The sequence below is a fragment of the Theropithecus gelada genome, chromosome 9 (genome assembly GCF_003255815.1).
Source record: "Theropithecus gelada isolate Dixy chromosome 9, Tgel_1.0, whole genome shotgun sequence".
Classification (NCBI taxonomy): domain Eukaryota; kingdom Metazoa; phylum Chordata; class Mammalia; order Primates; family Cercopithecidae; genus Theropithecus; species Theropithecus gelada.
This window is the reverse complement of record NC_037677.1, coordinates 23,505,580-23,649,758: the sequence shown is the minus strand read 5'-3', so window position 1 is coordinate 23,649,758 and position 144,179 is coordinate 23,505,580. Positions and strand designations below refer to the sequence as shown.

The following is a 144,179-nucleotide window of genomic DNA, read 5'->3' as shown; positions in this document are numbered from 1 at the left end:
AAAATATACAACATGAATTTTGCACAAGACACTGAGTTTTTACTGCAGCTATTTCAAAGGAACCCTTACACTAACAAGCCAGCCACTTAACTTGGCTCCATTTTCCCACTAAGCACCTGTACATAATGGTTTGGCTACCAGAGCTCTAATACAACCAGAACTTACTGAAGGCAGTAGTATGGTGGAGTAGATAAGTACCATGCTTTGAAGTCAGCAAAACCGGGTTTGAATCCCAACTCTGCCACTTACTCAGTCTGTGATCTTATTCAAAGTTACTTGAGTTCTATAAGCTTCAAGCTTCAATGTCCCTTAGCTGCAAATAGGGATGATAATAACAATATCTACTTTATATATGTGTTTATAAGTATTAGGAGAAATAATATATATGGATTTTGTTGATAGAACCAGGTGTCATCAGTACATATTAGCTGTAATTATTTTTATTATTATTTTTGTTTCAGTCTCAAGCTCCCAAAATTACCTGTGACCAATAGTGGCCTAGGGGATGCCCTCCATAAGCACATGTGGCTTACCTAAGTATTTATTTCCACAAGTCCCAGCAACAGTACATCATACATTCAGCAAACATTTAGTTGAGGGACCCACTGTGTTCCAGTCCTTGAACTAAAAATCTTAATTGAAAGATTAAAAGTCCAAAGATTAATGGATGAGCCCCTGACATTAAGAAACTCACAGACCCATTATGTAAACAGGACTTTAAAAATCTGCGTTATCATACAATGTAAAGTCAGCTGCAGGCAGCAAGGGTGGGGGTATCCTGTGCTTCTGAAGCACCTAGAAGGGTTCCTGGCAAATAAATAGTAGGTGCTCAAATATTTTTCAGATTAATGAAAGAGGACTGGGTATTTTTAATGAAAGTATAAACAAGATACTCTGAGAGCATAAAGGAAGTATGGTTTAGATTGTGTTAGAAATTCTGATAAAGCAGAGAATAATAAAAGTAATACATAAAACACACCAAAAATATTTTTACTTACAACATCAATGTAAGTTTGCTTTTTAACCTTTTGATAAAGGCTTAATTTTTTTCTTTGAGTGCACATCTATTAATCATAGTTTATTGCCTCTTTCTTGCATAAACTATCTGTAATCTCTCATTTATGATTTCCAGTTAACATTTCTTAGAGTGAAGCAAGTTATTAAAGATACTTGTGAAACAGTCACAGGACTGAATATTTCTTGATTCTTATGATTTTCCTCAATGCTTTGTAATTGCTTCATCCATGTTTAATTTCATGGTTTTTTTACAAGACTTCTTTATAAAGTCTTACCAAAGCATTTGATTCAGTTTTGTAGAAACAATCCCTGGCTTTCCTCACTTAGATTTCAATCTGATATTTATTTGAATAACATCACACCAAATACAACTGGCATAAACAGGTTTGGGAGCAAACACAGCTCATCCAGTGAGAGCAAACACACACGGGCACACTAGCGAGAACTGCCAGTCTTGAGCCTTAAGTGTGCAGCGGACCCCAGTTGGTGTGTTTCACACAAGAAAAGACAATTTCAGTTACTCCAGTTAATCTGTTAATTGAAGACACATCGAAGAGAGTTTTTAGAATATTGAAAAAGTAGGTCTTCCTTAAGGAAACTAGGAGTGAGATGAAAGGACGCGCAAGCATAATGAGTAACACATACAAAGGCATAGAAGCATGAGCAAACATGGCCCTCCGGCACAATTTTAAGTAACTTTCATAACTAGAGCTCGGAATGCCATGGAAAATAGCAAAGAGGAGACTGGAAAGGCAGACAGGGATATAGGGCAGAAGGGAGCTTGCATGCTAGTCATCATATGTGGCAAACAACTTAAAGCCAATGCTTTTTGGCAGGTGTAACCTTTCCCTCTCCTACATTCCCACTGCTCCCAGGCTCGTATATTTATGGTATCTGCCTAGACTTCGAAAGCACCTGACTTTGCCATCCCAGCTTAGAACTTGGGGCATCCGTAGAGACTTTTCGAGTCAGGAAAGGACATGATCAGATTTTCATTTAAAAAAAGATAATTCATGCAGAGCTGTGGACAGTGGCTGGGGCAGGGCAGGGGAGGGACAGTGGAGGTAACTGGTTGGGAGGCAATTGCAAAAGTCTAGGTGAGAAGGGACGAGGTATTTAATTAAGGTAATGGCAGTAGGCATAGTGAGAAACAAATGGATTCCAGAGAGACTTTAAGCTTGTTAGATCCATAGAGTGAAGAATAGGGAAGAGTAGGCTGGCACACAGATTTCTAGCTCAAGTACCTTTTAAAAAGTGGTGATATCATTCACAGAGACAGGAAATGGCAGAGGAAGGAAAAACTGATGAATATTGCTGAGTTTAAAGTGTCTGTGCAATAACCAGGTGGGCATGTAGAGTAGGAAGTCATAAGTAATGTGTTTAGAGTTGATATCAACAGTTAGGGTTGATGGTGTAGATTTAGGAATCACCACATACAGGAATAATTGGAGCCAAGCATATAGATGAGATGCCTGTGGACAGCTCAGAAAAAAAAAATGGAACACTGTAGAACACTAGTGTTTAAGGAACAAGTCATTAAATCATTAAATATGGGGCACGCAGAGAGACTGAGAGGGAAGAGGAGAAGCGGGGCACATTAGGTATAAGCCTTGGAGAGAGCAAGACAGAGAGAACAGCCAATAACAGCAAGTGCTGCAGAAAAAACGCTTACAATTAGGATGTAAAAGGACCTGTTAGATTTCACCACTCCTGGATCCTATACGAGTAAATAAGAGTCCTTGTTGCTATGTGATTAAATGAGATTCTCAGAGCTGGAGAGTGATGGGAAGTGAAGACAATTATTTTAAATAATCTTTCAACTTATCAGCAAAGCTAGTGGGAGAAACAGAATCATTACAGATGAGTGAGGCTTAAGGTGTTTGCTTTATAATAACAAATAAACATCCATTTTGTAAATGGAGGGAGCCAGAAGAGGGAAATGAGATTGAAAATATACAGAAGAGGAGGAGGAGATGGCCTCTAGAACACAGGCAGAGGATGCAAATCTCCTTTGAAGGAGGAGGGAAAAATGATAGTGGACAAATGAATTTGTATTTGGAGAAGAAGCCTATGAATTGTGTGTCTGGTGGCTTCCAGTGATATAGTAGAGAAGCTCATCTGCTGAGAGAGGTACGGAGGGCAGGGGCAGCTGGGAGGCTTGGAGAAAGCAGGACGGAATTAAGTCACTTTTGTGAGAAAGAAGAGAGGAAAGTGGCCCTGGACACTGGTCAGGATCCAGAGCTTTCTTGGGAGCCTGGCTGAGTCAGGAATCCACACATCCACAGGGAGCCGACTGTGCAGATTTTCTCTGGCTGTGCTCTGAAGCCTGGCGTGAGGACAGAGACGTAGATGATTGGCAGGTCCAGGCATGCATGTTTGCAGAGAGTGCACGACAAACGAATGAGAGTGGGAAAGGTGCCAAGGCTGCCTAAGGGTGGCTCCTGCGATGAACTGTGAGATCCTGGCTGGTTCTGGAAGGAAGTAAAACCAGGACTTGGTGGACAGGCTGTGAATGCAGAGTCGCTGCTACTGGGTCACCATGCGTACATGTGCGAGTTAGTCCTGAAGTGAGCAGGATTAGTGGCTAATAGGCACTCCCTGGGGTTTTTTGCGCAAACAGCAAAAGTTATGGTCGCTTCATTCTATACCATTCTAGGCCAGGATTCTTCTCCATGGAGCCTAACAGAAGCTGCTTCATTGCAGATTTAATGAGGTGAAACTTAGCAAAGTTGAAATATGTTCTTTTCAGAGATTTTTATCTCTGGACTCATTTTTAGATGAGGAAATTGATACTTAATTGTGATGTGTCCAAGTTTATGCAGATAATGAGTCAAGAGTGAAACTCTGCTCTTCATGTCACCGCGCCACCTCAGCTGTCTACATATCAGGGCCTCTCTTTTGAAATTCAAAACCTACCAAAATTTGCTGCTTTGTTGCACTGGACTTTCAGGCTAATCTTGCACCAATAAATTAAAAATAGGAGAGTATTAAAAATTCTGGAAATCTGTCTTTTTGCACAAGATTATTGACCAGTGTAAAGTGGATTTTCTTTCCTTAATTCATCCCCTTCCCCAATAAGCGTTGTGGTTTAACCTGAGGACCTGCTATCAGTTCTTTTCTGCCCTAGCCCTTCCTCTTTCCTCCCCTTGATTATGGATAGATTAAACCAATAGAGAAAAACTCTAGCAGGAGACATAGTGTCCCTCAAAGGAAAACAATGATGGAAGGCATGTATACAGTGATGGGAAGTTTCACTGGAACTAAGCTCCATCACCCAATTTGAAGATCAGCTTCCAGAGTTTTATTAACACTGGAATGTGAAAAATAATTCCTTCTGCTTCCTGCCACTGCAGCCCTGCACTTTTTAGTGTCCAGAGAAATGTAACAAAAAAACAAAAACAAAACCGCTAAATTTTTTTGAGTGGTGGAGTTCTTGTCGGGGGAGTACAGTGTTAAGTTTTGAAAGGGGATCACAAAGGTGAAAACACAATGCTCAGATTTCTACAGACTGGACTGGGTTTGCATCAGTTTGGAATTTGGTCTACTCCAAAGTCGTTGTGAGGATGCCTAAAGGATTTCTCTGCATCAAGTCGGGGCATCTGTTCCTCAGCCCCTGCACTAAGTTGTTGGGGAACCACCAGGCTACAGAGATGTTGACACTTTATGCAATACTAACCAGCCCTTTTTTCCATTCCAAGGTACCACGTTCTCTGCTACAAGTCAAGCGAGCAGCCCCCCATGAGCCCTGACACCTGTGCCACCATTTTGGAAAAAGCTGGTCTCGATAACTGGGTTCTTGGAAAAACAAAAGTAATGTTTTCATGTAATTTTCAGGAAAATAAATAATTATGCTGGATTCACTGAGAATAATAACATTTTACAATGTTTGAAAGTGTGGTTTTTTAATGTTATAGAATCTGTAGCTTACAATAGAGGAAGTAAATTTATAAACTCATAAAGATTTTCTTTTTCATCAACATTAAAGGCATTTGCTCTTCATAAAGATTTATTTTAAGAAATACAAAAGGCTGGGCAAGGTAGCTCACACCTGTAATCCCAACACTTTGGAAGGCCGAGGTGGGAAAATGGCTTGAGCCCAGGAGTTCCAGGCTGCGGTAAGCTATGATGGCACCACTGCGCTCCAGCCTATGCAACTTAAGACCCTGACTCTAAAGAAAAGTTTACGTTGAAATTTTAAGAAAGAAATGCAAGAAAAATTTATCTTGAAGATTTATCAGTAAAGGATAAACCATAATGACTGTACTTTATTTCAGATGGTATTGAAAACAGACATATATATTCTCTAGTTTATCACTACTAAATATAGTTAAAAAGCTGTAGAGAATCATAATGATCCAAATAAGATTCGTGTTTTCCTTTTTTTCCTAATTCTCAGAACTGCTTCTATCATAAACTTGAAATTTTTTCTGGAGTAAAATATTCACCACTATTACTAGACTCGCTATATGTATTGGACATTGATGTGTTTATATATTAGCTTTCAGAAACTGTGAGATCTAAGCTTATTTAATCCCTTAGAGAATAAAGTAAAAAACATAACCAATCTTGAATATGGAAGAAAGACAGTTGCTGTTTGGAGAAAGGATGTATTGGTCTTCTCAGGTATTCTCATAGCATTACGAGACAGGGATCAGGAAATAAACAAGTTTCCATTGTGCACTGAATGTATCTTAAGGGGGTATGAAATGTATCATGAAAAGAGCCAAGCTAAAGCCAAGAGATACTCATAGATTGACCACTCAAGAATACCTACTACCAGCCACACCACAGAAGTAAACCAAAACAAACTTCCACATTTGCAAAGAAATTTATAATACTTGTGTCTTGGGTGTAGGAGATGTGGGAGATAATTTTAATGATGTTCGGATGAGAAATTAGGCCTGTAACAATTTAAGAGATTCAAAAAAAAAAAAAAAACTACTTTAAACTGAGTGTCCTGTGTATTCAGTAATTCATATTTACTTTAGTGTTTAGTAGGGGGATATTTTGGGCATTAAAAATGAGTATTTTATTCACACCATTTTCTCTTAGATGATAAATTTCAAAAAGATGAATTTTATCAAGCTAAAATCTCATGATTTATGGTCTGAAGTACATGCCTAACTTCAAATGGAGTTTTAACTTGTAAAAAGGCCTTTTGCAGTTATAGTTCCGCATGATATTTATGTAGCATTTTAAAGCTATTTGTATTTTTCCACTTCACCTTTTCCAACTCATTAACATGGATAGAAAGTATTAATATAGGAACATTTCTAATGTCATGCAAAAAGAAATGATGACCTTTTTAAACAGATTGAATTTTAAATGAATTGTCAACAGCAGAATGGACTAAATGTATTAACATCTAGAGTCCTGTAGAAATTAAAACTGAATTAAATCAAACCTGTAACACAAATGTGTTTGCCCATGGTGCCAAGCTTTTGAGTAATGGAACGCTGGAGAATTCTACAGTCAGGGTTATCAGGTCTCATGACTCAGCCATAAAATTTGAATTTAAGTGACTTTCTTGATGGATTCAATAAACTCTTTGAGATGACTTTTATTAGGAAATTTAACCATTAAAAGGAAAACAAAACAAAACAAACACAAGCTTTTTAATATCTTGGAGGAGGGGAGAACGAAACTGAGAAATGTTAGATGAGAACACCCCAAGCCTTCAGGCTCCTCCCTTGCTCCAATTGATGTTGATTTTAGAATAATCAAGTCAGCCCTCCTTTCTCCATGGCAGCCTTTGGGTCCAGTGAGAACATTGTTAATTAAATCTGCCTGGGGCCCTCTCTCTGCCGTATTCTCTTCACTGACAACACTACCAGCCCCAAAGGACAGCAACCCTGCCTTGTTCATCTCTGTATCCCCAACAGATATGTACCTGTAACAGGTCTCAATAAACATTAGATGAATGAACTAATGGAACTATAATTCTGTCCTCTACTTTAAAATTAGATTTATTAAGATTTTTTAATTTGGGAAATATAGTTGCCTTTGAAAAATAAAAAGCATACAAATTAGCTCAGCCCAGAATACACGATGCTAGAAACTTTGCTAAAAGAGCTCAACATCCTACACTCTTACTGTCTCATCCAACCAAACCTAGTTACCTGTTGTAAATAAACAGTATGGTTGTCACCTTCTGCATTTCTTCTCAAAGAAATGTTTTCTTCAAGCATAAAAATCTGTACTGTCATAATGACAGCTAGGGCAAAGAAGCAAAAGACAGTGATTTCCAAAATCTCGAGCAATTTAGAATGTGTTCTGTTCTTCAAAGCATAGCACACAACTGCTTCACATCTGTGTGCCATGGTTCTTTGTATTCTATTTTAATTTTTCAGGTGTTCCTTAAATATTATCACGTGGAACAGTTAAATCTAATGCGAAAGGAAGCTATTGACAAGCTTATTTTGATTCAAGCTTGTGTCAGAGCATTCTTGTGTTCAAGAAGATACCAAAAAATACAGGAGAAAAGGAAGGAAAGCGCTATAATAATACAGTCAGGTAATCTCTTTGACATATTTAGATATGGTCATAAAATCATATCTTATAATACTTCTTACAGGCAAACCTCCAATTCTTATGTAGCTTTTGTGTTTAATTCCAGACTCTACTGCCTTGATACTTTTGCTATATTAAATCTAAGTCAGATTGTTTTAGTGATTGACACTTTTAATATTTGGATAAATGCTTTGTCTTAAATAATTTAATTTTTAACTTTTCTGTCAAGAATTAATGAAATACAACTGACCTATTGTGGAAGATATAGCAAATGATTAATTATAGATCTCAAGAATCATATTATTATAGCTCATTGGACAATAAGATTCTTTTCTACTTTATTCCAAAGGTTACGCTTGCCATAATTTTTGACAACTTAAATCTTATTTTGTTAAAGGGCATCCATTTATTTCTATTAACTATAGGGAAATAATATTTATAACCATACTTTATTTCACAAACTTTTATTAAGCTGTATTAATAGACTTTGGATTTTGCTTTCTACTTTTCCATAAGAAACAAAATTTAGATAGAGCTTGTCACAGGTTAGTATGCTCTCTTTCAAAATGTTTTGACTGGACACTTAGAGAAAAAAATGTATTTTGCTTTTTAACCTGATAAACACACACACTACAAGCACTGCGTTCTGATATTTTTAATTCTAGTCTATTCCATTTCATTTTTAGATGCTAGATTTGGCCTACTACATCAATTTTATGATCCACTAATGGTTTGCAGCCTGCATTCTGAAGAACACTAATATCGTGGGCAGAGGAGTTGACTGACATTCAAGAGATTAACATTCCAGTCCCCATTCTGTCAATCAGGAATGAGTCATCATCATCTCTTTTTGTATTTTAAGCCCTTAACTTCTCACTGAGAAATCAAAATGCAAACCCAGTAATTTGGGCTTTAATCCTTTATCCGCAATTTCAAAATTTATAAAGCTCTGATAAAAAGGTTCTTCATAGTGCCTTTGGCAGTGAAACATAACAATGTGATAATGAGGTTATTTACAGTGCTTTACTCACCCAACTTAGTAAGAATATTCTGTTTTTCTGAAGAAATAGTCATTGATTATTGGGTGCTGCCCTGATATAGAGAATGTTACAGAATATCTATTTGCTCTGTATTAACTTTCTAAAACTTAAAAAAAAATTAATCTGAATTCTCAAATATATCATCTGATAATCTGAAATATATCTGGCCAAAATATATGAAACACATAACAAAAAAGGAAAATGATCATTACCAAATTTTAAGCAAATGAACACACTTTGTCATCAACTTTACTTGTCTCTATTATTTTGGTTTCATTTTAGTACTCTTCTTAGTATGAAAGTTACTTTAGTTATTATTGCTGTAGCTTGCTATGTAGAAGAATCTTGTTAATGAATCACATTAAGTGAACCTGTTCTATTTGGCATTTTAATTTTATTTTTCTCTTTGACATTAATGGTCAAAACCACTGTTTCTACTCACTAAAGTAATTTTCTTTTATTTCCTTATGATTAACACTACTATGGGTTTTATATGTTTCAGCTGCAAGAGGACACCTTGTCAGGAAACAAAGAAAAGAAATTGTTAATGTGAAAAACACAGCAGTAACAACCATTCAGACTTCGGATCAGGAATTCGACTACCAGAAAAACTTTGAAAATACAAGGTATAATGATGTTTATTCTTAAACCATTGTAACACAAATTTTTCAGATCTGTAAGGTCATAGAATAATGTTCATAGCCTTTCTCATACTAGCCAGCTTCCTGATACTGACACATCAAATGTCAGTGAACACCCAGAGGCTACTTTTGTGTTCTCTATTCTATTTTGGAGTTATTTCTCAAAATTTTTCTTCATTGGCTTCTACCAGATTGCTTTCTATAATTCTACTACTAATTCGGAGGGTTCTTTGCTAATATGTCCTCCAAACCCCACATTTCAATCCTCATCCATATCTAAATGTGTCCCTGGGCTCTCTCATTCATTCCAGTGGCTTTAAGAGCCAATATGCCATCGGCCCCTACATCATAATCACCAGCTCCCTTTCTTCTTCTGAGCCCTCATGTCTATACTTCCAAGTGCATGTTAGCAAACCACTTACTCACTTATTCAGCAGGCTTTATACTGGGCAGTGGGAACACATAGATACGTGAAGCAAAATCCTTATCCTCAAATGTCTCACGGTATTATGGGAAAAAAATGACAGACAAACACATCCCTCTTGTAAAATGTGTTAACTCAGCTATAAAAATAGGCAAAGGGTACACTGGGGGCAAGGAGGAGGGAACCCTTCCTTGGTTGGTAGTGGTTAGGGAAAGGGAAAAATATCTACATTTTGCCCAAGAGGTGAAACTTGAATTGATCAAACTGAGTACATGGTCATCCAGGGAGATAAAGATCATTCCAGCCCCAACGCTAGTCCCCTTGTTTTTAACATCAAAACTGGCCATAGAAAGGGTGAAGGAATGAAACAGAAGAAGAGGTGGCTTCCTGGCTTTCTTCTTTCCCCACACACCCACATCTAATGTTCTCTTCACCCACCGCTATTCTTCTCTCCTGCCAATAGTGGTCTCATAAATGATCTCATAGAAGACTTCTCTGCCACCTCTTCCCCTCACCTTCACCCACACACTCCCTGAATCCCTCAGGCCAACCTCATTTCCTTATTTGAAAAACAGGAATGTTTATCTGAAGTTTAGAGACATTGGATGTTTTAAGTTTTCGTGTTTTCTGAGACCTACATATATGCTCTTTGTCTTTGCGTGAGGATCCAAATGATTTGTTTCTCTTTGTTACCGGCTATAAAACAGTTCAGCAAACTTCCAAACATCACAGGCCTGCCTCAGGAGCAGAAGGCTAGATGATACCTGTGACTCTTGTACTTCAGTCTGGAGGTTGAGAGAAATGTAAACTGGCTGCAAATGGAAGAAAGATGGACTAATTGTACTACTTCTAGAAATTACTGCTTGTAGATATCACATCTAATAAGGAAGTGTGATGTTCAATTACATACCCATTTGCTACCACCTTTCTTCTGAGGATACCAGGGATTCACTTTCAATGTAGCAGATACTTATTAAGCACCTACTGCACACAAGATCTACTTCAGGGTACATGAGTGTGAGTAAGAAGCTATGGTCTCTGTGGTCTGGGATGGAGAATTTGACATGTATTGGGCTCTCATAGGAGGTGGATCACAAAGTCAGACATAAAAGCAGTACAGGCAGAAAGTCAAGGGAAGCTTGTAGAGAGGAAGGTTAGGGAAGGGAGAGGCAGGTGGGCCTGACCACTGCCAGAGATCTGCGGGCCAGGACTCCCTCCCTCTGCCACTTCTGACTTTCCTATTCCCTCAGCTACCAGAAGCCCTTGTTTTCACTTAACCCTTCCCTGTCAGAGCCCCTGACCTGTGACCTAGAATACCACAGCAGGGAGCTGGAGAAAGGCCCAGGCCGACAGGGCTCTCCGGCAGATGTCAGAAGAGATCGACAGTCCTCTTCATGCTGGAGCTCTGAAGGGCTGATCCTCAGAAGTACCCATCATTGCACATGGTCCTCAGCCAGCCGCAGCACAGGGTGGAGTCGCCTGAGCCTAGATGTATAACTGATGTGGAAATTTCAGCAGTGTGTACAAGTCTTCACCAGTGAAATGCATTTAAAGGATCAAAACTAACTTATAAATTGATTTTTTGGAATGCAGTCAGTTAGGGACTGCATGCATATCTTCTCTCATTAGTTGTAGTTTGAATAAATGTAAGCATTCTCAGAGAGGTCAGTATTATGGAGGAATTCAAAATACTAGCGTAGCGATTCATCAAAATCATGGGCATCTCTGATGCCCTACCTAGTTTTTTGACTGATCCTAGCAGGATTCTGTTATGCCTCCTGTATTAGCCTAGGGATACCATAGTAATTCTAGTCTTAGGAAGTGGCCAATAGAATTAGAAAAATGGAATCACGGTAGCTTTTTCCAGATTTGACTCAAAGAACAGTCTGACTTCACAAACAGATCACAAAAGACCCAAACTCTCACATGGGTTTCTGGGCTGAGATGAAAAGTTTGGTGCAAAAGCCCTCCAAGAGGCAATGAGAAGTGTTAGCATATCAAGGTGTCATTGTACAACATTTTTATTCCATCTTAACCTTTTTCTTGGCGGTATTGCTCTTGGCTAGAAAAAAAAAAAAAAGATACAGAGAAGACCTTATCTTCAAGTGAAGGGAAATCATTTTGGAAGGATATTAGCAAAGTAGCAACTGTGAAATTTTGGCCACCGTATTACATGATCATGAACTGTAGCGAGGACATTGCTTTTCCTTTAATTTTATAAGATATTTCCTCCGATCAGTAAACTTAGTGCTTATTAAAGTACAGTATGTCAGTCAAGTGAACATACCCTGCTTACTGGTATCAAACTTAGGTATATTTTTCACAGCATCTCACTACTAAAGTACGTTGTTTTGAAAAGGATATATTTTGAAAGGATTAAGTTCCTAGAATTTTGATATCTCATTAAATGAAAAGATGGTTATTCATATGCTAGGATATTTCTCACTCTGAGTTAAATCTGGTTTTCTCATTATTTGAGTAGTTATCACAGTTGTCACCGGAGAGAACATTCTGGAAAGCACTTGATTAATGTGACTTGAGACATTTTAATTTTGAGCTTTCTTTGTTCCTTTTGCCTTTCTCCCACCAGTATCTAGCATATAGCTATTGCCAAAAGAAGTAATAAGCCCCAGTTTAGTATTGTATATTCAAAGATAATATATTTTACACAGGGAATCTTTCATGAAGAAACAAGCAGAAAATGCAATCTCTGCTAATGAAAGATTCATTTCAGCTCCAAATAATAAAGGAAGTGTATCTGTAGTGAAGACTTCCACTTTCAAACCTGAAGAGGAAACCACCAATGCTGTGGAGAGTAACAACAGAGAGTATCAGACTCCAAAAAAAATGAATAATGTGTATGAAGAAGAGGTTAAGCAAGAATTCTACCTTGTAGGGCCAGAAGTAAGCCCCAAACAGAAGTCTATCAAAGACCTGGAAGAGAACAGCAAGCTAACGAAAGTAGAGAAAGAGGAAGCTATGATCCAGAGTTACTGTCAGAGGTACACAGAGGAGAGGAATTGTGAAGAGTCGAAAGCAGCATATCTAGAAAGGAAGGCCATATCGGAAAGGCCAAGCTACCCAGTGCCTTGGTTAGCTGAAAATGAGACTTCCTTTAAAACAATTTTGGAACCTACACTTAGCCAAAGGTCAGTTTATCAAAACGCAAATAGCACGGAAAAAGAAAAGAAGACATCTGTAGTTACCCAGAGTGCACCGATATGCAGCCAGGAGGGAGGCGGAAGCCATCGGAGGCATGAGACAGTCAAAGAGAGGCAAGCTGAACCGGTGACACAGGCCCAGGAGGAAGAAGATAAAGCAGCGGTATTCATTCAGAGCAAATACCGGGGTTACAAGAGAAGGCAGCAGGTGAGGAAGGACAAGATGTCTTCTTTGAAGCATCAGAGGATTGTCACAACACCAACAGAAGTAGCAAGAAACACTCAGAATTTGTATTCCTATCCCACAAAACATGAGGAAACCAATAATATCAAGATGAAGGATAACAAAGACTCGAAAGCAACTTCAGAAAGAGAAGCATGGGATTTGGCAATTTTTTCAAAACAGGTATGTGAATAAATGAATTTATTTACTAATAAAAGTCCCTGGGAACTATAAAATAACTGAATTAAACACATAATTAATAACTGGTAGATTGTTTCATCTGTGTTGATGGGCCCCCAAACATTTTTAATAAAATGTCTCAAGGATTGTGCTATTCAAATAGCCAGGAGCTTTTAACCCAATTTACTATGGTAACATTAGTATAAAATATGATAGAAACCTCATGTAGTCATGATACTAGAGATTGGTTTATACAGCTTACTAAAATGCTGAGGCTCGACACTGAAAAGTTTGATGTATCTGTGAGATCTTTAATTAAAGCTAAAACAAAAAAAGTCGTTTTAAGTTTTCTAAATCCTCCAAAGTTTATGCTTTCTCCCTTTCACAAATTTGAGAAGACATAATTAGGTATCAGATTTTGATAGGTAGCCACACCGAAGCATATACAGTGAAGATGAAAGTCTGCATGTCACATCGTGACAGTGAACGAACAGTCATGGAAAATAAGGAATCACAAAGAAAAACCACAGAGAAAAGTTCCCTCCTAGAGAATATATCACGCCAGTTGTAGGTGTGTTTCAGCTATTTCTAGAGAGGAGCATAGGAAGCAACAGGTTTTAGGGCTTCTCATGGGTATACATGCAATTTATCTCTGATACATACAATTTATCTCTGATACATACAATTTATCTCTGATATATAACAATTTGTCTCTGATAAATTGGTGCTATGGAAAGATTGCAAGAACCAGCTTCTGTAAATACCAATTCCAGTTCCTCCTTTCTCTTTCTAGGCATTTGACCTTCATAAAAATCACTTTATGTGTTTGCACTGTTATTTTCTCCTGTGTAAAATGAAGAGTTTTAACTAGATGATCTCTAAAATACATGAATTTCCAGGGTAATCAATGGTGTATGAAGTAATAAAAGAAATACCATAATGGGTTAGTTCCAAGAAGGACTGTCTAATATTCCTGAGTCCCTCAACTCCCCTTTTTGTATCTGACAGTGGTTGAGCCTATGAGAAACACGATAATTGCACTTGGAGCCTTCCTTAGTGCGAGAGGTGTGACCCAGACATCTCCAACTTCTAGTTGTCAGTAGAGATCTGCCATTTTTTAATTTACCCATCCCCTTCCTACTCTTGTTAAGCATATGGAAATAGTTTAACGAACATACAGTTCTTCTCACTCCAAACACCAAATCAGGGATTAGAGCTCAGACCTGCTATGCCATGGAGACATGAGATGTAGAATTACCAAGGCATCTACTGGGAGCTGGCCAGTAACGCCAAGGGAGTAAATTCACCGGTCCGTGGAACAAATCTAGAGGCTGTCCCAGCGGGAGCCTCACACTCAACCCAGCAGGACAGCCGTGTTATCAGAGCCAGAATGCAGACAGAACAGAGGCCGGGGGCAGAATGGAAAGAGAAACCAGAATAGAGCAGCCCTGAAATCAGGCTAAAAAGACTGGAAAGAAAAGGAAGGAGGTTTACACAATCAAAGGCAGCAGAGGGGTCCTCAGGACAGAAGCAGAAAGGCAAACACAGCAGAGTGGCAACGCTGGAAGCCAGATCTCAGAAACCTGGGAACGAGTCGATCAGAACAGAATTCTACACGTAGCGTGACGTGCTTGGCAGTTTTTAAAGAAAAATGTGGGCTGGGTGCGGTGGCTCACGCCTGTAATCCCAGCACTTTCGGAGGCAGAGGCGGGCGGATCACGAGGTCAGGAGATCAAGACCATCCTAGCTAACACAGTGAAACCCCGTCTCTACTAAAAATACAAAAAATTAGACGGGCGAGGTGGCGGGCGCCTCTAGTCCCAGCTACTGAGGAGGCTGAGGCAGGAGAATGGCGTGAACCCGGGAGGCGGAGCTTGCAGTGAGCCAAGATCGCGCCACTGCACTCCAGCCTGGACGACAGAGCTAGACTCCGTCTAAAAAACAAAAAAAGGAAAAAGGTGAGAGGGCAGGTATTCAGAGCACAAGGCGGGAAGGTTGTCAGGTGAGGACTTTATCAGACCTGGTGCAAGGGACAGGGTGGGCCCTGGAGAGGAACACGAGAGTCCCCAAAAGTGCTGGTAAGGCATTTCCCAGCCCCCAGTGCCTGTAGAACTCTGTATTCTTTTCCTTGATTTAACCTGACACATGACCTTCTTTTTAGATATCAAAGTTATCTGAAGAATATTTCATTCTGCAGAAAAAATTGAATGAAATGATTTTGTCACAGCAACTGAAGCCACTTTATCTGGGTGTCTCGCACCATAAGCCAATTAATAGAGGAGTTTCTTCTCAGCAGTGCCTCTCAGGTAAAAATCAGTAGAGTTAGAACTTCCTGAAGGGGAAGGAAATGCCAGATACTTTGTTTATTAGTTTCCCACCGTTATTCTATGGCAGATTTGAGGAGCCTGTGTTCTGTCTTGGGAGAAACTTTATTTCATTTCTTACATGGAAATACACTTTTTTTAAGGATGTTCTACCCACTTTCTACCTTCTCGGACTTCATTCCCCTTCCACTTTTTATGTTTTTCTTTTTTCATTTTAACTAGAACTTGGCATATGACATCAGAAGGGAATAAAAAAGGGTGGTATAGAAAGGGGGCCCAGCAGGAGGCAAATTTGATAGGAGAGAGCAAAAATAGAAATAGGAAGATTTCTATTTCCTTTGTCAACAACTGCAACCTTGAGTATAGCGTGTGGAAGGTGCAAAATCCCATTATACAAGAAATATTGTTATTGAACTTTTTTCTAGTCAACCTATTATACTAAACTGGTGAGGAATTCAATCTCAATAATTTTCAGATCTCCCTCTCCCCAGAGCTGTGCAAAGGTTTTATGGACTTGCACACCACCAAAAGATCAGGTACAGCCTATAGTCAATAGGTAACTTTGTATATTTTTATTTTTTTCTCAAACACATCACATAGTGAGATTTATCTGTTCCATGAATGTTTGAATGTGTTTGCATAAAATACTATGAGTTCTTAGAACCTTTGTTGGCAGTAATTCTTTGAACAGTCACATCATCATACAGTAAGTCCTCACTTGACAATGTCGATGGATTCTTAGAAACTGCAACTTTAAGCGAAATGACCAATTTTACCATAGACTGATATAAACAAGAGTTAACTTCTTATGGTATATTTCTGGTCACAAAAACATTACCAAACTTCTCAACGGAGACCAACACTGAAATAAATGTGAACTATGCATACATTTAAGAAAAATTAGGTCAGGTGCAGTGGCTCACACCTGTAATCCCAGCACTTTGGGAGGCAAAGGTGGGCAGATCACTTGAGGTCAGGAGTTTGAGATCAGCCTGGCCAACATGGTAAAACCCAGTCTCTACTAAAAAAAAATACAAAAATTAGCTGGGCATAGTGGTGGGCACCTGTAATCCCAGCTGCTGGGAAGGCTGAGGCAGGAGAATCATTTGAACCCTGGAGGTGGAGGTTGCAGCAAGCTGAGATCGTGCCACTGCACTCCAGCCTGGGCAACAAGAGTGAAACTCCGTCTAAAAAAAAAAATTAGGCTGGGCACGGTGGCTCATGCCGGTAATCCCAGCACTTTGGGAGGCCAAAGCGGGTGGATCACAAGGTCAGGAGATCGAGATCATCCTGACTAACATGGTGAAACCCCATCTCTACTAAAATCACAAAAAATTAGCCGGGTGTGGTGGCGGGCGCCTGGAGCCCCAGCTACTCAGGAGGCTGAGGCAGGAGAATGGTGAGAACCTGGGAGGCAGAGCTTGCAGTGAGCCAAGATCGCGCCACTGCACTACAGCCTGGTGACAGAGCGAGACTCTGTCTCAAAAAAAAAAATCATTTAAAGCAGAAGGTGAGCAGAGTTATTAACTGTATTAAAGCTGAAGTGTTCAGTCAATATAATTCCTACTCTCTTCAGACTGTCTGAGTTCCCTTTTGAAAATAGATGAATAATCATTTTATGTATATGTTCTTCAGGAAAATCAGATTTGTTTTCAAAAAGCATAACTATCAAAAGGGAAAAGATGGAATTGTAGGAATATTACCAGACAACATTAAAAATGCAATGATTGATGCTAGCAATAGAATTCAGTAAGGATGTATAGTTATATAGATAGATATTCTTTCCTATAAAAATTTCTAATAGAAAAAGAGCCCATTGGAAATAATAGCAAAAAAAAATCAATACCTTGAAATAAAGCTAGCAACCAAACCACAAAGAGACAAAAAAGAAAAGATGCATAATGGAATGATGCATGGTGTTTTCTGAATTGAAAGATAAGATACTGTAAACATGACTGTTCTAAAATTACTTTCTAGGTTTAAAAATATTGCATTCAAAATCTCTATCAGATTTTCTTTGGAACTTAAGAAAATATCCCTAAGGATCATTTGTAAATTTCAGAGAAAAAAAGAATAACTATAAATGAGGACTTACTTATTAGATAGTAAAATGAATAATGCTATAATAATTAAAATCATATGTCTGCTTTACAAAAATCAATCACAGATTAATGAAACAGAATAGCCCTAAAATTGGCCTGAGTATTTATAAAAACCTGTCATTTACAAAAAGATACATATGAACAAAAAAGAAATGGATGGATAATGCTTACAATGTCTCTGATTTGGGATGAGGAAATAAAATATTCTTATCTTCTGCTGAATGCCCAGATATTTTCCAGATGCATTGATCATTTAAATGAAAGAAATAAACAAACCAAATGAAGCTGGATGCTATGAATTGAGCATTTCACAATCTCTGCTTAGAAAAGGACAAAGCATAAGAAGTAATAAAAGGAATTACAAAGAAAAACTGTGATGGATTTGGATTACATGAATGTTAAAACCTTCTAGAGATTCCAAAGCATCATTAAAAGTTAAAGAGCTGAAGACAGAATATTTGGAACAAATGTAAAAAGAGTTAAACTGTTTAATGTAGAAAGATCTCTTTATAAATCATTCAGAAAAAATAGCACTCTGAATGGAAAAATGGCACAAGCCATCAATTTATTTGCAAAAGAAGAAATGCAGATGGAAAATAAGCATACATATGACCGCTCTAGGAGTAAAAAAAATAAAAAGTAAAACAAGTTACTATTCTTTACTCATCAAAATTACAAGTATGAAAAAATATTTTAACAGTAATGACAAAGTGCTAATGCAATTATTCCCAAGCATACGGTAAGTTGGCAGCGTCAACATTTTGAAAAGTGACTTGGCAATATGTCAAAAAAAAAAAAAAACCCCCACTGAATTAGTTTATATCACTGACCCAGTAAACTCACTTATAAGAACATAGCCTAAGTAAATAATCAGAGCTGAAAAAAAAATTGTGTATATGGTAAGAAAAAAAAAATTGAACAATAGGAGAATGATCAATAAGTAATGACACTATTCACATACGGAATATTAACAGCCCTTTAAATTCATTTTTCAAAGAATAGCCTTGGTAAACTGCTAGCTAATCTAATCGCTGAATAAAATATTGCAGAATTGGAGTTGCAATACTGTAAATAAGTCAGCTTAATCTTCACATACATGAGGTGGTTCATGAACAACAAGAGCCCCTAAGTCCAGGGTTCTAGAAGAGTTGAGTGTCTAGTTAGTGAGAACAAGATGGTCATCTCCAGTAGAGCGGATACTCTCCATCCCTCGCTAACTTCACTTCTATGTAAAATTAAGAATCTGAATAATATTACTGCAACCTGGTAGAGAACTTCCACAGCCACGTGTGGTAAGACTAGAGTGTCATCTCCAGATCTATCACCTTTGTTGCCATGCTGTCTCAAGCCACTGAAAGCTTGTTTGATACTCCTCCAGCCAGCTTGTAATTAGATGTGCTCTAATAAAGAATGAGTGCTTTTTTAAAATACTGGTATGTTTCAGCTCATCTTGATAGGAACCACAAACCCTTTTATCTATGTGTTATAAAGTATGAGCAGAGGGAAAGAAAAAAGCCAATGTTGTGTGTTTAAAGTCAGAGAATGTTCTTTGATTCTGTGTTTTTAAAAGGCCAATCTAAGAAAATAACTATGAACAGTCAATACATAATTTTTTAAAGTTTGGCTCTCTGGGAAAAATCATTCTGTTTTCACCTCAGGCTATATATCTAAACATTTTAAATAAATGAATACCCACATCATTTTGAAAAATAGCCAAAATGTAATTAGATGCCACCTCTGAGTTTTCCTTATTCTCCAAGCAAATAAACATGTATTTTGGTTGTCTGGCTGTATCCATAGTTGGTGGGCAGTCAGACACGCTCACAGTGTTCCACATAACAGCTCACTCTCCCCAACAAAGTCCTCACTCTCAAGGCACCGCTGCTATCACCATGTGCATTTGCATGTGCTTCTGTTGTGGCGCCCCATTTTGATGACTGCTCGTATATAAGCAAGATGACCGGGCATGTGTGTGTAATCTAACTCTTTGGACTAGAACAAAACAAAATGGCTTCTGAGGACTGTAATCCATGCGACATGATAGCCCGAGGAAAATGATAGAAGTAGACCGCCGAGATGTAGTGATAATGTGCAAGAGACAAGAGACAGTCCAGAGGGTGTATCTGTGGGTCTCACCCCCCACACAGGCTGCTCTATCCTCCTGCTTCTCCTGCCACAACTAGGAGAGACATGTGGGGCAGGCTGGGGCAGCACCTTACCTGAACCTACCAGTATTGTTAGCAAACTAAGTTTCGCTTTCAAGGATCTGGGTATTAGTTCAAAGTACCCAAATCAGAGAGGGGCCAGTAGCTATAAGCCCATGACCTATAGGATAGGTAGAGGTGGAAGCTGGCCCTAGGGCATCGGCATTCAGTTGGCAGGAAAAGAAGAGCCACAGGAGTAGTTGTGCAGTTCAAAATGGGGCTGGGAGCTGGCAGTTGCCTCTTGAGAAGGTCAGAGAAGACTGCGAGTCAGATCCCCTAAACAGTAATGTATCCCCTAAGTTCTAAGGGCACTCAGAGCAGGACAAGCACTACCCTTAACTTTTCACCTCGAGTAAACTCAAGAGAACAGAGCTATCCCAGAGTAGATGCAAGAGGTCAAATCCAGGGCAAGCATGAGAATTAAGGGTACGATGACTCAGGCCTGTAATCCCAGCTACTCAGGAGGCTGAAGTGAGAGGGTTAGAGCCCAGGATTTCGAGACCAGCCTGGGCAACATAACAATACCCCATCTCTTAATAAAAAGAGAGAGAGAGAGAGAATTGAACATGTCCGTAGGTGCTAAAGGAGGGAGGCAGTGCAAGGCAGACAGGACTCCTTTAGAACTGTCCTGTCCACAAGCTCAGAACTGTGTGCAGCTCTCTTTCAGTCTAGAACCATTGCCAAAACAGCCAGCCTGGCCAAGGGCAGGTAAGGTGACTGGTGGAAACAGCAGCTTCTAGAAGGTAGGTTGCAACCATGACTAGAGTGAGTCTGCCTTTAACATGCAGCAACGAAAATTCCTCTCCTAAGATTTCCCATTGGTCACTCTATTGCTTGAAGGTCATAGACTCTTAGGAGGAAATGGAAATTTACAAAAACTGAAAAATTGATTTATTAAAGAAAAAATTACAGTAACAAGTGCATTTCTGTTCTGCTAATATTTGATTTAGATATGTGATACTTCTGCAAATTATACTCTGCATGTATACTTAAGTAAAACAGTGTAATTATCATTAAAATGAGAATAATGCTGAAATTTAATTTTCTAAATCAGTTTTCCCTGGCAATGAGTTTTAAATCTATCTTCTTTCTTCTGAATGCAAAAAAAGTGGAGATGTTAGGTGATTCATTATCCAAAAAAAAGTGCATTTCTGATAAACCAAAACACTTAATGACATTATTACCACAACTGCAATATAAATAAATATCTCACCTTCTGGCTATTTAATACAGCAATAACATTTACAAGCTGATATTTACCACGCGCAACCCACAAAATAGCCACAAACCTTATTATGCTAGTGCCCACATTGATATGCTGCTGATAATTTGTGATTATAAATGTTTATGTCACTTTTGTAATTAAGGGGTTAGGATGACGTTAGTAGAGAGTGTTTATATCATCCCAAAGGAACAAAAATTCACAGATCCATTAGAGGCCAAATAAATGTATGCCTCTCTGAAATATTTGTATGCTGATAAGGTCATGGAAGTTTGCTCTTTAAAAAAATAGTCTGAAGGAATTTAAGCAGAGCAATCATAGTCTGTTGAATACAATACATTTATCATAATTTTCATTTACTGGCTGGCCACCTTGCATTGCAATATCTTAAGTGAGACACCCCTTAAGACTAGTCAGCCCTCTGGCTTTAGATTATCCTGGTGAAGAAAAAAATGTCAAGAAGCTAACACTAAAGCATATTAGATTTTCAGAAATTCTGAAAATTCAATGCATTTTGATTTTTAAATCTCCATAATATACACACACCAACATGCATATTTATAATTTTACATCAATGCTACCATACCATACATTACAGGATTCTTTTTTGTTGTTGTTTGTTTGTTTTTGAGATGGAGTCTTGCTCTGGTGCCCAGACTGGAGTGCAGTGGCACAATCTCCGCTCACTGCAACCTCTGCCCCCTGGGTTCAAGTGATCCTCCTGCCTCAGCCTCCCTAGTAGCTGAGATTACAGGCGTGTGCCACCATGCCTGGTAATTTTTGTATTTTTAGTAGAGATGGGTTTTCACCATGTTAGCCAGGCTGGTCTCGAACTCCTGACCTCAGGTTATCCACCCGCCTTGGCCTCTCAGAGTGCTGGGATTACAGGTGTGAGCCACTGCACACAGCCTATTCCAGGATTATTATTTAATGTAGTGTTTTGTTTTCTTTTTCTCTTTTTTTTTCCTGTTTCCTCCCCTGTGTTCCCCTTCTCAACCCACATTACTCACCCCCAACCGAGGGAACTCTTATTATAGAACATGCATTTTTTCATATTTTTTGCAGATGGGCATACATGTAGGTATATATACATAACAGAGATTTTCATCATTGTTTTATATAAATAGGATCATAGTATGATCATAATATAAACACTTAAGCAACTTGCTTTTCTCAATACCTTTGCAGGAATCCCTGCACATCAACTAGTATAGCTGTAATTTATTCTTTTTAATGGCTGCATAATCCTGTATTTGTGAATCACAATAATTATATAACCTTTTCCCTATTGTTAGATATTCTCTTTGTTTCCATTTTTTGCTACGATGAAAAATGTTACAGTAAATATCTTTGAAAATGTACCTGTACACTGGGATAAATCCCCAGTGATGAAGTTATTGAGTTGCAAGATGTTTTTGGTTTTAATAGATTGCTTTCATAAAAGGCTCTAGAAATTGACATGTCCTTCAACAATTTGGGAGCATACACTTGTCCTGACCTCCTGTCCATCAGTGATATCCTTCTTTTTAATCTTTGCTAATGTGTCTGGAGTAAAATCATATCTAATTTTAATTTATATTCTCTTATCTGCTAGTAAATTCAGGTGCCTTCCCATGCTTATTTGCTTTTTGGATTTGCGCATCTTGAATTTTCTTTTTTTTTTTTTTTTTGAGACGGAGTCTTCACTTTGTCGCCCAGGCTGGAGTGCAGTGGCACCATCTCGGCTCACTGCAAGCTCCACCTCCCGGGTTCGCGCCATTCTCCTGCCTCAGCCTCCCGAGTAGCTGGGACTACAGGTGCCCGCCACCGCGCCCGGCTAAGTTTTTGTATTTTTTAGTAGAGACGGGGTTTCACCGTGTTAGCCAGGATGGTCTCGATCTCCTGACCTCGTGATCCGCCCGCCTCAGCCTCCCAAAGTGCAGGGATTACAGGCGTGAGCCACCGCGCCCGGCTTTGAATTTTCTACTTAAATCTTTTGCTCACTTTTCTGTTGGTCTATATTTTTGGTAGTCATTTGTTAGCACTCTTTGCATATTAAAAATATGAACCCTTTATATCTGTGTTGCAAATATAGCCTTCCAAGTCTATCATGTGTCTTTTGACTTTGTTGCCAAATAAAAGTTTTTGCCTATATTTAATAGGCAAATATGTCTATATTTTTATGATTTCTGAATTTTGATTAAAACATTCATGCCCCTAGATTGCTCATGAATTATCCCTGATTTTCTTCCAAGAGCTTTATTATTTCTTTTATTTATATTAATCTTTAAAGCATCAGAAATTTATTTTTATATGTGATGAGAATGGTGATCCAGTTCACAGAAGTATATTAATATTTACTATTCACTTAGCACTACATCTCTAAGCTGAAATGAAATCACAATCTTTGCATCTCCAAACACTACCACATGTAGATCACCAATGAAATGACACAAGGACATCAAAACCTAAGTCATGATCCCCACCATCTAGAGACTTCTGGTTCCACTATTTAAAAAAAAAAAAAAAATCACAGCAAAAAATAGTAAGCAGCAAGACATATGGGATTAGGTTCTATATTAGTTTTCCAGGGCTGCCATAACAAAGTACCATAGACTGAGTGACTTAAACAGCAGAAACTTACTTTCCCACAGTTCTGGAGGCTAGAAGTTCAAAACCAAGGTGTCAACAAGGTCGTTTTCCTCTGAGGCCTTTTTCTTTGCCTTTAGATGGTCATCTTCTCATGGTCTTCTATTTGTGTGTGTCTGTCTTAATCTCCTGTTCTTTTAAGGACAGCAGTCACATTAGATTGGGACCCACTTTAATGACATCATTTTAACTTATTTACCTTGCTAAAGACCCTATCTCCAAACACAGTCACATTCTGAGGTATTGGAAGTTAAGATTTCAACATGTGAATTTTGAGGTGACACGATTCAGCCTGTACCAGGTTTAAAATGGCTTGTGCCTCTAGCAAGTACCATTTATGCTCAATGAGAGAGAGATCACTGGGGAGTCAGTGAAAACTTCATTAAAGAGATAGGATTGAAGGTGGACATTGAACAAGCTTAAGATTTCAGTAAGTCTATGAAAAGCTTTTCTATGACAAGGTGAGAAAAAGCAAAGTTACAGCTATAAACATTGTCTATAAGGGTTTCAGTGAGACAACTGGACTGACAAGAGGAGAAAGTTCATTTGGGGGGAAATGGGAGATAAAATTGAAATTGCTAAGATTGTAAATAACCTGGAGTCACAAGTTTAAACTTGATGAAGAGGGGAAAAGGAGGCATCATCATAAATTTTTGAAACTTGAAATTTCACAATTAAAGTGGTATTTAAGAAAGGAAAATCTGGGCCAGGTGTGGTGGCTCACGCCTGTAATCCCAACACTTTGGGAGGCCGAGGCGAGCAGATGATCTGAGGTCAGGAGTTCGAGACCAGGCTTGCCAACATGCCGAAACCCCATCCCTATTAAAAATACAAAAATTAGCTGGGCGCGGTGGCAAGCACCTGTAATCCCAGCTCCTCGGGAGGCTGAGGCAGGAAAATCGCTTGAACCAGGGAGGCAGAGGTTGCAGTGAGCCAAGATTGCGCCATTGCACTCCAGCCTGGGAGACAGAGCAAGACTCCATCTCAAAAAAAAAGAAAAAAGAAAAAGAAAGGAAAATATGGTTTCCATTTGTGAGATAAAGCATAGAAACCATATTAAGACTCTACCACAGTTATTAAATGAGTCGTTTCATCCAGAGTGATTGCAATGGCAAATGAAACTAAGTGGTGGATGAATATTAGATATTTCAAAGGATGTGTCAAAACAATGGACAGAAATTAATGATTGCTTGTCTGTAGGAAATGAAGAAGAGACACACGGCAAAGGTGATATCCGTGTTTTCAACCTGGGAAGCAGGAATAATGCTGCCATTGAGGTTGTAGTGTATAGAATCTTAGATGGAGAAGAATGATGACTGCAGGTTCATTTGAGTCTGAGAGAGAAGTATTCAGTAAGGAGTAAGAAATTAGGGCAGGAGCTCCTGTGGGATGGGAGGGTCAGACCTGAGGTGTGCATTAGGAACACCGGAAATTGCCAGGACCTGAGGAAAGGATGATTCAATCCACAAGGCAAGGGGAAGATCACTTAGTCATCTAGCAAACTTATATTAAGCACTTACTGTGTGTCAAGTATTTTTTATAAGTACTGGGAATACAAAGAAAAATAAGATAAGGCACCTGCCTTCAGAAACTTTATCCTGAGTCATGAAGACGAGGGGTGTTTAATAATGCTTAATGAAGAAGGGTCAGAGACAACAGGGACAGATAAAGGACCTTTGGATTTGTTGGTGAAAAGGACCCTTCACCATCTATTAGGTTGTTGCAAAGGGAATTGCGGTTTTTGCCATTACTTTTAATTTGTCATTACTTTTAATGGCAAAAAATGCAATTCCCTTTGCAACAACCTAATAGAAAGCATTTTCAATAGAGAAATCAGATTGAATGGGGGAACATTTGATGATAAAATGAACACAAGATCAATAATGCCTTTATTCCCAGAACCTTTTTTTTTGTTTTCACTCTCTTGGCAATTATTCAGCTTCTTGGCCATCTTCATTTTAATTAATTTGTATTATGATAGTAATGTTCTGATATTTCAATTCAGATTTTAAATAATATTAAAGCCAAGTTAAAATTTAGTCACACACCACATTCATGTTTCTAAAAATATTAAGAATATCTAATAACTTATACCATATTTTTATGTATCTTGCCATTCAGATTCAAATGAGTAATATAAATGGATATGACAAATGCATTTTGAAATGATAAAACTTTGCAAGAGCCAATAGAATCTATTTAATAATCAGCACTGGGAGAGAGGATAATGAGAAGGAAAAAATAAAAGACCACTATTTATGGTGGTGGCAAGAATTCAGGCCTTACCATCTTTCCTCGTGCCTGTGACGGTCTAAGATGGATCCAGAAATGACTCAGATATTTGGACTCCCTCCACCTCCTCCATCTATTCCTTGAAGAAGGGAGAGAGAGAATGGGAGATGAACCTCTAGGGATGGGTCAGACAAATGCTTTGTCTATTACTAATCTGTAATAACATGGTCTCATTGACAAATATCTCTTTTTGTTTTATTCATAAAAGGACAGCAATGTATGATTGCTGAGGTTTCTCTGAGGAGCATTGTTCCATGCACTACACCTCTATGAAGTACCCCCGATTAGCTGATCCCCTTTGTCACCCAGAAATTTCTCATACCTTTTGGAATGAATGAGCTGGATAATGTCAGAATATGAATGCTGCTGTGATCAGTATCTTCACCTAGTGGGCTGGTCAGGGAATTAGAAAGTTAGACATCTATGAGTCTTTCACCATTGGTTGAAGACACTTGCCAGTCACAGTTGTTTACATATAATAAATATAAATATTTTTCTATTTGATTAGTATAGTTTGGGACAGCTCTGTTTCTCTGTGTATTTCAACATCTGGGGATTAGGAATCATCACTGCCCCTTTACTGTATGCAAGAATGAGCTATTACTGCTTTTAAAATCCTACCTAGAAATATATGTTCAGGTGTATTGAATGAAGCTTTCCTATAAGTACCATGCCCAACTCACACTTCTATCCTGATCTATCTGTCGAGCAGACATTTTTGCACAAACAGAGTCTGTGGATGGAGTTGTCAAGAATCATGAAAAAAATAGAAATATTTAGTGAGGTCTATTAGCTCTGTAAATATAAAGCCACTTGTAATGAACATGAACATCAAAGTGTACAGATCACCAGAAGCTCTGACAGTGTTGTTCCAGGTTTGAGATCTTGGCTGTATTAACAGAAAGAGTAGGAAAAGATGACAAAATTTATTCTTCCTTTGTCACTCTTTTAATGTCAAATCTAAAAATGCTACTGGTTTGAGGTCCTAAATTTTGGAGAAAGAACAGATTAGGCTTTTGAGAAAGAGTCAGCTCTGCAAATGAGCAGTCTCTTCATTTGGAGCCATAACATATGAGGTGGTCCTTAAAAATGCAGATCATGCAGTGCTTGGGTAGATGGGTCACCACACGAGGCTGACACACGGGGGAGGGAAGGGGCAGAAGAGGTTCTGTAAGCATAACATTGCTTTCTAAATTGTTTTTCTGGCAGCTTTGACCCCTGACGTCATCCATCCTCTGAACTGCTCTACTCAATTCCACATGACCAAACTATTCTTTTTCTTTCTTCCTTCCTTCCTTCCTTTCTTTTTTTTCTTTTCTTTCTTTCTTCTTTCTCTTTCTTTCTTTCGTCTTTCTCTCTCTCTCTTTTTTCTTTTTTTTTGACAGAGTTTTGTTCTTGTCACCCAGGCTGGAGTGCAGTGGTGCAGTCTCGGCTCATTGCAACCTCTGCCTCCCAGGTTCAAGTGATTCTCCTGCCTCAGCCTCCCAAGTAGCTGGGATTACAGGTGCCTGCCACCACGCCTGACTAATTTTTTTGTATTTTTAGTAGAGATGGGGTTTCATCATGTTGGCCAGGTTGGTCTTGAACTCCTGACCTCAAGTGATCTGCCCGCCTCGGCCTCCCAAAATGCTGGGATACAGGCGTGAGCCACTGCACCCGGCTACATTGTTTTTCTTTTCCTTCCTCTTGTTTTCTTCCCCTTGGCTCTCAAAGTCCTAGACCACCAGACAACTAGAGGAAAGCACATGGTAAGGAGTAGGATAAGGGCTGGTTATGCAGCAAAAGTATTTCCTTTTTCTCCAGCCTCAGCCTCAGTCATAGGTATATAATTTCTTATTTATCCCAAAAGGAAAACATCACTTGATAATAGTCTTTGTAATTGAATACTTGTTTATGATCACCTTTCTTATAGGTATCTCTAAAGGAGAGGAGCCAAAAATATTGAGACCCCCAAGACGACCCCGGAAACCCAAAACATTAAATAACCCTGAAGACTCCACATACTATTATCTACTACATGTAAGTGGCTCACTCTTACTATCAGATGGGAGCCATCACATCTACTAATGGCCAGTGTGAAAACTGTGGCTAGATTAGGCCAGGCACAAAGGAAGGCCTGGCAGGAAAGAGAGGCCTTGGTTTCCTCTTCAGTCCCCTCGCTGGCTGGGGATCTGGGCACTTTGATCTCTTCCAGCCCTTCTTCCTCACATTCCAGCCTCTCCCATAGTAGTAACCTACCACATCCTCCTTGAAACTTTCTCTGCTAGTCTATTAATATGAACTGATATGAAAATATCAACTCAGAAAGAGAAACCCATCATAGCAGGAGCTCTCTAGAGAGGGGCCCTGGTGTAAATGGGTGGGTTTTGGTGAAACTAGAAGAAAACGAAAGAAGGGGAGAAACAGGCATTTATTAAGCATCTTTCAAATTCCAGGCCTAGAATAAGGCTTGTTCACATCCACTGTGATAGCTAATCCTGGAAATAGCCCTGAACGTATTATCCATATCTCTCAGATCAGGATTCCAAGACACAGATAAGCATGCCTTAGCTGCCAGGCCATTCATTTTATTGAGGTCTTCTGACCCTACAGCTCCTGCTCACTAACAGCATGAGGACTCTTTGGCATCGCCCCTGATAGCCTGACCTTCTTCTCATGTTCCTGTTCTCCATGAATGCCACTGTCATCCATATGGTCTCCTAAACCAAGAACCTGGGAGTCATTCTGGCTTTTGTCCTCTCTCTCATCCTTGATCCATCACTGGCTCTAAACTGTGACTTCTACCTGCAAAAGCTTATTCCAACTCATTCCCCCCCAACCTCACAGCGATTTCCATATTTCAGACTATCATTTCCCACTCTGGAGTATTTCAGGTACCACATAACTGTCTTAACTGCATCCTCTCCAGCCTGCCCCTGAAAATGTCTCTAAACTGTACCTCTGAACATGCTCCTCCCTTAATTGTTCCTTTAATGGCTCAGCAACTCCTTCAGGATGAGGTCCTAATTCCTTCCAAGGCCTTCTTCCTGTGACCCACGACTGCTCTTCAGCCTCTTTTCTTGCCCTCTTCTTATCCTTGAGCCATAGTGAACTACTTGAAACTCTGCTGGTGAGCTGCATTCTCTCGTGCTCCTGAGGCCTTTCGCACCCACTGGCCAGTCCCTCCATTTGCAATATTTATTCACTCTTCCGCTCCGCACTGCCACAGTGAGAAAGCAGCACTCCCCTATGCCCTGGAGAACCCAGAGGATGTGTCGAAACCCAGAGAATCAGTTGGAAATAAGTCTCCCACCTCGCAGGCAGAAAATGAAGCTCACATTTGACCTCCAAGTTAGCCAGTCTTCTCTAGTTCTTTCCCTTCTCTCTAGTGATTTTTTTTCGGTTTCCACAGAGGGTTGCCTGTGGAAACCCATTCTCTTCCCCACTCATTTCCTTTAGACAATCCCATTAGCTACTACGACCTCAGTGACTGCTGATTTCTGAATCTTTATCGCTGGCTTAGCTCTCTCTGTAGCTCCAGCCTCAAATATCAAACTACCTAATGTTCGTTTTGCATATTTTACATGGATACGTACAAGCATCCATGTATACATATATAGAGACACATACACACACATACACATCCATACATGGGCGCACACACTCACAGCTTTGTTGAGATATAAATCTCATGCCATACAATTCACCCACCTTAATATACATTAAATGGTTTTTAGTACAATAATTTAATCACAATCAATTTACAACATTTTCATCACCTTAAAAAGAGCCCCATTAGAAGTCACTTCCCACTCCCACCCCCCTGCCCCAAGCCCTAGGCAATCACCAATCTAGTTTTCTGTTTCTGTAGATTTGCCTATTCTGGACATTTCCTATAAATAGAATCACACAATATGTGGTCTTTTATGAATACTCAACTAATTTTACAAGCCAGTAATCTGACTATTACCTTGACTTCTCCCTTGTTCTCATCTTCCGTATTCAAAAATCTAAATCCAAATATCTCGAGTTTCTATTTCTCTCCATGCTCTGTGCTAATACCCTCTTCCAGGCCAGCATGTCTTGTCAGTATTTCTGAGTCACTTCTCTTACTGGTCCCTTGGTCTCGTTTTTCCCCTTCTAATTCATATATTTTCCACACTGTAGCCACAGCTGTATTTCTAAAATTAATATGCAATTATACTATCCTCCCATTGATGGAACTTTTCTGTTACTTCCCACTGTCCTAAGATATGAAGGCCTGTCAAAATCTGGGCCCTGCTCACCCTGTCCAGCCTCCGTGCTTGATATTCATTCATTTACCCCTCCAAACTCTCCACTCCAGCCCTTCCTCCCCAGTAACCTGCACTCTCCACTTTAAATTGTCCACAAACATTTGTCCTTGGACATGCCCTTTTCTCAGCCTAAACCCACATCCTCTTTCTCTTCTCATCTTTCACGATCAAAACACCCTCAGCCTAGATGTCTTTTTCTTCAAGAAACCTTCTTGTCACTCCCAAATCCCAAGAGAGCTCTTCCTATATCCTCCCTAAGAAGCCCATACTTCCCTTTTATGACACTTTATCATGCTAAAGAGGGATTGGTGTGGCTTCCACGAGGTCAAGGAGTTTGCTTATTGCATTCAACCTGACACATAGCAGGCATGCAATAAACATGTGTTGTACAAATAAGAGCAATGAAATAAAAGAATGAAAAAGGCAAATAGGAGTAAATTGAGAAAAATCTAAAATTCCAGATACCTGCCTTTGACAGTCACTTTATAGGAAGCCGATTAAGAAATGAAATTGATTTTTTTCTGTGCTGCTCAAATAATTTAAAAAGCAGCAAATACTCTGACATTTGTTTATGCAGTTAAATAGAACAGCAGAAACAAGATTAGAAATTACCAAACATTCCCTATTAACCCTGAGTTTATGTAGTAAATGATACTCAATGGTCTTTATTAAGTGCAACTGAAATGACAAGTGATTGTGATGGCTTCAACAGCAGATACTGTTCCCAGTATGAGAAATTGTAAAAGACCTTAACAGAAGTGAAACATGTATTACTAACAACCAGTGAGAACTGTGGAGCAAATTCTGAGCCTCAAAAATGAGTTCCATCCCCAAGAAGCTTACTTTGTCATCACACTGTTATTTTTAAGTGACTATATTTCCATACATCCTAAGTTATTAGGGAATAGGATCCTTTTTTATAACTCTGACTTTGAAATCTATGGCTTCAATGAAAAATAAAACAGAAAAGGAGTATGTTATTATAAGTGAAAAGATACCATGTGTTCCTATTTATCTGGCCCTTCCCAGGATTTGAGGCATTACACATAGTGAAAAGTGTGGCTCCCTTTAACCACCAAACACTTTCTGTAACTTTAAATGGTTTTCATGAAAGTCTTTCTAAAATATACTGTCTATTTTAAACCCTTTCTTGATGACCCAGGGTCACTTCAGTGAATGAAAATGTTTTTTTACTTTTTTAATGTTTTATTTTTCATTTTTATGGATACATACTAGTTGTACATATTTATGGAATACATGTGGTATTTCAATACAAGCATACAATGTGTAATGATCAAATCAGGGTAACTGGAGTATCCATCATCTCAAGCATTTATTTCTTCGTGTTAGGGACATCCCAATTCCACCGTTTTAGTTATTTTGAAATATACATTATTGTGAACTTTTATTGTAGCACTATTCAAAATGTTTGTACTTGATTCATGTTACTGAAACACCAGGGGTTTGGCTGAGGTCCGGCTGCACGCCGCACAGAAAGCCAATCACTGAACGGAATATTGCCAAAGAAGAAGGTCTTAATCAGGTGCTGCAGCCCAAGAGCTGCAAGCTCAGTCTCAAATCCATCTCCCTTACTGACTAAGGCCAGGGATTTATATAGCAGAGAGGAAATGTAACAACGTTTAAGAAAACAAGAACTGAGGAGGGTCAAGGAAGCAATCATGGTGAATGAGTGCAGTGTTGTGGTGAGTTTCAGTTCTTTTTTTGAGGAGCCTAAAGGTTATTTCCTGAGGAAGGAACTCAGATAAAACAAATAAAAGTTTCAAGCTTTAAGACCAGAAGGGTTAGTTTCTATGTTTATCAAAAAGAACAGTCTATGGGGCTATTGGTTTGGTTTCATTTGGATCTATACTTCCCAGAGAGGATCCCTGACTGCCGTGGCTAAGGCAGCACACAATCTCTCTGTCTATCACTGGCCTGCTTCATTTTTCTCCAGTGAATTTTGCATTTTTTTGTTGTTGTTGTCTCACTTTGTTGCCCAGGCTGGAATGCAGTGGCCTGATCTCAGCTCACTGCAACCTCCGCCTCCTGGGTTCAAGCGATTCTCCTGCCTTAGCCTCCCAAGTAGCTGGGATTACAGGCACCCACTGTCTTGCCCCCCCTAAATTTTTTGTATTTTTAGTAAAGCCAGGATTTCACCATGTTGGCCAGGCTGGTCTCGACCTCCTGACCTCAGGTGATCTGCCTGCCTCAGCCTCCCAAAGTGCTGGAATTACAGGCGTGAGCCACCACACCCAGGCCTCTTAATTGCATTTATAAATATTTATTTATCTACTTATCTCCTGTGTAACTTCCCCCTCTAAACTAGAAGCTCTATGGAGGCCTTTGCTCACTGTTACAGCCATTGTCCTAAGAACACTGTGCAGCTAACATCATAACTAGAAGACTGTTAAATAATAGACCCCTGTAGTACAGTACTCTCAGGGGCTGTTGAGTTGTAGAAAATTATTTCCTTTACATTTGCCCAACACAAACATCTCTGCTTTCAGTTGTTTGGCTATTTTTATAGTTTTTTGGGGTTTTTTTTCTCCTTGGATGTCACTTCTTACAATGGTGATTCTGGCGGCCTTAACATCAGTATTGCCTCTTTCCTATGACTTGATGCTCTTTATCTCTTACGTCCAGGAAATGCTGCTGCTGTGTCCAAAATAAGAGTGAGCCAAGCTGCAGAAGTGTGCCTGTGGTGGAGAGCATTAGTGGAGTGCGCATGGGCTGTTGTACTGCCTGGGCTAACACTCAAAGCTGTGCAGCATCAGCAAAAATGACTCACGGCCAAGGTTCCTCAAAAAAATGAGTAATCAAACACAATCTTATCAGAGATCCCTTCCAATTTTATTATTCTTTCCAGTACTTTCCCTGAACTACAGCAGTAGCTAGTTTGGCCACTCCAAAGTCTTTTTCTTCCTGACTTCAACGTTTTAGCTCCTTCTTCATCCATCTTAATAAAGAAATTGGTAGTGTATTACCAAAAGGAAAGTAAGATTGTGCTCACTATGATGTAATGGATATGAATTTTAACGTTTTTGTCATAAAACATATTTCTTTATGATGGGTGGGGCTGGAGGGGGAGTGCAATGTTCCTGATTAAGGAATAGGTTCTTCAAAGTCTTCAGAGCTAAGACACTACTCTTTTAAAGGCCTCCTCAAGAAACACCCAAGCCAGAAAATCTACGTGAGTCATGTTTGTCTCCTCTTTCTTTCTTTTCTCTACACTGGTTCTATAAGAAACTGCCATGGGACATTTGCTTCTTTATTTTTATTTCAAATTTCAAGTTTTTAATTTGTAATTTCAAAACTATAATTGAAAACATTGTACATCTTAGCAAAAAGCGTCCCCGCTATAAAGTCCGTGTAATAAATTTCTTATAAAGTCCTCACCTTTGAGGAGTGGTATGCTTCCCTTTTCATGACAAAGGGTAGGGATTATTGCATCATGCTCCCCTTTTAGCCCCAGCTGTTAGGAAACTAAGAGACAAATGTAAGCCTCCATCTTAATGCACCTACTTCCTTTGCCTCCTTTGTTTCTCATTTACAATTTCTACTTTATTACTTTGATTGTATAACAATTCTATTATGAGCCATCTTAAATAATTTTTGGAAAAATATATTATTGACTCACATTTCATGAGAATATTCTAACACAAGGCCACATGTAGTGGCTCACACCTGTAATCCCAGCACTTGCAGAGGCCGAGGTGGGTGGATCACTTGAGCTTAGGAGTTTGAGACCAGCCTGGGGAACATAGCGAAACCTTGTCACCACAAAAAATACAAAAATTACCCGGGCGTGATGGGTCATGACTATAGTCCCAGCTACAAGGATGGCTAAGGTGGGAGGATCACTTAAGCCCAGGAGGCAGAAGTTGCAGTGAGCTGAGATTGCACTGCTGCACTCCAGCCTGGGTCACAGAGCGAGATCCTGTCTCAAAAAAAAAAAAAAAAAGAATATTCTAACACAGGCAAGAGTGAAAGAAGTCTGGACAATATGTCCTCTTCTAGGAATTCCTGTAACTGAAAACCAACTTATATACACGATATCTCAGAGGGAAGTGCTGATCTAGTATAAATAGGATCCTCACCAGCCTGAGAATTCAAGGGCAGAACATTATTTGATTCTTGGTTGTATAAAGGGGCATCCCTGTCATTCAACGTACTGCCATCACTTAAACATAACTATGAACTATAGACAATTGTTAATTGGAACAAAGGGGCTTTTTTTCAGGGAATGGATGAAGGAGGCAGGACCTCTGTAGGAAATTACTACCGAAGTGATGTTAAAACAGCAACAACCACCACAACAAACACCACCCGAATCCCAGAGATCATTAACTGAACTGCTAGTGGCCTCTGTTCCTATGCGGGCAATGTAATTTATTTGTAAGCACCTCTTAGCCTAGGGCATTGGATCAAGAATGTGAAGTGATAGGAAACGGGAGAACAGGAATGTAATTGATATCCTGCCCTTACATTATTTCCTGAATGGTCTCCTCCCAGACTTGATGCAAGGAAGCACTCACTTCTACCTCATCCACCTGTTAAAATGCCAACCAATAAGAATAGAAGAAACCATGAACTGTTCCACTCATCTGCTATTTTAGAGTACAACAAATGATAAATCCTGAAAAAAAAAAATGACTTACTATGTCTCTAAAAATACTGGGGGAAACCCTCAGTATTTATAAATCGTTATTAATTGCCATTTTTGTTATACAACACTTTTGTGGTACCAGCCAACTTGATACCTGCTATAGGGTTTCCACAATTATAGTATCTTCAGTTTGTTCAAGGTGAGTATGGTGTCTGCTTTCTCAGCCTAAAAGACAAATATGCTGTGGCAACATGTAAATATATGAGCTCAAATATATTGAAGTAGCACACACATAAAAATGCATTACTAATGCTACAGTGCAAAAGATAGTACTAGTTTGTATATAACGTGAAACTTATATACAAAGGACCATTTTGTTAATGTTCAAATTGAAGTATCAGTTAAAATATATCTAATTATTTCCCTACTTGCATATCTTAATTTGTTCTGACCTTGATACATAAAATTCTCAACTATGAAAACATTGTACAAATGAAAACATATATCATCTGTGCTGCTACGTTTATGTCATAAATGGGCTCCTATAGGTTTATGAAGTCACAATTCCATTCTTTTTGCGGACTGTTGCACCTGCCCTCCATATTCACCCATCTGTTTTACCTGCAGACAAAGAAGCAAGACATTCAAAGCAGCTTAATTAACCTGCTTCCATTGCAACTGCATTTGTAGTAGAGAAATGGGCTTCCCAGAAATTTTACAGTTGCTCCCGTTTGTAGTAAATAGATCTTATGTAACCTTGTCTATATTGATCACTGTGTGGGAAATACATTTTTCATATGGAATGCAAGGATTCATTTCAGTTTAGGTGTGGTAAAAAATAACCAGAAATTTATAATTAATAAAACTTGAGTAATTATATTTCTTTAAATTTTTAAAATATTGTATCTACTTGCTTATTTCTAACTTAATCTTTTAAAAGTAAATGTATTTACATATTAAGATTATAGTAATATATCAATTATATTAAGATCATAATAGTATATAGGTCTTTTGAATTATTCTTTCCTTTAGAAGTCAATCCAAGAAGACAAACGAAGACCAAGGAAAGACAGGTAATTATTACTTCTCAATTTCAATCAGTCATCTTATTCAAACAAAAATCCGTGTGTCCAAATTATAATTTAAAGTCACCTATTTTAGGCCGGGTGAGGTGGCTCACGCCTGTAATTCCAGCACTTTGGGAGGTGGAGACGGGTGGATCACGAGGTCAGGAGATCGAGACCATCCTGGCCAACACAGTGAAACCCGTCTCTACTAAAAATACAAAAAAAAAAAAAAAAAAATTGCCAGGCATAGTGGCGGGCACCCCTAGTCCCAGCTACTCCAGAGGCTGAGGCAGGAGAATGGCGTGAACCCGGGAGGCGGAGCTTGCAGTGAGCCGAGATCGCGCCACTGCACTCCAGCCGGGGCGACTGAGGGAGACTCTGTCTTAAAAAAAAAAAAAAAAAAAAAATCACCTATTTTATATGGATAAATTTGGAAAGTAATGTGCACTCAATACATTTACATTACAAATATGTGATTTATATATAATTTATAAGATCCTGCCTATTGGAAATCTGTTGAGCCAGCATAGCACTAAGAACTTAAATATGTTTTAAATGAATTGTACCCTCCCAATAATTTGCTTTTCTTGTTCCATGGAATGGTTTTGCTTGGGCAATTTGAACATGCCTGTATTCATGAATTTTCTTTCCCCAAACTCCTTTTTGCTTTTTCTCCTTCTACACATGCTAAATCTTGCTGCTTGTAATTTTTGTGGATTTGTTAAGAAGATAAGGTTCATGTTACCTGCAAGTATAGCACACTTAAATTCACATTATTCTCCTTTTCTTATATTTCCCACTGATATTTTACTCTTTTTATACTATATCACTGTTTTAATCAATGTTCACGTCAACCAATTTCCAGACAGTGAGTGCCAGGAACAAACAAGAGCGTTTCTATTCAGCGTGAGTGAACAGTTCTTCATTTCTGAAACAGTGACATCCTGAAAGTCCTTTTTAAATTAGTATCTGTAATTTGAAAAGTGTGTTTTCCTGGAAGCACTGTAGCACCTGGAGGTTTTCCAGTTCTACTTGTTTACCTCTTAGGAAGTCCTGTCAGACTACAGATACTGAGCACCATAGGAACCAGACCGTGCCCTGAGTAGAACCAAGAATTAACATGGGCAAGGATGCACCCTTATGTGTATGTCACGTGTGGGTGTTAAAATCTAGCACAGAAATTAATCCACTAAAGAACAAAGAATAGAGAGAGGACAGAATGTTACTCATGAAGGAGGTAAATTAAGACCATATGTGTATCAATGTACTGAGGGCTGATAAAATTTGAAAATGCTGAGTGTTAGTACACAAAGGTGAGCTTTTCTGATAATGGCCTAAAGGACAGTAGTGACCGCTGATCTAGACTGGCCAAACCGAAACACTGCAATTACTGGCTGTTGTAGTAACCACTAGTTTGGTGCCAAGTTCAGTGCAATAGAACCAGGAAAATGTGCTCCCACAGCTAATGTTCTATTCAAGGTAAGATATGAAGGTTTTTCTTTTTACTTATGGGATATACTGTTTTTCCCACATTTCAAGACCTTCCATTTCTACTGACATGTGTATGTTACTCCTAAATTATAGTAAATAAAAGAAAAAACAAGTATCCTATAAGTTTAAGTGAGTAGAAAATTAGATTGATGCAATGGTGTGTTTATGTGTTCATTTACAGTCAGGGAAAATTATTAGATTTGGAAGATTTCTATTATAAGGAATTTTTGCCCAGTCGTTCTGGACCAAAGGAACATAGCCCTAGTTTAAGAGAACGAAGACCACAGCAAGAACTCCAGAATCAATGTATTAAGGCTAATGAAAGGTAAACAGCTAAACTTTAAAGTACAGCATTTACAGTTTTATACTTACAATTTCATTTCTTAAGATATTTCACTTTATATATAGATGAATGACAAAGCACTCTTACTGAATATTGCATCTTTTGAGTGATATGGTGTTTAAAAGTAACATCATGTACAGTGTTATGGTAGGGTAATCAGACACCTCCATTTTCCTAGCAAAAACTGAGTTTATACCTGTTTTCTTGATGTAATTATTAACAAAAACTCCTGTTATTTAATAAAAGTACTTCAGTTTGGATGATAAATTATTATATGGTCATCTAATTGTAAGTAATATATCATATCCAAAATCTATATTTGAGCTCAACCAATGTAATTTTAATTACTCATTGGTTTCTTAATTATGCTTGTTAATTTCTCAGAATCAATGATGTCAGACCCAAAAACATTTGAGAGAAAGATTCATAGAAAAATGCATATTTTGGCTTGAATTCTCACCTTGCCACCAACTTTCTGACATTAAGTAAATTATTTTGTAGCTTATTTCATACTTTGGGAATTTTTTTCTCCTTCCTCCCAAAATATGTGTGGAGTTTTGAGATCAGGGTACCTAATAAAACAAACATGGCATATGAAAAATGGGAGTAATGACGGAAAACAAAAAGCTGTTCATCCAGAATTCTAAATGAATATCCTGTGAGCCTAGGGTCCTCAGAACCCTCACCCATTTTACAGCGTGACATGGTGGTTAAGAAAAGAAGTTTTAGAGTCACATGGTCTTAGGTTTGGTTCCTGATCCTGCTGCTTAGTTGTTGAATGACCTTGCTCATGTTGGCTGACCTCTTTAAGCTTCATTTCCATATCTGCAAAAGAATTTCCACCTGAACTATGATATTTGCCCTTTGCCTCCAAAAGATGTGCTCTTCCATCTTGGGATCCAGAACTGTAACATGTCGGAGCTTAGAGATGTTCTAGTTTAACCGCAGAGCTCTGTACAGAAGAACACCAAATGCCAGAAAGATTAAGTGATTTGCCCAAGGTCACACATTGAGTTAGTGAACTAAAATCCCAGATGTTCACTCCATGCCCATTTGCTTTTCACTGACTTACCTGCTTCCCATTTTAAAAGCTCACTCTGCCCCTTCTCCAATGTATCCTTCCCCTTCCCCGCACCGGCAGACACACGTCTGCTATGAAAGCATTCTATCCCTGCAATACTCCTGATGTAGACTAAGTGAAGTCTATGGCTGTGTGTTTAGTATCCACTGGAATAAATGCTAGCAGCTAGCATTGTTGACTGCCTCTTTGTGCTAGGCACTATGCTATTGTCTCATTTAATCCTCACAGCAACCACATAAGGCAGTTACTATTACTGCCCCATTTTATAGATGAGGAGGCTAAGTCTACAAAGTTCAGTGACTGCAAAGAGTCACCTAGATGATATGTTCATGGAGCCAGAATTTGAACACGGGGCTTTCTAAGTTTAGAGTTGACGGCCTTAACCATTACTCAGTATTTCCATCCTATGCAAAAGATCATGCTGGGCATTTGAAGAAGGGGTGGATAGAATAGTGCATAAGATGTGATCCTTACATCCAAGAGCTTGATGCTAGAGGAAAAGTATACTGATATAACAAAACTGAACAAGGTAACTCAGATAAGGTTTTTTTCTAAACTAAGGAAGATTACAGAGACAAAACAGCCTTGACAGTATTCTGAATTTAAAATAGAAAACAAAAACCAAACGGCAGAATACTGCTATTGAAACAACTGGAGAAATTTGAGACTAAACTACATGTCAGAAGATGTCAGAGCACAAAGAATATCGTTTTGTGTATATACACGCACCAAGTATTGGCATTGCCCAAGAAAGAAGGCGTAAGTCTGGGAGTAAGAGACAGCAGCAATGGTGAATTGAGTGCCTTGTGATTTTTTTAATTGATAAATAAAACGTGTATAAACTTATGGTATAGAACACGTTTTAAGATATGTGTACATTGTGGAATGGCTTGATCATGCTAATTAACATATGAATTACCTCACTTAGCTATCTTTTTTATGGTGAAAACACTTAAAATCTACCCTCAGCAGTTTTCAAGTACACAATACATTGTTATTAACTATAGTCACCATGTTGTACAATAGATCCCTTGAATTCATTCCCCCTGTCTAACTGACATTTTGTATCCTTTGACTGATCTATCCCCAGTCACCCGACCAGTCCTCTGGTAAACACTATTCTACTCACTGATCTGTGTGCTTGTCTTTTTTTCTTGGTTTCCACATATAAGTGAGATCACGCTATATTTGTCTTTCTGCACCTGACTTCTTTCACCTAGCACTCTGTCCTCCAGGTTCATTCGTGTTGTTACAAATGGCAGGATTTCCTTCTTTTCTAAGGTGGAAGGGTGTTCCATTGTGTACATATACCACATGTTCATTATCCATTCATCCATTGATGGACTCTTAAGTTGATTCCATATCTTGACTCTTGTGAATAATGTTGCAATGAACAGCTGAGTGCAGATTTTTTTTTTTTTTTTTTTTGAGTGAGTCTTGCTCTGTCATCCAGGCTGGAGTACAGTGGCACAATCTCAGTTCACTGCAACCTCTGCCTCCCAGGTTCAAGCAATTCTTCTGCCTCAGCCTCCTGAGTAGCTGGGATTACAGGCATGTGCCACCATGCCCGGCTAATTTTTATATTTTTGGTAGAGACACGGTTTCACCATGTTGGCCAGGCGGGTCTCGAACTCCTGACCTCAACTGATCCACCCGCCTCGGCCTCCCACAGTGCTAGGATTACAGGCGTGAGCCACAGCACCCAGCCCAGATCTCTTTTTAACATACTGATTTCATTTCCTTTGGTTATATGCCCAGAAGTAGGATCATATTTTTTTTTATTTTCTTATTTATTTATTTATTTATTTTGAGACACAGTCTTGCTCTGTCACCCAGGCTGAAGTTCAATGGCATGATCTCAGCTCACTGCAACCTCCACCTCCCAGGTTCAAGTGATTCTCCTGCCTCAGCCTCCCAAGTACCTGGGATTACAGGTGCCTGCCACCACAGCCATCTAATTTTTGTATTTTTAGTAGAGATGGGGTTTCGCCATGTTGGCCAGGCTGGTCTCAAACTCCTGACCTCGGGTGATCTGCCCACCTTGGCCTCCCAAAGTGCTGAGATTACAGGTGTGAGCCACCGCGCCCAGCCTGTTTTTAATTTTTTGAGGAACTGCCATACTCTTTTCCATAGTGGCTGTACTAATTGACATTCCCACCAATGATGTGCAAGAGTTTCCCTTTTCTCCCCACCTTTGCCGACATTTGTAACCTTTCATCTTTTTTATAGTAACCATCCTAACAGGTGTGAGATGATATCTCATTGTGTTTGTAATTTGCATTTCCCCTATGATTAGTGATATTGAGCATTTTTTCATATACGTGTTGACCATTTCTCAGTCTTCTTTTCAGAAATGTTTATTTGGGTCTTTTGCCCATTATTTAATTGGGTTATTTGAGGGTTGTTTTCTGTTTGGGTTTTTTTTTTTCTAAGTTGTATCAGTTGCTTCTATATTTTGGATATTAACCGCTTTTTAGATATATAGTTTGCAAATATTTTCTCTCATTTAAATGATTGTTTCTTCATTCTGTTGAATGTTTCCTCTGCTGTGCAGAAGCTTTTTAGTTTGATATAATCCCATTTGTCTATTTTTTGCTTTTGTTGCTAGTGCTTTTGAGATCACAGTCATTGCCCAGACGAATGTCATGGAGCTTTTCCCTTATAATTTGTTTCTTTTCTTTTCTCTTTTTAGGCAGCATAACATGAGCTAGCCCCTGTATTTTCTTCTAGTAGTTTTGCAGTTTCATGTCTTATGTTTAAGTCTTTAATCCATTTGGGATTGATTTTTGTGTGTGAGATTGTTTTTGTAAGTGAGATAACAATCTAATTTCATTCATCTGCATGTGGACAGGCAGTTTTTCCAACACCATTTATTGAAGAGACTGTCCTTTCCCCATTGTGTGTTTCTGGCATCTTTGTTGAAAATCAAATGACTGTAAATGTTGGATTTATTTCTGGGCTCTCTATTCTGTTCCATTGGTCTATGCATCTGTTCTTATGCCAGTACCATGCTGTTTTACTTACTATAGCTTTTTAATACAGTTTGAAATCAGGTAGTGTGATGTCTCCCAGATTTCTTCTTTTTGCTCAAGATAGCTTTGACTATTTGGGGTCTTCTGTGGTTCTATATAAATTTTAGGATTGATTTTCCTATATTTGTGAAGACTGTCATTGGAATTTTGATAGAGATTCCATTGAATCTGTAGATTGCTTTGGGTAGTATGAGCATTTTACCAATATTAATTATTCTGATCTATGAACAGGGAATATCTTTCCACTTATTTGTGTCATCTGCAGTTTCATTCATCAGTGTTTTATACTTTTCAGTGTATAGGTATTTTACCTCCTTGGTTAAATTTATTCCTAAGTATTTTTTGTAGCTACTGTGAGATTGTTTTCTTGCTTTTTGTTGTTGTTGTTGTTGTTGATAGTTCATTATTCTCATGGACTAAATGAATGAAAGCTGATGGCAGGCAATTGGTGATTAGAGAATGGCACTAAAGAAAAAGAGGACAACAAGAGGCTGACATCTGCTTGTCTCCTCTGAAGATGGGACCTAGTGGGGTCTCTGTTGGGCAGTGGTGAGAGATGTGGGGTGTTTAGGGCATAAGCAGGTTTTAATTATGGCAAAAAGATCAATGGAGGATGAAAAGGGGAAAATAAGATGGAACACAAGTGCCTCATTTAAGAGACAGGAGAATTGTGAAAGAAGCATGAACAAAAAAAGAGGCAAAAGGATACAAGGAGGAAAGCATAAGATTTGAGACCTATAGACCTGGGTTTGAATCTGCACTCCATTTCTTACTAGCCATAGCAACTAGGATCAGTCTGTTTTCTCATCTGCAAATTGAGAATAACAAGAATCTAAGGCCTTGCAGAGTTTTCCTTAGAATTAGAAATAATGTGTGTGATATACCTGGCAGATAGTTGACATTTAATATTCTTACAACAGAAATAAGCTGAATAGGTATGAAAATTCAAGTCAGTAACTCAAAAGAGGATGATCTGCTCCTTCAATACCCATCATGATGCTACTTGACCTTCCCTGTCAAGTATCCACTGGGCTCAGGGTGTCCTGAAAGACCTTGCCAAAGGTCTTTTTCTTTTTCTTTGCTTTTTAATTCCCTATTCAGAATGGACCAGAATAAAAGCATATTCCATCTGCAGGCCACGTTCTAGACCTCTCCTTTCATCATTATTTTCATTCATTTGCATATATTTACAATGGCCTTGCCCTCGCTCCTTCAATTATATTCAACTGGTAAACTCCAATGCTGAGTAAAATCAGAACAATTTAATCCCACTTAAAATTATGACCACATCTTAGGCAGGCCCTTAGTTACTTTGCAATATTACATTTCCCTAAAAATCCTTTATGCCACTTTCCCGGTCCATTGTTTCAAACTTCCTCCTCCCTCCTCAAACCCTCCAAACTTCCTGGCTCTCAGCTGACAACCTTCTTTTATAACAGTAGCAGATAACAGACACATGCTGAATCTATCCTACCACTTACCCATCTACTTCCCTCAGGATATTATGGATGACCTTTCCACCCTCCTAGCTAAAGTGAAACCTTCCCTTTGTGCACTAAATTCAAGTCCTATCACTGACTCAAGGGCATTGTCCTGCAATTGTCCCCTCTGTCTTCTGCACCTTGAATGTTTGTTCTCTTTACCAAATCATTTCTGGCAATTAGTGAACATGATGCATTCAGATCCATCATAAAATACACCCTTGACCCAATCCCCCCTTTACAACCACCCACTTTTTCTGCTCTTCAGTATAGTAAATAAATAAAACATGAAAGAGTAATGATACTACCTCCTGCACATTCTTTCTTCCTATTCTTTTGAGCTGCTTCACTCAGGTTTCCTCTCCCAGCACGACACTGAAATTGCCTCTGCCAAGGTCAACAGTGACCTCCGTTTTGCCATGCTGGGTGATTTTACACCTATGTTACTCATTTTTTCTTTAAGTACTTCATTCATTGGCCTTCAGGACAGCACTTCTCTTGGTTTGCCTCTTGCCTTACTGGCTGCTATTTCTCATTCTCCCTGCTGACTTTTCTCATTTCACTGATCTCTCAATAATGGAGTGTCCCAGTCCTTTGCTTTATCAACATGCACTCTCATGACCTTAAATATTGTCTGTGTACTTAAAATTCCTGGCCTGGCACTGTGGGTCATGCTTGTCATCCCAGCACTTTGGAAGGCTAAGACAGGAGGATCACTTGAGCCCAGAAGTTCAAGACCAGCCTGGGTAGCATTAGTGGGATCCTGTCTCTACAAAAACATAAAAACAAAAAAAGTATCCAGGTGTAGTGGCTCACGCCTGTAGTCCCAGCTACTCAGGAAGCTGAGGCTGGAGGATCAGTTGAGCTTTGGAGGTTGAGACTGCAGTGAAGCTGTTATTGTACCACTTCACTTTAGCCTGGGTGACAGAGTGAGAGAGAGAGAGAGAAGGGAGGAAGGAGAGGAAGGAAGGAAGGAAGGAAGGAAGGAAGGAAGGAAGGAAGGAAGGAAGGAAGGAAGGAAGGAAGGAAGGAAGGAAGGAAGGAAGGAAGGAAGGAAATTGTCTTTGTACTTAAAATTTGTGAACTGAAATATCTAGCCTTGCCATGACTCATATATTTGATATCCTCTTGAATATCTAATAAATATCTCTAACTTAGCATAACCAAAACTAAAATCTTTATCCCACTGCAAAAATTATGCTTCTCTGCAGTATTCGCCATCTTATTAAATGACAGTATCCTTCCAGTTGTTTAAGCCAAAAGCCTTGAGGACATTCTTGGTTCTTCTCTTTCACACCCCAATTTAATCCATCAGTGAGCCAACCCTTTCAGTTCTACTTCCAAGTATGACCAGAATCTGGCCAGTTCTCACCTCCTCCTCCACAAGCCTAGTGTAAGCCACTATCAGTCTTGCTTGGATTACTACAGAATCTCTTAACAGGCCTTCCTGCTTTCATCCTGGCAGACAGATCCTGTTATGCGTGATTCCTCTGCACAGAACCCTTCAGTGTTTATCTCACTGTAAGTAGAAGTCAAGTCTTTGAGGTGGTCCCAAATTATCTGAACACTAAATGATCTGAACACTCTATCCTCATTCCTCCTTCTCCCATCTCTTGGTATTTCCCCCTCTTGCTTACTCTTTTCAAGCCACAGTGGTCTCCTTGCTGTTCCTTGAACACAATGTGTATACCCTAGTCTTGCAGCCTTTACGTTGCTTGGTCTATCCTCCTGGAAGTACTGCCCTTCCCCACGAGATCTGCATGGCTTACTCACTCTCTTCCTTCAGGTCTCTCTTCATATATCACCTTATCAGAGAGGCCTTTCCAACCACCCTGTATGAAATTGCCTGTACACATACACATGCACACACACACACCACTTTTTCCCCATTACCCAGCTTTACTTTTCTGTGCAGCACCTCTCACCACCTGGTGTTTTCAAGTTGTCCGTGGGTCTCTCCTGCACTAGACTATAAACTCCATGACAGCAAGGACTCCTGCTCACCCGTCACTTACACTGGTGGCTGGTGCTTAGCAGGTGCTCAGTGAATGAATGAATGAGTGAGGAGTGAATGAATCTATGTAGTTGCATTTTTAGGGAATACCCCACTTCCCAGACAAGCTGCAGAATGTAAAGGTAAACACTGGCAGGGGTTGCTTGCTGGTTCAGAAACTTAGCCCAGCAACCTCATTCAAAACACTGAAACACTGAAAAAGCCGACAGGGTCCGTAGCTCTTGGTGCCACTACCAGAGCAGTTGGTCAGATTTTGAGCGAGCATTTTTTAAAGAAACATCTGAGCAGTTTTAAAATGGAAAATATTGAGTGTCTATTTAGGCAATTTGAGTTTTTCTGTTTGACCAAAGTGTGTTAAAATTAAGGTATTAAAATAAATATTTGTTTTTTGGTTGTGAATTATTGCAATCCAAACTCACCTTTCCAAACTGCACCTTCTGAAGCTTTACTTAGCATGTATCTAAACGCCATCACCAGGCTCCACCAGCCCCTCTGCTCCTCAGCTTAGAGGAGTTTTGAAAACTTGCTGAGAATTATCGCAGATACGTTTGGCCATTATCCAGTCATTTCAATTGTGCCTTCCCTAAACGTCCGCGGTTAGCGGAACGTGAGAGGAAGGGGACCCGCCTAACTCGGGGTAGGTGGGGACGCGCTGCTCAATGTGGTGCGGTTGACACTCGGGCCCTGGGTTTCGCTTGCAGGTGCTGGGCGGCGGAGAGCCCCGAGGAGGAGGAGGAGGAGAAGAAGGAGGAGGAGAGAGGGGCAGCAGCCAACCCCTACGACTTCAGGAGGCTCCTGCGCAAAACCTCCCAGCGCTGGCGCCTAGTCCAGCAGTCCTAGCCGCGCAACGAGGCAGACACCGCCGTCGGAAGGCGCTTGAGCCTGCAGGGCAGCAGAGGCCGAGCAGGCACTCGGGCTGGCACCAGCAGGCACTGAAGCTGCGGCCCTAATCTCCGCAGAGGCTGCCTGCTGCGCTCGGCCCTCAAGTGCCCGGGCTGGCCTTCCGTGCCCCGAGAGAAGAGACCTGGGAGCCCTCGGAAAACCTCCCCCGACGCCTTCTGTCCAAACTCCCGCACCCTCCTTTCTCACCAGCCCGCCAGTTGCGGCATCCCTGAATCGATCTCTTTGTTCTTTTTTTTTTTTTTTAAACTCCTGTGGCCTCCACTGCGTCTGGGATCTCGCCAACCTCTCTCTCATTTGGGGTGACTTCACAGATGTTTTTCTTGGAAACGGCTTTTCTTAGCCAACAGAACACATGCTAGCGGTTGAATCTTAAGAGAAAAAAGCCCGGGAGGGGTGGGGAGAATTTCGAAGATGTACTTCATCTCAAACTTGCTCTTTCTCTTCCTTTGGTTACTAAGGTTGCTAAATAAAGGAAGTGCCTTGGAAAACCCGTGGTTTGCGTGACTGATCCCTCATTTTCCCCTCTGGGGCTTCTGCTATAAGGCTGTGCTGGTGACGGTGCCCAAGGAGGGGAGTTGAGGTGCCTTCATCAGCGAACTCCCAGCACCACCCAGCCACTTCAGACAAACACAATCTAAGCTAAAACCCCTTGCCACACAAACGCAGAGGCCTCCAATCTCTAAATCCCCAACACACCACACGTGCTTGCCTGCACGATGCCTTCTCAATCTGTGTGGCTGTCTTTGGCCCCATCTATAAAGATGCTGGTGCCGCCACTGGGTGGAACTGTCAGATTTCAGGTTCTCCCAGTCTGCAGATTTGGGGCCATCTTTGCTACTCCCACTCTGTGTGTATTTAAAATGGGGGAGGCTAGTGGGTGGACAGAAGTTTGCATTACTGGGTTGACTGCACCTTATTCTAAAACCTGGTTTAAGCTGTTTTATGAAACTGACATTCCCATCTAAGCAACCTGGAGAGGGTGAGGACAGGTGATGAGGTTGTTGCATGGAATCAGAAGAAGGGTTCTGACCAGGATGGGGCTTTTGTGTGTAGGTGCCCTTGGCTCCTGCACCCACAGGCCGGAGTCAAGACTCTGGGGAAATATTCAAGGAGTGAGTGAGGGCACGTGCAGGGGGCTCAGAAGGTTTGTTGTACCGCTGGTCCACAGGTCATCTCTCCAACTCAAAGAGTTGGCACCAAAAGGTCCCCAGAGACAACTCTTCATTTTATAGTTGCAATGTGGCCAAGGGGAAACCTGCAGCTATGGCAAGGCAGAGTCCAAGTGCACTCCAGGCCTTCTTGTTCCCTGGATTAGCAGCACAGCCTCACTGGGTTTGCGACTGAAAAGTAAGGAGTGACCCTCAGCTGTGTGAATGCACTGAGCAGCCTTATGGCCAGTACCCAGGAAACCAGCACAGCAGGTCACCAGAGAAGGGCTGGGAGGGGCAGGGGTGTCTAAAACCCAAAGTGGCCTAGCCCCCTTCCACCTCTAGCCACCTGTCCACTTGCCTCCAGAAGGCCTGGGTTTGTGGTGAGGGCGGAGCAGGGGCCAGGGGTAAGGAGCAGTAAGCTGAGCTCAGCTTTTCTGTCTGGCTTCCTTCTAGGCTTCCTTCTGGGGTGGCCCCTGCAGACAAGAGCCCTGGCACTCAGCCCCTTCTATTACTTCTATTGGTGTAGGGAGAATTTAGGGAGGGAGGCAACAGACTCCCTCCCTAAATTTTCCCTGCACCAATGTTTTAAGTGAGAATAGAGAAGAGAATGGCAAAGGCTTGGTGAATGCTTGGTTGCAGTGTTTTTGTGTTCTTCCGTGGTTCTTTGTTTCCTCTCCTTTTCTTTCCATCTTCCCTTCTTTCTCTGTCCTTTGACACTTAAGCATGGGAAGGACAGAGGAAAATGTGTGCCAGACACTCTTCTTTGGGTGAGCCTGAGATGCTTCTTAGTAAACCACAGACACCTAAGGAAACTGTCCCTACAAGCCGGAGGATTGGGTCTGTCTCCCTCATCTGAGGAAGGGCTTTCCAAATCTTTCCCCCAGCACTGGCCGCCTTCCCTTCCCGTTCACTGGCTGCCTCCTTTGTGAACTAATGACTGTAATTATTACCTCCCAGAGCTCTTTTGTTATCTCCAACCCCAAGTCCCGGAGAGGGGGAATGGGCTCTTTAGTGAAATGAAAGTCATTACAAAGCAAATTACCGTCTAGGGAGGGACAGCCTTCAGCAAAGACAAATCAGATCCCCGTCTGCATCTGAAGTAGGGTGCGTTTAAATAAAAAATGTAAATACCACCATTAGATCGAAAGTACTCCAGAGCTGTGAGATTTAATGGAGTTTAAACGGTAGCACTTGAAGCCATTGCTTTACCAAAAAGAAAAAAAAAAATTAGTTAAATTCGGGTGTTTTCATCTGTTTCTTCTTTGGGGGTTTTGTGTGTTTTAAACGCTTATTTTTAAGAACCTTTATGTTTTCAATCACTCATCCATAGTAGAAAGTTCTGCAACCCTAGACTGCTGGCTTGAAGCAAAACCTTTGCAGGACTTGATATGGATTTCAACAAAGAACCAGCCTCTGCGAGGCTGGAGAGAGCTGCAGAGCTGCCATGCCTGAAGTGCAGATGGCTGAACCGCAAGTCTTTAGGTTTCCGGAGTTGCTATCGTGGTGACCTGGAGTGTCAGAGCCAAGAGAGCGAAAAGGAGGAGCCAAATTGAGCCCTGAGTTTTCGACCACCCAGGTTCCCATAGCCTGGTCCGGACTTCTCCACCTAGCGCGCTCAGCGCCAGCCTTCGGCAGGACCCTATCAAGGCCCCACTGGTTCCCTGCTCTCATCCTGGTGACTAGACCCAGCTGCCATAGTGTGGATCCCATGACTCCTCAGGGAACCCCTGGACTCAGGCGCGCCAGAAGACAGCGCTTTGTGGAGAGAATTGACCAGGGACAGTTGTGCTCCAGGATAGAGGACTTGGGCCTGTATGCGTCCAACATGTGCCCCAGGATGTCCCTTCTAAGCGAGGGTCGAGAGGTGCTCGCCCAGACGGGATCCCCCGGTCTCTGTTTTGGTAGCAGCTTTGGTAGCTGGTTCAGGAGGTCAGAGAAAGAAAACGGCTTGTGAACACAATGGAAATGACAGGCGCTCTGGCCAGGCGCGGGGAAGGCAGCCGCCTCGGGAAGCCGACCTCAGTCAGCCCTTTCCCTTCTCTCACTCCCTCCCTCTCCCCCAGAGCCCCGGAGATGCGAGGTGCACTTGAAGTTCATCTCCACTGCCAGGAGAATGCAGCGTAAACCGTCAAAGGGCTCCCAATCCTCAGGGCGTCCTCCCTGTCTGTAACAGCTTTTTGTAGAAAGGAAATCATCGACAAAGATCCTGACTTTCTCGTCCTTTCTTATTAGAAAAAGAGAAAACCCTTACTAATACGCCTCAGAGAGAGCCAATCTCGCGCTCCCGGGCGCTGCCGCGAAGATTCTCTCGGGGCGAGTGGGGACAATGGTTTGAAGTCCCTTGAAATGAGGGCCCTTCAGGCGATGCCTTCTTTCCTACTCAGATTTGGAAAGCCGAGATTGCTTAGTTGGAAACCCTGTTCTCTCCTCCCAGGCACACACAGATTCCCCTTCCACGCCAGCCGCGGGCCCTTCCACGCCTCCGCGGGCCAAGGTCACCAAATACCCTGATTCCATCCCCCACCCGCCATCAATCCTGCCCACTCTTGGCCGCTCTGTCTCGTTCCCTTTCAAGAAGTTTCCATTCGTTTTATTTTTTCCCCCAGCCCGAGGTCTTCTAGACTCCAGCGTGGATTTTAATTGCCTCAATCAGCAGTCATTCTTCCCAGCCGTCACTCAGAGGCTGGACGGTGGGTCCCGCGATCTAGCCCTTGGCTGCGCAGGAACAGTGCGCCCCCGGGGACGGCGCGCCTCAGCAGGCAGGCGTCAGGCTCTACTAAGGCGCTGAAATGAGCCCATCAGCGGGTAGGAGCCCTTCCCCCGCCGTCCCCTCCCCAGGCTCGTGAACGGCGCCTGATGCCGGCCCGGGGCGCAAGCTCCCGAGGTCGCAGCGACCTCAGCACCCGCTTGGAGGAGGGCGGCGCGGGAACCCCGCTTCCTTCCCCTCAGCAGGAGCTAGACCTCAAACAACACCCCAATCGATGCACACAGAAAACCCCTCTGGGCCACGCTTCCCCGCCTCGCCGAGGTCTCCCCAGTCTGCCCCTCGCTGACGCTGGCGCGCAGCGGCCGTGGCAGCACCCGGGACAGCGGCCGCCCGCACTTCCCGCCTCTGGCTCGCCAGAGGACGCGCTGGCACACCTCCCACCCCCTCACTCTGACTCCAGCTGGCGTGCACGGTCTGCCTCGCATCCTCACGACTCAGCTCCCTCCCTCTCCCGTGTTTTTTTCCTCCGCCGCCCCCTCATTCATCCCCACTGGACTCCCTTTCCCTCAAATGCTCTGGGGCTCTCCGCGCTTTCCCGAGTCCGGGCTCCGAGGACCCTTAGGTAGTACCCGTCCCTTTTAAGGCTTCCCGGCTTCCAAAGCATTGCCACGTCCCTAAACCCTGTCTCCAGCTCTCATACACACATGCACACTCAGACACGCGCGTTTTCTGTTCCTGCGTGACACCCGCCCTCGCCGCTCGGCCCCGCCGGTGTTCGGGCTGTGCCCTCCTCCCGCCACACGGGCACGCACGCGCGCACAGGGCCAAGCCCAAGGCAGCTCGCCCGCAGCTCGCACTCGCAGGCGACCTGCTCCAGTCTCCAAAGCCGATGGCATCTCCGGGCTCTGGCTTTTGGTCCTTCGGGTCGGAAAATGGCTCCGGGGATTCCGACAATCCCGGCACAGGTAGGAAAGAGAACCGGGACCTGCGGCGGGAGAGTTTTGCGGTGGTCTGGGGTTTGCGGGGCTACGGAGAAGACGAAGGAGGTTTTTCCACCCGCAACAGGAAACTTCTTCGGGCGCGTCTCCCTGCTTTTGGGCTAAGTCCTTGACGGCCTAAGAGCTCAAGACCTCTACAGCCTCTTGTCCCCTGGGAAGACGCCCAAATAGTCTCGGGCCCCTTCCACAGAAGGTTCGAAGAGCCCCGCAAAGACCGCGGTGTCTCGGGGACATGGAAATCCATGGGCCTGGGGCGCTGCTAAGATCCAGGTGTCTGGACCCTGGGGAGGGACGGAGTGACCGTGAAGATAGAAAAAAAAAAAATGGGAAAGGTGAGAGATTTCTTGGTCTAGAAAGACAGCCTGCGAAAAAATGGATAGCTTCAGTATTTAGGAAAACTCCAAGCTTGGCAGGGAGAGGAGTTTGCCTGAGCCGACTGGCACCTGGAAGGGCAGCGGTGTGGGCTTCTCCTTGGGAAACAGATCAAGTAAATGAGGGCTGGCCCGGGCTGCCAGGCTCCCGCTTGCCTCCCGCACCTGCCGGCCTCACCGAGTCCTGAGTGGCCCCCAGGAGGAATGCAGCCCCTTCCCGGACCCGGGACTGATTGATGTTCACACAGAACGAAATTTCACACGTCCGTCTGCTGTTCTCTTTCCGCCTCGCTGTCCGCCTGCCTGTCCTTCCTTGCAGCGCGAGCCTGGTGCCAAGTGGCTCAGAAGTTCACGGGCGGCATCGGAAACAAACTGTGCGGTGAGTGCCCAGGGACAGGGGCGGGCAAGGTCGCGCGCTGGCGGCCCGCGGGGTCCAAGCCGTCTTCTCACCTCCGCATGCGGGTCAGCGGAGTCGGGGTTTCCTGGCTGCGGGTGGGCGGGAGCGAGGGAGCCGGGCCCGGCGGAGGATAGACGAGGCCCGCGCTCGGTGTCCTTACCCAGCCCTGCTCTACGGAGACGCCGAGAAGCCGGCGGAGAGCGGCGGGAGCCAACCCCCGCGGGTCGCCGCCCGGAAGGCCGCCTGCGCCTGCGACCAGAAGCCCTGCAGCTGCCCCAAAGCGGATGTCAACTACGGGTTTCTCCATGCAACAGGTAAAGGCTCTCGCGGAGCCCGGGGGCGCCCCTGCCCCTCTCTCTGCCCCGCCCACCTCGGCCGGTGGGGACCCGGCGCGGAGAACCCGACAGGGGCGTCGAGGTGGCGGCAGAGGCTGGACCTGCCAGAATCTTTAGATGAAAGCGAGAAATGCGGGACCTGCCCGCTGGGTCCAAGCCCCCGAACCTGGCCTCTGAGCTCCAAGAGGGCTCTGAGGCCGTGGCGCTCTTCCCCCAGCGCGGCCCTTGGGGTGGCGGGTGGCCGATGGCCCAGGCGCTCGTGCGCGCACTGAATCGATGACGGCTGGCTTCCCTAGGCCGCTGGGGCCTCTGGTGGGACTCGGTTTCCAAATGTGCCCGAGAATGCAGAATTGTATAATTTTTTTAGGTCTTTAGATCACGAGAGTGATTTGTAGCTGCAATCGCACAGGAGAACGATTCCATTCACATGAAACCCGCGCGCCAAGTTTTACCCCCGTGCGCTTACACACCGTCTCCCAAATGTATGCCCGCGCACACACATGCAGACACACACACGCACATGCTCTCTCTTTCACTCACACACACACACACACACACACACACACTGACTTTAGAAACAGCGGGCCTTCCTAGCCGACCAGAGATACTAGGGCTCCTGTTCCACTTTGGTTTGCCTGAAGGCATTCAGACAAACACTTCTGATGTGAAATATTTCCGTAAACACGTGAGATGGCTTACTGAGAAACAACCTTTAGGACGAACTCCTGTGAAGCAGATAAACGCAGACACACGCTCTTCAAAAAAAGAAAGTAAACAATATAAGTTATGAATTGAAATGCAGTCATTTGGGGAAGAGGAGAAGTCGTAATTTCTCTCATTCATTCCCTTCACCTTTGAAAAATGTCTCCCTTTTAAAGAAAAATGTTCTGCGTTTCCAAAAGCTTTATTTAACATGAAATCTCTCAATTCAAAGAAATGTTATTGCTTCATCAAGATCTTGCCTTGAATATTTTCACAGTAAAATTAAAATGTGGCATTTTAATTCCATTCTTTAGACCTGCTGCCGGCGTGTGATGGAGAAAGGCCCACTTTGGCGTTTCTGCAAGATGTTATGAACATTTTACTTCAGTATGTGGTGAAAAGTTTCGATAGATCAACCAAAGTGATTGATTTCCATTATCCTAATGAGCTTCTCCAAGAATATAATTGGGAATTGGCAGACCAACCACAAAATTTGGAGGAAATTTTGATGCATTGCCAAACAACTCTAAAATATGCAATTAAAACAGGTATTGTCTCATCGAAAATAATAAAGCTCTTTTTTCTTTTACAATTTTTATTTTATTTTTTTCTATAAAATGTTTTGTTTGATGGAGTTACTGATATTTTCAAAATTGCAAAGTTATTTTCATCACGTAAAAAATAGTCATTATTAGAATGATTCTAATCCAAAACACCTTCCACTGTTATTGCTCATGCTTCTGAAGTTGATAATGTCAGAAACATGATTTAAGTATAAATCATCAGATTTTACGTTGCATGTATTTGGACACGGAGATTAACCACTGGTGTAGAAGCAAACATTCATCAGCAGAAACCAGCAGAAAGAACTCAAATGGAGAAAGAGAATATGGAAATAAAAGCTCCAAAAATGTATGATCCAAACAAAAGCCCGAATACCAGTGCTGTGCTGGTATTTTCTTTGGCATAAAACTGGTCAGAAACAGCACTCACCACCCTATTAATCATTGAGCAGGAGGGATGTTTTCACATTGTGTTAAAAGGCCAACCTTTCAGATTTGAATTCAGATTTTCACTTATTTTTAAGGAGATGTGCACAACACACAAGCAGACATGATACAGGCTAGCTTAGCAATTCAGCCATGTTATATATGGATGTGTGTTCCTCCCAGCCACTGTGTATGTGAGATAAAGGAAAAAGGGGGGAGGGGCAAATCAGATATCCTTAGGGGGAAATTTTTTTAAATGTGCTTTTGTGGTCTCTTGGCTTTTCACAGGATTCTTTATATTCCATCCATGTTACAGCTTCGTTTATAACATTTATTTGGGTGCATTCCGAGCTTTCATGTTATCTACACAAAGTCAGCTATTCATCTGCCCAGGTCTTGATTAACCTCGCTTTTTACATTGTCTCTAATCATCCTGATACACGATGGCATGGCATTTCATTAAGGCAATAAAAATAAGTATGAATGAATTTCCAGGGGCGGGGAGAACTTTATGGATCTAAATTGATGTGTAGCCTTTAAAAGATTTGCTAGCAAATAAAAAATGTGAAATATGACATGAACATCACCATAGAAACGTCATCTTTTTAGATTGCAAATTTTTTGCTGATGAATTAGCAGTATTATGCTAATCAATAACAAACATTCTTAAAATGTTTGCTGTGAGAAGTTTAGTTCTTTTTTTCTTTTTGTTCACATTATTTATACCAACAGAGAAGAAAGGTAGGCATACAAAAAGCCTTGGGACATAGATTTCTATCAAAGTCAGGCTGTGGAATAGGAGTTTTGAAGGTGTATTAGACATCATCCTCAGCGTTCATAAGGAACCCACGTGATGTTTATACCAGGCATTAAAAATTTTCCTACCCCTCCTCAGCTTTTCCTGCATTCATAGTGCAATCCTGAGTGATGCTTTTAATTCATTTTTTTGACCCATTCCCCATACCTTATATTTAGATATGTTAATAGTAAATTGCTACCTATTGTTTGTATTGCTACCAAACCAAAAGAACCTTTGGGAATGTTTTGTGTCTTCATCCTTGAAAGCTAGTGGTGCCTGAAATGCAGTCTGAAGAGTTAAGATAATGGGAGCTGCAAGTCAGTGAAAGTAATAGTTCTGTCTATCAGTGTTGCATTTAGGGCCAGGAAAAGATGGGCTAATTCAATACTCAGATTTTGCCATAATGCTTGTGAAACTGTTAGGTATCACTGTAATGCATTTTATTTAAAGTTCAGATAAAAATGTGATGGATTAAGTTGGATTTCTAAGCAAGGCATATCAATTCAGTCTCTCAGTAGTTTTCATAACATATTTAGTCTGCTGGCCTTTTCCTTCAAATAGCATTTCAAAACATTAACGGCAGTCATTTTCTCTATTCAGCTGGCAACTTTATAGATCTCTGTGCTATAACTGTCATACTTGTCATCTAGTACTATTTAGGATATTTCAAATTAGTTGCCATCCCTGCTACTATCAGACACTTTAATGCTTCTCAAGAGATGATTTTATAAAATGCATATTATCATCTTGTTTCTACTGAGAGACCTTAATCTGATTTCCACTAGGGCTCCAAGCTTAGAGAGGAGTGAAGGGCAGTGGGAAAATGAAGTCTTCATGGATTGTTAAAATTACCTCTGTAAAAAGAAATGTTGGAACACAGAAAACTGAGCAGAGAATGATAGAATTCCAGAATAATTTTCATTTGCAGAGATCATTAGATTTGATGCTGGTGGTGGTGGTGTTGGCTGGGGAACAGTAGGACTTAAATGTGGTCCTGAATCTTTTACCAAACCATCAGACAAAGGGAATTAAGCGACAGTAGATGAGGCCGCCCTAGTGTGAGTGTTGCCAGGACACAAAGAGCAGTTTGGACCGACTTTTGGTCTCTTCCCAACTGATCGTGAGCACCAGGGTCAGAGTTGCCTGAGGCTGGTTGTTCCCAGAGTCTGCGCATCCTTCCGGGCTCATTTGCTAGTCTGCAGGGAGCATCCCTGAGTCTAAGCAGCCGTTCTCACATCTCAAGCTCACCATCTTCCTGGCCGCACAGGCTGTGTGTGGCCACCCGATGCCTGACGCAGTGTGCTCTGCTCCCATCACAGGGCCTGGCAGGGTGGCGACAGCAGCAGGAAGCCAAGGGCTGCAGGGACAGCTGACCGATGGGGGCAGGTCTCACAATTCCTTGGAGAGAGCCCTGCCTGGATTTGCTGGGCAGCCCTGGGAAGCAGCCTGTAGGGGCCACAGGACGAGAGCAAATGTCATTAGGGGTATATTTCTGCTAGACATCAAGAGGGCCTGTTGATCTGACCTGTTAAACCATCTCCCTCCCTATTTTCACATCATGATCAGGGAATGAAATTTTTGAGGCAGGAGAGATTCAGGTGAAATGGCAGAGCAAGGTCAAAAAATATAGAGGGAGGAAGGGAAACCTAGCAATGAAAGCGTCAAACTTGTTTTCACCATTTACAGAAAGTTATCATCAGGGTGGACTGGCCTTCTGATATCCAGAGGCACAACACACCCATCACAATCTCTCTCCATCTTATGCAGAGGTTTCATTCCCAAGTTTCCCTAGAGTTAAATACTGTCTAATCATAGACACCACATTCATCCAGAAAATGCATATGAATTGGGAGAATAGATTAATGGATACAGTTGATCATTCTTATTAATTTCCTCACTTGAAAAAAAAAGGCTTAGGGAAAGAGAAATGGAGGAATGAAGGAGCATCGGGAGGGAGGAAGCGGCTGTGATTTCAGCTGCGAGCATAATGAAATGGGGAGTCAGTGAGGCAGAGAGGAGTGAAGGGTTGCTCCAGACGTCAGCAGCCACAGCAGCAAAAAGGCCTTCTCACCCTTCGTGGATGGGTAAACTGAGGGGGTCAGCATCAGAGGTAGAAGGTACCCCATGAGGCCACAAGGACATAAAATAATGCTGGAGAATGCACAGTAGATGCACAAGTCCTGATCCCGCTAAAATGTGCTCCTTCCCAGCTTCTATCTTTTCCCCGTGTCTAACTCTCCGGCCACATGCCTGAGGCTGATAAGAGAGCACTCCAGTGCAGGATAAGCTAGCCATTGGCTTTTGTCCCTGCTCTTCCCCATTGCCTTCCTTTATCTTGTTTCGCCTGTGCAGGAGATGAGAGACGATCACATCCCAGGCTTTAGACAGATGTCCAGGATGTGGAAGATACCTTTTTATCAGATGTTATTTCCATAATGGCCCATCTTCTAAAATTTTTGCTGCTGTGCAAATCACGGACCTATCAATGACAGGCTTTTGTGGAGCAAGAGGAAAAAACCAAATGCTAATGACATATTTATAATCACATTTTAAATAATAGCCTCAGGAGAATGTGGATGTCAGTCCATTTAGAGAGTTTTAGAGGGATCTAGAAGTCAGTTAGATAAGCCTTGCAATGGACTAATCAGTCCATTGAATATATCTTTATGTATCTTGTTGATAAAACAGTGATGTTGGCTGTATGTGACCTTATTTTAAAGCACAACTATGAAGGAGCTCTGTTGTTTATAATTAACAAAGAAGAATTGACAAGAATTAGCTCTGTCTGTCCATGCCATCTTTAGACAATCATCACCTTTTGAATCCAGGGCAAATCACTCAGCGGAGTGTCCTATTTTCTCATTTTTGCCCTGTCTTTTGTAATCATTAGCCATTTGTCACTGATATTATTATGAATGTTGGCATGCCTGGCGGATGTCATGGGATGACTGATTCTCAGAACGACTGCAACAAAAAAGGACTTCTGGCAGCATGAGTGTAAATGAGAAGTAACCTGTCTGAATAGCTGTGGGTTGCAGTGGCATTTTAGCTTGCAAAAATATTGAAAATAGAAAAGAAACTCGTGTGCAAATTGCAAACCACATTTGTTATTTTTTATAGGGTATGATTAAAGGAAGATTTATAGGGTATGTTTTAAGAAATATCAACAGCTAAAGTAGTCTTCGTGGTTAGAGGAAATGCTTTTATGGTGTGTGTGTTCTTGCGCATACACACGTGTGTACGTGTTGGATTTCTACTTACAGATTTCCTGTTACTGACAGATCTTTCAAGGTCCTTTAGCTAGAGAAATCATGTGTTTGAGAGGAATTTATTTTCATTGGAGGCAATCCTGATTCTGGTATTCCATTTTATTCAGGGCATCCTAGATACTTCAATCAACTTTCCACTGGATTGGATATGGTTGGATTAGCAGCAGACTGGCTGACATCAACAGCAAATACTAACATGTAAGTAGCCAAATGTGCTTTTATGTAATTTAGGATAATTGTTAGTGATATTCCATAGTCTTTACGTCTTATGTGAAAATCTGTTTTTATTAAATAGCCACTAAAATAGTGATACAAACTTCTGAAGTGTGAGTGTTCACTTTAATGTAACAGAAAGTAGTTCTGATATATCTTTCATGTAATCAAACTCAACAAAATTTTTAAAACACCAAAGAGACTTTTTTCTGACATGTTTGATTTATTTTTGTGCATAATGTCAAAGACAAATGGGACCAGATATTATATTTTAAATCATGTTACTCTGCAATATTTTTTTTTTATTCAATACAATAAATATCTCTTGTGCGTTATGGTAGTAATTGGAGCTCTTGACTGTAGGGATATAGAAAAAATAAACCTTTTGGAAGGCCTTTTTGAAATAATTTTCTCTCTGCTTAATGTTATAATCATAACGCTTGTAAATGTATGTTTTGAAAAAGGAAATAGTTCTGTAGCTATTGTAATGATTGTAAATTATGTATTTGAGTTACAGAGGTAAAATGTGGCCATTACTACATTTCAGGTTCACCTATGAAATTGCTCCAGTATTTGTGCTTTTGGAATATGTCACACTAAAGAAAATGAGAGAAATCATTGGCTGGCCAGGGGGCTCCGGCGATGGGATATTTTCTCCCGGTACATGATATTTCAACTTTCTTTGTGTCTTTTCTTCTAATATGCAATGCCTTGTTGTAAACCTAGGGAAGATTAAGTATCTAGCCTGTGTCTCTGCTTAGGTTAAACAGACTGTGTGTTGATCAAAAGAATGAATGTGATTAAGTGCACATGACCATTGAACATGCCTCCAAGCTAAGTAACCCACGCTTGAACAGCAGTTATTTGTGTGCAAAGCGAGCATAATCAGAGATGGTACTTACCCATTGCTTCTACTGTGATCCTACAAGCAGGATGTACGGATAATGTGGAACAAAGGAATCAAGATTCCTAATAAGGAAATTCACTCTCTGACGCTCTTCCCAGAATTAGTGAAAGGAAATGGGTAGCCTCATTTAATAAAGCATTTGCTGTTCAAGGGTGCATAGCAAGGTAGATCTACTCCATAGAGCATATGGACCACTCTGTCTTTGAAATAACAAGCAGCAAAGTGGATTTACACTAATTTCAAGGAGGACAGAGCATGCCTTGGGAGAGAATTTCTTAGAGCAAAAAAAGAGGGTGATGATTTCTTCAAGAGCTTTCTCATCCCTTCTCTTCTTTATCATGCCATTCAGTCTTTTCCATCCTGCCTTTTATCACCAGCCATTGCATTCTAAGCTCCATTATTTACACCTCTTCCAGCCAAGAGAATCAACCTGAAACAAAAAGCTGTGTCCTTGGTTTACGGTTCTGTGTGAGACCTTGGTTTGATGAAGAAAAGAAACAGAAGTTAGGAAGGCAATGGAAAGAAAGTCACTGACCCATGGAAAAGAAACCCGACGTGCAGCTCATCAGCTAATCAGTGGCAGGAGCGGGATTGATTAGTCCGCTGAGAAAGGACCCACCTGAGAGAGAGGCCAGAGCAACACCTGTCGTTGTGTCAGACAGAGCAAAGGCCAAGTGGTTGTGATCTCTCTTCAGCAAATCTACAGAGACACGCAGATGATGAGGCAGGGGTGGGGGAGAAAAGAAAAAGTGGAAAGAAAAAATAAGTAAGCAAGAGTGACCCCAAGACCAGGGCTTAAGTATGTTTGCCTGCAAGCTCTGATCAGCTATTTTATTTCATGTGTTTAAATATATAGCACAATTTTTCAGGTGCTGAAGGAAAAGGTGTTAGTTAAATGGAAGGGAAAATTAGCCTTTTAAAAAGTCATTGAACACCAGCTGTGATGAATTTTAAGCTAGCCTTTATTTTGTAGGGCACTTAGTACTTAGTTTTCCTCTGGAAAACTATGCTTCTTGAGGGAGCTTTGTCATCATTGCCTGATGCTTTGAAAACACTTTTTCATGAGGAATGAGGTGGGGTACAGAGATCCACGTCATTTCTACCTTTCTTCTTCCCACCCTTGTGTGATGGGTATAGGACTGATCTGTCCCTGAGATGAACCAAGAACATGCTGGGCTCTATTTTTTTCTTTTATTTGCATTTATTTTATGCTGAATTTATTCCTGTGCCTTAAGTTTTTATGGTCCCCAGGAGGAGGGAGAGAACAACTGTACCTGTTGACCCTGAAAATTTGACTAATTTGACTAAGAGCTGGGCCTAATTTACCTGGTTGGTCTGAAAAACCTACATGCCCCAGAAAACATACACCCAGAGAAAGAATTCTCTTCGGCAGTTCTGCTAGGCTCAGAGCTTACCCTCCACCCTCATTGATGATGGGGGATTTTCACGTGGAGACGACTTCAGCTTGAGCATGGGAATTATAGGCTTCCTTGGAGCCTAAAGACCCATTTACTCTTACCCCAAGACGCAAGCCATAGATGTCACACTACAGGGCAATGCAGACATTGCAAAGTTGGGAAGAGACAGCAGAAAAGGTCATTGCAACCTGTTTCTGCTCTGCTTTCTACAAGACATCACAGAGGAGACATGGCTCATCACCACCTTACTGGCCATGGATGCTATTCCCGGGAGCATCCAGCCTCGCTCCTGCAGTAAACGGTCTTACAATTTAAGGGGTGGGGATAGAGAAAGCCACACATCTTATGTGTCTGGGATCTAAAAGTCTCATTCCCTGGGACTCAATGTGAAGAGTTAGGTCTGTGACTTAAAACATACTGCCTCATACCTCCATCGATAATACCCAAAGGCTTCATGCTTCGTCGAAAGTCCTTTAGGATTCCTAGAAGAAATCTGCTTTTGTGATATCACCTACACTGGGAACCAGAGAAACATGCAGCACTCCTTACTGCTCAGCAGGTCACAAAGCACAAACACTAAGGAGTGGCTAGGAAAGAAAGCTTGGCTTAGTCACAGACCTTTTCCTAGCTAACAAGGTTTTCATAATGTTTCACCTCTTACTTTTATTCATGTATTTTATTTTTTATTATTTTGACACAGAGTCTCACTCTGTCGCCCAGGCTGGAGGGCAGTGGCACGATCTCAGCTCACTGCAACCTCCACCTCCCGGGTTCAAGCAATTCTTGTGCCTTAGCCTCTAGAGTAGTTGGGATTACAGGTATGCACCACCACGCCCAGCCAATTTTTGTATGTTTAGTAGAGATGGGGTTTCACCATGTTGGCCAGGCTGGTCTTGAATTCCTGACCTCAGGTGATCTGCCCACCTCAGTCACCCAAAGTAGCACTTGCTTTTACATCCTTTCTTAGAGGAAATAAGAGCAGGTAGGGCTCACGCATTTGTCCTCATGCCTCTGTTACGCAAAACGGTCTTCTCTGCCCAGAGGCCCAGAAGCCTCTTTCTCTCACTCAGGGCTGCTGAGCCTTTAGCCAGAGGACAGCTGAGCTGCAGAGTGAGGTGTGGGAGGGCAGGGCTGGAAGCCTCAGAAGAAATGCATGTGAAGAGCACTTTCTTTGGATACGTCTTCCCCTTTCTCTTCTCCCCTCCTTCCTTCTCCAGCCTCTTTAAGAACAACTAAATTCTCAAACAAGGTCATTTTGCTCTCCCCAAGGGACATTTGGCAATATCTACAGATACTTTTGATTGTCTGGGGGAGGGGGTGCTACAGGCATCTGGTGGGTAGAAACCAGGGATGCTGCTCAACACTTTATAATGCCCACGTCAGCCCTCACCACAATTACGTTGCCCAAAATGTCGGTAAGTGCCAAAACCATGAGCTAGGATGGAATTTCCTTTCGAAGCAGACCCCACTTCCAGCATCCTACAGTCTGCCTTTCAGGCCGGGTGTCTGCTCAGAGCAGGCGTGACCTGGATTCTGCTTCTCCTGCGTCTCTGGAGTCCAGAAAGGAAGGAATCGCCCTTATTTTGACTAAGGACAGAGGCATGGATCTGGGTGATGAGTGCTGTGTGCCAGGCGGCCTGCTTAAGTCAGAGCCCAGGGTTCAAGAGGCAAAGGTCATACCCCTGCCTGGGCCATTCAGCTTGACATGGAGCCCTCCTGCTCCTCAGCCACCAGGAAGGAGAGTAACTCACAACACTCTCGTGACAGCAGGGCTTGGGGTGTTCCCCTTGGGCAGGAAGGAGAGGCAGTACCTTCACTCTGCCCCATGGCCTCATGTCTTCCATGCCAGCATGTTAATTTGCATTCATAACAATCTGTCTTTCCTGAATTGCAAACATCCTAAACTTCCCAATAGCCCTGGGTTTTCTTTGCTTGTCAAGTGAGACTCTTGATAAGACACAAATCTTATGGTGTGGAATCCCTGACAACCTTTGGATGACACAGAAAAAGTAACACAATATGGACTGAAAATTCTCTTAGTTGTTTTTCTAAAAAAATTATAGTTTTTCTATAATTATGAAATGAGTTTTGTTAGCTAATACAATTCTATTTCAATGATGTCTTTGAGAGGAAAGAACTAGTTTAGAGGGAATGAACAGATGAGTATGATAAGATAGAATTGGAGATATATCCTTTATGACAGGGGTCCTCAACCCCTTGATGGTGGATCGGTACAGGTCTGTGGACTATTAGGAACCGGGCCGCAGAGCAGGAGGTAAGCAACGGGCGAGCCAGCATTACCGCCTGAGCTCCGCCTTCTGTCACATCAGCGGCCGCATGAGATTCTCATAGGAGCATGAACCCTATTGTGAACTGCGCATGCGAGGGATCTAGGTTGCATGCTCCTTACGAGAATCTAATTAATGCCCAGTGCTCTGAGGTGGAACAGTTTCGTCCCAAAACCATTCTCCACCCCACCCCCACCCGCCCCCGACCCTCCATAGGTGGAAAAATTGTCTTGCACGAAACGCGTCACTGCTGCCAAAAAGGTTGGGGACTGCTGCTCACTAAAAATTGTTGATGAGGCCAGGCGTGGTAGCTGACACTTGTAATCCCAGCACTTTGGGAGGCCGAGGCGGGTGGATCATTTGAGGTCAGGAGTTTGAGACCAGCCTGGCCAACGTGGTGAAAACCCGTCTCTACTAAAAATACACAAAAAATTAGCTGGGCGTGATGGCGCATGCCTGTGGTCCCAGCCTCTTGGGAGCCTGAGGCAGGAGAATCTCTTGAACCCAGGAGATGGAGGTGGCAGTAAGTGGAGATCGTGCCATTGCACTCTAGCCTGGGCCACAGAGTGAAACCCCGTCTCAAGGAAAAAAAAAAAAAATTGTTAACAGCTTACACCAGTAACAATTGATTTATCTTAATCCAAGTGCAAGGCACTGAATGAGTTGAAATGAAAAAAAAAAAAGGTTTCTCCATTCGGATATAAGCAGGATTTTACAGAACTTATGCAGAATGACCACGTTCACAAGCTGGGATGGAGGCAAACCTTTTGCTTTTGAATTAAAAACCCTCTTCAAAGGGCTTCCAACAAGAGTAGAATCCACTGCAGTTCCAGTTAGTGACTGAGAGGGGGTGTGGCGGTGGCACCTGTCCTGTCCCAAAGTGCCCTCTGGGGTAGCGCCTTTGAGTCTGAGGATTCAGTTTAAAGATAGTCAATAGGGTTTTCTTCTGAGTCCAAGGAGGACTCAGGTCACTGGAAATAAGGAATGTTGCTTGCATGTGAAATGAGGTTGATAATAAATAAAGTAACTGTGTGTTGCTGTGCCCTTTAGGTGGCGCCATATCTAACATGTATGCCATGATGATCGCGCGCTTTAAGATGTTCCCGGAAGTCAAGGAGAAAGGAATGGCTGCTGTTCCCAGGCTCATTGCCTTCACGTCTGAGCATGTATGTGTTTCTGCTCCTTCCAAGTTTAAGGTCATGTTCCATAAAGCCCTAGTTGAAGGAATGGTGGCTGGAAATGCATTATCCCCAGAAGCCCTCTTTCTGGAAGACACCTTGGGAGAGAATCGGGGAGAAAGCTGAGTGGTACTATGGGGTGTCCTCCTTGACTCTTTGAAATTCAGGAAAACCCTCAAAGATAAAGGAGCAGCCTGGGCAATACAGTGAGATCCCATCTTCACAGACAATTAAAAAAAAAAAAATTAGCCAGGTGTGGTAGCACAAACCTATGATCCCCGGATGCTGAGGTAGGAGAGTTACTTGAGTTCGGGGGGTTGAGACTGCAGTGAGCCGTGATTGCACCACTGCTCTCCAGCCTGGATGAAAGAGCAAGACCCTGTCTAAAAAAAAAAAAGAAAGAAAGAAAAGAAAAGAAAGAAAAAGAAAAAAAGATAAAGGAAAATGTTTTTAGCTCTAGTTCCTATCCTTCTCTTCTGTGGAATCAAGTTGCATGTTAAGGGAAGGGGAGGAGGAGGGAAGGCAGAGTGACTGTGAGCTCATGAGTTGGACCATTGATGCTAGGGCCATGTAAGCAAAACTCCAGAGCAGCCTTTGACACAGATTTTTGTTTAAAAACTCAGCCCACTGATCTGATAGATATTCTGCCCTCATGGTGCCTTGAGTTTTTTTTTTGAGACAGTCTCGCTATGTCACCCAGACTGTAGTGCAGTGGTACAATCACAGCTCACTGCAGCCTCAACTTCCCAGGTTCAAGCAATCCTCCCACATCAGCCTCCTGGATAGCTGGGACTCCAGATGTGTATCACCATGGCTGACTAATTTTTCTGTCTTTTACAGAGACACGGTCTTGCAGTGTTGGCTAGGGTGGTCTCAAACTCCTGGCCTCAAGTGATCCTCCCACCCCAGCCTCCCAAAATGCTGAGATTACAGGTGTGAGCCACCATCATACCCAGCCTGAACGATTTAACATCCATCTTTAGCTGACTTGACCAGAGGTTTTGTTACCATAAAGAAATAGCACCGGGCCAGGCATGGTGACTCATGCCTGTAATCCCAGCACTTTGGGAGGCCGAGGCAGGTGGATCATTTGAGGTCAAGAATTAGAGACCAGCCTGACCAACATGGTGAAACCTCATCTCCACTAAAAATACAAAAAAGTAGCCAGGCAAGGTGGCGGGCGCCTGTAATCCCAGCTACTCGAGAGGCTGAGGCAGGAGAATCGCTTGGACCTGGGAGGCGGAGGTTGCAGTGAGAGGAGATCGCGTCACTGCACTCCAGCCTGGGCAACAGAGCCACACTCCGTTCTCAAAAAAACAAAAACAAAAACATAAGACTGTTCCTTCATGATCTCTGCCTCACAGTAGCCTGGGTTCTGGAATACGGCTGCCTCAGAGACGATCAGGAAGCCCTCTGATGGCCAGGGAACAGGGAGGGAGGAAGGGGCTAGAGGAAGACTCCTGAAAGGAAATGTCACTCAGGAGGCGTAGGGAACCGTGGTGGGTCTCAGATGCAGATCCACCGTGAAATTTTTCTGTCTTATTTTAAGTGAGGTGTGTGTGTCCGTCTCTGTGTGTGCCTGTATGTGTCCATGACAAGGAAACAGATTGGAAACCTGTGGATACAGTTCATTACCACAACAGTGGCCATGAAATTAAAGGAAACTAGCAATTCCATGTTAACAGATTATCAAAGCATCTTGTTTTCAGTCATGTTTTGGGGTTTTATTATTTTGTTATATGTCCTTCTTCAACGTATAGGGGTCACATTGAGCAAAGACCACAGCCTAAAGTTACTTAGCATCTTACCTTTCTATTGCTGCTGGAACAAATGATTACAAACTTTGTGGCTTACAACAATATGAATTTATTACCTTATAGTTCTGGGTGTCAGAAATCTAAAACGGGAAAAGCAGGGCCGCATACTTCCCGGAGGCTCTCTGGGAGAATCCATGTCCTTGCCGTTTACAGTTTCTAGAGGCACCTACATTTTTTGGTTCATCTTCAGAACCAGCAGCATAACATCTTTAGATGTCTCTCTCTCTCTCTCTCTCTCTCTCTCTCTCTCTCTCTGACCTCTTCTTCCACCACCACATCTCTTTCCATCTGTGGCTCTCCTGCCTCCCTCTTTTGGATCTACTCAGATAATCCAGGATAATCCCCCATCTCAAGATCCTTAATCTAATCACATTTGCCAAGTCCCTTTTACCATGTAAAGTAACATATTCACAGTGTTGAAGATGAGGATATGATTTTGTGGCAGAGAGTATCTGTTATTCAGCCCACCCTACCTAGTGCCTCACCAGGAGATAACTTTCATTTCTCAGCTTCTCCAAGGATAGAAAAACGTGACCTACTTTTCTACTCAATTACTATTTTCCTGAAATGGGTTTGGACCCCTAAATAGTTACATGTTACTGCATTCTCAGCCTCAAAAAGTCTAGATGATCTTTTATTGGGCATCTTTTTCTTTTGGCTTCCAAGCTGTGTCCACAAGTTAAAATGAGTTTGGTCTAGCAGCAAGTCACTCTGTACTCGCTGCCAGGTGTCTCTGGTTTGGGCATGAGCTTCTCAGCCTCATGCTTTACATAAATTGACTGAGACTTGCCCAGAAAGATCCGGCCATGTGGTCTGAGGATCTAAAAATAAAAATTGCTTTCTTTTTTCCTTTTTTTTTTTTTTTGCTTGTCAGAGTTCAGCCCTGTCGTCCAGGCCAGAGTGCTGTGGCATGATCTCTGGAGTGCACTGGTGCAATCTCGCCTCACTGCAACCTCCATCTCTGAGGTTCAAGCGATTCCTCCTGCCTCAGCCTCTGGAGTAAAGTAGCTGGGACTACAGGCATGTGCCGCCACGCCTGGCTAATTTTTGTGTTTTTAGTAGAGGCAGGGTTTCACCATGTTGGCCACACAGGTCTTAAACTTCTGACCTCGGGTGATCAATCCACCTCCACCTCCCAAAGTGCTGGGATTATAGGCATGAGCCACCACGCCCAGGCTACTTCTTCATTTCTGAGAAAGAAACACAATTCGACCATATAACAACCATTTGACTCTCCCATCTCCTTCTTGTGTCTCTATCTATGCATACAATTATGAAGGATCATTTGAATTATGAAGCTCTCCTAAAATGCCAATAGGTTCTAACTTTGGCCTATCATTTGAGTTATCATTGCCTCATCATTTTTGACAAATGAATTGTTTTTCTAATATATAATACCTTATATTATCTGACTACTATTTGACACTTTCCAAAACACTTTCAATATATGGAACTTTGATTCTCACAGCAACGTTATAGGACAAGAGATTGTTATTAGCATTTTACAAATGAAGAGGCTGAAATTAGCTACATAGGTAGAGCCAGGATCAAACTGGGTTTACTGGGTCCAAGACCAGTGAGCTCTATGCACCGACTACCACTGTAGAAACCAGATTAAAAGATTCAGCAACAGAGCTTTATATACAGCAACTCATCAGTTGACTTAACATCTTATACCTTCCCTGATCAAATTTCCACCAGGACCTATTTGCTTAATGTGAAACTGATGCTAATTTGTGACTCTCTTTCTACCGAAAAACATTCTCATCATCTCATCTCATAGGGCTGGGCTGGAGGGGGTTTTCAGAGCTCATTTAAAGCCATCCTGCATCTTCTTGAACACTTGACCCTGACCATCCTGCACAGGAAAGCTCTTAAAAGTGAGTCCTGCCTTTGAAGCTGCAGGTGAAGAGGTAACATGATTCCCATCGCTAGTTCCTTCTGGGCTCTAGACCTCAGACATTATTTTCAATTCATCATTTAGTGTAGCTTCCTTCTGGCTTCAGGCCAGGCCACATACTTTCTTGGTCTTTTCAGATTTTACAATCACACTGTCTCCACCAGCTCCAGAAATAGATCTCCAGTGGCAGAAGAAAGAAAATTACCAAGTAATTTCTCAAATGCCTTTTCTCCGGCTAGACAGCATCAATCTTGGCATGGAGGCTTCTTTCCTCAATTGCTTGGCTGGCAGGGAGAAAGGATAATGGAGGGGCTGCTGTGTTGACTCAGTGAGGAGAGGGAGGCCATGGGTCAAGACAGACGCTGCTTCGGGTGTTCTCTCTTCACGCATTTTGAGAGGTTTCCAAGGCCCAAGACTCCTGGAAAATCAAATGAGAGCCTTATAGAACTTGTGCCTCAGTGCCCGGGACACAGAGAGCGCTGCATAAATATCAACCAACTTTAAGAAACAACAACCTTGGCCGGGTGGAGTGGCTCACGCCTGTAATCCCAGCAGTTTGGGAAACTGAGGCAGGAGGATTACTTGAGGTCAGGAGTTTGAGACCAGCCTGGCCAACATGGTGAAAGCCCATCTCTACTGAAAATACAAAAATTAGCCAGGTGTGGTGGTGGGTGCCTGTAATCCCAGCTACTTGGGAGGCTGAGGCAGGAGAATCACTGGAACCCAGAAGGCGGAGGTTGCAGTAAACCGAGATCACGCCACTGCCCTCCAGCCTGGGCGACAGAGTGAGTGAGGCTCCATCAAAAAAAATAAAAAGACAAAAAAGCCCCACCTTGTTTTACAGATGAAAACACCAAGCCCCAGAGGTGGGGGATACTTTGCCCAGGGTGTCACAGCCAGTCAATGGCAGAGCCAGATTCGAAGCCTCGATAATTTCTCAATAATACCAGCACTACTCTTTATAAACTCTTTTTTGCACTCAGTGTATTTTATTGAATTGAAAATTAATTCCTTTGATGTGTAATCTAAGCATAGGCTCTGGATTCAGACAAACATGGGCTGAAATATTTGGTTTTATCATGTACTACCTGTGTGACACTGGACAAGTTACTTAATCTTGCTATGCCTCAGTTTTCTGATCTGGGAAAGGAAAGTCATATTAATGCTCCTCTCATAGGACTGTTGGGATACTATCACTGAGGAGATTAGCATAGTGGCCAGCCCAACACTGCTCTTTCAACTATTGGGTTGGACGTCCTGCACGCCTCTCTCTGGCTAGCTGCTCTAAATTCATTTGTAGCATCCTTTCTTAAATCCCATTTTCCTCATTTCCCCATGTTGGTTATTCTTCTTTTTTGTTTTTTTTTTTTTTTGAGATGGAGTCTCTCTCTGTTACCCAGGCTGGAGTGCAGCGGTGCCATCTTGGCTCACTGCAATCTCCGCCTCCCTGGTTCAAGCAATTCTCCTGTCTCAGCCTCCTGAGTAGCTGGGACTACAGGAGCCTGCCACCACGCCTGGCTAGTTTTTTGTATTTTTAGTAGAGACAGGGTTTCACTATGTTGGCCAGGCTGGTCTCGAACTCCTGACCTCAGGTGATCCACCCACCTTGGCCTTCCAAAGTTCTGGGATTACAGGCGTGAGCCACCACAACTGGCCCCACGTTGGTTATTCTCGTGCTAATTTCCTGCTACTGAACCAGGTCACGTTACTATCCCTTCTTCGAATCTGAGCACTGAGTTTGTAACTTGGCATGTTTAGAGCCATAGGGATGGGAAGGACATAGCGAGACTCTGTGGCCTTCTGCATCCAACCAGAAACGTTCACATATTCATGAAGGGAAGAGTCATTTTGTTTTCTAAATGACCCTTCACTCTCTCTCTGTTGCACCCCACCAAAGCTACCCATCTCTTTTCTAACCACCAACACAGACTAGAGCTTTACTTAGCTGATGAGGAGGGCAACCTATTACATTTTTCTGGTTGCCTGAATCAACTGTTTTCTTGTAAAACTTGAATAAGACTAAATTAAACAACTAGTCTTTCTGTGGCAAGCGTTTAAGAGTTCCAAGATTACTTTTCTCTAAAACATAGAATCACAAAATCTCAGAATTGAAAGTGATCTCAAAGATCCTTTGGTTCAACACATCCTTTGCTGGAATCTCACCCCCTTCCCCAAATCTTCAGTCATACAAAGGCTTGGCAAAAATTAACTTGATGAGTTTTAGGTTCTCTCTTGAAAGTAGGTTTAGAAGTAAACAAAGATCCCAGCTCAATAATTCACATCTCCAGCTCTGAATCCTTTGAAAGCCTAAACTATGAGCTCAATTCCAAATTCCTCTTACTTCTTGTGTGGCACAAGCTCTTCCAGAAATAGCTTCCACGAAACAGCATAACCTCATCTAGGAAAAATATTCTTCATAATCACAACAGACAGTGGATCTTTAGGCACATCACCATAACTAATTCACTCCACTCTTCACACGCCAAGCCCGGCCCACGCCCACATCCCCCAGAACCAATTGCCAATGTTCTGCCGAGGCCCCTTGTGACTTTGACCCACTTCTGTGGGGAGGTAATTCTCAAAATTGCTTTATTTTAGTTTATTATTTTATTTTAGAGACAGGATTTCACCCTGTTACCCAGGCTGGAGTACAGTGGCATGATCGTGGCTCACTGAAGCTTCAAACTCCTGGGCTCAAACAATCCTCCTGCCTCAGCCTCCCGAGTAGCTGGGCCTACAGGGGCCTACAGGCCACCACGTCTTTAGAAAGATGGCTTTCTTTTATCTTTTTTTGAGATGGAGTCTCGCTCTTGTCATCCAGGCTGGAGTGCAATGGCGCAATCCCAACTCACTGCAACCTCCGCCTCCCGGGATCAAGTGATGCTCCTGCCTCAGTCTCCCAAGTAGCTGGGATTACAGGCACCCGCCACCACACCCAGCTAAGTTTTGTATCTTTAGTAGAGACGGGGTTTCACCATGTTGGCCAGACTGGGTTAGAACTTTTGACCACAGGTGATCCCCCTGCCTCGGCCTCTCAAAGTGCTGGAATGACAGGCGTGAGCCACTGCGCCAGGCCAGAAATATGACTTTCACATATCATTATTGGAGAGGCTTTTAGTTTCAAAAATAGATCTCCTTTAAAAATTTCTTTTAAACAGTGACCTGTTTGGAAACAGGGCTGTTTGGGCAATTTGGAAACAGATGACTTCCACAAAATGTATTGCTCCCCCTTAGTCAGAATTGACAGTGAGTGAAATTGTGGGATACATCCATTTACCTTCAGCACCCCTGCTCCGCTGCTGCATTCCTGCCTCCTTCTCACCGTAGGGTCCTCATCACTCCCGTGTTATTTTCTTCTCTACCCAGTCTATCCAAACCTCTTCTCAGGAAAGAACCCGAAAGCCGTGCTGAGATGTAAGCGCTAGGTAAGACCTCTCCATTGCCTCTCCTGGGGATACTCCCATTGCACTCGGGGAGGCAAAGGCGTGAGATGGTGAGACACAACTCAGCCACTGTGCAGAGAGATGCTGCCTTTATTCCTTCCTTCCTTTAGTGCTGCAGGTGCCAGGCATTGCTTCTGGCGGGGGGAGAGAGCAGTGGGCAGAACATACCCAGTGCCTGCTCTCAGCAAGCGTCCTTTGTACTGGGGAAGAAAGGGATGGGAAAGGGCTTCTGAAATCCCATCCACGCCAGATGACGGATGCTCCCTTGTTCCCAGTGCCAGGTCAAAAGTGACTGAACAGACTTACTGTTCTTCAGGTTAGTGATAAAGCTCATGAGCTTTGGAATTGATGAAATGGTGACAGGCCCTGCTCTGCTACCTCCCAGGGTGTGACCCTTCATCTCCTCCTCATCTGCAAAATGGGGTGATGATACCCAGCTCCTGTAGTTGTGGGGAGGATGAAGCAAGACGATACGTGGGAAGGGTAGTGTGCACCGCGCATGGCTCCGGTGAGCCCCTCACAGATGACACTGTCGTTAGAAGGATCTGAGCCCAGCCAGCAGGTGAGATGGAGGCAGCAGGGAGAGCGGAGTCAGGGCCAGTCATTTCCTTAAGAGGGATATGCCCTTCCTCCCAAAGTGCCAGAGCAACACTCAAGGATCCACAGCCTTGGGAGAGTCTACATCCTAGACTGCTACTTGTAAAATTTTGAGATTTCCCTACATACATATATTTATTTTAAGAAATAAAGTGAATTAGCCAGGCGCGGTGGTTCATGCCTGTAATCCCAGCACTTTGGGAGGCCGAAGCGGGCAGATAACCTGAGGTCAGGAGTTCGAGATCAGCCTGGCCAACATGGTGAGACCCCATCTCTACTGAAAATACAAAAATTAGCAGGGCGTGATGGTGGCGCCTGTAATCCCAGTTACTCAGGAGGCTGAAGCAGGAGAATTGCTTGAACCTAGGAAGCAAAGGTTGCAGTGAGCTGAGATCACACCACCGCACTTCAGGGTGACAGGATGAGACTCCATCTCAAACACACACACACACACACACATACACACACAAACACACACACAAAAGAAAAGAAAGAAAGGGATTGACTTGAATTTTGTTTGAAGATTTCAAAATGCCACTCGAGGTAAGGAGGGAGATCTGAGGACAGTATCACATTAGGTAGGAGGATGGGAGGATAGGAAGGGCTAGCCTTTTTGGGGATAGCCCAAAAAATTATATGTAAGCCACCTCACATGCCACAGCTACACTTCTGACATCAATTCTGCCAAGAGAGGATTTCATCATTGCACCTGAGCAAATCATGGCTCAGGATGAGAAAGTAATTTGCCTAAATAGAAGCAGGTGTCAAACCCTCGTCATTGTGCCTCAGATCACCTCTTTCATTCACTCTTCGTGATCCACAAATCATAGAAATCACTGTTGTCCACAGAGTGATGAAAATGGCTGAAGACATACTCAGTACCGATGTTCACATATGTCACTGAAGATCATTCTTGGATCTCTTGTCATGCTAAACTTAACCTGGTACACATCATTCCTTTTATTTGACACTTACTCAGGGTACAAGCTCACAATGGGGCCACCTTGATCTACTAGTCAGAACTGAGTGTGACTAATAAGATAGCAGCTTCACAGATGTGCCTGTGTACAGATCCACATCACCTGTGAATCACACAGAGTCTCTAAAAATGTGTCTGGGTGGTCACCTCCCCTCCAGATCATCATAATTAGAAGCCAATGAGGTGGTCTCCCAGAGCACAAGTTTCTTTGTAAATCTGATGCTTTAGCAAGAGAATGTTCTTTTGGCCCAGCTGGCAAGCAGAAGTAAGGACAGAGGTGACCAGTCTTTCTAAGGAAGCTATAGCTATCATTTCCCTCAAATCTTAGGGTGTAAGGAGCCAGCGAATGGAGGTGTCAGAAGGGTGTGAAGGAGGAGAAGATCAGAACTGCAATTGCTGAGGGATTGGGCGTGGGGGTCATGAAGCATGAGGAAGGGTCAAATAGGCAGATTCCAGCTCATTGATAGGCTGGGCTTCAAGATCTACTTGTTGGGGACAATATGTAATGATCCCCATTCACTTAAGTTCATTGTTCTGGGGCGGGTGCCAAGAAGACCCCTGGTCTTGCTTTTAGAATGGGCCTTAGATTAGAGGCATTGGGATCCACGGAGTCCACCAGAGCCACACTTCAACATTGGGCTTCGTGGCCAGATAGTTATGGCAATAAATAGTGACATTTCTCTGGACTTGTTCTCTGAGCATGTGGTCAACAGATTCAACAAATATTTGTCAACTATACGCTATGACAAAGTTTTCGCCCTGATGCAGCCTGCTGTGTTCTTGTAGTGGACACGCAGTGAACTAGTATTTGCAATAATGTCAAGTGGTGATGAGATTAGGGTGGTAGTCAGCTACTTTACAAGATGGTCATAAAAATAGCTCTGTGTGGAGGTGATATGTGAGCAGAGACCTACATTGAATGAGGGAGGGAGCCATGTAAGTATTCGAAGGAAGGTTTTCCGGGAAAATGAACTGCAAGGGCAAAGGCTCAGAGGCAAGAAGAAGTTTAGCAAGCTCACGGAAGACCAGGAAGGCCAGCACACCAGGTAGACAGAGCGAGGGGAACGAAGACAGAGGATAAGTAGGGGAGATCACCAGGCACTAAGGACTGTCTTAATAATCTGTGTCCTCCGAGCCCAGCAGAGGCTTGTCCCTGAAACCCTGTGATCTGTTAGGCAGTCGAATCTCAGTCTCAGTTAAATATTTGGATGAAATCAGCAATGGCTTGAAATAATTGATACAGCTTTCCAGATGTCTTGTCCCAATTCTTTCTGTCTTTCTTTCTTTTTTTATACTTTAAGTTCTAGGGTACATGTGCACAACGTGCAGGTTTGTTACATACGTATACATGTGCCATGTTGGTGTGCTGCACCCATTAGCTCGTCATTTACATTAGGTATATCTCCTAATGCTATCCCTCCCCCCTCCTCCCTCCCCACAATAGGACCCGGTGTGTGATGTTCCCCTTCCTGTGTCCAAGTGATCTCATTGTTCAATTCCCACCTATGAGTGAGAACATGCGGTGTTTGGTTTTCTGTTCTTGCGATAGTTTGCTGAGAATGATGGTTTCCAGCTGCATCCATGTCCCTACAAAAGACACGAACTCATCATTTTTTATGGCTGCACAGCATTCCATGGTGTATATGTGCCACATTTTCTTAATCCAGTCTGTCACTGATGGACATTTGGCCTGATTCCAAGTCTTTGCTATTGTGAATAGTGCCACACTAAACATACGTGTGCATGTGTCTTTATAGCAGCATGACTTATAATCCTTTGGGTATATACCCAGTAATGGGATGGCTGGGTCAAATGGTATTTCTAGTTCTAGATCCTTGAGGAATCGCCACACTGTTTTCCATAATGGTTGAACTAGTTTACAGTCCCACCAACAATGTAAAAGTGTTCCTATTTCTCCACATCCTCTCCAGCACCTGTTGTTTCCTGATTTTGTAATGATTGCCATTCTAACTGGTGTGAGATGGTATCTCATTGTGGTTTTGATTTGCATTTCTCTGATGGCCAGTGATGATGAGCATTTTTTCATGTGTCTATTGGCTGTATGAGTGTCTTCTTTTGAGAAGTGTCTGTTCATATCCTTTGCCCACTTTTTGATGGGGTTGTTTTTTCCTTGTAAATTTGATTGAGTTGAGTTATTTATAGGTTCTGGATATTAGCCCTTTATCAGATGAGTAGACTGCAAAAATTTTCTCCCATTCTGTAGGTTGCCTGTTCACTCTGATGGTAGTTTCTTTTGCTGTGCAGAAGCTCTTTAGTTTAATTAGATCCCATTTGTCAATTGTGGCTTTTGTTGCCATTGCTTTTGGTGTTTTAGACATGAAGTCCTTGCCCATGCCTATGTCCTGAATGGTATTACCTAGGTTTTCTTCTAGGGTTTTAGGTCTAACATTTAAGTCTCTAATCCATCTTGGATTAATTTTTGTGTAAGGAGTAAGGAAAGGATCCAGTTTCAGCTTTCTACTTATGGCTAGCCAATTTTCCCAGCACCATTTATTAAATAGGGTATCCTTTCACCATTTCTTGTTTTTGTCAGGTTTGTCAAAGATCAGATGGCTGTAGATGTGTGGTATTATTTCTGAGGGCTCTGTTCTGTTCCATTGGTCTATATCTCTGTTTTGGTACCAGTACCTTGCTGTTTTGGTTGTTTTGGTTACTGTAGCCTTGTAGTATAGTTTGAAGTCAGGTAGCATGATGCCTCCAGCTTTGTTCTTTTGGCTTAGGATTGTCTTGGCAATGTGGGGTCTTTTTTGGTTCCATATGAACTTTAAAGCAGTTTTTTCCAATCCTGTGAAGAAAATCATTGGTAGCTTAATGGGAATGGCATTGAATCTATAAATTACCTTGGGCAGTATGGCCATTTTCACAATATTGATTTTTCCTATCCATGAGCATGGTATGTTCTTCCATTTGTTTGTGTCCTCTTTTATTTCACTGAGCAGTGGTTTATAGTTCTCCTTGAAGAGGTCCTTTACATCCCTTGTAAGTTGGATTCCTAGGTATTTTATTCTCTTTGAAGCTATTGTGAATGGAAGTTCATTCATGATTTGGCTCTCTGTCTGTTACTAGTGTATAAGAATGCTTGTGATTTTTGCACATTGATTTTGTATCCTGAGACTTTGCTGAAGTTTCTTATCAGCTTAAGGAGATTTTGGGCTGAGACAATGGGGTTTTCTAAATATACAATCATGTTATCTGCGAACAGGGACAATTTGACTTCTTTTCCTAACTGAATACCCTTGATTTCTTTCTCTTGCCTGATTGCCCTAGCCAGAACTTCCAACACTACGTTGAATAGGAGTGGTGAGAGAGGGCATCCCTGTCTTGTGCCAGTTTTCAAAGGGAATGCTTCTAGTTTTTGCCCATTCAGTATGATATTGGCTGTGAGTTTGTCATAAATAGCTCTTATTATTTTGAGATACGTTCCATCAATACCGAATTTATTGAGCGTTTTTAGCATAAGGGCTGTTGAATTTTGTCAAAGGCCTTTTCTGCATCTATGGAGATAATCATGTGGTTTTTGTCTTTGGTTCTGTTTATATGCTGGATTATATTTATTGATTTGCGTATGTTGAACCAGCCTTGCATCCCAGGGTATGAAGCCCACTTGATCATGGTGGATAAGCTTTTTGATGTGCTGCTGGATTCAGTTTGCCAGTATTTTATTAAGGATTTTTGATCGATGTTCATCAGGGATATTGGTCTAAAATTCTCTTTTTTTGTTGTATCTCTGTCAGGCTTTGGTATCAGGATGATGTTGGCCTCATAAAATGAGTTAGGGAGGATTCCCTCTTTTTCTATTGATTGAAATAGTTTCAGAAGGAATGGTACCAGCTCCTCCTTGTACCTCTGGTAGAATGTAGAATGCGGCTGTGAATCCGTCTGGTCCTGGACTTTTTTTGGTTGGTAGGCTATTAATTATTGCCTCAATTTCAGAGGCTGTTATTGGTCTATTCAGGGATTCAACTTCTTCCTGGTTTAGTCTTGGGAGAGTGTAAGTGTCCAGGAATTTATCCATTTATTCTAGGTTTTCTAGTTTATTTGTGTAGAGGTGTTTATAGTATTCTCTAACGGTAGTTTGTATTTCTGTGGGGTCGGTGGTGATATCCCCTTTATCATTTTTTGTTGCGTCTATTTGATTCTTCTCTCTTTTCTTCTTTATTAGTCTTGCTAGTGGTCCATCAATTTTGTTGATCTTTTCAAAAAACCAGCTCCTGGATTCACTGATTTTTTGGAGGGTTTTTTGTGTCTCTATCTCCTTCAGTTCTGCTCTGATCTTAGTTATTTCTTGCCTTCTGCTAGCTTTTGAATGTGTTTGCTCTTGCTTCTCTAGTTCTTTTAATTGTGATGTTAAGGTGTCAATTTTAGATCTTTCCTGCTTTCTCTTGTGGGCGTTTAGTGCTATAAATTTCCCTCTACCCACTGCTTTAAATGTGTCCCAGAGATTCTGGTATGTTGTATCTTTGTTCTCATTGGTTTCAAAGAACATCTTTCTGCCTTCATTTCATTATGTATCCAGAAGTCATTCAGAAGCAGGTTGTTCAGTTTCCATGTAGTTGAGCAGTTTTGATTGAGTTTCTTAGTCCTGAGCACGTTATCTTTTTCTCCAAGTTTCCTCTGTGTGCACGTGTATGCATGTGCATGAGTGTGCACACACATGTATTTTTAGGTAGAAGTACCAAAAACTGAAGTGTATTGAGGTATTTTGGAAAACTCTATAAACAGCTTCCTTGTGCTGAGGGGAAGAGGGCCTTTTGGTCCTTTGATGATGTTATCTTCTGAGGTGTATTTGTGTCCTCACTTCTCTGGGTGGTCTGCTAGTATGTGCTGCTGACAGATGTAGTTGCCAAACTCAGCATTCTTTGCTAAAACATCTCCCCTCAATTCTTGTTGGCCTTGCAGATAACTGTTGAATCACTGGTTCAATTTTTTTTTTCTTTCTTTTTTGAGACGGAGTCTCTCTGTGTCGCCCAGGCTGGAGTGCAGTGGCACAATCTCAGCTCACCGCAACCTCTGCCTCCCTATTCATGCTATTCTCCTGCCTCAGCCTCCCGACAGGTGCCCACCACCACGCCCGGCTAATTTTTTGTATTTTTGGTAGAGACGGGGTTTCACCGTGTTAGCCAGGATGGTCTCGATCTTCTGACTTCGTGATCCACCCACCAAAGCATTAGTTGCCATCTCTCATTTATTAGGATGACTATTATCAAAAAACAGAAAATTATGATTGTTGGCCTCGGCCTCCCAAAGTGCTGGGATTACAGGCGTGAGCTGCCACGCCCGGCCACTGGATCAATTTTTATATTTGTTTCCAGAGAACCCTCTAGGTTCTCTCTAAACACTTGCTTTCCAGTCTTCTCAGAATGCAGGTGGTTGTTCTTCAGACACTCTGGTTCATCAACAAGTAGTTCCATTCAACGTGGTGCTAAGGAATAAAAATGACTGTCCACATGTGGCCTTGCAGGCCCAGAGAAACGTGCCCTTTAAGCTATCTTCACTGTTTCTCCCTCATTAGGTAGATTGCTTTTTCCTCTCAAGTTTCTTCCTCTCCATGGGTCCCTTGCTATTTGTGAATAACATTAAGCTATTTCTCTGCTCCCTTTCCTCAAAATATAAACAGACTCGATGTTTGCTACGTAATTTTCTTTTTCATGCCTCATCTCACCTTTATTCCCTGTCTTTAAGCTTTCTATTTGGGCATGTGTTTTTCTTTAAATCTGCAGCATTTGGTACCATGATCAATTATCCTGGGTAATTGCTCCTCATTTAAGAACCCCTATTCTTTCTCATTAAAGACTAGACAAGAATACGTCCTCCCATTGACCAGGTGCACCAGATCTCTTACTTATCCCCAATTCGCCTTTTTGCAGTTTAGTGCTTAAGAGCTCATTCACAGAGGGTAATTTGAGTGGCTTGCACTTACTTAGTCAGGGCAGCTGGTTGTTCTGTTCTGTTCCCTCCTGGCTGTAAGAGACTTAGCTTGCCTCTGAGCTCCTTCTCTTCAGGGTCACCCAGGGCTCTGCTAAATGCACAAAAAAATAACACTTTTTTGTTTTTTTGTTTTTTGTTTTTTTGGTTTTTTTTGGTGGAAGAGGTCATGCATCTTTACAAACCTTGATCTAATTAAGCTTTCTCCTCTAGTTCCCAGGTATCTCGGTAATGACTGTCCACTTTGTCATTCTGAGGTTGTAAAAGGAGGCTAATGGCCCTGTCTCATTGCTTCTAGCTGCACTGGGCTTGTCAAACTCCACAGCTCCAGGTCTCCTTGATTGGTCATCATTATTTGCTGCTGTTCTAAATGTGATTTCTTCTTGGTGATTAGACATACCCCCTTAAAATATGTGTGTTAAGAGCTCCTGCGCTGTGTGTTTGAGAATTCAGATGAGTACAAAAGTGGGCATTCGAAGAGAAAGGACCCTCTCAGGATCCGTAACTTAAAATTCCAGTCAGCAGCCTTTGGAGATGTAAATTGAGGAAGCAGCTCTCCTTTTGGACAGCTTAATGATCTGTAGTTAATAGTAAGAGGCTGATGGGCAGATGCAGTACAGCTGGGCTTAGGTTAGCCTTTCTCAGCAATCCAAATGGCACAGTGATTGCAACCATTGAGACACACAATCCGACTCGGAATCAATAACCAAAGGCACAAAGACTTTGTCGGTGGCTTGGCAGTGTGGCCTGTTCTGTACATGCAGACAAGTCATTCTGCCCCAGCCAGCAACTGATGCCTCTTTTTCAAAGCCTGACTCAGGCTTGGCAGTTGCCTGTGCAACAAATAGCCCCTCCAGCAACTCTGGAATAAAGAGTGCTAGATTTAGGGTCACTTGTCCTCCTACCTGAGTGTACTCAGTTTCACTGAACCTGGGAGAAACTGACTGTAACTTCTTGGTAACATATAAGCCTGAGAGCCATACAATACATAGCTGCTGGGGGTGGTTGATGTATTCTTCAGCCTTGTATGTAAAATTGGCTTAGAGTTACTGTGTATCAGGTTACCGGATCCATTTACAATTTCCAGCATCTTTCCAGCATCCCTCAAAAATCCCAAAAATAACAAATACTAAATAAACAACACTATTCAAAATGGGCAAAGCACTTGAATAGACATTTCTCCAGAGGAGATGTACAAATGGCCACTAAGCACATGATGCTAAGCACAAGATGTTCAACATCACTGATCATTAGGGAAATGCAAATCTGAAGCATAATGAGTTGCCATCTCTCATTCATTAGGATGACTATTACCAAAAAACAGGAAATTATGATGGTTGGTGAGGATGTGGAGAAACTGCAAACCTCATCCACTGAGAGTGGGGATGTAAAATGGTACAGCCACAATGGAGCACTATATGAATGTTCCTCGAAAAGTTAAAAATAGAAGTGTTGTATGATCTAGCAATTCCACTTGTAGGTATCTCCTCAAAGCAATTGAAAGCAGAGTCTTGAAGAGGCAGTTGTACCCCCATATGTCACAGTAGCATTATTCCACAATAGCCAAAAGGTAGAAGCAGCCTGTTTCTATAAATGGATGAATGGCTAAACAAAATGTGGTACGTACGTATAACAGAATGTCATTCAGCCTTAAAAAGGAAGGAAATTCTCACACGTGTTACAACATGGGTGAACCTTGAGGACATTATACTAAGTTAAATAAACCAGTCACAAAAAGTCAAATGCTGTATGTTCCACTTATGTGAGGTACTTAGAGTAGTTAAATTCAGAGACAGAAAACGGAATGGTGGTTTTCAGGGGCTGGGGGTGGGGAGAATGAGGAGTTGTTTAATGGGCATGGAATTTTAGTTTTGCAAGATGAAAAGAGTTCTGAAGATGGATGGAGGTGATGGTTTGCACAACACTGTGAATATACTTGAGGCCACTGAAATATACACTTAAAAATGGTTAATAAGGCTGGGTGCGGTGGCTCATGCCTGTAATCCCAGCACTTCGGGAGGTCGAGGCAGGTGGATCACCTGAGGTCAGGAGTTTGAAACCAGCCTGGCCAACATGGTGAAACCCCATTTCTACTAAAAATATCAAAAATTAGCCAGGCATGGTGGCAGGCACCTGTAAACCCAGCTACTTGAGAGGCTGAGGCAGGAGAATCACTGGAACCTGGGAGGCAGGGGTTGCAGTGAGCTGAGATTGCACCATTGCACGCCAGCCTGAGTGACAAAAGCAAAACTCCATCTCAAAAAAAGTTAATAATGCACAGTGGTGCCTGTCAGTGCTGGGGTTGGGGGTGTGGGGGGAGGCAGAGCATTGGGAAAAATAGCTAATGCATGCTGGGCTTAATATCTAGGCGATGGGTGATAGGTGCAGCAAACCATCATGGCACACGTTTACCTATGTGACAAACCTGCACATCCTGCACGTGTACCCTGGAACTTAAAATAAAAATAAAAATAAATAAATAAAAATGGTTAAGATGGCATTTAAGTTATTTTCACCCCCCACTTTTTTTTTTTTTTTTTTTTTGAGACGGAGTTTCACTCTTGTCTCCCAGGTTGGAGTGCAATGGCGCGATCTTGGCTCACTGCAACCTCCGTCTCCCGGGTTCAAGTGATTCTCCTGCCTCAGCGTCCTGAGTAGTTGGAATTACAGGCGCCTGCCACCACACCCAGCTAATTTTTTTTTTTTTTTTTTTTGTCCTATAGCGACAGGGTTTCACTATGTTGGCCAGGCTGGTCTCATACTCCTGACCTTGTGATCTGCCCGCCTTAGCCTCCCAAAGTGCTGGGATTACAGGTGTGAGTCACCACACCCGGTTGTTTCACCACAATTTTTAAAAAAGCACAAGTGAAGGATGACATCTTCTCTCAGCAGCCCAGGCTTTGGAGGAACAGACTAGAAATAAAAGGAGAAAAGGAAAACAGAAAACAAACAGCCAATGGAATGGATCTTGTTTTTATATGGAACTAATTGCAAACATATATATATTTTTTACAGAGTCATTTTTCTCTCAAGAAGGGAGCTGCAGCCTTAGGGATTGGAACAGACAGCGTGATTCTGATTAAATGTGATGAGAGGTAAGCGTGTATCGGCAACTCTTGTTGGTGAGCAATTTGCAGATTTCACATAAGTAGTGCCTTTTGGTCTGAAAATAGTAGAGGACCGTGGGGCAGCAAGTCCACCTCCCTCCCAGCCTCTGCCAGCCTTTGTTTCTTTTTAACATGGGCTCCTGCTTCTATTGCTCAGATGTGGTTCCTTGATGCCATGGAGCCTTCCACAGCCCTTGACTGAATCAAAACCTGTGTTAAATCAATCAAAATATTCTACACCAAGAAAGTGCAGAAAGACATTCATCACCTGGGCACGTTAGCAACAGCAGGCACTTTGAGCACTGATTTATGGAGGTGTCATCACTTTGGGCACCATAGATTGTGTAAGCTTGATGGGGTGACTATAGGAGGGGGCGCAGTTTAGGGAGCAGGAAGTAAATATTGCACCAGCAACTCAACAACTGGAACCAAAGGACTCAGGGAAAATCCCTGTCTTAATTGACACCTGAACTTCATAGGGACTCTGGGATTCAGTACGGTGCTTTGTGGGGGAGATTTTAGAATGTCCACGTAAAGTATCACTGGCCTATAGGCCTGAAACCTACTAAAAATTAGATTCAGTCTCTAAAGTTTTATTAAGAATTTTCATTAAATTTAAAGGAAGCCACTTAATTGGCCATTTATTTATTTATTTGTATTTATTAGTCAGATGTGTACTGATTGCCCACCATGTCACTAGGCTCTAGAAAAGCATAATACGTGATCCTGGTTCCCTGCCAGGATGTGAGCTAGGTGGGAAGAGGCGGTGTCGTCAGAAGGAGATAGTTACAGGGTTGAACTGCATGGCACGAAGTACATGTTTGAACTTTGAGAAGGCATCGAAAGCTTCATGCAACAGGCAGGAATTGAGCTGGATTTTTTTAAATTAAGAGTGAGTTGGACAAGTGGAGGGAAAGGCAAGGGCAGGTACAGAAGATTGAATACCAGCAGCAAAGCTGTTACAGGAAAGGGGTCCCGATCCACATCCCAAGAGAGGGTTCTTAGATCTCGCGCAAGAAAGAATTCTGGGCGAGTCCATAGAGTAAAGTGAAAGCAAGTTTATTAGGGAAGTAAAGGATTAAAAGAATGGCTACTCCATAGACACAGCAGCCTGGAGGCTGCTGGTTGCCCATTTTTATGGTTATTTCTTGATGATATGCTAAACCAGGGGTGGATTATTCATGTCTCCCCTTTTTAGACCATATAGAGTACCTTCCTGACATTGCCATGACATTCGTAAACTGTCATGGTGCTGGTGAGAGTGTAGCAGTGAGGAGGATGACCAGAAGTCACTCTTGGGGCCATCTTGGTTTTGGTGGGTTTTGGCAAGGTCTTTATGACCTGTATCTTGTGCTGACCTCCCATCTCATCCTGTGACTTAGAATGCCTTAACCGTCTGGGAATGCAGCCCAGGTCTGAGGTCTGAGCCTCATTTTCCCCAGCTCCTATTCAAGATGGAGTTACTCTTGTTCACTTGCCTCTGAGAAAGCCATAGAAGGAGGAATGAGCACCCTGTGGGGTCCAGAAGCCAAGCCTTAGCAGAGGCATGGGGGAGGGGCAGCCATGGCAAATACGGTTGCTCACGTGGAATTCAGAAAGCTCTAAAAATCCCGCTGGGCGTGGTGGCTGACATCTGTAATCCCAGCACTTTGGGAGGCTGAGGCGGGTGGATAACCTGAGGTCAGGAGTTCAAGACCAGCCTGGCCAACATGGTGAAACCCTGTCTCCACTAAAAATACAAAAATTTGCCAGGCGTGGTGGAGTGCGCCTGTGGTCCTAGCTACTCAGGAGGCTGACACAGGAGAATCCCTTGAACCCAGGAGGCGGAGGTTGCAGTGAGCCAAGATCATGTCTCTGCACTCCAGCCTGGGCGACAAAGCAAGACTTCATCTCAAAAAAAGAAAAAGAAAAAAAAGAAAAAGGAACAGAAAAAAGAAAGAAAGCAAGCTCTAAAAATAGCCATGTTTACCTCTGTTAGCGAACCAAACTGAGGTTCACTTGCCAACAGCAGTGACACCAAACATCCACATGGAGGTTTGCAGCAGGAGAAAGGAGGACATTTATTTGCACCGCCTTTTTTTTTTTTTTTAAAGATGGAGTCTCACTTTATCGCCCAGGCTGGAGTGCAGTGGCGTGATCGCAGCTCACTGCAAGCTCCGCCTCCCGGGTTCACGCCATTCTGCTTCAGCCTTCCGAGTGGCTAGGACTACAGGCGCCAGCCACCGTGACCGGCAATTTTTTGTTGTTGTTGTTGCTGTTGTATTTTTTAGTAGAGACAGGGTTTCACCATGTTAGGCAGGATGGTCTGGATCTCCTGACCTCGTGATCCGCCCGCCTCGGCCTCTCAAAGTGCTGGGATTACAGGCGGGAGCCACTGCGCCCAGCCTCATCTTTCTTTTTCTAACTAGACATGATAACATGAGTATTTTTCCACATAATTACAAACACAAACACAGTTAACTGTATAAGATTTTAGATGTGACTATGTCAGAAAGCATTACGGTACATTTAGAGAGCTAGCTTTGGAGCTGAATTATTTAAATTCCAATCTCAGCTCCAGCACTAGTCTGGGCAAATGCCTCTCTGTGCTTCAGTTTCTTTATCTGAAAAAACAAAAAAGTAATGACACCTGCTTCATAGGATTGTTATGAAGATTCAATGTATTGACAAACGTAAAATGCTAAAAACAATCCAACAATGGGATAAGTCCAAAATATCAGTCCCCTGTTAATACGTCTTTCTATTTCTCATGTTACTGTTACAAATAACCTTTGTATCCTTCAGTGAACGTCATTGTGCGTCCATGGCTTCTCCATTTATGACAATTTCTTTGTATTCTTACTAATTAAAATCCTATGAATGTTTTTAAAGAAATGGATGCATCACATTAGCCTGGCAAAACATTTCATCAATTTGTTCTCCTAGCAGCCCTGTATGAGAGGATGTTGGAAAAAATTTTTAACTGTGCTATTAGGTAGATGGCATCCTTGACTCTATATTCATAATTCACATCATCTCTGTGACATGAGTTTAAGACTGAGAGCCTGGCCCTAATGGTCTAAGTGACATTGAAGTGTTTGGGCTCAGGAGCTGAGGAGAAAGCCTTGGACAGTCATTTGTAGCCACCATTGGGGTCAGAATCAATTAAAACACTGTTGGCAGCCATTTTCTTTTTATTATCACATCCTTGTAAAAGTCAGATGTACAGTTCAGAACATCATGTAAGGCTGACAAGGTGACAGCGTTCGTGCTTGTTTCCCGCAATGTGCTTTGTAAAGTTCATTCAGCCTTCCCAAAACATAAGCCTGGGCCTGCTCTCTATGGCTTTCATGTCTTGTAGTTACCCTTTCCTACCACACATGAGTCTATCAGTGGCTGGGTGATGGCTTTTATCATGTTCTACAGACAGTTGAAGGTTCACAACTGAAAAGAAATGTCCCAGTGAAAGAGAATAGTCTGTGTCTTTCTAGCAATAAGCCCAATGCTGCATGTGGAGGAAGATCCTGTGAGGTACATTTTTTTTTTTCTTTCTTTTTGAGACAAGGTCTCACTCTGTCACCCAGTTTGGAGTGCAGTGGCGCAATCTCAGCTCACCACAACCTCTGCCCCCCGGTTCAAGAGAGTCTCCTCCCTCAGCCTCCCAAGTAGCTGGAATTACAGGCGTGTGCCCCCACACCCAGCTAATTTTTGTATTTTTAGTAGAGATAGGGTCTCACTGTGTCACCATGTTGGCCAGGCTGGTCTTGAACTCCTGACCTCAGGTGATCCACCCGCCTTGGCCTCCCAATGTTCTGGGATTACAGGCGTGAGCCACCATGCCTGACCTGGTTCCCCTTCTTTTTTTTTCTTTTTTGAGACGGAGTCTTGCTCTTGTTGCCCAGGCTGCTGGAGTGCAATGGCACAACCTTGGCTCACTGCAACCTCTGTCTCCCGGGTTCAAGCGATTCTCCTGTCTCAGACTCCTGAGTAGCTGGGATTACAGGCATGTACCACCAAGCCCAGCTAATTTTATATTTTTAGTAGAGATGGGGTTTCTCCATGTTGGTCAGGCTGGTCTCGAACTCCCGACCTCAGGTGATCCACCCGCCTCAGCCTCCCAAAGTGCTGGGATTACAGGCATGAGCCACTGTGCCCCACCAACCCTTTCTTAATTAGCAGTCACAGGGGCTAACTTTGGGTGACAGTTCAAAGTGAAACACGGTTCTCAGTTAAAACAAAACAAACAAACAAAGTTATAGTAAATATTTGTTTGGACTAGGTTCTTTTATAGTTGAAAATTAAGCATTTTAATTTTATTAAATATACTCTTAAAGATGGAGTAAGATAAGGTAATGTAAAACTTCAGTTCTCGTGGCTTTCATTTTGATGTGAAGTATTATAACTAAACAGGAATATTCTATTTTGTAAAAATCACTTATTAAATTCAAAAGAGGAAAATGTGTTAGGTGAATACATGATTTCCTAAGTTATAGCTTGAGGTTTTCTTTCCTTGTTATCAAAAAGTTGAATATTCAGTGATGAGGTTCATGAATTTTTATTCATGTCATTCATATTTGTAAAATTTGAATTAGTGGAATCTAGATTTGTGATGTGTAGCTATAGCTAAGAATAGAGAAGAAAAGTGCGTTAATATAGAGAGGAAGATAAACATTAGTGAAGGAAAACAGAGCTATATTTCAGAATCTGCTTGGGCCACTGAGCAAAAAGATGTTTCCCAAATATCCAGTCAAGGGAAGAGGAGAGAAAATTTCTATTGTACAGATAATTTGGAAAAATGGGGAGTTCCTATATGATGGACGTGGGAGCCCTGTGAGCTCCATCTTTTGGCTGCAGGCAGTGGCCTTGATTGGAACATAATGGCAGACATGGTGGACGTAGTCCAGTCTAGCGTGAGATGAGCACAGGAGGGGAAGCACCATGATAGAGAAAGTACTGGCTGTTACTGATTCCCATCCAGTTCAGCAACTAGCGGAAGGATTATGGAAGTCATCCAGGTAAAAAGAAGAGGCAAAAATGTCCCAGGCAGATGCCATAGCACATTCTAAACCAGGTCCTCAACCTTTTTGGCACCAGGGACAGGTCTCATGGAAGACAATTTTTCCACAGACAGGGCTGTGAGGGGTGGGGGTGGCAGATGACTTCAGGATGAAACTGTTCCACCTCAGATCATCATCAGGCATTAGTTAGATTCTTTTTCTTTTATTTTTCTTTTTTTTTTTTTATTTTTTTGAGACGGAGTCTCACTCTGTCACCCAGGCTGGAGTGCACTGGCATGATCTTGGCTCACTGCAGCCTCTGCCTCCCAGGTTCCAGCGATTCTCCTGCCTCAGTCTCCTGGGTAGTTGGGTTTACAGACCCCCACCACCATGCCCGGCTAATTTTTGAATTTTTGGTGGAGATGGGGTTTCATCATGTTGGCCAGGCTGGTCTTGAACTCCTGACCTCAAGTGATCTGCCCGCCTCGACATCCCAAAACATTCATTACGATTCTCATAAGAAGCACACAACCTAGATTCCTCACATCTGCAGTTCACAGTAGGGTTCCTGCTCCTATGAGAATCTAATGTCACTACTGATCTGACAGGAGACAGGGCTGAGGCGGGAATGCTGGCTCAGGGCTCACCTCCTGCTATGTGACCGGTTCCTAACAGGTCACCATTAGTACTGGTCCATGGCCCGGGGATGGGGGACCCCTATTCTAAACCATGGATGTGAGAGAGAACCTGGCTTGTTCAAGGAACTGAAAAGAAGAAAGGACTTGGTTAGAATGTCCTTGTCATGTGGGCCTAATAAGCCATGTTAAGCCATTTGGATTTCTCATTAAAAGACAAGGGACATCACTGAAGGGTTTTGAGCAGGGGAACGACAGCATATTTTTGTGTTAGAAAGATTATTTTAAATGCAGAGTGAATGGGATGAAAGACTGGAAGTTTGTAAATGCTGTAGTCATATGAATGGGAGATGGTGAATTGTGGGCTGACCAGATGCAGAGCAATGGAGAGGGAGTGCTGGAGTGAATAGGAAGTGTTGGCTGATTGGTGAGCAGGTTGAGACAGGAGGCAAGGATGAATGTCAGGCTTCTGGCTTGCCAGCTAAGTCCAGGCGGTGCTATTCTCTGAGATAAGGGATGCTGTCTGAGGTGAACAGTTCAGATTGGGAGATGCTGAGTTTGAAGAGGTTATGAGACACCCAAGTTTGAGTGTCTGGTAGGCAGGTGGAAGTATGGGCCTGGAGCTCAGGAGGTACACTAGGGAGGCAGTGCAGAAGGCGGCCTGGGAAGGAACTCTCAGGATCATCCACACTTCAGGGACAGACAGAGTAAGAGCAGCCTGCAAAGGAGATTGAGGAGGAGCGGCCAGAGTTGTCAGAGAATCAGAAACCAGGGCCACGAGGGCCATGGGAGTGTTTCCAGAGAAAGGAGTGGTCAGCAGAATCAAATGCTACAACAGGTGAAATGAGGGCCAACAACTGCCCATCAGCATGACTTCTGAGGAGGTGGCTGATGGCAAGGGCAGTTTCAGTGGAGGGGTGAGGGCAGAAGGCAATGTGCAGTGGGTTGGGGTGAGTGGTAGATGAGAAAAGGGAGAACTAATACAGACAAGGTCCAGGAGGTGGAGTCGTGAAGGGGAGGAGGCAGGGCTGAAGCTGGAGGGTAGCTTTGAATCCAGGGTGGCTTGTGGCTTTGTTGTTTAAAGGAGATGGGCTTATTGCCCATTTCACTATGAGGTGGAGGACCTGCTAGAGAGGAAATGTGAATTATGGAAGGAAAAAAGAAAGAAGAAGGAAGAGAGGGAGGGAGGAAGGAAGGAAGAAAGGAAGGAAAAAATAGCAAAGGTTTAATTTTCCTTGTTGAGTTTCCTAGTCTTTTGGCTAAAAATTATGTAGACTCTTCCCCTGAGAAGCTCACACAAACTCTGAAATTATTTCAAATCCTAAAATTGGAAGGAAACACAGAGGAGAAAGCAATAGGAGCGTGATGTGTGATGGCAGGTGCAAGAAGGACTGGGGAGGAGTGGGGAGGAAGGAGGGGAGGGGCCAGCCTGGGCTTAGCCTGTGTTGACAAGCTGCTAATGACTTTCAAATCAGACACCCTTAGAGTTGGAAATGTGCTCAGACCTTAGCTTGTCCAACTTTTTTTTTTTACATTGTATTATTAAAATAATTTCAAATTTAAAGGAAAATTGCAAGAATAGTAAAAAGAATGCTCGTATACCTTACACTCAGATTCACCAGTTATGAACAATCTGACACATTTGCTTTCTCTTTCTCTCAAGATAAACTGTATATAAACCCAATATTACATATTAAGTGTAATATTACATATATTAATTATATTATTTATATATATATTATATATATATATATATAGAGAGAGAGAACCATTTGCAAGCTCCTTGCAGACATCAGGCTGTTTTACTTAATATCTCAATGTATGTTTCCTAAAAACGAGGATATTCACTTACACAATCACAGGCCAATTATGAAAATCAGGAAATCTGATGTAGATAGAGTACTATTATTAAATGTACATACTTATTCGTTTCTTCAGTTGTCCCAATAGTATCCATTATAGCTATTTTTTCCCAGTCCGGGATCACACATGGCATTTGGTCGTCATGTCTCTTTGGTCACCTTTAATCTGCAACGTTTCCTCTGCCTTCCTTTGTCTCTCATGACATTGATGTTTTTGATGAGTAGAGACCATTTAGTTTGCAGGTGATTTGGATTCGTCTGGTTGTTTTCCCATGATTAGATTCAAGTGATGCATTTGGCTCAGGACTTTCAGGAGGTGAAGCTTGGCTTGCTTGAGTGCATCTCATCTGGAGGTTCGTCCCATTATCAGTAATATCAACTTTGATTTTTTGGTGAAGGCAGTGTCTGCCAGGTCACTCTACTATGAAATGACTATTTTCTCCTTTGCAGTTAATAAGTATCTTGCAGGGGATGCTTTGTGTCTACATAAATACCCCGTTGCTTCTGAAATGTTCACCCACTAGTTTAGCATCTACTGATGATTTTTCGCTGCATTATTGTTGTGATGGTTACAGAACAGTAATTTTCTAACTCCGTCATTTCTTCTGTATTTATTAGTCCTTTCATTCCACTGTAGAGAAGAGATTTTGTCTTTTTGTTCTCTCTCCCCACCCCCTTGCTCTCTCTCATTTATTATCAGTATGAACTCAAAAGTATTTTTAGAAATTAATATGCTCGGCTGGGTGCGGTGGCTCGGCTGGGTGGGAGGCTGAGGCTGAGGCAGGAGAATAGCTTGAACCCGGGAGGCGGAGCTTGCAGTGAGCTGAGATCGTGCCACTGCACTCCAGCCTGGGAGACAGAGGGAGACTCCATCTCTTTTTTTACGTCTCTTTTTTTAATTGTAATTTTTATTTTATTTATTTGTTTAATTTTTGAGACGGAGTCTCACTCTTGTTGCCCAGGCTGGAGTGCAGTGGCGCGATCTCGGCTCACTGCAATTTCCACCTCCTGGGTTCAAGTAATTCTCCTGCCTCCGCCTCCCGAGTAGCTGGGATTACAGGTGCCTGTCACCACGCCCGGCTAATTTTTTTGTATTTTTTTTTTTAGTAGAGACGGGGTTTCACTGTGTTGGCCAGGCTGGTCTCGAACTCCTGATGTCAGGTGATACTCCCCCCCCCCCGCCCCCCACCAACCTCAGCTTCCCAAAGTTCTGGGATTACAGGAGTGCGCCACCGAGCCCGGCCGACTCCACCTCAAAAAAAGAAAAAACAAATTGATGTGCTCTAGCACCTTCTTCCACTCGTTCTCCCTGCTCTCTTCCATTTCTCCTTCTCTTTCTCCTCCCTTCAGGCCTCCCCTTACATTATCTAAATTACTCGTAATTTGTTTTAAAACCTTACAGAAAATAAATCTGACCAAGACGCATAATACTTAGTGTCAGAGGACTACAAGAGTCACCAGCTTTCCTAGCTCCCATGTAGTACAAGAATTCTGTTAGTCATTTTGATTAATGCTTTTATGCCACAAATTAGCTACTAGTGCTTTTATATACATTTTAGCCTTTCTTTTAAACGTTATCACTCCAGCTTTATAAATTACAGTTAGACTACACTTCCCTGCACTTTTTAGTACCACACTGTATCATACAATTGATTTAAACAATTCGAAGTATAAATAACCTGGGGTCATTATACTCTTTTATTAAATTAGCTGGATTGTAGCCAGTGCCTGAAGGTGGTTAGGGACGCTAATTAACTCTTTCAGGTCCTTGGGGAGCTGTTCAGTACATTGTAGCAGGCTAGACTTCACAGAGACACCGAATAAATTATTCCTGAGCAGGACTGCGGGAAGCCCTCTGAGTGGCGTATTTCCTGTGGGTGTGGATGCAGAGAACTCAGGGATGCTAGTCCTGTGTGTACTTCATTCTGCCCTGTCTCAGGAAGGACTATAATAACAGCTGGCACTGATTGAGAGGCACAGTTCTAGCCACTTTACAAAATTGACCTAATTAATTCATTTAATTAGAGACACAAAACAGTATATTCTTTCACATTTATCTGGTGCTGACATAGTTTGTGAAGTGATTCCACACACACAGTTTTAAACAGTATGGCAAGTTTTCTTTCATAGCCTGTCACAGGGAATATGTCTAAGGTCCCATGGCTTGTAAGTGAAGAGTCAGGGTGTGGAGTCAGAAGAGAACCCTTAGTGTTCACGCGTTTAAACAGAGCTCCTTTTTTTTTATTGTGATAAAATACACATAACATAAAATTTCCGATCTGAGCCATTTTTAAGTGTGCATTTCAGTGGTATGAAATACACATATTATTGTGCAGCCATCATCAATATTCATCTCCAGAACTCTTGTCACGTTGCAAAACTGAAATTCCATGCTCATTTAACACTAACTCCCCACCACACCCTCCCTACTATCCCCAGGAAACACCCACTACACTGTCTCTACGAATTTTACTACTCCAGGTACTTCACTTACATGAACAGAATCATACAGGATTGAACTTTTTGTAACTTGTCTATTTCACAATGTTCTCAGGGTTCATCCATGTTGTAGCATGTGTCAGAACTTCCTTCCTTTTTAAGGCTGAATAATATTCCATTGTATGTGTAGATCACATTTTGTTTATCCGTTCATCCATTTATGCATACTTGCATTGCTTCCACCTTTTTTTTTTTTTTTTTTTTTTGAGACAGAATCTCACTCTGTCACCGAGGCTGGAGTGCAATGGTGCCGTGTTGACTCACTGCAACTTCTGCCTCCCAGGTTCAAGCGAATCTCCTGCCTCAGCCTCTTGAGTAGCTGGGCCTACAGGTGCACACCACCATGCCTGGCTGATTTTTATATTTTTAGTAGAGACGGGGTTTCACCATATTGGTTAGGCTGGTCTCAAACTCCTGACCTCAGGTGTTCCACCCACCTCAGCCTCCCAAAGTGCTGGGATTACAGGCATGAGCCACTACGCCCAGGGTTACTTCCGCCATTGACTAATAGGAATAATGCTGCAATGAATATGGGGTGAAAAATTACATCTTCGAGACTCTGCTTTCAGTTGTTTTGGAGTAGATACCTAACAGTTGAATTGCTGGATCACATGGTAATTCTATCTTTAATTTGTTGAGGAACCATCACACTTTTTTCCGCAACTGTTATATCATTTTACATTCCTGCCAGCAGTGCCCAGGGTTGCAATTTCTCCACATCCTCACCAACACTTGTTATTTTTGGGACTTTTGGTTCGTTTGCTTGTTTTTCATAGTAGCCATCCTTATGGGTATGCAGTGGTATTTCACTGTGGTTTTTGTTTGCATTTCCCTGATGATTAGTGATGTTGAGGATTTTTTTTCATGTGCTTAGTGCTTAGTGGACATTTGTATGCTTTTTTTGGAGAAATGTTTACTCAGGTCTTTTGGATTCATTTTGTTATTTTTGTTGTTGAGTTTTAGGACTTCTTTATTCTGGATATTAATCCTTTATCAGATATATAATTTGCAAATATTTTCTCCCATTCTGTGAGTTTCCTTCTTACTCTGTTGATAGTATCTTTTGTTGTACAAGTTTGTAATGTTCATGAAGTCAGAGTTTCCTAGTTTTTTTTCTTTTGTTGCCTGAACCTTTGGTGTGATATCCAAGAAATCATTGCCAAATCTAATGTTATGAATGTTTTGTCCTATGTTTTCTTCTAAGAGTTTTATAGTTTTAGTTCTAACATTTAGATCTCTGATCTATTTTGAGTTAATTTATATTGTGTTATATAAGAGATGGCTGCTTTGTAAAAATAATAATGACAACACAATTCTCCTATTTCAGAAGCCACACATATTCATTGTAGAAAAATAAGCAAATAAAAGAACCTATAGTCTCTCATAATGTTTGATGCATGTAGTTTAAAATATATTTACATATATCTTAACATAAAAGAAACTATAAGTAATTACTGATTAGAAATTTATTTTTTACATAACAAATATTATGGACAATTTGCATGCCTTAGAAATTCTTCAACACAATTCTCATTCACTAATAATCTACTGTTTAGAATTTGTATTCCTTAACAAATCTGTTGTTGAACATTAAGTTGTTTTAAACTTTTACTATTAAAAAATGCTGTTATACACATTATTGCAGCTAAATATTTGCACATATCCTTGTATTATTTTCTTAAAATAACTTCCGTCTGGGTGTAGTGGCTCACCCCCGTAATCCCAGCACTCTGGAGGGCCGAGGTGGACGGATCACCTGAGGTCAGGAGTTTGAGACCAGCCTGACCAACATGGTGAAGCCATGTTTCTACTAAAAATAAAAAATTGGCTAGGTGTGATGGCACGTGGCTGTATTCCCAGCTACTCGGGAGGCTGAGGCAGGAGAATCACTTGAACCCCACAGGCGAAGGTTGCAGTGAGCCAAGATCGCGCCACTGCACTCCAGCGTGGGCGACAGAGCAAGATTCCGTCTCAAAAACAAAACCAAAAAAAAAACCAAAAAAACTTCCCAGATGTAGAATTTCTGAGCCCAGGACTGTGTCTATGCTGAGTTATAATACTTGCTGTCATGTTGCCTTCAGAAAAGACTCAGCCAGTTTACACTCCCACAGTACTACAAAGGGGTGCCTACCCACTATGTCCTCACTCATGCTAGGAATTAAAACCTTAAGTGATGTGTGTCAATCTGATGGATGGAGCTTTTTTATTATTCATGTTTTCATTTACATTTTGATAATTAGCAAAGCTGAGTATTTGTTTTATTTTTGTGGGTCATGGTTGGTATATATGTTTATGGGGTACATGAGATGTTTTGACAGACACAGGCATGCAACGTGAAATAAGCAAGTCATGGAGAATAGGGTATCCATCCCCTCAAGCATTTATCCTTGCAAAGTTGAGTACTTTATACTTATCAGTTATAGTTCAAAAAGAAAAAGAAAACAAAGCTCTCTTTTGTCCTGTGTGTTGCAAATGTTTTCTCAAATATGTCATCTGCTTTTTGATTTCATTTGTTGTATTTTTTAAAATATTTCAATTTATAGTAGTCAGAGTGATCATCAATTACTTATTTTTTACCTTTAATGTCTTTAGAAAATGTTTTCCATTCTTAGAACATGTTAATATTCATTTGTTTTCCCCTAGAAACTTTGTGTTATTATTTAAATAGTTGATTTAACTGAAATTTATTTTGGTCTATGGTGTTTGGTAAGTATGTAATATTTTCTTCTTCCTTCCTTCCTTCCTTCATTTCTTCCTTCCTTCCTTTCTTTCTTTTTGGCCAAATGGTGTTCCAATACCCTCAAACCCTGTTAATCACCCATCTACTATTTGTATGAGTTTGACTTTTTTAGATTCTGTATATATAAATGACATCATACACTATTTGTCTTTCTGTGTCTGGCTTATTTTACTTAGCATGATGTCCTCCAGTTTCATCCATGTTGTCACATGACAGAACCTGTCATGTGACAGTTCTTTTTCATAACTGAATAATATTCCATTTATATATTTATTGTATTTTTTCTTTATCTGTTTACCTGTTGACAGACACATAGGTTGTTTCTAAATCTTGGCTATTGTGAGTAATGCTGCAGTGAACATGGAAGTGTGGTTTTTTTCTTTGAGACAGTGATTTTATTTCCTTTGGATACATACCCAGAACTGGGATTTCTGGATCATATGGAATTTCGAGTTTTTTTTTTTTCTTGAGGAACTTTCATGCTGTTTTCTATAAGGGCTACACCAACGTATAAAGGTTCTCTTTTCTCTGTGTCCTCTCCAGCACTTGTTATCTTTTGACTTTTTTATAATAGTCATCCTAATAAATGTGAGATGATATCTCGTTGTGGTTTTGATTTGCATTTCCCTGAAAATTAGTCATGCTTAGTGATTAGCACCTTTTTATATACATATGTCTTCTTTGGAAACAGGTCTATTCAGATTCTTTGTCTATTTTTAAATTAGGTTATTTGGGAGTTTTTGCTATTGAATTGTATGAGGTCCTTATATGTTTTGGATATAACCTTTTATCTGATATAAGGTTGCAAATATTTACGCCCATTCCATGGAATGCCTTTTCATTTTGTTAACTGTTTCCTTTACTGTGCAGAAACTTTAGTTTTGTATAGTCACACTTGTTTATTTTTGCTTTTATTACCTCTGCTGTTGGTATCACATCCAAAAAGTCATTGCCAAGATCAATGTCATGGAAGTTTTTGCTATGTTTTCTTCTAGTAACAGTTTCAGGTCTTAGGTAAGTCTTCAATCCATTTTGAGTTGATTTTTGTGTATGGTGTAACATAAGGATCGAATTTTAATTTGTTGCATGTGGATATCCAATTCTCCTGGCACTATTTATCAAAAAGATTGTCCTTTCCCCATTGCGTATATATGGCACCTTTGCTGATGATTAGTTGACCACTTGTGCCTAGGTTTATTTCTGGGTTTTCTCTTTGTTCCATTGGTCTGTGTATCTGTTTTTATTCCAGTGCATACTGTTTTTATTACATAGCTTTGTAATATAATTTGAGATCAGGAAGCATGATGTCTCCAGCTTTGTTCTCCTTTTTCAAGATTACTTTAGCTATTCATGGTTGTTTGTGTTTCCATATGAATTTTTGAGATTGTTTTTTCTATTTCTGTGAAAAATGCCATTGAAAATTTGACAGGTATTTCAATTGAATGTGTAGATAGCTTTGGGTAGTATAGACATTTTGACAATACTGACTCTTCCAATTCATCAACGTAAGGTATCTTTCCATTTATTTGTGTGTTTCTTCAATTTCTTTCATCAATGTTTTATAGTCTCATTGTATTGATCTCTCACCTTTATGGTTAATTTTATTTCTAAGTATTTTATTCTTTTTGATGGCATGTAAATGAAACCGTTTTCTTGATTTCTTTTCTGGATAGTTTTTTGCTAGTGTATGGTAGCACAACTGATTTTTATGTGTTAATTTTCATATCTTGGAATTTTACTGAATTCATTTATAGTTCTAACAACTTTCTGGTGAAGTTTTTGGTTTTCTCTGTATAAGATCACATCATCTAAAAACAGAGACAATTTAGCTTATTCTTTTCTGATTTGAATGCCTTTCATTTCTTTTTCATACCCAATTGCTCTGGCTAAGACTTCCAATACTAAGTTGGATAGAAGTGGCAAGAGTGAGCATCTTTATCTTGCTCCTGATCTTGGAGGAACTATCCAGTGAAGCTATTAGGTCCTTGGCTTTTCTTTGATGGGAGATTTTTGATTACTGATTCAATTCCCTTATTCATTATTGGTCAGTTAGAATTTTCTATCTCTTAAGAAGGATGTTCTTGTCCCGAATTTAATGGAAATGTATTTAGGCTTTTGCATTTAGATATGATGTTGACTCTTGGTTTGAAGTAGATTTTTTTTTAATCGTGTTAAGAAAGTGTCTTCTAGACCAGGCACAGTGGCTCATGCCTGTAATCCCAGCACTTTGGGAGGCCGAGGTGGGTGGATCACCAGGTCAGGAGATCGAGACCATCCTGGCTAACACGGTGAAACCCCATCTCTACTAAAAATACAAAAAATTAGCCGGGCGTGGTGGTGGGCACCTGTAGTCCCAGCTGCTTGAGAGGCTGAGGCAAGAGAATTGTGTGAACCCGGGAAGCAGAGCTTGCAGTGAGCCAAGATGGCGCCAATGCACTCCAGCCTAGGTGATAAGGCGAGACTCCGTCTCAAAAAAAAAAGTGTCTTCTTAATTTACCAAGAATTCTTTTGTTTCATCTCTTCTCTTCCCACCCTCTTCTCTTTCTCCTTCTCCTCACCCACTTCCTTCTCTTCTGGAATGGATGTTCACTTTCATAAAATGCCTTTTAGACATTAATTGAGATGACATTAACTGAGATGATTTTCTAACTTTGGTCTATTGATGAGTTGTGCTAAAAGGATTTCCTAGTAGTACACACCGTTGCATTCTTGCAACAAATCCCACTTGATCCAATGCTAATCTTGAATTTCCTTCAGGATTATATTTTCCAATATTATATTTAGGATTATTGTAGCTATATTTGTAAGATGTATCTGTAGGTTTCTCTGGGCTATCTCTGACAAGTTTTGCTTTCAGAATTATCTAGCTTCAGAAAATTCATTCTGCAGCTTTCTTTTGTCTTCTCTATAAGAGTTTAAAGAGTATTGTATGTTATTAGTAAACTTGTTAAAATTTACTATCCAGGCCTGGCATTTTGAGGCGGGGACAGATTTTTGGCAACTTTTCTCCCACTTATTTCTTGGTTATTAGGTTTTTGGGGTTTTTTTTTCAAATTTCTTTATATGCTTGAATCAATTCTTGTAATTTACCTTTCTGAGGGAAAAATTATTTATTTTCTCAAAAACTTTAAGATTATTATAAAGCTTTACATAGAATGCTTTAAAAATATTAAAATCTCTTTATTCATAACATCTCTCTCCTTTCAAATGTTACATTTTCTCTCTTTTATTTATTGGACTAATCAGATATTTGTGTATCTATTGATATTTTCAATGTCCCATCTTTTGAATTTATTACGTTTACTTTTTGTTAAGTTTTCTAATTCACTAAAAAAATTATTTCTTCTTTCTGCCCACACTGTTGTTGTTTCCCCAGCTTTTTGGATTAATCAATTTAGTTATTTTTATTCTCTGTTATTTAATTTCAGAAGCACTCAGGGCATACATTTTCCTCTGAGAATGATTTAGGATGCTTCTCATGTTTTTATAACTTTTATTCTCATGTCATTAATTTTTAATGTTCTGTAATTGCCATCTTGATTTCCTCTTGGACTCCAAAGTTATTTATTTAGAGTAGCCAAGCATGGTTTCTTACATGGTAACTTGAACCTTTTATCATAATCCTTTTTTCTGTCTCTCTACAGATACTTTTAGGGAAGAGGGACAGTAGTTTGGGGAGAAGGAGGAGTGGTGTGAGGTGGTCAGCACACCTTCTTGCCCATACAGTTTCCCTCGTCATATACCTCCCTGTCAGCTCTAATACTACCCTTCAAGGGCAGCAGTAAGGAGGTTTCATAGACAAAAGAAAATATCTCCTTACCATATCATGACTGGAGTCTCAGTTGCACATCACTTGCATTGTTGTATAGTCATAGTATGTGTGCTAAGTAAATGCTTTTGGAGGAAGTCAATGGAAAGAATAATATTACTAGAATTATACACCAAAAATCACCCAAAATATCCTTTTCTTATAACCTGACAATAATGCTAAGTGATTCAGTTGTGCACATTGGAAAACAAATCTTAAAAGAGAAAAATATTGATCATTATAGTTAAAGTTCTTTTTCCAAATCCAACTATGTATTTGGATTCATTATTTATAGCGAATAGGAAGTTCACTAGTTATAATTATGGTAAAATTCTTTGCAAAGGGCTTGGTTTTGTAATACAAGTACTTCTTAAATGGTCAGTTTTGACTTTTGTTAGTTTAGTTATCTTAGGATCCTTTCCTAAGACAGGCTACCCATGTTAGTATCAGCTATGTAAAGACACGGAGAGCTCTTTTCCCCAGGAGAAATCTCTGGTAATTTTTGCTGCTTCTCTGCAATTCATCTTCAACAGTTTTTTTTTCCCCAAGTGAGTCTATGCAATTTCTGTAGTCACTACACAGTCTGTGCAATTTGAAAATTCACCTACATCCATTAACGCTCCTTGCTATCTTGATAGGATAGTTTTGCCTAGCACTGACCAGTTTAGAAAGCAAATATAAACAAACAACTAGCAGGTTTTTGTTACTGCTATTGCATTTGGATGCTACACTAGGTAGAACAACATCATCAAATATGTTTTAAGACGAGGTTACATGCTTTTATTATTTACTAGCCAGTGCTGATAGCAGTAATTGGGGTCACTGGACTACTGAATTCAGGACGCTTCCAGAAAACCACATGGACATTTTGCATATGTCATTACACTCCTAGAACTCAACCTGAAAAATGGTTTTGTTAAGTCAAGGTAATTGTACAGTGCCAAGAGTCTAGGTTTTGCTATCAGACAGCTCTAGATTTGAAATCTGCCTCCTGCTAGCTGTGTGACATTCTGCAAGTCGCATAATGCTAATGACAACAATAACAATACTACTGCTAATAAAAACATAACGTTAGACTGTCAAACAGGCATCTAGTGGTCACCAAATGTTAGGCAGAGTTTGCTTAATATTGTTTATACCTACTATCTTATTTAACCCTCAGACAAATCTGAGACAAATACTATTATCATTTTATAAATGAGTAAAAAGAAGAACTTAATACTTCAAGTACACACAGTTAGCATGTATGATCTGTGGCAGGAACCCACTATTCCATCTCCGGATTTCAAGCTTTTAACCATAGTCAACTGCCTCTCTGAACCTCAGTTTCCTAATCTGCACTCTAAGTGCAAAATAACTATCTCGTAGGGTCGGGAGGAGGAGCAGGGATCTCACAGTTACTGCTTCTAAAACTGGTCATTTATAATTGCTGCTGGTAGTGTTGCTATTATATAACCTTAGTCAACTTCTAACAGGAAGGATGTATGAATACTTCCTTCTTTGCACTCATGTTTTTAGGAATAGAGCTAAGCCCTACTCACTTAGGAAAGGCTGGTAGTATCTCTAGTTTCAGCAGGGCCAATGAACAGGGTCAACTAGTGACTCAAGCACCCCATATGTGACCATCTGCAAGCCTGCCTAGAAATACAGACTCTCCAGTAACCTGCTTTCTTTGGTAAGATAATTAGTTCTTTCCTTTGGAGCTATGGGGAGTTAGGCATGAATCTGGGGCCATGGTCCGAGATACATTCTGTGTCTTTTTGCTTCTTCCCACGAAGAGAAGATCTTTCCTGCTGGTGGTTCTACCTGTCATTCTTCCTGGGATTTTGCCCAGTTAACTTAAGGGAGTTATCTGACCCTATAGCATCATAAGACTTTTTTTTTTTTTGAGATGGAGTCTCGCTCTGTCGCCCAGGCTGGAGTGCAGTAGCACAATCTCAGCTCACTGCAACCTCTGCCTCCCGGGTTCAAGCAATTCTCCTGCCTCAGCCACCTGAAGTAGCTGGGACTATAGGCGTGCACCACCATGCCCAGCTAATTTTTCTATCTTTAGTAGAGACGAGGTTTCACCATGTTGGCCAGGATGGTCTCAATATCTTGACTTCGTGATCCGCCTGCCTTGGCCTCCCAAATTACTGGGATTACAGGCGCGAGCCACCACGCCTGGCCAGCGTCATACGACTTCCTAAAGGCTACTGCTAACCAAGCATCTTAATGCAAAACACCTTGTCCAAAGCAGCAGTCTGTTTCAATGGCCATGACTTTATTAGCAGTCCCTTCTTAACACTAACAGCTAACTGAGAGCAGTGTTATAAAGCATCAGTGGCTACTTAATTGTAAGCCTAAAGGCTGGATGTGTAATTATTAAAGATATACGCTTACGTTATAGAAATACTTTTGGACCACACTAAAAGTATGGAACAGTCGCCATCCAAAGCCTCCCAGGCACCAGGCGATGCTTGTGCAGAAAGGCCAGGACTGACGCGACAGCCTCTAATCTGCAGGGGACAATCTGCTGGTTGTCACCCAGTCGTCTCTGTCCCTGCAACATATGGGCAGGCAGGGGATGGACAAAGCTACATCTGGAGCTCCTTCTGCTCACTGCCCTGCAGCCATGAAGGCTCCAAACCATGGCACGTATGAAAAGTACTTTGTGTGTTACACAGTTATTTAAATACCTCCCAGGCTAAAATGTCCCAAGCAGCTTTTCCTAACATATGGACCCAGGTCTTCCTTCATCAGAATCACCTGGGTGACTGATGAACATGCAGATTCTTGTGCATATTTGTCTATTTATCAGTTTATTTGTCTCCCTTGATAGCATGGAAGCCCTGGAGAGTAGAAGCTGTCTCGTTTATCCTGCTACCCCAGTTCCTACAACACTGCTTGGCACTCAGCAAGTGCGCAATAAATATGTGTGGGATGAATTATTTCCGGGGTCCTATGCTGACCTACTAAATCAAAAGCCCTAAGAATGGGGCCATGCATTTTAAACAGGGACTTGGGCGATTATTATGCTCACTAAATTTTAAGAACCAGCATTCTAAGGTAATTTGGCCAATTCTAAAATAGAGAAAAAGATGGCAAGTTTCCTCCCCCAAGACCTCCCTATTCACTATCTGGTCAGACATTAAGGTAAACATATTACTAGCCTTAGGTTAAACTTTCCCTTCTAGTCATATTCCTCCAACAAATGTTTCTCTACCACCTGCCATATGTCAGGCTCTGGGTCCTAAGTAGACAAAACAAATATAGGTTTGGAAGGCAGAGTGTCCAGGAGAGACTAGAGCCACCCCCATTTCTTTCCAATCTGCCAGAGGTGCATGAGTTGATGGTTTGACAAGCCTACTCCCTCCTCCTGCCCAAATCTCCCTGATATAGGAAAGAAACAGACTATACGTTCGTTACTGTTTTCCCTGCAGGTTTGGATAACACCTCTGGTTCGTGAAAGTCAGCTGTGATCTTGAAAGATTTATCTTATCTTAAAATAATCCAAACTTTCCAAACAGGTTTCCTATATGTTTGGCACCTTTGAGTTTGTTCTGGAAGCTTAGATTATATTTCTAGTTACTCCCTGGACTTTTACCGGTATTTGATCTTGGGCAGTCACTTCTCCTCTCAGGCTGTTGCCTTATTTGAAAAATGAGAAGGTTCAACTAGAATCAGGCATGTCTTGGAGCCCCTTCCAATTCGAATGGACCCTCATCTCTGACTCCTCAGTGCCATCTTAATGCCTTATACTTAATAAAATGTTAAGTATGATATGATTTAATGAGCAAATAATGATTGTCAAGCTAGTCTACCCAAAATTCTCCCAAGCAAAGGTGTTTAACTTGTGGTAAACTTGGGTAAAATTCAAGATTTGCAAAAAACAATTTCTAAGAGTTCTCATTCTCAATTTTCTTGTTTACCTGCAAAAATATTATGGCAATTTAATGTGCTTTAAACTTTATGTAAAAGGTAAAGATAATACCCACATTTTCTCAGAAATTTGAACATTTTGTTTATATCAGAGCAGGAGCAAGGTGCTTTAGTACAGCCTGATCTGATCAGGTTGGAAATCACTGCTTTAAGGGATGCATTTACCTGCCCGGATGAGGCATGACTATCATTTCTGGCACGTTTTGCAGACTCCTGACCATATTATGTTGTTCTCCGTAGAACGATTACCATGACCCTCTGCTGTGCACAGAACCTTCTTATTAAGTCATCCTCTTAATTCAGTTAAAACAAGCCTGATTTGGAGCAAAATGTTTGGCAATGAAAGGAGAGTTCAGAAAAACCTTTTTATTCCAAATCTTTTAATAAACCGACCTGCAATTTCACATACCATTGAAACAGCAGGAAGAGAAAATCCATTCTGAAACATCTGGATGAGCTACCTAATGATATTCCAAGTGCTAAAAGCATAAAGAAGGCCAAAAATTCATGGGTTCACGTTTCAAACATCCTTTCAACCCTAAAAATGCTTCTTTCCTAAAACAAAAACACAGATACTGCTTTGCTTACTATTATAATAATCATGGTACGGGAGGCAGAGAAACATTCTTTAAGTCAAAATAGCTCTCTGGAGGTTGCTAACATGGCCAAATACATCCTTCCTGGAAACAGTCAACTAGTTGTTTTCACCAAGTATTATTATCAACAGTTTAGGGTTGGACTTTACTCTCCTACGGCCACTTACATTGTAAAGAGGATGAAGCAAATTATTCAAAGCAAATCTATATTTCTTTTTCCTTCCAGAGGGAAAATGATCCCATCTGATCTTGAAAGAAGGATTCTTGAAGCCAAACAGAAAGTAAGTTTCTGCCGGGATCTTTATCCAGCCCGTATTTCTATTTTCATCCAGCAGAGAACAAAGTGTGTTTTGGTTTTATTTTAAAAAGAAGATCCAAACCTCAATTTCCCAGGTTTAATGAGAATGTAGAATTCTGCATCCAGCCACTATTTATTTCTCTGGGTTATAGGCTCTGCTTTAGAAAAGTTTAAATTGCTGAATAAATATTATATACAGAGATACAGTGAGAGTTTCCAAAGCATTTGTCTTCCTAGGTACTGAGGGTTGGCATGAAACACACACACATTTGAAAGAGTATTTTCGGAGGCAGGGAAATAGCAGAATGCTAATGTCGTATGTGAGGGACTCTGGTGCGGTTCTTCAAAAGGGGCCAGTTTTTCCTGTCTAGGTGCATGATGTTAGCATTGGCTCTCCAGACATCTTATTTTGCAAGAAGCAATTTAGAACTCTTTTCAGAAGTAACAAGTTTTGAATGCCTGGCCAAGATTCCCAAAGCTCTGGAAAGTCATTTACAACGTGGAATGGCTCACAAATCAGAGAATTTGTTTCTAGAATTCTCTGTTTACCATTTGGTAGATATAATCTACAGTTCCTGATTTAATAACATACACATGCATTTATTATTAGGAACTCAGAAATCATTAGTTACGTTCATATGCCCTTATTCGTTTGGTTTTGGTTTACTAAGTGCAGGCAGCAGGAGAAGGTTTCCCTCGTTCTTGTGCAGGTACTAGAACTACTTCTAGTAACATCAACTACAAGATTAAACCTTTGCTGCCACCTAAAGACTGACACTGTAACATCACATTCTACAGACAGGACATGAGGGACTATGGCGATCCTGTCTGTGGCATTCTGCTGCCTTCTTCCAGCCTGTTCCTTCAATCAGTTTTCATTTAGCCATGGCCAGAGAGACTGAGGACTAGTTAGATGGATAAAAGTCATGGCTTAGTATTTTAGCTCCTCCGTGCTGAAATGCCAAATGAATTCTCTGGGCATTTTCCAAATAGGAATAATGGGCTGGTCAAAGCTACTTCTCTTCATTCTCCTGCCTACTCACTCTAGGGGATTTATGAAGTTCAGAGGCCTCGGTGTGAATAAGGAACACTTGAAAGTGAGCAAAGGGGGTTAAAAGGGCCAGAAAGGCTACTGGGAATATATACATGTATCGGACACATCCCTTGACAGCCTCTGGGTTCACTACAGCTTCTTCGGAGAATCGAAATGTCTGTTCTTATAAGACACAGTCAGGTCCAACAGCATGGCCTAGAGAACTCAGATTGCAGAGAGTGAACATCAATTTGTCGCAGGCCTCGGGGTGTCAGTAACTCTTCTGCTGCTTCCCCAAATTCAGACGAGTCTGTTAGGGAGAGAATTCCCATTGCTTGGAATCAGCTTTTTAAAAGAACCCTTGACTCTGTTTCCCATGATTTGGGGCTTTCTCGTTTGCACAGGGATTTGTTCCTTTCCTCGTGAGTGCCACAGCTGGAACCACCGTGTATGGAGCATTTGATCCACTCTTAGCTGTCGCTGACATTTGCAAAAAGTATAAGATCTGGATGCACGTGGATGTAAGTATCCCGTAGGGACTGGCCACTAAAATGTCCTTGGACGTTTTTCATCTGGTACACACGAGGGAAATTTCTTTTCTTTTTTTTTTAACTTGATCAGCTTATTTTCAGAGTGGTGATGTTAAAGCTTTTAAAGATAGCTGAAGCAAATTAGCACACAACCCACACAGTACACACCATGCACCAGAAGCATCCCAAAGTTGATTATACCTTAATGTCCCCAACATGGTAATATTTGTATTTGTATAATCAGTACCCAGGCTGACCACTTTGTTCTCAATTCATCGAGCCATTGCATTCATGGAGGAATATAACCTATGCACACAGTCCCACTCTTCCTCACTTACCAGAATGGTCAAAAGAGTAAAAAGGAGTTGCATTTATGTAGGAAACCCAGAGAATTTAAAAAAAAAAACCAAAAAACTGAAGCTGATATTAGATATTCCTATATTTAGAGAGGAAAATGGCTTGACAACTTCCTGCGAAATAAGGACCACCAAAGTTCCAATTCCTTAGTTTGGTCAGCTAAGAAAATAGATTATATTTGAAACATTTTGACTTCAGGCCTTGTCACACTAAAAAATAATGAAGGTGTTCCCTCCAGAACATTTTCCAATGAAAAAAAATGTGTTAAGTTTTAGAAGGACTGAAGGGATTTAAGTTTAGATTAGTATTACTCCAAGTGTGGTTTGAAGATTAGCTACCACCTGCAAACTATTAGTGATCCATATGAGATAGAGTTTGTGCCAAACCCTTATCAATCACAAACCATCACAAACTAAGCGCAATACTTGGCTCAGCTGATAATTTTTTCATTGCAAGACTTTCTCAGTGAAGGAAGGCACAAGTTGATGTTCATTCGAGCGCAAGATCCTTATATTGTCATGGGCCAGCACTGGGTCTAAGCCAGGGCTATAACAATGATCTAGCCCTGGCTAGATCATTTTGGCTTTATAATAATTATTCAGGCCAAATTAATGCTCTTTTTTTTTTCCTTTTTGAGACAGTCTTGCTCTGTCACCCAGGCTGGACTGCAGTGGCGTGATCTCAGCTCACTGCAACCTCCGCCTCCAGTGTTCAAGCAAATCTCCTGCCTCAGCCTCCTGAGTAGCTGGGATTACAGGCGTGCGCACCCACACCCAGCTAATTTTTGCATTTTTAGTAGAGACGGGATTTCACCATATTGGCTGCTCTCAAACTCCTGACCTAAGGTGATCCACCTGCCTTGGCCTCCCAAAGTGCTGGGATTGCAGGCGTGAGCCACCATGCCCGGCCTCATTAATGCTCTTTTCTTTAGGAGCAGAACATTTCCATAGACTTAGCATTTCCATTATTCCAGAGTATTCCTGCAAAGCAATCACCCATCTTCTTTACCCTCCCTGATTCACGTGTGAGTCGTTCATTAGGCTACCAGAGCCCCTTTCATTTTACGCATGAGGACACTGAGAAAAGACTGAACCACCCAGTGCCATTAGTGACCTGGGCCTCAGGACTGGAAACGCTGTTAGGCCTTGCTGGCTGATTCAGGAAGAAGATTACCTGACAACTTCAGAAATGAGAATGTCTGTGTGTCCTGAGCCAGCAGAAGCTATGGGCCATTCCTGTGGGCCTCCTACTTAAATTAGAACTAGGGAATCTTTTAACCAGTTCTATTAGCTTTTCTTTGAAACATACCAAGTTTACCACTTACTCTTATTAGCTTTAACATTCATACAGTCTGTAAAGTAGAAAGAATCTTAAAATAGTACACGTTTGGAATATTAGATAATTTTTCAAAGTGCAAAAGAACTGGGCCAGGCGCAGTGGCTCATGCCTATAATCCCAGCACTTTGGGAGGCCGAGGCAGGTGGATCACCTGAAGTCAGGAGCTCAAGACCAGCCTGGCCAGCATGGTGAAATCTCATCTCTACTAAAAAGACAAAAATTAGCCAGGCGTGGTGGCGGGTGCCTGTAATCCCAGCTGCTTGGGAGGCTGAGACAGGAGAATCGCTTGAACCCGGGAGGCAGAGGTTGCAGTGAGCCAAGATCGCACCATTGCACTCTAGCCTGTGTGACAAGAGCAAAACTCTATCTCAAAAACAAAACAAAACTAAAAAAGAACTGAACTTACAACAAAAGGTGGGGGAAGCAATTATATCATAAAGGAATTTTATGATCCCTTTAAAATTATCCTAGAATTAATTGTACTCACAGAGGAAAGAAAGTTAATATTTCCAAATTAATCTCCATCTTGGCATTCTGTTTTTAAAGGAGATTACTACACCAATTCAAATCTTCAACCTTGATCAAGTACAAATTTTTAAGACGTGCGTTCTAATTGCTTAGCTAATTAACTGGTATGAATCTTTGCAGCTTGTGGATTTTGGATGGGGTTTTTTTGGACCCAGAAATTATCCAAAATCACACATCAGTGAAATAGAGTTATGAAGCCACTTCCTATTTCTGGAATCATTTAGACTTGCAACCTGGAAGCTGTTTAATGCCCCTCCTGCCCATCTTCTCTGCCTTACACTGTGGGGACCACAGGGTTTCTCATTCTGAGAACATGACTTCACGAGGACTAACAGTGCTGGTGATAGGTTTGGGAGACGGTCTTTCTCCCTCTCCTATGGACCAGGAACTATGCCTCCAAGGTGGCTCCTTACACCCATATAAATGTGGGATGGAGTCTGGAGACCTTAGAATGGCCCTTCAGTGTAAACTCTGAAGGTTAGTGCCAGAAGAAGGTGGTCAACTTCCTAAGTGGCCTGGGGTCAAGATCATTTTCACCCTAAGAGATTCTCGTTAGTCTGGAAGACACCAGACTATAGAAATCTAGGCAATGACAAACTGCTACCATTTTCCTTGTATGATCTTTTTTCAGGCAGCTTGGGGTGGAGGATTACTGATGTCCCGAAAACACAAGTGGAAACTGAGTGGCGTGGAGAGGTATGTTGCATTTTTCTTATTAACAACATAAAGTCATAAAGTGTTAAAAGCTAACTGTGAAACACAAATTACAATCAATTTCCAGGAACTCTTGGAATACTGAGGGAGCTCACTCTATTCAGTGCTTTTGTTCCTTGCCTTATGTGATGTTACACTCATGAATATGGGTAAACAACAGAAAAATCAAATATGTAAATATTATGTGTAAACAACAGAAAAATCAGAATACACATCAAGTGACCCAGGTAGAATGTCTTCCAGACATAGAGATTCCTATCTAGGGTCTATTCCTGGGATCTCTGAACCAACCACAAAAATTGTTTAAAACCTGCAGGCAACCCACGTTTTTCTAGGGAGAAGATTTATAGCTTTCATGTTTCATAAAAGGATAATATCCACTGCTTAAAAAAAATAATAATAATAATTTTGCAAAGCAAATAAGCACCTTGTAACTTATCAGTGTTGAAAGTTTGGGCTTGGGGTCTAAGATGGCCAGTTCACTTAAAGTGAAACATACTAGCAATAGCCTCATCTCATGGTTTCATTCCCGGAATAACCTTTCTCTGACAAAGCTCCGACTGATGCTGCAAAGCACCTTTTATTTAGAGCCTACGCAGAAGACTGTTGAGAAATGCTGAAAAACATGAAGGCAGTGATATCTGATTAGCATAAACCACTTTCAGGTCCAAAGAAAAGAGAAAAACAGAATGCAAAATACAGGCTCTGGTTCTGAACCACATGCAAGGGGAGCCCAGTTCTCTCATCACAACACAGCAGGTCAGACACAATGGTGAGCTCTGACACTCCAGGCGACCAAGAAAACCTGAATTCATCAGAGGCTGCCAAATGCCCACCATCCCCTGCCAAGTCCCCAGTTGCTGCCCAGCAAAAGCGTCACACTGGCTCTGCCACTAGACATCTTGGCACAGTTTCTGTTCCAGGACAAGGAGAGACGCTGATGGAGCGCAGAAGCACTTGTGAGCCCTGGGCATGTGGGAGGCCCAGGCCAGAGTGGCTGTGTAGAGTGTGTGATGTGACACCCGGGCCTAAAACGCACAGAGAACCCGTGAGTGTGGAAAGAGAGGGGTGGGGTTACTAGGCTGGAGTCAAGAGCGTCCCGCTGAATTAATGGAAAGAAAGCAAAAAAGAGTTGGGTTACACTAGCTAAGGCCCATGTCAGAAGGGTCACTGTCCCTGAGTCTGATGGCCGGGGTCAGGACCTGGCCTGGGCACAGCTGGGTTAAGGCACCTGGAGCCCCCCAAGCTCTGATTGCAGGGCCCCATTTAGACGCCGGTGGATGAGGGCAGGCGTGCCTCCCTCCCACAGTCAGCCAGTGCCAGGCCTCTGCTCTTGGACCTTGGGGCTTCTCCCAGGCCTAATCCCTTTCCATCTTGAAGATCTGCAAGAAAGCAGAAGCTTAAGGAAGAGGCAATGAAGTAAACAGGGAGAGATGAGAGAGAGAAAGAGAACAACTTGAAAGGTGGCTGCCCGCACGATCAGAACAAGAGTTAAATTCATGTGCTTTCAAGAGAGGTGGCCTATCTACAGGTCTTTCTCTTCTGTGAGTTTCTGACTGGCACAAAAAGTCTGTTACTTTACCTTTGATGCCACCTGCGACTGCACGTGCTGAAAGTACTGGCACATCTTCCACTTAAAAACTCACTAAATTACCTACCCTGAGCCTTAGAAAAATAAACACCCACACGATTCTGTACCAAAGACTATTATTTGAGAGCAAAGCTTAGAACGTTCATCAGGGAACACAGAGTTCCCTCTTACTGCCACAATTCTTGAAACTGTACTATAACTAAACTTTTCTAATGGAATAACCATATATGAAGTCCTAAAAATGAGGGGGCTACTGGTGTTCCACTCTAAGCAGAATCTCCTTAGCTACCCATTTACCCGAGGATACCCCTCTCTCACTGACTTATTAGCAAAAGGCATACTTTCAAAGTGAATACAGTTGGAAGACCAGTGGAAACCACTTAATGTGTATGGCCGCAAGTTTAGGAAAGAAATGTGTCTCACTTAGGGAATGACATTTTTTTCAAGTTTCGCAAACCAAAGTTTAGAACTCACTCTAAAAGTAGAGGAAATCCATGGTCAGTTCTTGTCCCCAAATCCAGAGGCTCCTTCGTAGTCACAGGGGATGTGAATGCCATTCTCACACAAAATGGCGCAAGGGGACTGGGCACAGTGGCTCTTGCTTGTAATCCCAGGACTTTGGGAGGTGGAGGTGGAAGGATCATTGAGGCCAAGAGTTCAAAACCCACCTGGGTAACAGAGTGAGACTCCATCTCTACAAAATGAATTTTTTTTTAAGTAGCCAGGCATGGCGGCATGCATGGCTGTGGTCCTAGCTACTCAGGAGACTGCGTGAGGCAGGAGGATCACTGGAGCCCAGGAATTCAAGGCTACAGTGAGCTATGATGGCACCACTGCACTCCAGCCCGGGCAACAGAGTGAGACCCCATCTCTAAAAAAATTAAAACAATAAAATAAATAAATAAATAAATAAATAAACAAAATGGCACAAACATCTGGAGCCCTGTCTGGCATCCCCTTTGAGAACCAACCAAATTCTCAGAAAACAGCTCTCTTCCTTGCTAGCACTGTCAAAATGTCTGGAGATGGTGATGCTGAGAGGGCACACCACAAGCCCTGAGACTCCAGAGCATGACTCTGTGTATTGTATTTTTATTTCTTTTTCTTTTTATTTATTTATTTTTGAGGTGGAGTCTCACTCTGTCACCCAGGCTGGAGTGTGGCGGTGCAATCTTGCCTCACTGCAACCTCTGCCTCCTGGGTTCAAGCAATTCTCTTGCCTCAACTTCCTGAGTAGCTGGGGTTACAGGTATGCACTGCCATGCCTGGCCAATTTGTTTGTTTGTTTGTTTGTTTGTTTGTTTGTTTGCTTGTTTGTATTTTTAGTAGAGATGGGGTTTCACCATGTTGGCCAGGCTGATCTTGAACTCCTGACCCCAAGTGATCTACTCGACTCAGCCTCCCAAAATGCTGGTATCACAGGCGTGAGCCACCACACTGGCCTCTGCATCATACTGACTCATCTTTAGTCCCTCCTGCCCACAGGCTGCTGCTTACCGTAATCATCCTCTGATATGTTGTACTCTCAAGGCTTTCAGTCCCAGCTGAAGGTGCTGGTGCAGTTTCTGCCGCATCACCAGTTACCCTCACGCCTGCCCTGAGAGTCAGGTGTTCAGGATTTAATTAGATCATTGCTGAACCTCTGTCATATGCAAGTCACAGCGCATGGCACTGCGTGGGTGCAGAGACGGGTATAGTATAAAGACTATCTTCAAGGAGTTTAGAATCTAGTGGGGAAGATTGTCAGTGAACGGTGGATTAAAATTCAAAGCAAGGAAGCAAAGGCTGGAGAGACAGACATGGGAGCTGATTGGAGAGCACAGAGAAAGGAATGGTTCCTTCTGTGATTACAGAGAGGTTTCGCCAAGCAGAGCAACATCGGAGCTGAGCATCACGGCATACAGGGTACTTGATCGGGCAGAAATGGAAAAGGGCATTCAGGCTGAAGAGACACGGAAGTGTGAAAGTGCACAATGTCTTGGAGAAAGGTCAAACAAGTTTGGCTGGAGGATGACATGGTTTCACAGCAGTGGCCAGGTCATGGGTGGAAAGTACAGAAGTCTTGGCCAGCCCCCGGGGCCTTCCCACAGAGCCAGGTCAGAATCCACGGGGCTTCTTTCCACAAAACATAGATCCCTGAGCTGGGAGTCACTGCTGTGTGGCTGCCATGATGCGTGGATATTATTAGATTCCTTGGGGGGACAAAACCCATCAAAAACCTTTGCTGCAGGAGCCCTAGCAGGCTTTGAGCAGAGGTACAATGTGATCTCACCTGTGTTCTGGCGTTAACTCCGCATTAGAGAGGAGATGGGAGCCAGGGACAGACTGGAAGCTGTTAAGCTCTTAGGAACGTCCAGGTGCAGGACAGGAGAGAAGCTGAGTGTGACTTAAGCTGTAGTAGCAGAGAAGGAAGTAAGTGGATGGACCTAGGAGACGGGGAGAGAGAATCTAAGGGGCAATATCAAGACAGGGGGAAGAAGAGTGAAACCAAGGACGACAGTGAGGTTTGGAGGCTGGAGGCCTGGAAGGAAAGTGGTGCCAGGAACACAGAATATAGAGGAGAAAGAATCAATCTAGAAGGTTGAGCAGTGGCGAGTGGGGCCTATGGATCTGAGGCACAAATAAGAGCACAGGGAGATGTCTTACAACAGCCCTGCGGGATTCCGTTCTCTCCAACTTACACAAACTGCAGAAGCCACATGACCGGATCCCACAGCAAAGCGTTTTAAAATGAACCTGAGGCTGTTTTTTGGTTTTTTGTCTTTTGCTTTTAACAAATTGCCAACATTTCTCAAATCAAGGCCATGTCATCGAATCCATCTGCAGGGCTTTTTGCCATCTTTATGCCTCTGAGAGAGAGGTGGGACAGAGAATTCAGTGACAGGTAGTTGTGAGCCTTGGCAGCTTCTCTTCTGAAAAGACAAATAGGCCCCCGCGTAGAGGTAAACACCACAGTCAGACATGGAAGACAGCTGGTTTTCTCTCCCATCAGGCATTCTTATTGGCAAAGCTGAGTTTATCAGAGTTAGACATCTAGCCGTAGAACATGATGGAATGTATAGAATGGCTGTGTGTACATAGGTGCACGGTGTCACCAAGTTCACAAATGACAGAGATGAAATCCATAGCAAAAGCCAACCTTATTTAATGCTCACTGCCTGTTAAGCACAGTTCTAAGCACTTTACCTAAATATTTATTACTATTCTCCTTTTCTAGATGAGGAAATCTAGGCACAGAGAGGTTAAGTAACTTGCTCAAAGTCACACAGCTAAGAAGTAATGAAACCTGAATGAAAACCCGTACTATCTGGCTCCTGAGAGCTTCCCCCTTAACTATTATGTCTGCTTTATAGCCTAGGGTCCTGACTCCAGGGTCATTCTACAGAGCAAGGAGATATTTTCTTGGAGGGAACTTTCAGTACCTCAATGCTATTATTATTCATTAAGTCATTTAGTCTTCTCTCCAGGGGTAGTTATCTGACCATGAACTGCCTTTGCTTCTAGTTCCTCAATTCCAGTCATAAATGTATCTGACAACCAGTGTCAGAGCCAGAGAAAGACCAGAAGCTGAGCTAGACTATTCGTTGGCTCAGATAAGATCCCCAGGCCAGTGAGCCCTCTGACTGACTGACACATGCCCTTCATGAAATGAATGAATGGGGTCTTTCCCAGCTTCTCATTTTTTCCCAAGGCTGTCACACCCAGAGAGGTGGGAACTGGGTGAGCCCACGTCCGTCATACGGCCAGACGGGGCTGCAATCCATGGCTCTCTGGAGGCAACTGCCACGGGTTATTCTACTGTAATACTCGCCTTCCTCCTTTATGCCACTCATGAAACTCCACTGCCAGGACCCCTCCGTCTCTCCGGAGACAAGCACAGAGGCTCACCTTACCCAGTAAATGTATGAAGTGAGCCATGGCATTCACAGTGGGAGCAGTTGCTTTTCCCAGAATCAAAAGAGGAGCACAGTGGACGTGCGGGAGAGAAGTCGCAGAAGTTAAACAAGGCCACAGAGATCATACTGAAAGAATCTGGGCCCTTAAAAAATTAAGCAAGATTCAACAAAGTGAAGCAAAGGGAGATGGTGTTCCAGGAAGAGGAAATAGCATAATGAGACCCAGCAGTATGATAATAGAATTCTCTGAGAACAAAAGGTAATCTGGCATGATGAAATGGATAAAGAAAAGCGAAGGGACACAAGACCTAAGGCGTAGCTAGGGCTTGCCCCAAGGGCTGCGGGAGCCATACCCTGCAGTTTGGAATTTGGGCTGGAGGCGAAAGAAAACTGTCAGTGATTTCGGAGAAGGAGAGGGCCATAAACAGAGATCGAAAATAATTCTGGTGCCAAGTGAAGGATGAAATGGAGACCGAGTCAGTTACAACACAATTGCTGAATCCAGATTAAAATAATGAGAATTATTATTAAAGGAATCTGAACCAGGACTACAGCCCAGACTTTTGAAATCGTGTAAATTCCTGAGCAGGGAATCTCTGCTGTGTGAGCCACTGTTGCTGATGAGACAGCATCAAATTTCCCCAAGGTGTGAGGCAAAAAAAAGACGGAACTCTCCCCTGCTGTGGGAGCCACAGCACATCTCATCTGCAGTCTGGAAAGAAAATAACTCTGGATTAGGAAACAGATGGAAGCACGGGCCTCGCCAGAAGCTACTACGGAAGGACACATTTGAGAAATTGGGCATCAATTGATTAGAAAGGAAAAATCGAGTTAAGCAGTGAAATGAGCCCTGTCTTTGAGTTCCAGGCCACTGCGATAGCAAGGACCACAGAGGTACAGGAGGCAGCCGCCCTCTCTGGCCAGGTGCTCTGGCCATCACTGGCCAAAGGAGAGACTCTGGACTGGATGATCCCAATGACTCTAAGCTGTGCCCTGAGACCACTGTGGAGGCAGGGTGCATGCCGCCACTGGAGCTGGGGCACGCCACATGGAGACCCACACCCTCACCTGCTATTTCTGTGGACAAAGAAAAGTTGCAGTGTGAACTCCGAAAAACTGAGATAGGTCTCGGTTAATTTTGAAAGTTTATTTGGCCAGGGTTGAGGACTCACGCCTGTGACACAGCCTCAGGTGGTCCTGACAACATGTGCACCAGGTGGTCAGAGCACAGTTTGGTTCTATGCATTGTAGAGAGATATAAGACATTGATCAACATATGTAAGATGAACACTGGTTTGATCTGGAAAGTCGGGACAACTCAAAGTGTGGAGGGGCCTTCCAGGTCATGGGTAGATAAGAGACAAATGGTTGCATTCTTTTGAGTTTCTGACTTGCCTTTCCAAAGGAAGCAATCAGATATGCATTTATCTCAGTGAGCACAGGGGTGACTGAATAGAATGGGAGGACAGGTTTGCCATAAGCAGTTCCCACCCTGACTTTTCCCTTTAGCTTAGTGATTTTAGGGGTCCGAGATATTTTCCTTTGACACATCTTTAAGAGTCTACTTTGTGTTTACTAAATACAGTGTCGTGGGAGCATGGGATGGGGGAGAGGGTTGAAAAATTATCTCTTGGGTACAGTGGTCACTATTTGGGTACTGGGTACACCAAAAGTCCAGACTTCACCACTACGCCCTATAGGCATATAGGAAATCTACACTTGTACCCCCTCAATCTGTTTAACTTTGTAAATTAAAATAAATACATACATTTAGTGTCGATCTGGATTCTGAGAAACAGTACCAAGAAACTGAAGCTCGGTTGCACGTGCCTGGAGCCTGCCAGGGTGGAGTGCCAACCGCTTACGTGATTTGTCTATTTTAGGGCCAACTCTGTGACGTGGAATCCACACAAGATGATGGGAGTCCCTTTGCAGTGCTCTGCTCTCCTGGTTAGAGAAGAGGTATGTCTCTCCTGACGCTGTGTCCCAGTTCGTGCGTGGGTTTGACTGTCTTTATGCGGTTAACTTTCTCTGGAAATATCAGGATCACCGGGTCTTCTCTATGGTGCTACTCACATTCCCCAGAGAGCCCTTTCTAGATTCCTGTCTGCAGGGTGAAGGTCTGGTGCCTAACAGGGAAGAAAGGGTAAGAGGACCTCAACTTTCAGAACATAAACTTTGACCTAATCTCCATGTTTTCAGTATGAAACCCCTTTCCTCAACTGTTCCTCCATTCCCCCAATCCAGAGACCCTCTATGTCACTCTCTCAAAAAATTAAATTTCCAGGTTTTTTTTTTTTCTGGAATCTGAGAGGCCGGAGAATGGTGTGAACCCGGGAGGCGGAGCTTGCAGTGAGCTGAGATCCGGCCACTGCACTCCAGCCTGGGCTACAGAGCGAGACTCCGTCTCAAAAAAAAAAAAAAAAAAAAAAAGAAATACACATGATATAGGATTCAGGTTAGTGTTAGGATCCAGGTCCATAACATGTATATGTATGTGTGTGTGTTCTGTCTCTCATGATTACAGTCTATCTATTCAATATTTAAAGCCATGTTCAGAGTGTAAGGAAGCTGCATCCTTATTAACCAGAAAAGAGAAGCAGCATCAACGAGCACTTTCGTTCAAGATGGTTCTGTTGACCAGGCCTAGGGCCGTTCTCAGTAGGTGAGCACTGTTGGTGAAGGCCACTGCATCTCCCTTCCATGACGCCAGGCCGGACTCATAGTTCCTCACTCCTGCATTTATTTTGTTGATGAAACCCAAATAAGGAGCTTCAGATGATCCCCATTAAATTTTATTTTCTTAGCCTTAATAAAGCAACCCCAGATTAAAAGAATTTTTAAATGTTGATATTCATTTACTTTTTTTTTTTTTTTTTTTGAGACAGAGTCTCATTCTGTCACCCAGGCTGGAGTGAAGGATGGTGTGATCTTGGCTCACTGTAATCTCTGCCTCCTGGGTTCAAGTGATTGTCATGCCCAGTCTCCCAAATAGCTGGGACTACAGGTGCCCACCACCGCACCTGGCTAATTTTTGTGATTTTACTAGAGAGAGGGTTTCGCCGTGTTGGCCAGGTTGGTCAAGAGCTCCTGGCCTCAAGTGATCCGTCCACCTCAGCCTTTCAGAGTGCTGGATCACAGGCATGAGCCACCGTGCCCAGCCAAATATCTATCTTCATTTACTTAAAAATACTTTGCTTTTTTTCTAATTATACAGTTAACACACTATGTCAGAAAGTTGAGGCAGAACAGAAAATATAAATAAATTTAGAGTCACCTCAAATTTTTATAACTTAGGGATAACCATTATTACCATTTTTAATATTTTCTCCCACAATTTTTTCTAGAAATAAATATATTTAAAATATATAAATAAATATATATTTATAATAAAATTGCTGTCATCTACCTCATATACTTCATATATACATGTTGATTCTTCTTTATACTTTGCATTATATTATGAGCATGATCTTCCAAAACCTAATTTGTAATGGCCTCATATTATTCTATCACATAATTCAATGAACTGTATCTCTATGGTTAAAATATTAACCACATTCTCCTGCCTCAGCCTCCCGAGTAGCTGAGACTACAGGCGCCCGCCACCGCGCCCGGCTAGTTTTTTGTATTTTTTAGTAGAGACGGGGTTTCACTGTGTTAGCCAGGATGGTCTCGATCTCCTGACCTCGTGATCCGCCCGTCTCGGCCTCCCAAAGTGCTGGGATTACAGGCTTGAGCCACCGCGCCCGGCTACTCGGGAGGCTGAGGCAGGAGAATGGCGTAGACCCGGGAGGCGGAGCTTGCAGTGAGCTGAGATCCGGCCACTGCACTCCAGCCTGGGCGACAGAGCGAGACTCCGTCTCCAAAAAAAAAAAAAAATATTAACCACAACAGAGTGACTTGATGGAATCCTTAAACATATACCTTTGATCACATTCCTGATTATTTTCTCAAAGTAGACTCAAAGTGGGATTGCTGGGTCAAAGAGTGTTACCACTTCTGTGGTTCGTTCTTAATACCTCATGTTGTCAAATGCAAATTTACACAGCACGCCTTCTGTGTCTTCATCAGTAATAAAAATATGGACACAAGATTGAAGACAGAAACTTCCCCTCAAAATGAGATGAATGCATTGGAAAATATCCTTTTGGGCTGGGTTTTCATCAGTTAAAAATACGGTCCAATGTATTATCATCTGCCCTAGCTCATGCAAGCCTCAGCTATAATTACCTCAAAGGAGAAAATAAATTTTTGTTATTTAGATTTCAGCCAGATGTTTTGACAGTGGCTCCCATCATGTCCTTACAGACCAAAAGGGAAATGAGAGCTGGAGGAAAATAGAAAGATTTGGAACTGATTAGATGACTGCATCGGAAGGACCTACTGACTGGCAATTTGATGTTACCCAGGATAGAGCCTATGGCTTGGTACCTAACCTGTACCATTCAGAATATTCACGGACTGTTTGATTAAAACATAGAAGCTGATTAATGTTTCAGATGGGAGGAGACTGGGAGGTAGAGTAAATGTGTGTAGGGATGGAATCAGAATACAAGATGATTTTTACAGACTGGACCAGTGAGCCACATCCAAAAAGGGACATTGTTATTGGAGATCATTGTAAGGCTCTGCTCTTAGGTCCGTGTATACTGTGGTTATATTTTGATTGGACAAGGAAGGCTTGTTTCTACAGCTAAATTGTTGGACTTGTGAAAAAGGCAAAGGATGGTAGCTCTACAGGGCCAACAACGAGTCAAGAGAAAAATGCCACACAAAAGACATTAATGAGATACAGGAAGTGGAGTTTCAGCATGAGAAGGTGGTGGTCTCCCACTCTCCTCTAGTTAAACCATACCCACAGTGCTCTGCTTTGCTCTGTACCAAATTGTCCATGGGGTTCCATCAAGCTAGATCCCAAACAGTGGGGACCAATTGGTAAACGTGTAAGAGGGATGATTGAAACAACTAAGGATGTTTAGCCTAGGGAGGAAAAGAAAAGAAAAGGGCCGAGAGGAGGATGGCAGCCTTCACCATTTAGAGGACTCTCAAATGGAAGAGACTGGGGTTTTCGTTGAGGCTTTGGGGAGCTGGTTTAGTAAACACCGGGTGGTGGAGATTTGATGGCAAAATCAGTACATCCTGCGATTTTAGGTCTGTTTTGGGTTCAATAAAAGGAACACTTCTAAAAATTAAACTGTCCAACAGTAGGAATAAATTAATAAGGGGAGGTGATTAAATAGAGAGATTGGACAGCCACTTATTAGGAAGAGTGTAGAAATGATTCCTTTATTGAGTAGGAATAAATGAGCTCTAAATTCCCTCACAAATCCAAGAGTTTATGATGCTCTGACAGCATTTCTTTTATTGGCATCCAAGGAACAGTGCTGTTCCATAAGATGGTAATAAGGGTTCCCCAATAAGAGAGTTCTCAGTTTTAAAAAGGCTGAGATATATTGGTTTAGAGTTAAAAACAACTTACATTATTTCAGGGCTTATTGGGGCCCTTAGTAGGCTGATATATATTGCAATATCTAAAAAGAAAGACTAGATGATATAGAGTTTCCTACATTTATTTGAGCATGGTAATCTCTTTATGTACAGCAACTATTAATGTGTTTTAAAACACATTAGTTTGGGACATGATGGTCTATAACCTTTTCATGGCTCATGGCTCAGAACCAGGACATCATCTCACTAAGGCCTTCTGTAGGAAAAATAGCATCACTTTTGCTTGTCGTGTTGTACAATAATGAGACTGTGGCTGTCCAGCTTTTTTTTTTTTTTAGACGTGGTCTCTTTCTGCCGCCCAGACTGAAGTGCAGTGATGTGATCCCAGCTCACCGCAACCTCCACCTCCCGGGTTCGCACCATTCTCCTGCCTCAGCCTCCCAAGTAGCTGGAGCTACAGGTGCCCACCACCAGGCCCAGCTAATCTTTTGTATTTTTAATAGAGATAGGGTTTCACCGTGTTAGCCAGGATGGTCTTGATTTCCTGATCCCGTGATCCGCCTGCCTCTGCCTCCCAAAGTGTTGGAATTACAGGCGTGAGCCACCATGCCCGGCCGTCCAGCTTTTTTAGGGCTCACGTGTTTTTGAGTTATTTTTTTCTATCACAGTAGGAGTAGGTCTGATCCTTTCAGCATTCCACATTCCCTGAAGTGGTCTTCCTTAGTATTGATGGCGCCAGTGTGTGAGCGTGCATGGCCAGAGGAATAATGGTACAAAGTTTCTGTGACCATGAAACCAAATAAAAGCAAGTGTTGCAAATTTTCACGTTATTGGTCTTCAAGTGAATTTTCTTTTTCGAGTTCAGTATATTTCTACTGATCTAATACAAATGCATTGTATTTAATTTTTCTTATTCTGAAAAATAATGAATGGATTCCAATATATGTGAAGCCTAAACTACAAGGTAGAGTCCAGTTCTGTCATCTACCATTTCAACACTCCGTCTTTCAAAACCAAATTAAAACTGTAATTGCATTGCATTGTGTTTTAGTGTGGACAGTTTTCAGAAGTGTTCTCACTTCTAACTTCAACTAAGTGATCACACTTTAGTCTTGTCTTCTTTTGTCATGAATCACAAAAGAAACAAAACCAAATGCCAAAGCTTTTGTGAAATCACAATTAGAAGAGAACAAAATAGTCAGAGGCATCCAGTGGTTCGTGACAAATTGAAACACGGGGTTTTTAGTGAAGAGACTGGCGATACTATTTTAGTCGGAAAACATGATTCAGTCACTATTCTATGGAATAATTCAATCACTTTGCCGCCCATTTCCATAGTAAGGTTACAGTGCTAGGACAAATGAATGGCCATTGACGATGAGACTTTCCACTTAACTATCTCAAGGAATTGAGCATGCGAACGCAGCACTGAAGCTCTGACCGTTCTTGAGAGAGGAACATGACATATGAAAGATTGGTTATTTAAATTCATCTCAAAATTGCAATGTGTGTGTGTGGCTTTTTTTTTTTTTTTTTTTTTTTTGTAGATTTCAGCATATAAACATGATAGCAATGAGCTGTCTTAAAAGTCATGATTTCCAAAGGGAGCTCAAACTCCCTAACAGCTAAATGATAAAGTACTTGAACTAGATATGGATGGAAATACTAGAAGAACCACACCAATAATATTTCACAAAACCAAAGAGTTTCCAAAATATTTTAATCACAACGAAACCAGAATAGTAGGATGTTCTCCCAAAGAAAGAGAACATTTAAATATAAATGTGTGCTCTGATTATGATTTTTATTTATCAGTTGATTTTTACAAATGCCTTCTCTTAAAAGGGAGAGTAAAAGTATAAACGTGTCCTTGCTAACCTCCATGACATTTGACCCTGAGCCATTGTCCCACAGAGTTGACCATTACAACAACCTAGACACTCCTGTCCAGAATTCTTTTCTTCGTTTTGTTTTCTTTCTCTAAGATATGCAATGTCTCTTACTTTTATTTTTTTCTTATTAATTTTTACCAATATAAATCTAATGAGTTGTCAGTAGAATTTCCTAAATGTTCTCTTCTCTCTTGTAGGGATTGATGCAGAATTGCAACCAAATGCATGCCTCCTACCTCTTTCAGCAAGATAAACATTATGACCTGTCCTATGACACTGGAGATAAGGCCTTACAGTGTGGACGCCACGTTGATGTTTTCAAACTATGGCTGATGTGGAGGGCAAAGGTGAGTGTGTATGGACCAGCTAAATGACAACTAATCTGGTCACCGCTATTATGAAATATCAAAAAAGTGATTTCCAAATTGAAATTCCTTACCCAAGATTTGCTTTCTCTTTTTTTTTTTTTTGAGAGGAGTCTCTCACTCTGTCACCCAGGCTGGAGTGCAGTGGTGCGATCTCGGTTCACTGTGAGCTCCACCTCCCGAGTTCACATCATTCTCCTGCCTCAGCCTCCCTAGTAGCTGGGACTACAGGCGCCCACCACCATGCCTGGCTAATATTTTTTTCGTATTTTTTAGTAGAGATGGGGTTTCACCGTGTTAGCCAGGATGGTCTTGATCTCCTGACGTCATGATCCGCCTGCCTCGGCCTCCCAGAGTGCTGGGATTACAGGCGTGAGCCACCGCGCCCGACCTTGCTTTCTTTAAACTTAACATCTAAATACCTTCATTCAACACGAGGAAAAATATAATCAAAACCATTGTTTGTTTCTTTTCTAGCCAAATTGATTCAAATGCTCACTCATCTAGAAAACAAATCCATTTTGCTTTATATAGCAGAACACCTTGAATTTTAACAGGTGTTTATTGTTATTGTTGTTGGTTTTTGTCTGCTAACGTGGTTTTTACCCAGTGATTGATCACCTGGGTAGGTGAATGCGATCTGAAAGCATAGGTTTGGAGAACAAAAAAGAAAAAGTAAAAAGCCCACCATGATAGCTTATTTTTTGACATTTCAAGGGATAACCTCTAGTTACAAAGCTTTTTTTCCCCTCATCTCCCGAAATACCTACTCACCTCCTTTTATGTAGGTTCTGTGTGTCCCTCTGAATTTAACTGTAGTGATCCCTCCTTTTTTCAGCAAGGAAAACTCACTCACTAACAGTGTGCAGGACTTGCTTGGACCTAATTGTAGCCTTCCAGGAGCCTACGTTTATGTTTAAATGTAAGCAGGCTGGATAGGTCAAAGATTTTATTTTTAATTTTGACCAGATTCTTAACTTAAAGGTCACAAATTAGTGCCTGCCCAGCCAGCTTCATTTATCTCCTGCAGGAGATAAATAGACAGAGCTAGCTGTATATACTGTAGAAGCTCAAATGCAAAAAGAGGATTCGAGGAAACCTGACATAAGAAAGTGAGAAAGGGAGCAATTAAAGATGTCAACCTTAATAACAGAGTCTCTCTAAAGGAAAAGATGTTGATTTGGAAATAAAGCATTACAATGGGAATACATATGCCATAGTAAACTGTATGCAAATTCAAAGGAGGTAAAGGAAGACAAAAGTTTTTAAAGGAAGAAATGTGGAAGAGTACATAATTGTTTTGAGATAAATATCCTTGGCTACAAAGATCAATAACAAGGGTGATGCAGTCCGAGGCTGGATAGGCAATTGCTAGGCAGATGTCTTTGCAGAAGTATTTTTGTGTGTGTGTAAGGTTGTGGTGACCTTTGAGCAAGGTTATAATTTTTGCAGTCTTCTGTGACAGTTTTTGTTATCCGGTATACAAGGCATGAGAACCCTCTCTTCATGGTTTCCTCTGGCTCTGTCTATCAGGGTTTTCTTAACATTCGTGACTCCATTTTTATTCTAATGGTGTTCACAAGGGAAAGCTGGGATACCATGAGGTCCTTTATGTTTGGTGGAGAGGATCTACATTTGGCTCTCCGGTGTGTAAATAGCCTACTTAAAGAAGTAACATGCTCAGTCCCATAAGAAAATGCCAATAACTTGGTCAGCAGGAGTGAAGTGTACCAGGGTAAGACCAGTGAATGGGATCTTCTGCAAGTCTGTGTAAAAAGGTAGGAACCTTGTCCACGGCAATGAATTCCTTGTGCTTTTGTTTATAATTTTTTTAAAGTAACCTAAATTACTTTAAGCAGCTTAGATGATGGGGTTCTTAACAAGAAAAAGAGGGAGTTTTTGAGTGAAGCAATGCAATCCACAAGTATTTTATGGAATCTCCTTTAAGTCCATTCTGGCAAAAAGGTGCAGTTTAAACAGAAAGATGGTCTTGCTTAATGAAGAAGTAACTCTTGGGTGGTTTCCAGGGATGGCTGGACTGTACGTCCTTCAGGGAAGCCTGCTTAATGGTGTTTACTCCAGCACAACGTTTTTTACATGTTGCTAAATATCAGGCAGCTACAAGAAGCTAAATATCAGGAGCTTTACATGAAGTGAAGCTCCACAGTGTTGCCCGGTAATGGTGGAGTGATGGGCCCCCTTCCTCTTTTGAAAATTGACAGCCCAACAACGACAGGTACCTGGTCCCCGCCACCCAATGGGAGACTCATTCTGCTAGCAATGACACTTTCATTTGGAAGAAAAACCCAAAGCAATCAAGAATGTAAAGTATTGATGTACCTCCAAGCTGCTTTAAAATGAGCAGGTCTTTCATTTCATTGATTGGTGGGGATTACAAAATGATTAATGTAAATATCAGGTAGCAAGCTGAGAAAACCTTGATTTCTGAATATTGTGCCATGCTCCCTCTTACTTCAAGGATCATTCTTTGTGTCTTTTTTCCCCTGTGGTGTTTTTATTAAGATAATGATCATCAGCAATATTTACACAAAAATGTTTCTGTCACGGTTCATCAGATTCTGCTGCTCCCTTTCCATCTGAAGCCTCCTCTCCAGCAGGGGCAGCCAGGTTCTTAGAGAAATAACATGGAGGGTATCAAGTGTGAATCGAACAGCGGGACCAGATGAAGCCGGAAATAAAGGGAAGGGCCCCATGAAGTCACTGGGGAAGGGGATAAAAAGAGGAAATCACAGCCACTGCATTACTTATTCTTTTACTTCTTTGTGGAAATACCTCAAATATCTAGACATCTAAGTGGCAAAAACTTACACTTTGTTTTCAATCTAAACCTTTGTATTTTTTTTTGAAAAATGAAATGATAATCATTATTAAAGTAATAAGCTTAGTTCTACAATCTAGATAAAAGGTGAGGATAATTGTACTCTCACATCAAAGCTCTCCCTCTAGCCATGCCGGCCAAGGAAGAAGTCATCCTTTTCCCGCAACAAGAGCCATGAAAGAGTTGGCTATGATGTTGAATCTTGCCTCCCCACAGGAATGAGGAAACAATCTGGATAAGAGTAAGGAGGAGGAGGAGGAAGAACATAGCATTAATTCAGTAAGCCCTCTGTGATCAGACCTGCCTGGAGAATTCAGTGTTTTCCACATTTTCTCCTAAGAAAAACCCCATGAAAAATAGCCTAAGTATAAATTATTATTATTTGAACTAATCTGCTAATGACTAATGGAGCTAAATGCACTGATGACAGCCATCATATTAAGTGCAAATTAACTTGATTAGAACAAATTTATGCAAAAAATAAGACCCCTGATTTAGGATGCTAAGAGGCCTACTAGCTGGTTAAGATATGGATGTTTATCATCAGCAGAGGCCCAGTGCCTACTCTCGACTCTCTTCTTACGGGGTCGGCCTTTCATTTTGTCTGCATTTTATTAAATAATCCTGGGACCTAATCATTACTTCCCAATGTTGACAGATTCCTACAGTGGCTAAAACTCAGTAGCCGACAAAAGTAAGTAAATAACACTTTTTTTTTTTTTTTTTTTTTTTTTGAGATGGAGTCTCGCTCTGTTGCCCAGGCTGGAATGCAGTGGTGCAATCTCAGCTCACTGCAGCCTCCATCTCCCGGGTTCAAGCAATTCTCCTACTTTCCCTTTTTAGGCCTACAGGAATGGCTTCATTTATAACAACCAAGGTTTCATAGCAAATCTCTGTGTTTGTATATAGTCATACAAATCAGCAGTTTTCCTTGGGTTTTTTATGATTAACTTTGCTAATTAAAAATGTGGAAAAAGAGGGACTGGCAAATGGCTGGAGGAAAAAAAACACCAGGAAAAAACTTATTAAAGGGAAGTGGACATCTGGCATCCTTTGCCGAAAATGACAGAATGTTTACTTTCTGTCTAAAATGAAATTTATTTTAACAAGTAGATATTCAGCATCTATTATCGTGTCTGATACTGAATGGAATAAAGAGGCTCTCATTTTCCAGACAGGATAAGACAAATGCACAGAAATCCATCATAAAAGACAGATTAGGACTGATCACAAAAGAAATCCAGACACATCTGGGGAATTTAAAGGATGGAGAGCTCATTCCTAGTTTAAGAATCGAGATGATTTGCAAAGAGATGGCCTTTGAGATGGGACTTGAACAGGATAGGTAGAAAAAGTAGGATTTCACCCAGCAGTGCTGTGAGAAGGCCATTCCAAGGAGTGGTTGAGCAGGAGTTCAGTGCGTATTATGAGAGTAAGGGAGAGTCTAATTGACTGAAGGGCAACTTGGGAGCTACGTTCCAGGTGAGAAGTAACAGAGCCTGAACTAGGGTGGGAGCAGCAAAAATTGAGATAACAGCAAGGGATTCAGTAGTTATTTCAAAAGCACTGTCTCTGGGGCCTGAGAATGTTTATAAAAGCGTTTCAGGAAGCAGAGAATGATCATGACCCACTCCCCAAGACCACATGGAGGCAGCAGCTGAATACTTGGATGGTGAGATTGCTGAAGAAGATCACATAAACATTGTTCATCTTCCTAAAATTCTGGTTTGGGAGTCTGAGGTGGGGCTTAAGAATCTACATTTTTAACACAAATAATTCGGTTCTGATATAGATCATTCCTCAGAACATACTTTGTAAAAGGCTTCAAAGTTATTCACTTATTCATTCAACAAATATACATTGAGCACCTAATATGCGCTCAGCACTGCTCAGAATGTGGAGGATTTAACAGTGAACAAAAGAAACATAAACCTGTGCCCTCATGGAGTATGTGTTGCAGCCAGGTCAATCTCAACTAGTTCTACACGTGTGAGTCAGGAGGAGCTAAATAAAACCGTCTTTCTCCAGAAACTCCCCCAGCGGAATCTTGACACTGGGGTCCAGCCTTTCACTTAGGAGTGCCTGTCCGAGCCTTCAGCATCCTGCACAGGGGTTCAGGCTAAGGGGACGTGATCCCTGATAAAGTTTGACATGTGCTTCTGTCATTCTCACAGTAAGAGCTGCGTGGCATGTGATTTAATGGATGAAAGTATTTAATGAATGAAAGAATTTTGAAGAATCTCTCAAAAGCCTCTAAAACCTTGAAAATAAAATGTGGATCTTAATCCCATAAATATTCAATATGAACGGGAGGCACCCAGGGCACACTAGAGTTTTCCGTGTCACTCCCCATGTATGTCTTTAGCCCCCAACTAATGGGGCAATCACACGACCCCCATCATCCCCATAGCAAGGTCCCAGACCAGGGGAACCAGAGGTCTCACACTCTGGTCTTTAGTAATCCCATTGCTGTTGCAGGGCAAACTCTTCTTCATGGGAAATCAGAGAGGCATCATCATTCCCATCTGATCAGAGAGATTAGCCAATGCCATTCAGCAGGACAGGGTCAGAGTCAGACTGGTCATGCCATATCCAAGATCAGATATGCAAAAGTTTAAACCCAACTCCAGACGGTCCAAAGGATCCAGGTTGGAGAATAGCAATCAGCTTCCCTCCCTTCTACTTACAGTCCATCCCAAGTGAACCCAAACTGTCAAGTCATTCCAAACCAATTATAATCTCCTTAGCACCGACAGACGCACAGAGCTCCTGGTATGGGTGCTGGCCAAGCATCAGGCGTGAGCCCAAGCCCTTCCTGGGGAGGCATCAGGAACCCATCAACCTCCTTGAGCCGATCAGCCGGGGCAGCAGTCTCCAAATAAGTGAATTTCTGAACCCATTTGATTTCTCCAGGGCAGCTTGTTCTTAAACCTGCTTTATACGTCACAAGTCTCTGGGCTCTGTTGGGCGCCCTTAGCTGAGATGATGTGATCTTCTATGAAACAGGCAAGTGGGCCCATCTCATCTCCATTACAATTGCTTTCTCTAGGTTCCCTGCTGGAGAAGTTACTGGTAGGCAGGTTCAAAGTGCTTCTGAGATGAGCATTGGCTTTTTTCTCTAAGATTTCTCCATCAGCACCCAGTAAACACCCAAGGAGATAAGAGGAAAGCTATTTTGAAAAGTAACTCTCTTGTGTGTCCCGATGTCAGTTAAAACAGCTCCAGTCCAAGACTGTTGTGTTGGTTTTCCTAAGTCTGGATCCAGGGCTTCCAGAGCCAGAAACTAAAAGAACTCAGTGATAATGTTCACTCATCACAGACACATGAGTCATTTATCTGCCCCCAAAGGAGAACTCTACAGAGCTTGACCGGCTAACAAAGCATCTGGGTACTCCCTAAAATTCCTGCATCCATTCGTTCAAAGAATTCAATGAGTACCTACCCAATTTGTTCCGTATCAGGTACACTGGCAGACAAAGATGGGCTCTGGGAATGGAAAATGTACACATTGGAGGGGGACTAAGCAGGCATTCTGGAGGGTCTCCAGTGATGCTTTTTCTCTGCAGGAAGAGAGTAGCCCAGCCCTCCTGTTATTAATGACTTCCATGATTACTCCTGTGAATAGCAGAGGCACATTTTCCCCTTGAGTAGTCAAACTAATTCCCTGGGGAATGGAGGCTCTGGAAGAAAAGGAGTCCCGTGTAGAAAGCAGTAATGAAGGGGAACAAAAGCACCTGACAGGGAGAGCATTAAAGAGAAAACAGCGCTGAAAAAGCCTGTGGAAACAGCCCTGTGTCGGGAAAGTGCCAGACGAGGCTGAGATGGAGGCGGCAGGATGACCATCAGTCTCCAGGGAAATCACTTCCTCCGCACTCTTAGCCTGCCTAATGAGCTGTGTCCTTCTCTTACCTAGGGGACTACCGGGTTTGAAGCACATGTTGATAAATGTTTGGAGTTGGCAGAGTATTTATACAACATCATAAAAAACCGAGAAGGATATGAGATGGTGTTTGATGGGAAGGTATGTATTTGGATTTCTACAATCCCAGAAAGTTTAGTCAATTCCAACCCTCATCACTGATATGATGTAAATGATGTGCTGTCCAGGTAAGTGGGACTGTCACAGAGGGGAGCAGTGGATGACGGGGTAGCTATTCTGAGCTGGAATAAAGACCAAACTCACCAAATAGTCCATAGAACTTTGTCGAAATCATGCCCTCCAATGGCAATTCCTGATTGAAAAGTGGGAATTGTGTTCTGAACCTGCTGAATACATCGATTTGAAATGTTCTTAGAATTTTCAATTTTTTCAAAATTGCCAGCCTGGGCCAAATATGAATCTTCCTTTCCTCTTTGTAGCCTCAGCACACAAATGTCTGCTTCTGGTACATTCCTCCGAGCTTGCGTACTCTGGAAGACAATGAAGAGAGAATGAGTCGCCTCTCAAAGGTCAGTGCTCCAAGCTCCTCTGATACATGCGTGTATTGAGCCTTTCATGTGCACGTCTTCTTTATGACGTATGCCTGTGGCCTTAGGAGAGAGCCCACCTGGGTGCATGGGCCCAATCCCATCTGTGGACTCCCACAGAGCCAGGACATACAGAACCTGATGTATGCAGACTTTTTTTTTCTATTTTTCTTTTTCTTTTTTTTTTTTTAAGATGGAGTCTCTCTCTGTCTCCCAGGTTGCAATACAGTGGCGTGATCTCAGCTCACTGCATCCTCCAGCTCCTGGGTTCAAGCAATTCTCTTGCCTCAGCCTCCTGAGTAGCTGGGAATACAGGCACCCGCCACCACGCCCAGTTAATTTTTGTCTTTTTAGTAGAGACGGGGTTTCAATATGTTGGCCAGGCTAGTCTTGAACTCCTGACCTCAGGTGATCTGCCCGCCTTGGCCTCCCAAGTGCTGAGATTACTGGTGTGAGCCACTGCGCCCGACCTATGCAGACTTTTAACAACTCTATTTGCTTGTTTTCTGAGAGTGAGTTTATGATGTCCTAAAAGAAGCAATCAGGCGATAAGCTTTGCTGGCATTCACAAAGCAGCGAGGACATTGCTGAAGTTCATTGCTGTTCCAAGTGAAACTGGCACACAAAAGAGACTTCAGGTACCAGAAATGGTTAGCAAGCAATGCTGCTGCTGACCCTCTTGAGCTGCCAAGATCAAGGCTACCCTGGGGGTGTCCTTAGAGCTGTGATGACCCCCAGAAGGTAGGATGGCAAAGAGCAATAATAACAGCCACTGTTTTCAGTGTGTATTGTGTCCCAGCTCAATATCAGGTGTTAGGTCACTTAAAGCCTCAGAGCAACCTGACATGGGAAGGACTGTCCACCCATCTTGCTGATGGAGAAACTGACACACAGGGAGAAAATGTAACTCCCAAAATCTCACAGAAAGTCTGAGGGCTTGAGCTTTAAATTGTACTGTGGTCAGTAAGACACCCTTTATCTTTCATCCTCTCCTGCTCCTAGCCACTTATACACGGATGAAATATGACTTGCAATGCACATCAAAGCGAATATACAGGACCTGTCACCATGCGAAACTAGGGATGGTTGTGTAGACTTAGATCTCAGAGTTGATTTGGTTGGTTTGGGGGTTCTTTTCATTTATCATAAAAGAGGGAACCTCCTCCAGTCACTGCCAAAAGCCCTGCAGGCTGTCCCCTCACTGCTCAGGAGTTTGGGCTGCCTCATTGACCTTTGGGAACACTTTAGTTCCTTCTATGTAAAATGAAGAAGAGGATTTTGTGTATATATGAAACCTTCACTGAGGCTTTTACATGTTAACATCTGCCCTTAAGCAACCCAGGATCAAACTCTCATCAGGAGAAAACTTCCACTTGGCTGAGGTCTTTAAACCAAGCCTCCTAATTAGAGTAGTGATTCGCAATCCTGGTCATACATTAGAATCATCCAGAAACTTTATAAAAGACACTAGTGACCAGGTCTCACCCTGAAAATGTAATCAGATTGTGCTTGGATGGGCCTGGGAATGACTGAAAGTTATCCAGATGATTCCAATGTGCAGTTCAGCTAGAGAACCCCTGATCTAGAGGGAAAAATGGAAGAAAGCTTCTAGAACCAGGATCCATGGCGCATGTGTCTGAGGTGGAAGGGGGTGTGGTTGTGTTTGATGATTTAGTGAAGTTGGTTCGTTCCGGGAAATCAAGCTCACAAGGTGGGAGGGAATGAGTAGAGGTCGCATTGGATAAGATGATTGGTGCAGGCAATAACAACGAGAATGGGGGTGCAGGTGTCTGCTGTCATTTAAGAGGAAAAAATTCATATTTTTCCTGGAATTTTTATGGTATACCTTCATAATGTAAAATTTCTTAACAATGACTTATTTAACCAGTTAGTTAGAAATTAGATGCCTCCATTCTTTTTGCCTTTCACTTCCTTATTGAACTGACTGACCAGAAAGAGAATCCACAGACTAGTTTGGCTGATTTCATTTGTTGAATCAGCCTAGTATCACTGGGCTGAGGGATGGAGCAAGATGGGAGTACAGAATAAAAACATTTTTTTCATCATTTTCTGAACAAAAATCAACTCGGAGACTCCCCTGTTTATATATCACTCTTTAAATGCCTCCTAGGTTTCAGCACCTCGTATGAGCTGTAATGAGGAATGGGGATGGAGATTGTTTCCTGGAGATGGCAATTAGAATATTAGTAAACTGTTTTTATACTGTTGACAATTCAAATACGAAAATCTCCGGGGATTGCAAAATGAATTCTCCTGATTTTTCTCCATTTTTATCATTGTAATCAAGATAATTCAGCAATTCAGATTTGGAAACGAAAATAGAACCACATGAATACCAAGTTTAACTTTTGTTCATCTATGCCAATGATTTTTTTCAGACTTTCTGGAAAGTTCTTTATTAAGTGTGACGCCCTTAAAGTATAATGTCCAGGAACCAGTAAAATATTCATACACATGCGCATGCGCACACACACACACACAGTCCCAGAGGGAAAAGAACTGAGGTGAAATAATCTGTTGTCCAGCATGGTAGTAATAGCCACATGTGGCTATTCATATTTAAATTTAAATCAATTAAAATTAAATTCAAATTCAACTAAAAATATGGTTCTTCAGTCGCACTAGCCACATTTCAGTTGCTCAACTTGTGACCAATGGCTGTTTTATGGGATAGCACAGATATAGAACATGATGGAGATCACTGCACAGAGTTCTCTTGGTCCATGCCGATATAGACCCAAAATGGGGGAAATGTGGAGTTTCCTGTGCAGTTTATGGGAACCAAAAGAACAAAGTTAAATTCTGGACAAGACAAGGCAGAGAATTACTCTTTGTACCATCTTGCCTGATTCATAGCTGTAGTGCACAGTAGGAACTCAAAAATCATTTGTTAGGCTAAAATTGTATCTTAGTCTGGTTGGGCTGCAAAAACAGACTAATATAGACTGGGTAGCTTATAAACACAGAAATTTATTTTGCACTGTTCTAGAGGCTGGGAAGTCCAAGATCAAGGTCCCTGTAGATTCCGTGTTGGGTGGAACCCCTACTTCCTGGTTCATCAATGGCCTTTTCCTCCCTGTATCCTCACATGGCAGAAAGAGGTCAAGGGAGTTCTCTGGGGCCTCTAAGCCTGTGCCTTCCTGACCTAATCACCTACCAGAGGCCCCACCTCCTAATATCATCACATTGCGGGGTTAGGATTTCAACATATAAATTTTGAGAGGACAGAAAAATTCCGTCTATAGCGAATACCTTAGGCATATTCCAGAATAAGGAAGGGAAACAACATTTAGGAAACCTAACAGTGGCTCGTAAGCCTTTTTCCAGAGTGCACTAGTTTGGGGACAAATATCTGGATAACAGAAGTTATTAATAAAGCAAGTACAGTCATACCTTCATGGGGGTGGTAAACACGAGAATCCAGTCAGTGTGCTTCCTGCCCTGTCAGGACTATGCTCTTGCAGATGGCGCTGTGTCGCTGAGGCAGTGTAGACGATGAATGCTTGGAGCATTATGGGGATGTGACACCGCACACATGCTTTAGACACAGGGAGGGATGCAAGTAGGCTGTGCCAATGTTTACCAAACAAGAATCAAAAGGGCTGGTCTATTGATAACTTCTTGTGTTTCTGGTTCTTCATCTTCTTATTTTAATTTTTGTTATTGTTGATCACTATCTGGTTCTGTCAGCTTTTATAGTCCTACACTGATGGTGGACTTTTAAAAGGTTAGCAGTGGATTTAATACTAAATTTGTAAGGAAGCAGCCTGGCCTTATATTTAACACAGACTCTTTGAAAGTCTGTGTTATTACGTGCAATAGAGGATTTAATTGGTGAAATTTTAGTATTTTAGAATTTTTTTGTTTCGTTTTTAAGACAGGGTCTCACTCTGTTGCCCAGGCTGGAGTACAGTGGTGCCATCTGGGCTCACTGCAAACTCCATCTCTCAGGTTCAAGACATTCTCCCACCTCAGCCTGCCGAGTAGCTAGGATCACAGGCGCACACCACCACACCCAGCTAATTTTCATATTTTTTGGTCAGGACGGGGTTGGGACGGGGTTTTACCATGTTGGCCAGGCTGGTCTCAAAAGCCTGACCTCAAGTGATCCACTCACCTTAGCCTCCCAAAGTGCTGGGATTACAGGCATGAGTCACCAAGCCTAGCCAATAGTTTAGAATTTCTCATTTAATTATTCTGCTTTTACATTTTTCAAAAATTTCTTGCAGTCTTCCAAAATGTAAAAACAAAAAAGTTTTCTAAGACATCGTGAAAAATACATTTCTGTGATATCTTTTGAGTTTATTTCATGATGCTTTACTATGCACCCTCTTTGAAAGAGACAAATGTGGATTCCAATTATGGAAGAGTCCCCTAGTTACTGCTTTCTAAAGGACTAAAAAAGCTAACGGCACAAGAGAGAAGACAACACCCTAAAATTCTTAAGGCAGCCCCAAAGAGCTCTTGTTGACTACACCTTTAGTGAATTCTTCAACGTGCAACCACTCAACTCGCGTTCTTCGTTTAGGAAAACTAAGAATACAACCAAAAAATACAAAAGCCTAGAAATAAGTGAAATCTCTATGTATTTCATCCAAAAGACCACCGGGATGGCTAAATAGTAGAAAGGAGAGCTTTATTGGTGATACCAGTTTGCAAACCAGGAAGAGACAGCCTGCAGCATGTGCGGAAGGTGCCCTCTCTTCCAAGAGGGGAAGGGCAGGTTGGGTTTTATGCCTCACAGGGCCTGTATCACACAGTAGAGTCAGACATATTCAGTAGGTTTTGGGGAAAAGGTATCCATATTTATGGGGGGAGCTGAGCACATGCAGAATGAGTAAACATATATGTAGCATACATCCCATGTTCACTTCAGGGCAGAGTTTTAGTGTTAAAATGAGGTAGAATTTGATTTGACTCTTTATGTCAAAAGGTGAACTGTAGGACGTAAACACAGCTTGTGCGCCACGTCTATAAGCTGCTCAAACTGGCTTAAGGTCTGCCGTTGCTTACCAGGAAAGAATGTGTGTAAGGTCAGTCTTCTGTCCAGTCAGAGTTATGGTGGTCTGGGTAGTAAATCAGGGTGAGGAGGGGGTCTCATAGCACCTATTGTTAGGGAATTTCAATCATTAGGAATTTAGTAATTTGCCCCCCAGCCAGGCCCTGAACCCTGGACCCATCTTAGTTGATACAGGAATGTCTATTTTGGCCTCACAGATCACATATATTCATCAGAATAGTCCGAATCTTATTTTCCTTCTTCACTTGCAATGAGTGAATATACCACGAAGTAGAAGTTCATGTTCCAGCTAATTTTAGTTCATCCATATTTTCTGGAAGCAACCAAAAGTCATATGTGTTTAGACAGCTGTGATTTCTGCCAATTCAGCTTGCTTCAGGAACTGAGGGGATTCAATCTTACTTTATGCCAAAATCTGTTTGCTTGTGGCTGTTAGCATTAATCTTTTAACCTTTGATTCGCATTCATCTGAAAAGCTAGAGATGATTGTCCTTAATAATTTGTGCCATTCTTCTGTATCGTTGCTTGGATTGCCCATGAAAACTAAATGAGACTTTAATTCACTTAGTAAAGCTCTGTCATTATTTTATCACTTCTAAAGAGCAAGCATGATTTATTACACAAATGAAACTAAGGAATAGTTATGTGACTTGTCCTTAGATTCCTGCAGCCAAGTGGATTTGGAATTCCTTTTCTAATTTGAGATTTATCTTCGCAGGAACCATATTGAGTTGACATGCCTCACAACACAAAGGATAAATTTCATGCCCCTTTGGCTGGAATATTCTAGTAGATCTATTTTCAGAAGTTAATCCCAGACTTGAGATATTTAAATTCTTCTTATTTATTCCCTGGGATGTGCCCAGTGCTCTGCATACATTCTTAATGCTTTAGGTGAAAGAAGGATCAGTCCAAGAGAAACATTCCTCCCCATGGAACAAGGGGTGGGAAGGGATATAAGAACTCAACCTAGAGTCAGAAGATCTCAATGCTGGAATCATCATCCACATTCGTTTTTAGATAAGGAAATTAGGTTCGGAATGAGAAGTGAAGGTGAAGTCTATCTGTTGACTTTGTCTTTGGTAACTAACAAATGATTGGACCCAATGGGAACGTTGCTGATTTATGCATTGGATACTTTGAAGATGAAAACTTCATTACAAACCAATGATTAATTAAGAGTTGATATTTATAAGTCACATGTTCATAACAGCATTCCAGTTGAATTGAACTGTCCATTTAAGATAAATCCAGCTATGATAGAAGGCATGGTCTCCATTTTGAGCTGAGTTTCTGACCACATGAAACTCAAATAAGTCTAAAAGTTTCTCTGATGTCTATCTACCATTTGCAGCAATGAAGATCAGATACTATATATTTACAAACTCCAGTGATAAATATATGTGGATAGATTGTATGTACAGTTAGACATGATTTAAGTTTTTGCCTCTTCCTAGATAGCTGTTTCTATTATGCTACTCTTTATAGCAATAAGAATTTAGGACTCCCCCAACACGTACCAAGCACTGTGCTGGTAAACAACAACAAACAGAGTAGAAGACGCTGTGTTTGCCCTCCAGGACCTGACAGTTGAGGTAGAGAAAGAAAATGTATTTGCTCAGGAGTAAGAGGATAGTAGGAAATTAGCATATAGTCAGAATCTATGGGGAAGGATCATGGATCATATGTTTACAGCTTAAAGGAAGAGAGCTACTGATGGACACTAGAAGTCAGGAAAGGCTTCATAGCAGTTCTAGGACTGTGGTGGAATCTTGAAGTGTGTGTAGGATATGAACCAGAAGAGAAAAGGGATAGATTCTAAGCACAGAGAACAAGTATGACGTAGTAACACTGATGACAAGTGTGAAGGGACACAAATACATATAGTAAATTCAAGGGATATTTAATAAAGGAGTCTTGTCAGAGTTGAAGATTCATTTTGGTGAACGGTGGAAGATGAGGCCTCAGAAATGGATGATGAAAGGTCTCTGAACTGAACTAGAGTTTAAACTTAATTTCATACACAATAGAGAACTATCTGAGGCTATAATCAACAATCTGACATAAATAGAGTATAATCTTGTCTGTGGTATGCTATCCTGTCTGTGATATGCAACATATGTTAAGTCCTTGTGGGTTCAGCTTTTTGTCCCAGCTAATTCATTATCATTATTAAGGATTATCTTTCAATATATCTTACAAAGTGAGGCACTGCGAAAAGAGAACGAAAAGAAACTAGAAAGCTCTAGGGTTTCAAGAAAGTTGCCAAAAGTCTGCTTATTTTCATATATCACCTGATACTGAAACTTACATTTTGGTAACAATCCTCTGAACTGTTTTATTTCCAATGTTTTTAAATTTACTGTGGCGGGAAAACACCCCCAAAAGTCTTGCTAACCCATTTAGCCTGTGGCCAATACTAGATTCATCTCGTCCTCCCAAAACACTAACTGGAAAGTCAAGGACAAGGTGACAGGCACCTGATAGTCTATCACTTATTCCTCTTATCACCTGCAGGATCTTGAATGTGTTAAACTGTTCTAGTTCTCTGATCCCAAGAAAACTTGGAGGTAACTCTTTCAAGAGAAAACAAGTAAGGTTCTGACTGTTGAGCTAAAAACTAAAGACACTGCTTGCTGTTGGGTTCTTTGACTCAGGGGAGAGTCCCAGGAGAAAGTCACCATGCTGATATGGTCTGTCCCACAGGTGGCTCCAGTGATTAAGGCCAGAATGATGGAGTATGGAACAACAATGGTCAGCTACCAACCCTTGGGAGACAAGGTCAATTTCTTCCGCATGGTCATCTCAAACCCTGCAGCAACTCACCAAGACATTGACTTCCTGATTGAAGAAATAGAACGTCTTGGACAAGATTTATAATAACCTTGCTCACCAAGCTGTTCCACTTCTCTAGGTAGACAATTAAGTTGTCACAAACTGTGTGAATGTATTTGTAGTTTGTTCCAAAGTAAATCTATTTCTATATTGTGGTGTCAAAGTAGAGTAGAGTTTAAAAATTAAACAAAAAAAGACATTGCTCCTTTTAAAAGTCCTTTCTTAAGTTTAGAATACCTCTCTAAGAATTAGTGACAAAAGGCTATGTTCTAATCAATCAGGAAAAGCTTAAAATTGTTATAAATACTTCCCTTAATTTTAATATAGTGTGCAAAGCAAACTTTATTTTCACTTCAGACTAGTAGGACTGAATAGTGCCAAATTGCCCCTGAATCATAAAAGGTTCTTTGGGGTGCAGTGAAAAGGATAAAGTAAATATAAAATGTATGTTGACAATAAAAACTCTTGCCTTTTTCGTAGTATTAGAAAAAAATTTCTAATTTACCTATAGCAACATTTCAAATGTATTTAAATACATATAATTTTACAAAAGGAAAATATATATATTAAAAAAGATATCCTATTTTGTAACATATAGATTTTTATTTTATATGGGTTGTACAAACTGCAGGGGCAGATATAAAAACTAAGCCAGATTTTTTTTCCTTTCTCTTAATGGAGGCACAGTAAAACACTTAGCGAAGTTATTTTGAAACACTGACCCACAAAATTCTTAAAAGGTATTATTCCTTCTTTCTATACATGTTATGGCTTATCACATCTCTAAAGTTAGTATTTCAAGACAAACACAAAAGAATACTGCAAGTTCTTTAAAATAATTGATCCCATTGGCAATAAGATTCTCTTCCCCTTGAAGTTTTCCACCCTTTTTACTCTTAGCGGACTCACTCTGCAAGTGTGACAAGCCAAACTTCATCTGAGATTAAATTAGGGTAATTGTCTCTATTCTGCTTTCCAATTCGGCCTGTTTTGAACAGAAGGTTGATGCTCGTTCTTGAGGCATCTTCCAAATAGTATTCTTTTATTAGGTCATTTGAATTAATTAGAGAAAATAAAAATAAAACCTAATCAGCCTGAGCAAAGAGGAATGAAGCACACTCCCAGAATGTGGTGAGCCCAGAAAATTAAAGTTGGCCTTGGGAGAAGAGATCTCTGTGGGACAATAATGACATCATCCTGGCGCCATATTGCCACTGTCCAGGAAAGAGAAATTTACCTTCAGGACAGCTGCGCATTTCCATCCCCTCCCCGTTCCTCCCCACAAAGTCTCTCCCACCAGACTGCCTACCACTGGGACCCAAAATAAATAATTTATATTCCATGGGTGATTGTTTCTCATCCATGAAATGAGCAGCCTCTCACCCTAGATTTTGAGGCATTAGCTTAAGATTTTCCTTTATCCATCTCCCATCAAGATCCAGAGTGACCAGAATATGCAGAAATAACAAGATCCTTAGAATTCAAAATAGTATTTTTAAAACATCCTTCCTTCCCTGTGAACCTGATAGAAAAACCTGAGCTAACAAAGGCTTCCATAGATATTTATGGGGTCACACGTCGTCAGATTCCAAGTGCTGATAGGAGGACAATAGATTCATATGCAGACTGCAAATGCAAATTTAGGAACATTCTCCATTTCTGAATGGACCAGGCAGTTCAATACTCAGACTACAGGTATACAAGGGAAGAGAGAAGACCCTGCCCTTCAACAGGTAGAAATGCCCTACAATATAACATATAGAAATGCCCTATAATATAACCACAGGATCTAGCCATCTGAAATTTTCATAAGCTTCCCCCTACATTATTTCTCCTAGGTTATATGCAAAAACAGTGATAACTTGATATGAACACAGCTTTAGGCCTTTTCTGTCTAGAAAGCAAATGGGTTCACTATGACAATTAGAAGTAAACTCTTCTGTGCCACAGAATTTCATGAAGGAATAACCTTCCATTCTAGGCTTTGTCTAATGGCCAAACATCCCTTTCCTTTCTCAAAACTGCCTGGCCTGCTGAGAATAAGCAAATAGCTGCCCGACTGTCTGGAGCCTCAGGCCCAAAGGTTCCACTTCAGAGACAGAGATGCTAATTGATCCAACCTGCTGTCTTTCTTGGAGAAGACAGTGCGGCCCAATGCCCTAGTGAACCAACCCTGCTCTACTCCAGGATGCTTTATCTTTTGGATTACAGATCCTAGATTGTGAACTGCTGCTGCTGCTTTTTAGGTTAATGAGATAGTAAAATTTTAAAGGACAATTTGTGCCTATGTATGAAATTCCAGCAAAACAATTCTAGCAAAAACAATAGCTCTTCTTCCCCACTCCCCTACCCCTTCCCAGTACTCCTTCAAATTGGCCGAGAGTCTTGCTCAGGCCTGTGCAGGGAAATCCCTGCCAACTGTAGCCCAAAGAAGAAAGCAAATAAAAGCCTAGTAGGTCCCAGTAGTTTAATAAATCATCTTGAAAGGAGATGTGTAATCAGGTCAGAAGAGAGGGAAGGAGGAAGGGAGGGAGGGAGGGAGAAAGGACAGAAGGAAGGAAGGAAAGAGGGAGGAAGGAAGGAAAGAGGGAGGAAGGAAGGAAAGAGGAAGGAAGGAAGGAAAGAGGAAGGAAGGAAGGAAAGAGGAAGGAAGGAAAGAGGAAGGAAGGAAGGAAATGGAGGAAGGAAGGGATGGAGGGAGGGAGGGAGGGAGGAAGGGAGGGAGGGAGGGAGGGAAGAGGGGAGATTATTTTGAATATTAGCCCAAGTTCCCAGTGCCATGGTCTTTATGTGGGCCCATTCTTTACAAGTCTTAGAAAAGTTTGGTTTTAGCTTTAATCAGAACTGGCATGGCCATTTTCATTTATACAGCAATATTGTGTTTATCATTTAAAATACTTGAACAAACAAGTGTGATATGTCTTTATCTGAGACCTATGCATGGTATGGACTTTATATACCGTCACAGGATGTGAGGAAAGAAAAGGAAATCAATTCTGTCTGACTGTGTTGCCTTTATTATCTTGATAATACTGTCTTGTCACCTCAGATTGGGGTTGTGCACTTTAGATCTGAACTGTACAGTGTTGCAAATCAACATGTGTTCCTGTAAAAGCTTGTACAATATATTATTGATATGTCTTTTTCTGTGTGGTAGCTGTATTGAACTTTGATATTATGAAAACTACATTTGCATCTGTTCCTGTTCTCTCTCTCTCTCTCTCTCTCTCCCCCCGCTAACTATATGCCCTCCACATTGGCTCTAATAGAGAACATGCCCTCAGCTAAGCCCCCTACTGAGAAACTTCCTTTGAGAATTGTGCAACTTCACAAAATGCAAGGTGAACACCACTATGTCTCTGAGAACAGACGTTACCAATTATGGAGTGTCACCAGCTGCCAAAATCATAGGTGTTGGCTCTGCTGGGCACTGGAGTAGTTGCTAATCTTCAGAATATGGACAAAGAAGGCACAGGTGTAAATATAGTAGCAGGACGAGGAACCTCAAACTGGGTATCATTTTGCACGTGCTCTTCTGTTCTCAAATGCTAAATGCAAACACTGTGTATTTATTAGTTAGGTGTGCCAAGCTACCGTTCCCAAATTGGTGTTTCTGAATGACATCGACATTCCCCCAACATTACTCCATTACTAAAGACAGAAAAAAATAAAAACATAAAATATACAAACATGTGGCAACCTGTTCTTCCTACCAAATATAAACTTGTGTATGATCCAAGTATTTTATCTGTGTTGTCTCTCTAAACCCAAATAAATGTGTAAACGTGGACACATCTCAGGCTGTGGATAATTGTTCTGACTTTGTCTCATAGTGGAGATGATTTTCAACAAATTGCTAGAATCAAAGGCCCTTCACTTGCCAAGGAGCTTAAAGTGTCTTTGGGTCTTTTGTGGGGGGGGGGGGAAAAAAGCTCTTCTGCAGGTGCCCACACTGTAGCTTCTGAAGGATATCTTTGCCCCACTCTGATTTCTCCTTCAATCAGATCTGATATTTTTTAAAAACATATTTTATTATGGAAAATGTCACATACATAAAAAGGTAGAGAAAATAGTATAAATTCCTGTGTTGCCTTCACCCAGATTCAACATCTACTGATTATGAGCCTGAATCTTGTTTCATCCATTCCCCACCCTTCTCCCTCCCCGATGTCCCCCACACTAAATTATTTTTATATGAACCTCTAAAAGATTAGTAATTTTTTTTTGAGCCAGAGTGTCACTCTGTCACCCAGATGGGAGCGCAGTGGCGTAATCTCGGCTCACTGCAACCTGTGCCTCCCAGGTTCAAGTGATTCTCCTGCCTCAGCCTCCCAAGGAGCTGGGATTACAGGTGTGCACAACCATGCCCAGCTAATTTTTACTTTTTTTTTGAAATGGAGTCTTGCTCTGTCGCCCAGGCTGCAGTGCAGTGGTGCAATCTCCACTCACTGCAAGCTCCACCTCCTGGGTTCACGCCATTCTCCTGCCTCAGCCTCCCGAGTAGCTGGGACCACAGGTGCCCACCACCACACCTGGCTGGTTTTTTTGTGTTTTTAGTAGAGACAGGGTCTCACCATGTTGGCCAGCTGTTCTCGAACTCCTGACCTCAGGTGGTCCACCTGCCTCAGCCCTCCAAAGCGCTGGGATTACAGGTGTGAGTCACAGTGCCTAGCCTGGACTCCTTTAAAAGAAAAAATGTCCTTAATACCATTATCATAGCTAAAAGTATAGCAATATTGCCATGACAATGTCAAATATCCAGCTACTATTCACATTTTGCCAATTCTTAATTTCACAGTGAAGTCCATGGCCTGTGGCTCAGAAAATCTGGTGAGGCTACGTGTTTCAGGACAGTGGAGACACCTACAATTCAGGCACACAGTACAATGCCATGTATGCACTGCTGTGCATATGCTGTGTGTATTTTCCAGTGTACTGAGTCTATTTCTGGACTTCTGTGAGTTACAAGTTCTGGTCTTGTGTTCAGGCGCTTTGCTCCCAGGCTCTCAGGAGCAGAGGATAAGTGGTGTGCTCAGGTTAAAAGCTAGAAAACCAGAGGAATTTAACAGATGGAATAGATACGCCTGATGTGCTTTGTCGGGTCCAGGTTGCCCGACAGGCTTGAGTTGCCCCTAATGGTAAAATTCTGGATGGAGTAAAGAGATACGATTTTAAACAGAGATGGGATACAGGAGGACAAAAAGGGGAGGAGGCTGAATTTCTAGCTAATGTCAGTATTGATTATAGGAGAACCAGTAGAAGATAGCCAGATAAAGAGGATACTGCACATTCCTGCCTTTGTTCACATTATTCCCTTGACCTAGAAAGAATTTTCCACTTCTCCATGATTTGGGGAGCATCTTTTGTGGGTGCTAAGAGTGCAGGCTCTGGAATAGGATCACTGGGGATCTAATCACAGCCCCACACTGACTAGCTGTGAGACCTGAGCATATCACCCGACTTCCCCAACTCTGTTTCCTGGTTTCCTCTGACAACAGCAATTGTCAGAGGCTTTTGAACCAGAGCAACTCCATCTTCAATAGGGGCTGGGGAAAATGAGGCTGAGACCTACTGGGCCACATTCCCAGATGCTTAAGCCATTCTAAGTAACAGGATGAGAGAGGAGGTCAAGACAAGATACAGGTCATAATGACCTTGCTGATAAAACCGTTGGCAGTAAAGAGGCCGGCCAAAATCCACCAAGACCAAGATGGTGATGAGAGTGACCTCTGGTCGCCCTCACTGCTACACTCCACCAGCACCGTGACTGTTTACAAATGCCTTGGCAAGGTCAGGAAGTTACCCTATATGGTCTAAAAAGGGGAGGCACGAATGATCCACCCCTTGTTTATCATATCATCAAGAAATAACCATAAAAATGGGCAACTGTCTATGGAGTAGCCATTCTTTTATTCCTCTGTTTTCTTGATAAACTTGCTTTCACTTTATGGACTCACTCTGAATTCTTTCTTGCGTGAGATCCAAGAACCTTCTCTTGGGGTCTGGATCAGGATCCTTTCCTGTAACACAGCCTTATTCATGAGGCTTTTGTGTGGATTCAGTAACATGGATGCACAGCACTTAGCATGGTGCTTGACACCTAGTAAGTGCTCAACAAACCTTGTGCTTGTACTGATGAGTTCTGTAAGTCAACTCACGTCACCTCCTTAAACATTCACCCTCCTCTGAATTCCCCAACTACTAACTCTCTATCGGTAGTGGTCACTGGGCACCCACCTGACAAGTCCAGGCTGGAAATGTCATCTTTATCTTTGGCATCATCTTCTGCTTGTCCAATGTAGATTACCAACAGAGTCAACTAACATCACTCAGATTTGCTGACTGAAAGAACTGCTGCCTACTCCAATTAGGTGAACAAACCTCTCTCTAAATTTAAACTCAAGGAGATGTTCAGTTTAACTCAGTGTTTGCCATCTCAGACAACTCAGTCTGAAGCTTCATATGTGCTTTCCATTAACAGGGTCAGTCAGAGCCGTCTAACTCTTTTAATTTACTTGCTTATCAAAACACACATACATGAATATATATGTGTGTGTGTGTATTTATATATATATATATATATAGCTATATAGTTAAAAGTGCACATGGACACACACCCACTATAATTTAAGGGACTTGATGGTCCAAAAATAACATTATAATTTATTTCAATTATTGACACAAAACAGGAACAAACACCAAGAGATCAATAGCTCAGAGCTCACGTTTAGAGAGAACCAGAGGGGTCCATTTCCCCAAAATTAAACAGTGATGCTATAAAAACACACTGTGAGGATGTGGGTGGTTCACAGGCATAACCATCTATGTCTATGAAATGGAGAGGCTTGGGAGAGAGGAAAGGCCTGGAGCAGAAGGGCTGAGGAGGGGAGAAGGCTCTGGGGACTAGCGCCATGTCCCTTCCCCATCCTGCCCACCCTCCCTTCATCCAGCTCCCTGTTCTTCCAGCCCCTGACCTATTGTTTCACCAGTGATCTCTAAGGAAACTGTAAACTAAAAATTGCTTTTAAATGGTAAAGTAACTACAAATGAAACTGCCTTTGCAAAAATTGTAACAGTGAGAAAATTATGACAGCAAAAGAGATGTGATCTAATCAACCGCCATCTTGCCTGTAATCTCCAAACTGCCCTTCATCATTCCTGGGCTTGGACCAAGCAAACTTTGGGAGAAATTTAGTTTATTGTTTAAATGATAATAGCCCTCCCCAAAACTAAATCGCCTTTGTAAAGCTAATGAAAGTCCACCAGGTTACCAGGTTACCAGGATGAAAGCACCCTGAATTCTGCTAAGGTGTAGACATAAAGGATTGCCAGCCATTGTTCGGGAGGTCCTAAGATTTGCAACTCTTCCAATTACTCCTGCAGATAACGTTACTATTATAGAACCTGAGACTGGCCTTTTGAGATGTCTTTTCAGCTTTTTGTGTTTCTGACAACCCATGGCTGCACCGAAACCCACTGAACCTGACCCTGACCCTGACCCTGACCCTGCTGAGCCATCCTGTGGCCCCACCTAGAAGCAGACTCCCTGGCCCGCCAAACTGTCTTTGAAAAACCCTAGCCTCTGAATTTTCAGGGGGATGGATTTGAGGAATAACTGTGTCTCCCACATGGTCTGGCCGGGCTTCTGTTCATTGAACTCTTTACTGCAATGCTGTGGTCTCAGTGAACTGGTTTTTTTTCTGTGCAGTAGGCAGGAAGAGCCCATCGGATGGCTCCACAAATGGGCAGGTTTTTGCCATGGGCAGAGCAGATGGTTGCGTGTGAAAGATAGTAGAAAATTTTTGACAAGAGGGGAAGAGAGACAGGGTGGGTAGAACTAAGCTAAAGACCAACTAAGTGAAAATATTCACCTGAGACCTGGCATTCTCTTCCACTGAGGGACGCTGCTGGCCTTCCTCCAGCCCTGGGCTCTCTGAGGCCCCTTCCAGGAGTCTAAAGGGGCTGCTCACATTTGCCACATCTCTCTGAAGAAGAAAATACCGAGTTAAGAGACCTGACTGCATTTTACCTTTCCCATAAAGCCTTCCTCACTTACCCTGAACAAAACATACTGTGCTTGAAACACTGAGTCTGCGTAATCCTCTCACTCCCGGCATCTGTACTGCCTAGAATTGTTCTCCAGCTGTTTGCCATCTGTAAATCTGGTCTTTCGATTTTTCTTTGAGGGCAGAGACA

At 41.9% G+C, this 144,179-nt stretch overlaps 2 protein-coding genes across 2 annotated transcripts in view; both read left to right on the top strand.

Moving 5' to 3' along the window:
• MYO3A (myosin IIIA) overlaps window positions 1-46,754 on the top strand; it is a 267,913-nt gene extending 221,159 nt beyond the window's left edge. Inside the window, exons 27-35 of the mRNA XM_025396931.1 lie at window positions 4,716-4,827; window positions 7,368-7,530; window positions 9,070-9,193; window positions 12,305-13,199; window positions 15,358-15,502; window positions 27,881-27,987; window positions 35,881-35,921; window positions 37,588-37,731; window positions 46,059-46,754. Coding sequence (XP_025252716.1) covers window positions 4,716-4,827; window positions 7,368-7,530; window positions 9,070-9,193; window positions 12,305-13,199; window positions 15,358-15,502; window positions 27,881-27,987; window positions 35,881-35,921; window positions 37,588-37,731; window positions 46,059-46,197 — 1,870 coding nt within the window. The 3' untranslated portion in view covers window positions 46,198-46,754. The remainder of the gene's footprint in view (window positions 1-4,715; window positions 4,828-7,367; window positions 7,531-9,069; window positions 9,194-12,304; window positions 13,200-15,357; window positions 15,503-27,880; window positions 27,988-35,880; window positions 35,922-37,587; window positions 37,732-46,058) is intronic.
• Window positions 46,755-50,500: 3,746 nt separating this feature from the next.
• Window positions 50,501-139,777, top strand: GAD2 (glutamate decarboxylase 2). Its single transcript, XM_025396614.1, has 17 exons — window positions 50,501-51,083; window positions 51,807-51,866; window positions 52,049-52,198; window positions 53,236-53,469; window positions 58,086-58,176; window positions 58,739-58,851; window positions 63,855-63,970; window positions 81,680-81,759; window positions 103,035-103,089; window positions 104,544-104,660; window positions 107,524-107,588; window positions 114,977-115,055; window positions 120,634-120,783; window positions 127,554-127,661; window positions 128,000-128,089; window positions 135,855-136,062; window positions 139,253-139,777. Exons 1-16 carry the CDS (start codon window positions 51,008-51,010, stop codon window positions 136,026-136,028), a joined length of 1,758 nt encoding a protein of 585 aa, XP_025252399.1. The 5' UTR covers window positions 50,501-51,007; the 3' UTR covers window positions 136,029-136,062; window positions 139,253-139,777.
• The last annotated feature ends 4,402 nt before the right edge of the window (window positions 139,778-144,179 follow it).

What these genes read in the sequence shown, in the direction of transcription:
- GAD2 (XM_025396614.1), top strand. Translation starts at nt 51,008, where the DNA reads ATGGCATCTCCGGGCTCTGGCTTTTGGTCCTTCGGGTCGGAAAATGGC. An exon ending in TCAACAGCAAATACTAACAT is followed by an intron (nt 58,177 to 58,738) that starts GTAAGTAGCCAA and finishes ACTACATTTCAG; the next exon opens with GTTCACCTATGAAATTGCTC. An exon ending in CGATGGGATATTTTCTCCCG is followed by an intron (nt 58,852 to 63,854) that starts GTACATGATATT and finishes TGTGCCCTTTAG; the next exon opens with GTGGCGCCATATCTAACATG.